The sequence below is a fragment of the Rhinoderma darwinii genome, chromosome 8, assembly GCF_050947455.1.
Source record: "Rhinoderma darwinii isolate aRhiDar2 chromosome 8, aRhiDar2.hap1, whole genome shotgun sequence".
In the NCBI taxonomy this organism is placed as follows: Eukaryota; Metazoa; Chordata; class Amphibia; order Anura; family Rhinodermatidae; genus Rhinoderma; species Rhinoderma darwinii.
Genome location: NC_134694.1, coordinates 86,917,860 through 87,062,038, shown reverse-complemented (window position 1 = coordinate 87,062,038; position 144,179 = coordinate 86,917,860). Strand labels below are relative to the sequence as shown.

General features: G+C 42.6%; 3 protein-coding genes across 4 annotated transcripts in view; 1 reads left to right on the top strand and 2 right to left on the bottom strand.

Moving 5' to 3' along the window:
* The window catches only part of CD99L2 (CD99 molecule like 2), a 69,501-nt gene extending 60,415 nt beyond the window's left edge, over positions 1 to 9,086 (bottom strand). Inside the window, exon 1 of one of the 2 annotated variants that reach the window (XM_075835870.1) lies at positions 8,675 to 9,086. In XM_075835870.1, the coding sequence (XP_075691985.1) occupies positions 8,675 to 8,729 (55 nt within the window). In that variant the 5' untranslated portion in view covers positions 8,730 to 9,086. The remainder of the gene's footprint in view (positions 1 to 8,674) is intronic. The other variant, XM_075835871.1, reaches the window with a different exon arrangement.
* Positions 9,087 to 44,282: 35,196 nt separating this feature from the next.
* Positions 44,283 to 48,702, top strand: HMGB3 (high mobility group box 3). The gene is made up of 5 exons (XM_075835869.1): positions 44,283 to 44,391; positions 46,499 to 46,655; positions 46,747 to 46,886; positions 46,977 to 47,151; positions 47,258 to 48,702. The coding sequence occupies exons 2-5, from the start codon at positions 46,506 to 46,508 to the stop codon at positions 47,399 to 47,401; spliced, it is 609 nt and encodes a 202-aa protein (XP_075691984.1). The 5' UTR covers positions 44,283 to 44,391; positions 46,499 to 46,505; the 3' UTR covers positions 47,402 to 48,702.
* Positions 48,703 to 88,305: 39,603 nt separating this feature from the next.
* Positions 88,306 to 122,617, bottom strand: LOC142659993 (uncharacterized). Its single transcript, XM_075836643.1, has 3 exons — positions 121,520 to 122,617; positions 118,955 to 119,157; positions 88,306 to 88,398 (listed from the first exon to the last, which is right to left on the bottom strand). Exons 1-3 carry the CDS (start codon positions 122,196 to 122,198, stop codon positions 88,306 to 88,308), a joined length of 975 nt encoding a protein of 324 aa, XP_075692758.1. The 5' UTR covers positions 122,199 to 122,617.
* Positions 122,618 to 144,179: the final 21,562 nt, after the last annotated feature.

Below are 144,179 nucleotides of genomic sequence, written 5' to 3'. Positions count from 1 at the left end.
ATGGACCAAATCAATGACAAGGCCGAGACTGTTCCGTCAAAAATGGACAGGAGTAGGACCTGTCCTATTTTGGTCAGAACTGCCACAAGTCCATATCACATGAATGGATTTGTTTACTTTGAATGAAAAAAAGTTACATTTATGGGGTTAGTAAATAAATAGCATTCCGGATCTAAACGGCAAGTGTTTAACCCCTTCCCCCTGCTGGCATTCTGGGCCCTAATGTCCAAGCCATTTTTTACATTTTTCCATTGTCACATTCGAAGAGCTGTAACTTTTTTATTTTTGCGTCGGCATAGCTGTATAAGGTCTTGTTTTTTGCGGGACGACTTGCAGTTTTTATTGGTACCATTTGAGAGTAGATGCGACTTTTTGATCACTTTTTATCACATTTTTTTTAAAGAGGCTCTGTCACCAGATTTTGCAGCCCCTATCTGCTATTGCAGCAGATAGGCGCTGCAATGTAGATAACAGTAACGTTTTTATTTTTAAAAAACGAGCATTTTTGGCCAAGTTATGACCATTTTCGTATTTATGCAAATGAGGCTTGCAAAAGTACAACTGGGCGTGTTGAAAAGTAAAAGTACAACTGGGCGTGTATTATGTGCGTACATCGGGGCGTGTTTACTACTATTACTAGCTGGGCGTTGTGTATAGAAGTGTCATCCACTTCTCTTCACAACGCCCAGCTTCTGGCAGTGCAGCACTGTGACGTCACTCACAGGTCCTGCATCGTGTCGGCACCAGAGGCTACACTTGATTCTGCAGCAGCACCAGCGTTTGCAGGTAAGTAGCTACATCGACTTACCTGCAAACGCCGATGCTGCTGCAGAATCATCTGTAGCCTCTGGTGCCGACACGATGCAGGACCTGTGAGTGACGTCACAGTGCTGCACTGCCAGAAGCTGGGCGTTGTGAAGAGAAGTGGATGACACTTCTATACACAACGCCCAGCTAGTAATAGTAGTAAACACGCCCCGATGTACGCACATAATACACGCCCAGTTGTACTTTTACTTTTCAACACGCCCACTTGTACTTTTGCAAGCCTCATTTGCATAAATACGAAAATGGTCATAACTTGGCCAAAAATGCTCGTTTTTTAAAAATAAAAAAGTTACTGTAATCTACATTGCAGCGCCGATCTGCTGCAATAGCAGATAGGGGCTGCAAAATCTGGTGACAGAGCCTCTTTAAGTCAGGATTAACAGAAAAACAGCAATTTTTCCATTGTTTTTTATTTTATTTTTTACGGCGTTCACAGTGCGGGTTAAATAATGTTATAGATTTATAGTCGGGGTCGTTACGGACGCGGCGATGCCAAATATGTGTAACTTTTTTGCTTTATTGTAGTTTTTTTTAATAGTAAAGCAGTTTGTAAGGGGAAAAAGTGGGTTTTTCATTTTTTTTGTTTCACTTTTTTTTTTTTTATTAACTTTATTAAACTTTTTTACTAGTCCCACTAGGGGACTTCACTATCCTCCGATCGCTATTGTAATACACTGCAATACTTTTGTATTGCTGTGTATTACTGCCTGTCCGTTTAAAACGGACAGGCATCTGCTAGGTCATGCCTGCGGCATGATCTAGCAGGCATTCGCTCCAGGCAGACCTGGGGGTCTTTATTAGACCCCCGGCTGCCATAGAAGACACAGACACTCGGCGATTTTATCGCCGGGTGTCAGTGAGATGAGAGGGAGCTCCCTCCCTCTCTCCAAAACCATTCAGATGCGGTGCTCGCTATTGTGCACCGCATCTGAAGGGTTAAACGGGTGAGATCGATACTAATATCGATCTCACTCGGCAGAGCAGGGACGCTCCCAGCCCTCAGCTGCCTCTAGCAGCTGAGAGCAGGGAGATTTGACACTCCCTGCTCTGTTTACTTTATTCTACAGCAGCGCCGTAGAATAGCGGCGCTCTAGAATAAAGCCCACTAATGACCGCCGTAAAAAGGCATATCGGCGGTCATTAAGGGGTTAAATAGCCTTAAACCCGCATCATTTAATTGCAGATTTCAGTCGTTGAAATGCAAGGATTGAAAATGCGCGGCTAACTTTTGTACCAAAATAAAAAACAAAATACTTCCGTATAAGGGGGGAATTACACGAACGTGTATTGGGTCCGTGCGGGCCGCGTGGTTTTCACGCGCCACGCACAGACCAATACAAGTCTATGGGGCAGTACAGACAGTCCGTGCTTTTTGCGCAGCGTTTGTCAGCTGCGCAAAAAGCGCGACATGCTCAATATCTCCGCGTATTTCGCGCATCACGCACCTATTGAAGTCAATGGGTGCGTGAAAACCACGCAGGTCGCACAGAAGCACTTCCGTGCGAACCGACTGAAACAGCGCACGAGCTGTCAAAAGGATGAATGTAAACAGAAAAGCACCACGTGCTTTTCTGTTTCCAAACATCCAAACGGAGTGTCTTTGATATGAGCGAACCCGGACAACCGAACTTCACCGGGTTCGGCCGAACTCATTTTGGCCGAACCCGGCAAAAAAAATTCCGGTACGCGACGTCAGGAGATAGTCACTGTCCAGGGTGCTGAAAGAGTTAAACTGTTTCAGCACCCTGGACAGTGACTTCCGATCCCAATATACATGAACGTGTAAAAAAAAAAAAAAAAAAAAAAAAAAAAAAAAGAAGAAGAAATTCTGACTTACCGATAACTCCCGGCTTCTTCCTACAGTCTGACCTCCCGGGATGACAATTCAGTCCAAGTGACAGCTGCAGCCAAGCACAGGCCAAGCACAGGCTGCAGCGGTCACATGGACTGCCGCGTCATCCAGGGAGGTGGGGCCAGATGTCGAGAGGCACGTCACCAAGGCAACGGCCGGGAAGTTCTCGGTAAGTACGAACTTTTTCTTTTTTTTTAACAGGCTTCTCGATATTGTGATCGGCATTCACTGTCGAGGGTGCTGAAAGAGTTACTGCCGATCAGTTAACTCTTTCAGCACCCTGGACAGTGACTGACGTCGACTAGACTCATCTCTATGATGGCGGCTGCGCGAAAATCACACAGCCGTGCATCATACACGGATGACACACGCAGCTGTCAAGTGGTTTTTGCACGCGCAAAACGCAGCATTTTTTGCGCGCGCAAAAACGCAACGTTCGTCTGAATCTGCCCTAACAGTGTAGATTTTGGTACAGATTTTTAGACCAGTTTCACAGCTTATTACGCGATGTGGCAACATAGCCGTAACCTGGGATCACACATACAGTAGTAAATAAAAAAATGTAAAAAAAGAGGAGACTTAGGCAGAAATGTATTAAGCACTCATAGCACGGAAAAGTTGCACTTTGCACAAAACTTGGAATTTGTGCAAAAACTTTGCCACATTTTCATTTTTACGTCGCCTTTGCCTTTTTGTACAAAGTGGTTAGGACTTAACGTGAAGGACCGGGCCACCACAAGTATATTTCCCTTTTTTTGCACAGACGGCCAAAGATGCGCCTAATTTTTTAAAGAGGCGTGCATATTTTTATAAATTATGCACATCTTACTCAAGCGTGTTTGGGATGAGGACTGGCGTATGAAACACCAGTATTAATAAATTCCCCTCAGTTTCTTTTAGGCTGGATTTGCACGTCAATGTGATGTTTTTTTGAGCCAAAGCCAGGAGTCGATACAAAAAAGTAAGGAAAAGCATAGAGTGAAAACTAAACCCTCTGTTTTGCATCCACTACTAGTTTTAGCTAAAAAAAAAACTGCATCAAAAAGATGCATATGGGGAACCATCCTAATACACGTTGTGATCAAAAATGTGTTTTTTTGCTGTGACGTGTGAACCCGGCCTTATACAGTGATTAAGACTGATTTACATAAAACCAGAAAGCCATAGGATATATCTCAAAACACGCGCCTAGAAGGGGTCACCTGGGCCGTTTCAAAATGGACAGCAGGACGTAAAATGGAACGCTGTGCCAGATCCATTGTACGGCGGATACCACAGGTGTCTGACTCCATTGATTTATTGTATCTACTGCTATTTTTCACAGCAAATATGACAGAACCTGCAGCGGAGCCGCTGACAGATTTACTTCTTTGCCAGGCTTCAGAAAATGCAATATCTAAAAAAAAATAAAACTAAAAAGTCACAAGAAAAATCCCAAATAGGTAAAAAAAAAATATATATATATACATCTCTACTCTAAAATTGTGTCACTTTGATACATGTGGGCCACAGAGTTGGTCAAAAAATACACAATAGGACAGGTAATATAGTAAGTCTATGGAAACGCAGTGAACTCTCCAGATTATGAAGATCCCATCCTAACATAATTCCACAATCCCAGATCTGAAACCATAGCCGCAGATAGACTGATACGGTTACTACATAATCCCAATGCTATTCAGTCACTGAAGGATCAGGGATCTTGCTTGCAGAGAACAAAACAAATGTTGATGCAACACATTTCTCCGTACGTGGAAACAATAATGAAATGTCACAAGGCCCTCGTAGTTGTGTCCGACACCCACACTGAACTCCGTCATAACCGAGGGAATGTGATCAGCCAAGTGATAGGCAATGAGGGTACGTTCACACGCAGTGAGAAAAAACCATCGCAAAATACGGAGCTGTTTTCAAGAAAAAACAGCTCCTGATTTTCAGACGTTTTTTGTGGCACTCTTTTCACCAGTCTGGTAAATGGCTGCAAAAATGTCCCAAGAAGTGTTCGGCACTCCTTTTTCGCAGCCGTTTTTTTACGCGTAAAAAAAGTTCGCGAAAAACGCTCCGTCAGAACGCCGCTTCCGATAGTTCGGACGTTTTTCGGCCATTTACAGCCCGAAAATAGGCCGTGTGAATATACCCTATGGGTATGTTCACACGGCAACGCCAATTACGTCTGAAATTACGGAGCGGTTTTCAGGCAAAAACAGCATCTGAATTTCAGACACTTTGACAAGTGCACGTGTTTTTCGCTGCGTCTTTTACGGACGTAAATGGAGCTGGTTTTCATTGGAGTCAATGAAAAACGGCTCCAATTACGTCCCAAGAAGTGACATGCACTTCTTTGAGGCGGGCGTAAAGTAAAGCAGTAAAACGCCTGAATTACGTCTGTGAATAGGGCGTGTGAACATACCCTAAGGCTGGGATCCCACAGTGCAGATTAGCTGCAGATTTTGCACGTATTTTTTTAGGCTAAAACCAGAATTGGACCCAGGAGAGCAGACCTATAAGGCCTTTATATATTTCTTCCATCTAGGTTCCGTTCCGTGTATTTATTTAAAAAAAAAATACATGCACAATCTGCATGGTGGGTACCCAGCCTAGAGGTCCAGTTACACGTTGCAGTTTGAACCGGATCGAAAATCCGCACCCAAAAATCACATCCATTTTTTAGCACAATTTAATGCGTTTTTCAATGCGGTTGCGATAAAAAAAACAAAAAAAAAACATGTGAACACATCCTGAGGTTATAATGACACGTGGCAACTTCCCATGCATTATTCAGATATATGGGAGAAATTTTCACCCGCAGCAATCTGCTGCATGTGAACCCACCATGGGCACATTCACACAGTTTGCTGCAAGCAAAGTCCTCCTACTACGGTAAGACCCCCAAATAATGTCTAGATCGAAGGGACTATGGCACTTGGTTAATCACAGTGACCGTTCTCTATTGTTTTGTTTAAAACACCACTTTTCCAAGGGTACTTTCCGCAATGGTGTCCGTTTTTTTGCTGTGATTTACATAAATGCAGCAGAACCGCTACATTTTTGCAAAAATAAAATAGGTACATGAAAATGCACCCTTATGATTCCAACTGACCCATTCCTAACCCAAAAGTTAGGGTATGTTCACACGCAGTGGTTTCAGGCGTATTTCGTGGCATTTATGCCTCGAAAAACACGTGAAAAAAAAACGGAAGCTGAACGCCTACAAACATCTGCCCATTGAAATCAATGGGAAAAACAGCATTATATGGGGCGTCTTTTTATGCTTCGGTTTTAAAAACGGCGCGTAAAAGGACGCTCCATAAAAAGAAGTAGCATGTCACTTCTGGAGGCGTTTTTTGGAGCGGATTTTCCCATTGAACACTATGAAAAACGCCTCAAGAGAAGCTCCAAATTCATTTTCAGCTTCAAAAACGCCTGAAAATCAGAGGCTGTTTTTCCTTGAAAACAGCTCCGTATTTTCAGATGTTTTTTGCCAAGCGTGTGAACATACCCTTAGGGCCTGTTCACACTTATCAAAAACCGACCAAAAATGTATCCCATTGATTTCAAATGGGAGGTGGGGGCGGTTCTCTCCCGCGAGCGGTAAATCCGCCTCGTGGGAGAAAGAAGGGACATGCCCTATCTTCGCGCATTTACGCCTCTGACCTCCCATTGACATAAATGGGAGGCAGAGAAAGCGTATTTCGCAGAGTTTTTTGCCCGTAGCACTCAATGGGTGTGAGCTAAAAACGCTGCGAAAATCGCGGCAAACGACATGCAGGAAGGACAAAATCTGCCTCAAAATCCCAAACTGAATTTTGAGGCAGAATTTTCCTCCTGCAAAAAACTCAGTGTGAACGAGACGGCCTAGCTTTTATGCAGCGTATCTGTCTTGTGGGAACCCGTCCTAAGAGTCTGTTCACACGTTGCGTAAATAGTGCAGTTTTTCCACAACGGAATTAGTTACGGAAAATCGCCAGCAAATACAGTAGCAGCAAAGTGGATGAGAAAACAAATCTCCTCTACACGCTGCGTAAATACAGAGCGGAAAAACCGTTCAGAAATTGACCTATGGTGCGGAATTTTATTCCGCAGCATGTGAATTGTATTTGCGTAAACGCTGCTTATTTGTTGCAGGATTTCCCTATTGAATTCAATTGGAAAGCAAATCCAGCAACAAATAGCAGTTGCGTTTTTTTGCGGCGGGTTCGCAGCAATTCCAAAAAAACACAACTCAAAAAACACTCATGCTTACCAGGAGTCTGTGTTCCTCTCTCCAGCCAAGCCTCCTGTGATGACGCTTCAATCCCATGTCGCCGCTACTGCAGCGGTCTCTTGGGATGAAACGTCATCCCAAGAGGCCAGCCTGCTAGTGCTGCAGCAGACATTCTGGGCGAAAAACTGCACCACAGTTTGGTGCACTTTTTCGCCCGGAATTCCCTGCGGCTCACAGGGCGGATACGCTGCTTGGTATTTTTATAGAAAAACGGAAAGACAAACCACAAAGGCAACAGACTAACAATGCGAACAGCATTATACAGCCACAATAATATAGATGAATAATGCTAAGGCTCTGTTCACATCTGCGTTAGGGTTTTCTGTTCTGCTCTGTCATAGGAATAGAACAAAAAACAAAGCCGCCAGATTCATTGCATGACAGAAACCAACGGCACCTTAAGGAACACTGACTTTAATTGGTTGTGTATGGCTAATCTGTCCGTGAAAATTGGCAGAATCTGAACAGAGCCTAAGTAAACATAAAATACTTCATTGCTTCGAGTCCCGCGAAGGGTAAATTCACAACACATCAGGTGTTAACATTTGGCGCGGTATACTCTTTGGCATACGTTTGGCCATATCGGCATATTGGTTGGGAAAGTCAGCGCCAACTGTATTGAAAAGCACAGTTGAATGCGTGTTTTAAATTCAATTGTATAAAAAGGAAAATGTATATGGCAGTCTAAGACGAACGTATGCATCTGTATAGGCACACTGCTACATACGTCTGGCAATACGTTCAGCAGGACCGTGTGAAACTGTCCCGCCAAACACCGAACGCGGTGCACCTTTAGCGAAGGAGGACAACAAAAGGCCGGGCCCATTGGAGAAGCGGCGGACGGCAAAAGGCCGGGCCCATTGGAGAAGCGGCGGACGGCAAAAGGCCGGGCCCATTGGAGACGGCAGACAATATGGGCCGAAAGCCTTTTGTCATACAAGAACTGAATGCATCAGCCAGACTGATCTAAAAAAACAAAACAAAAAAACATTGGCATTTCTTCTGACTTGGTCCTTTATGTTCATCATACGCTAGAAAATTACACTGCTCTACAAACCAGTTTTGGAGAACCTGCAGAAACCAGTCAGCCACGCCGGTGAATATATGTGCACCCTATGAGCCACGCCGGTGAATATATGTGCACCCTATGAGCCACGCCGGTGAATATATGTGCACCCTATGAGCCACGCCGGTGAATATATGTGCACCCTATGAGCCACGCCGGTGAATATATGTGCACCCTATGAGCCACGCCGGTGAATATATGTGCACCCTATGAGCCACGCCGGTGAATATATGTGCACGCTATGAGCCACGCCGGTGAATATATGCACGCTATGAGCCACGCAGGTGAATATATGTGCACCCTATGAGCCACGCCGGTGAATATATGTGCACCCTATGAGCCACGCCGGTGAATATATGTGCACCCTATGAGCCACGCCGGTGAATATATGCACGCTATGAGCCACGCAGGTGAATATATGTGCACCCTTATCAGCCACACGGGTGAATATACGTGCACCCATTTAAAATATGCTAGCGAATACATGATGTGCTCATAAAGTATATCAGAATATGTTTTCCCCTATAAAATATATGCATCCCATGTAATAAGCTGGAGTATACATGCACCTATAGAACAATACACAGAGCCCCATCACAGCATCAGTATATAAGTACAGGCCATTGTGTTCTCTGTATAAGCGTAGATATAGAGCGCCACTTACCCCTCGATGCCAAAGCCACCACGGCGAGGACCAGGGTTACACTGAACGGAGCCATCCTAATACGGCTCCTATGGGACGGTCGCGCAGGGAGACCGTAGAGTCGCGCACGGTATGCAGAGGGTACACCCAGCCGCGGCCGCAGGGCAGACACTGACAGCTGCGCTGTGATTCTCTCCGGCGGCGGGAGGGGGAGCTCTCAGACCCCGCCCAGCGCTGACAGGAGGATGATGAACGCTACGAATAACCTGCACTGCATTGCCCCCTCACATAAGCCGAGGGGCCGTACACTATGCAGGAGACACCCCGGGGTCATAGAGCCCGTGCATTACACCAATGCATGACATGGAGACGCCCTTTAAATCCTCCGAGACATTGCACACTGTTATAACGGGACACGTGTATGTAGTGGGCGAGCTGACCGTCCTGGCTGGCAACTGCTGGAGGGGACATTTATACCAGCTACTCAAATCCCCCACCCATGTGTCATCTATAAATAATGCTGCCACGAGTGACCGGAGGCCAGATTCACATGTCTGCTCTGAAGACGGATTTTCCTATGATTATCCTGAATTTAGTTTGGAGTAAATCAGGGAATTACACAAGAAGCAATTCCTTAGTATACGATTCCCTAAGATTACTCCTTCTATGAGCGACTACAAATTTCAGCGATTTTACGATTTTCAGCGATTTTTTTTATCATCATACTTTGCGGTTGCTGTAGAACAGTTGGATATTATGCATTATTGCTGCTAATAGAAATAAAAACGTGTTTTAAAAGCGTTAGATTATCTAGCGACGTGTTATGTCGCAGTTCAATACTCTAATATTGCTAATATTACCCTATGGGAGTTGCATGAAATAAAATTGGAGGACATGGTCTGATTTATTGCAATCTGAAATTGTGGTCACCCGTAACATCATGTACACTCATCTAACACCATCATAATGATCATGTGAAATATAGTGGAGCCGGAGCCTAAACATGAATATACACACAGCGACATTGTACAGATACACTATATGGAGAAAAGTATTGGGACGCACCTGTTAATCATTGAATTCAGGTGTTTTATTCAGTCTCATTGCCACAGGTGTGTAAAATCCGGCACCAGCCATGCAGTCGCCTTTACAAACACTTGTGAAAGAATGGGTCGTTCTAAAGAGATCACTGAATTCCAGCGTGGTCCTGTAATAGGATGCACCCGCTGCTACAAGTCCCTTTGCAAAATTTACACCCTGTGAGTAATATTATTGCTGATGGGAGGGTTTAGGAACCACAGTGGCAGACCACGTAAAGTAACAGAGTAGGGTCGCCGAGTGCTAAGGCGCATAGTGTATAAAAGTCGCCAATGCTCTGCTGATTTACTACTGTGTTGTAAACCTCCTCTGACATTAACATCCGCACAAAAACTGTGCACTGGGAGCTTCATGGCATGGGTTTCCATTGCTGAGCAGCTGCATACAAGCCTTAAATAACTAAGGACTCATGCACACAGATGTGCCCGTAATCACGGCCCGAGATTGTGGGCAGGGCCGACGCCCGCGAGCCGCATTTTCGTGCAATGCTCCCATACAAAGTATGGGAGCACGGCCTGTAAAATAAGAAAAGTATGACATGCGCCATAATTCCCGGCACGATTCAACGGCACGAACACCTATCCGTAGCAATACGGAAAGGTGTTTGCGGCCAATAGAAGCGGGTGGGTCCATAATTACGGACCATATTATGGTCCGCAATTACGGAGATTTTTCACGGTCGTGTGCATGGGGCCTAAGCACAATGCCAAATGTCAGATGGAGTGGTGTAAAGCACGCCGCCACTGGACTATGGAGCAGTGGAAACATGTTCTGTGGAGTGATGAATCACACTTCTCTATCTGGCAGTCCGATGGAAGAGTCTGGGATTGGCGAATGCCAGGAAAACATTGACTGTATTCTGCCAAATGTAAAGTTTGGTGGAGGAGGGATAATGCTTTGGGGCTATTTTTCAGGTGTTGGCCTAGGCCCCTTAGATGCAGTAAAGGGAAATCTTAATGCTTTAGCAGACCAAGACATTTTGGACAATTGTAGCTTCCACCTTTGTGGGAACAGTTCAGGGTTTGGCCATTTCCTGTTCCAGCATGACTGTGTCCCAGTGCACAAAGTAAGGTCCATAAAGACACGGTTGGGTGACTTTGGTGTGGAAGAACTTGGCTGGCCTGGACAGAGCCTCGTTCTCAACCCCATTCAACACCTTTGGGATGAACTAGAACAGAGATTGTGAGCCGGGCCCTCTCCTCCAACATCAGTGTCTGACCTCACAAATACTCTTCTGGGTTAATGGGCAAAAATTCCCACAGACACACTCCAAATCTTATAGAAAGCCTTCCCAGAAGAGTGGAAGCTGTTGTAGATTCAAATGGGGGACCATATTAATGCCTGTGGATTTAGAATGAAATGTCATAAAAACTCCTGTAGGTGTAATGTGTGGGTGTCCCAATACTTTTGTCCATATAGTGTATCACATTGCCGCTTTCTTGCAATGAGCGCAGATTTCTCAATGCTGTTACACCAGTTTTCTTGCGTTGTTGCATTGCAAACAATGAGGCTCAGGCTACATGCTATATTTTTTAAGCCCCCCCACCACTTTTTCTGACAGACTTTTTTGCTCCAGAAAGGGAAATCTGCTGTAAGTTATAGTAAATTTGTCAGCCCGCAGTTGGCCCTGCCCCTTCTGCTAAGCCACTCCCCCCTTCTTTGAAAAGTAGCTGAAAAAACTAAATTTATAAAAAAAATTGCACAAATTGCGGCTTTTCTACGCTAGAAAACTAGCTTAGATTATTTAATAAATTCCCCTCTTCGAATTGTATATACATATTTATCATCCATGGACACACTATCAGAAGTCACTGACATTCCTTTACCTTTCAGGTGGCTTTTCAGAATAATCTGTCATATTTGTGTACATGAGGAATAACAATATTTCTGGCCATTATATGACTTGTATTCTGCATTATTTAGCAGTTTATTTTCTGCAGGCTCTTTATCTATTTCTCAGTTGTCTCTGAGCTAGTGAGCCTAAGGGTATGTTCACACGCAGTGACCAAAAAATCGGAAAATACGGAGCTCCTGATTTTCAGACGTTTTTGTAACTACTCGCGTTTTTCGCGGCGTATTTTACATATGTTTTTCAATGGAGTCAATGAAAAACGGTTCCAAAAACGTCCCAAGAAGTGACATGCACTTCTTTTTTGCAGGCGTCTTTTTACGCGCCATATTTTGACAGCGACGCCTAAAATTACACCTCGTGGGAACAGAACACCGTAAAACCCATTGAAAGCAATGGGCAGATATTTGTAATGGAGCCGTTTTTTCAGGCGTAATTCGAGGCGTAAATTCGAGGCCCGAATTACGTCTGAAAACACTGCGTGTGAACATACCCTAACTGCTATGTCTTCTACACACTGCACACAGTGAAGAACATGCTCTCTTTATAGCACACCCTCAGAAGCAGCAGCAACATGGAGGAGATTATACAGCGGGGTCTGAGATATAACTCTTCGGGTATGTGCACACGTCAACTGCATTTACGTCTGAAATTACGGAGCTGTTTTCAGGAGAAAACAGCTCCGTAATTTCAGACGTAATTGCTCGTACTCGCATTTTGCGAGGCGTCATTGACGGCCGTAATTTAGAGCTGTTCTTCATTGAATTCAATGAAAAACGGCTCAAATTACGTCCAAAGTAATGTCCTGCACTTCTTTGACGAGGCAGTCATTTTACGCGTCGTCGTTTGACAGCTGTCAAACGACGACGCGTAAATTACAGGTCGTCTGCACAGTACGTCGGCAAACCCATTCAAATGAATGGGCAGATGTTTGCCGACGTATTGGAGCCGTATTTTCAGGCGTAAATCGAGGCATAATACGCCTCGTTTACGCCTGAAAATAGGTCGTGTGAACCCAGCCTTACTAGAAGCTGCTGCAGCATCTGTGTGTCTCTCTGCCTCTCTCACACTCTGCTCTCCCCTCTTCCCCTCTCTATAAACATCTATAGGGAACAAGTGAGCTGATAATCCCTCTGGTCTCTCAAGATGGGTTTTAGCAGTGAATTGAGAGTGAATGAGCAGTGCAGGAGGCAGAGGGGGAGAAGTGGCTGATAAATTGAAAATGGCATTTATCTCTAATAAGATATATTAGAAAGTTTCTTATATTTGCTTGTACTATTGATTTATGCAAAGTTTGTTAAAAAAAAAAGTGTGAATATTTAAAATTTACTCTTGGAAATAGAGTTGCAATTAAAGGGGTTGTCCAGCCACAGATTTTTTTTTTTACAAAGAACTTATAATGCTATAAAATAACTAAAGTTTCCATGCTGATGCTTCACGGGTCCCCCACTTGTCTCTCTTCCTGCTCCATCGATGACGTTTCAACACAACATTTGAACGCTGCAGCCATCCACTGGCTGTAGCGGTGATGTGTCTGCACCACTGAGGTCACCACTGCGGCCAGAGATTCGCTGCAGCATTCACATGTCGTGTCAACATATCATTGCTGGAGTAGGAAGAAAAGAGACCGGTGGGGGAAGAGTCAGCAGGGATTTGGTAAAATAAGTTTTACTTCTTTTGTTATTTTATAGCATTGTAAGCTGTTTATAAAAATGTGCATGCGGCTGGGCATCCCCTTTGCTATCTAAATGTTTGAAAGTGTTTTGTTTTTTTTTGTTTTTTTTTTTATAAAAATGTGTATTAGTGTGTGTTACTAAACTTTGTAAATACATTTTATTAAAAATTATTTTTAAGATACAGCTGCTCTGTATACAGAGAATCTGTATCTAGCGCTATTCACTGCATCTGTCAGTCCCGCAGACCTGACGGGTTCAGTGTCAGCGGGTCCTGCGGGTCTCTGACATGCAGGGTCCACCTGTAAACTTTCACACCTAAGTTCATAACATAGATGTGATAGTTTACAGGTGGACCCTCTGTCACTGAACCTGTCAGGTCCTCGAGACTGATGGATTCAGTGAATAGTGCTAGATACAGCTGCTCTGTATAGAGAATACAGAGCAGCTGTATCTTAAAAAGTAAAACTCATTTTTAATAAAATGTATTTACAAAGTTTATTAACCCACACTAATACACATTTTTATCTTTAAAAAAAACCACTTTCAAACATTTACATAGCCTTTAAGGGCATACAGTAAATCGTGTGTATGTAGCGTGCTCAGTGCTATGAATTTGTTAGTCCCCAACATCCCCTTTTAATCACTATAGATATTTTGCCAAATGTAAAATTGAGTTCCATTGGTCTATAAATGATCTGACCATATAACAAATTGCCCCAGAGCTCACTGTTATCACTACTTTTGTAGCAACTAAACAGTGATCATAGAAAAAGGCTCAAACAGTATGGGCCTGTTCACATCAGCGTTCGCTCTCCGTTGATGGGTTCAGTCTGAGCTTTCCGTCAGAGAAACCCATCAACACAAAGGCAAATGGAAACCATAGCTTGCATTACCATTGATATCAATGGTAATACTTCCGTTGCTAATGGTCTCCATTTGTCTCCGTTCCATAAGGTTTCCGTTTTTCTGACGGAATCAATAGCGCAGTCAACTGCGCAATTAGAAGTGGACATGTATATGTTCTGTATAGTTGAAGGGTGGGCCCACTTACTCTGGTGTGTCCAAGGAACCCCAGTCCGACTTTGCATAATTCATTTTAAATCACATTCCATAAAATGTTCTCATTATAACAATAATATGGCTGCATTTTAGGGTTTTCGTTTCTGTCTGTTTCCATTACAGAATATGATATGGTGTTATAAATTATTTCAGTGGAACCAAGCGTGGTCTGTGTATTGTATCCATAATATAAACCCTAAATGTTGCCATAGCAGGGGAGGATATTCCATATGTGCAGCTGCACAGGGGCCTTGAAGGCAAGGGAGCCCATTGCTACCTTAGAAGAAAATAAGAAGCACATAAGAAACTATGTTAATTATTACTCACAGGTACTGGTGGTCTTTGACTAGTATCCCACTCACATTGGCTAGGGTGTCATGGTCAGATTTTTTTGTGATGGTCTCAAGGTGGTTTGTGACTTTTTTCCACATAGTGAAACATTGAGAATTTTTTGATTGTATTGTGACTGGAAGTTGAAAAGCAAAGGGTCGGGGAAGCGTGGCTTACCTTCCATGGAGTAGCTTACATCTCGGCTGAGTTCCGGGCACCGATGCTGTGCAAAACCTGCCAATGTCAGATCACCCGCCTGAGATGGAAAGTAAGGGGCACCATAAAGCTGAGAAATACATAAAAATGTCTAATCTAATGTCTCTCGATGTGTCTACTAATGTAGTACACAGTTTGCTATTTCATCATTTTGTCATACAAACCATCATACAAAAATTCATTCACTTGAAATTAAAAAACAATTATTTAAATATGATAATAAATCTAAGTTCAGGGATAACAATTCATACAATATATGCCACAAGACCCTTAACAGTTATTGTAGCTAAATAAAGGATAATGTCAAAAGGAAAAATAAGTTGTGACTGATATAGAGTCTTTTATGTGTATATTCCATTTGTTCACAGATATCTAAATAGTTTATATATGGACCATTTATTTACCAATCGTGTGCTTATGCTGTAATGGCCGCAGACCACTAGCATCTCTTACCCGCCAGCGACCGCAGACCGATGAACTGAAGCCGGTGTTTCCCTCTTCGAGGACGCCAGCAAACGCAGCCGCACTGCTCCACTGTTCTTCTTAGGGTGCGCTCGCTCATTCCCAACCTTAAAGGCCCAGCGTGCACACCTCTAAAAAGCTCCCTATTGAATCCCAACGCACCATGGATTATAAAAAGGACTATACTAGTGCTCTGCTCTGGGACTCCGGCTCTGGGGTTGCCCTGACATCACATTCCGACAGTAACGTCAGGGGTTCCTCCAGTAGAGGAATCCCCGGCCTAAGCGTCGGCAACACTCTGGCTGGGGATTCCACTCCTAGAGGGAGCCCCAATGGTGCTATCTACAGGGTAGTGTGTGTGTGTGTGTGTGTGTTTCACTATCATAGGGTGTTTGTGTGTGTGTGGCACACAGTGCACTGCGGTATTATCTACAGGGGACACTGTGGCATTATCTACAGAGAGCACTGTGGCATTATCTATAGAGGGGACTGTGGCATTATCTAGGGGGTGACATTATCTACAGAGGGCACTGTGGCATTATCTACAGATAGCACTGTGGCATTATCTATAGAGGGGACGGTGGCATTATCTAGGGGGGTGGCATTATCTACAGAGGGCACTGTGGCATTATCTACAGAGAGCATTGAGACAGTATCTACAGGGGACACTGTGGTATTATCTACAGAGGGCACTGTGGCATTATCTACAGAGGGCACTGTGGCATTATTTAGAGAGGGCACTGTGGCATTATCTACAGAGGGCACTGTGGCATTATCTATAGAGGGGACTGTGGCATTATCTACAGAGGGCACTGTGGCATTATCTAGGGGGGGTGGCATTATCTACAGAGGTCACTGGCATTATCTACAGATAGCACTGTGGCATTATCTATAGAGGAGACTGGCATTATCTAGGGGGTGGCATTATCTATAGAGGGCACTGTGGCATTATCTACAGAGAGCACTGTGGCATTATCTACAGAGGGCACTGTGGCACTATCTAAAAAGAGGCTGCCCAATCTTCATATTCTTGTGTCTGCCAAACTGATCTGCAAAGATGCATTGTTTCTGTCTGCAATAAACTTGCCTACAAAGAAAGCAAAAGTCTAAGTCAATACTGATAGGTAAATGGCAAATCAAGAATATGTACATTCACTGCTGGCAGTTAACAGGTTTACAGATGATACAATTCATTTTTCTTTTCTCCTTAGTAATTTACAAGAGGACATTTCAGTGAAATACACACGTTTTCCAACCAGGGGCATGAAGAAAAAGGATTTCAAAAGAGAATTTGTAAGCATGCATTTCTAAGATTGCATCCATAAAGCATGGGCAGACAGGATTGCAATTAGACAACTGGAATATATTGTTTCTCTGCCCCTTGGCTAATTCATTATGACTGCTGAAGAATGTCTGCAGCATGCTAATAGAAAAGGAGATTGTTTACTGCTGCAACATCAGATATAAAGTGTGAATTCATGGCATTCTCTACTTTAATTCTTGTCCTGATAACTTGATGAGTTTATTTTACAGCTCCATCTGATGCTATGAACAAAATGCACATTTCTTTATATCTAGCACTAACAATGGGTGATATCACAATGGCCCAGGTACACTGCACAACACCTAATGCTGACCATACACGGTGAGATGTCCCATGGGACATGTCATGGTTCTCAATCCTCTTTCCTTTGAGATATTAAAGGGCCTTTTACACCGACCGACAATAGGCCGGTGCAGCGAGCGCCAATCAATGAGACATCGTTGATCGGCGCTCGTTAGCTCCTCTCACACGGATGGATGGATGGGGACGAGCGGTCGTTACTCCGATCGCTCGTCCCTATCCATTATTATCATGTCGGAGGCATGTCAGGGAGATGCGCTGCCGACAACGATAATCTTTTACATTTTTAAAACAATACGACCAGCAGATGATCGAGTGTTTGCTCCTTCATCTGCTGATTGCTGCACTTTTTACACAGGGCAATTATCGGCAACGAACGTTATATGAACGCTCGACCGCACGATGATCGCCTAGTGTAAAAGGGGCCTAAGTGTATTGAGTACATCTGTACGTAAGATGCGTTTAATAGCTCCCCATATCTAGTTTAGTTTTAGGCCCATCGATCGTGAGCTGAAGAATTGCACTATGTATGGCCAGCTTTAAGAAGAGCACCTCATGTTGGATGATGCCCTTTGTTGGCGAACATAATGTTGTGGCTGCCTGCAGCAACCTCTCAAGGAAGCTTACTGCATACAGTATTATTACTGAGTCTTAAGCTCCCTCTAGTGGTGGGTGCAGGCAGACAGAGCACTACGGACAGTGGAATTGGAACTCTAAATAAGAAAAATGGAGCTCCGAACACTATAAGGATATTGCGAGAAAATAATTGGCACCCAATCTTTAATTCTGTTTAGATTATTGATTTTGCTTCAGATTTGACCTATTTAGATTACAAAAACAAAAAGGTTTTCAAAGGTGGACACACACAACGTTATGCTGTGTTTTTATGCGACTTCGTGGCATTTTAAATTGTGTCTTTTTGCACCATTTTTTTTAATGCAACCAGATGTTACATTAAATCTATAGTTTAAAATGCACTACACACAACTATGTTTTGGTTTGTGGCATTTTTTAAGCAAATTTGTGGTTTCCATAGGCTTTGCTATAGGGCTTTAAAAACGCAATAAAAGAAGAGTTACATTTTAGCAACGCTAGCATTTTTAGCAGTGTTTTTTTTATGTAGTTTAAATTGCAGAAAAAAATCTGTGTGAAGAAGGACTAAAGCTACTTTTACACCAGCACATTTTGGCCTGGGGCAACGAGCGCCGATTAACGAGACCACTCATAAACATAAACTTTTCATCAATTACCAACAGAGGAACGGGAATGCACCACTCCCACTATGAACTGTCACCTGCACCTTTGACCCAGAAGTAGTTCCTGGTCAAAGGGGGTATTTAAAGAGGCTCTGTCACCACATTATAAATGCCCTATCTTATACATAATGTGATCGGCGCCGTAACGTAGATTACAGCAGTGTTTTTTATTTAGAAAAACGATCATTTTTGACGGAGTTATGACCTATATTAGCTTTATGCTAATGACTTTCTTAATGGACAACTGGGCGTGTTTTAATTTTTGACCAAGTGAGTGTTGTGGAGAGAAGTGTATGACGCTGACCAATCAGTGACCAATCCGAGTCATACACTTCTCCCCATTCATTACTCTGGACATAGTGATCCTGCCTTGTTCACTATGTGCAGCCACATACACACACATTAACGTTACTGAAGTGTGTTGACAGTAAATAGACATCATGTCCAACCAGGACGGGATGTCTATTCACAATCCCGACACTTCGGTAACGTTATAAGAGCCTCTTTCCTATTCCACGCAATTGCAGGAGCGCCTTCAACAAAGAGTGATCGTTTTTTCAAACCATTTGGAACCTAATCAAAGAAGGAAGGGAGGGAGGGACAGACTGGGGATAGAAAGTAGAGCTGTTTGGAGCAACGGTGATGCCCTCATTACCCCAAAAAGCTCATTTGAATATGAAGAATAAAGTTATTATCGCTGCAACGGAGCCACTCGGCTTAAAAATGAAAACAGAGTTATATTCAGGTGAGGCTACACTATATTACTGTGCTGCTGCTTTGATAGGCCAATTTCTGGTGACATATACTGTGGTTGCGTTTATGTTATCGCATTAAAGCTCTATCTGTGTCCCCAAAAAGAAAAATAAATATTTGGACAAAGTCTAGAAAAAAAAAATATTCGCCTTAGAATTTAGCAATTCAAACGGTACGTTTTCCTGTGGACATTCAGACATCTAAACGCCTTTGTCTTGATTTTCGCCTAAAAGGGGTTGTCCAGTTTAGAAAACCCATTTTCATGTACCGTTTTAGGGAATTCTGCATAATATAAAGGGGAGTCCTCTGTTCAGGACCTGTCTTGCATTACACAGGCACGCCATTGATATAAATGGGCACTGAGTAATGACTGATTGACTTAATTTCTCTGTGGTGGCACTACAGAATAATTGTTCACTTACTGCTAGGTTTCCCCAAAGATATCTGCGGGTCACTGGGGGTCCTAGCACACTTAATGCCCTATAACACGGGCCAATGATAGGGCAAACGAGAGTTCATATGAACGATTGTTCCCGATCATTGCCCTCTGTAATAAGGACAACGATTAGCCGATGAACAAGCAAACACTCGTTCATCGACTGATCTGCTCTTTTATGCACAATTAAAAATCACATGATGAAAATGCATGAGCGATCGAAGGATGAGCACTCGTCCCTATACATATCCAATCAGCTTGATAGGAGCAAACGAGCGCCGATCAACGAGCTGTCTCGTTGATCGGCGCTCGTTTACACAGCCCATGTTGGGCCATGTAATAGTACCTTTAAGACAATTTGTAAACCGCTTATTATCAAGGGATCCTACTAACAAGCAGGTATTGTGAAAATCAGGGAACCCTTTAAGATTTTTTTTTTTAGTTTATGCCTTCTCGCATTACGTTAGTCATAGCCAGTGGTGTAACAATCGCGGTGGCAGGAGGTGAAACTGGGACCAGAGGGAAATGGGGCTCGCAGGGGGCCCACCCCGGATCCCCTCAAGCTGCCACTTCAGGCCCCAGCAAAGTTATGTGCTGCCATACACGGTCCTGTCCCCAGGCATATAACGGACCGTCTGAGGTCAAGAGCGGTGAGTAAATTATTTTTATTTTTTTTAATGTCCAATTTGGGGAAGGGGAGTCCAGCACAGGCCCGGCTCTTTGTTGTTACGCCCTTGGTCATAACATTATTATATTTAAGCCTAGGTAGCTATTACTATCATTTTTTTTTAACCATGATCTCTAATACTAAGCAGCACTGTGGACCTTTATCAGGCCCAGGGCTGTCAGTATTACCCAGTCAGCCGGGCAAACACGATCAGTAATGACTGCGGCGCATCAAAGGTTAAACGCTATTACAGCTGAAGTGTTGCTGTCAATCACGGCCACAATATTTTTCTTGATTGCGTGGGCACAGATGTTGTCCCCGCTTGATCAACAATGACGCATATGTATGGCCTTGTGTGGAAATAGGTTATACAGTCTTTTTTTGTATCAGTCTGAACTCACTTTTACAGTAAGAACACATTTCCCCATGATAAAAGGTATGTTCTATCTGCCCCATTAAAGAGACTCTGTCACCACATTATAAGTGCCCTATCAACTACATAATGAGATCAGCGCTATAATGTAGGTAACAGCAGTGTTTTTTATTTAGAAAAACTATCTATTTTCACCAAGTTATGACCTATTTTAGATTTATGCTAATGAGTTTCTTAATGCCCAATTGCTTAATGTTTTACTTTAGACCAAGTGGGCGTTGTGGAGAGAAGTGTATGACGCTGACCAATCAGTGACCAATCAGCGTCATACACTTCTCCCCATTCATTTACTCTGCACAAAGTGATCCTGCATTGTTCACTATGTGCAGTCACATACACACACACACTAACGTTACTGAAGCGTCTTGACAGTAAACAGACATCGCGTCCAACCAGGACGGGATGTCTATTCACAATCCCGGAGAAAGGTAGAAAAAACACAAAGCGCACAATAGTGCGTGACACTGTGATTTTACACGTGTGAACAAGGTTCTAAATACGCTCACCTGGTGGGGTTATGCTGGGAGCATAACATCCAGTGTAACAAATTCCACTTAGGTAGCCTCCACGGTAGATTGGTGGCAGGATCAGCTTGCAGCATAGGACCCGGTTTGAGAACTTAAAGTACAAAGTCTCAATAATGAATGAAGGAATAAAAGCAAAAAAGCCAAAAAAAAAAAAAAAAAACGGGTGTCTTCTATGCGCTATTGATCAATAGGATCTTCCAAAGGACGTGTATTCCAAGTTCCTCAAGGATAACGGTATAGTCGGTATTGAAAGGATTTATTGATACAAGAAGATATAAAAACACCAGTACAATGATAAAACTGGCATTATTATAACTTTTGACGAAAATAGTATAGTTATGCGCACATCATCTATAAAAATATATATATATATATGTACCCATATAGAATCTGCACAAAAACTATCTCAGTTTGGTATTTACGAATTTGTATAGCAAAATAGACAAACTGAATAAAATGAGCAAAAGGAGAATCTATCTTTAATATCACGTCCAGAAATAACGATTACTAGAATGATACTCCACCTGTAGCCCGAGTTTTCTTTAGGACAATTATATTCAGGAAATGAACTAACATAGACTCTAAAATAGTCAGAACGGAAGCTATGTTTTAAATTTTCCCCTTTTTAAATCATTCTTCTTTTTATTAATATCCTTTTAACCCTATTAAATTTTAAACTTATTTATAATATATACATTTTTAAAATAATACAATTATGTATGTGCATTTTTTTGGTATATATGTATACGTTCAATCCCGTTTAATACAGGATGTTTTCAACAGCTAGACATATTCCAAGCATAACACACAGAAATGAATCCTCTTTCATTGGACATTTGTACATAGTTCATATATATCATATATTTTATATTTTTTTACTTTGACTGTAATCATATGTACACTCTGATATGTAATTTGAGTTGGTGTTTTTATTTGTGTATCTGACCCGGTAGTTCTTGTTTTTAATTGACCTTTCACTCGGTTATTTAACTGACACCCCACCCTTTCATTTACATACTACCTGAGGAAGAAACCGGTCCGGTTTCGAAACTGTTCATTGTTAAACAGTTGTGTTTTTATATCTTCTTGTATCAATAAATCCTTTCAATACCGACTATACCGTTATCCTTGAGGAACTTGGAGTACACGTCCTTTGGAAGATCCTATTGATCAATAGCGCATAGAAGACACCCGTTTTGTTTTTTTTTGGCTTTTTTGCTTTTATTCCTTTATTCACAATCCCGACACTTCAGTAACGTTTATGTGTGATTTACAGCACAGCACATCGAGATCACGTTGTGCTGTCATTTACAGCATGATCTCGCGAGATTACGCTTGCTGTGCTGTAAGTCCCACACAAACGTTACCGAAGTGTCGGGATTGTGAATAGGCATCCCATCCTGGTTGGACACAATGTCTATTTACTATCAAGACACTTCAGTAACGTTAATGTGACTGCATAGTGAACAACGCAGGATCACTATGTGCTGTGTAAATGAATGGGGAGAAGTGCATGACGCTGATTGGTCACTGATTGGTCAGCGTCATACACTCCTCTTTACAACGCCCACTTGGTCAAAAAGTAAAAACACGCCCAGTTGGGCATTAAGAAAATCATTAGCATAAAGCTAAAATCGCTCATAACTTGGTGAAAATAGATAGTTTTTCTAAATAAAAAAAGCACTGCTGGTATCTACATTACAGCGCCCGGTCACATTATGTAATGGATAGGGCACTTATAATGTGGTGACAGAGTCTCTTTAAAGTTAATAAGAAAATAAAGATTTGTCTCTTCTTCTGCAATGAGTTATCAGCAACTGAAAATGCATGAAAACTGATAACCATCATACATTGACCTATGTCAATTATATCAGGGCTGTTGAGTTGGAAACCACCGTCTCCAACTCTATTTTTCAACTGTCCGACTCCAACTTCTTCATAAATGTCTCATGTATAATAAGTCTGGTTGTCTGCTCGCTGTGTGTAAATGTTATAATGCTATATTAGGTACTTGTCTTAATACTGTCTTCCTGTACTCTCTAGCAGTTCTGAGATGACTACAAGCATGCCCAATCAGGGATGATTTCACCATAGGGAAAACTGTGCACTTGCATTGGCTCCCTAGTAGTGCCACCATTTTCAATTAAATGTTTTTCTTGAAAATGTTTTTAAAAAAATTAACATACATTATCCCCACATCCTCTTCCCACACCTCTCCCGCAAACAAAACAGTGCAATATAAATGATCACAATACTGGCATCAAAAACAATCTGCAATCAGTGGTTGATGTTACTTGGTATTCAAGGAAATAAATGGTTATGCAACACATAGTAATAGTCAATAAGTAAACCTGTACAGCAAAGGAAGGACCTCCATAACTATGACTACGGAGTAGACAGAAAGATCAGGTAGCCCATTCATCCCCTCTTACAGGATATATATAATTCCAATAGTAAATCAGAACTACATATTGCTCAGATGAGACACAATCTGTATCTTTTTAATTCCATAGGCTCCAGACTATCACGGTGGGTGTGTGGACCCACTGGGCCGTACCGCCGTAGCAGGATAGCAGCTGGCCAACAGGATACCAAGTCAATGTCTATAGTTTGAATAAGGGTACCTGTGGTAATTTCAGACAGTAGTGATGGTAGGCTCAGATGGGGACCTTGTCAGCAGACAGACACCAGGCGTGGTGTAATACAGAAGGCGTAGTATACGGTACCACACGACTCCAACTCTCGATGGCACAGGAACAAAGTAGCACAGGATACAGGATACAGGTACGGGAACACTGGAAAATGGAAAACACTAAGGCACCATTTGCAAAGACTAACACGGATAAACACAACAACTCACAGGCAATGAAGGAAGGAGCAGGGCCCTTCTTGTAGTCCAGGGTGATCATGGGCTAATTTAACATATTTTTCAGGTGTGTGCGCTGGCCTTTTAAGGCCGGGCACGAGCATGCACGCGCAACCCACGGGACACAGCAGAATGAAGCGGAAGATGGGGGCCAGCACTCACTGATCCATTGCTGCGGACGTCGGGGGGGGGGGGTGTGGGTAATCCATGAAGTATCCATGGTGCCCAAAGTTTTTCAAATTTGTGTATACCCTCTCTCTTTCTGTACACCCCTTTCTCCAGACCCTAAAAACAGATATTTGTGCCTCATATTCTCTAGTGGTTGGACCTCTGCTATCCGGTCAACATTGGGTGATGAGCTTATGAGCCATATAAAGCATCCTGGTAATTGCTATTTTACCTGGAATTACAGTCGGGCAGGTCCTCAACATAACCTAGTATGCATACAAATGCGGAAAGAACAATATTGACCTTGTATGCCTTGTAGTGAAGATCTCTACCCCATAACTCCAAAACTGCTCTAGATCCAGGCACGGACATGTCTTATACAGTATAGATGTTTTTATCTGGCAGTACCAGGTAGTGCACTTTACTAGATAGAAAGGTACGGTGGAGCTGTTGCCCATAGCAACGAATCAGATTACTACATTCATTTTCAAGGGGCCTTGGAAAGATGAAAGATGGAATCTGATTGGTTGCTATGGGCAACTGCCTCATTTTTCTTTTACACCAGTTAAGATAAAGAATCCCCCATTGCATCTTATGCTTTTTGTGCACATATTAAAGTTTTCAGTGATAAATCTTGAAGGGGGCGGCAGTTGATCTTCCTGACTTCAATGGGATCCATTGGACCCACTAAGAAGTTTTGAAAAATAAAAGAAAGTCCATCGGAGACTTAAAGCCACTCTGGCCGTGAGATTTTGATTTTGCATTTCCAAATTGTACTTGGCTTCTACTCCTTCAGGATCTAAACTTAGCAAAGTTGAACTCAACTAACAGTTAACTTCGATTTGCAAAATGCTGCCAAAGAGTACTCCCTCAATTGGCAGGAAGTCTCCAATGGCCAGGGGGAAAGCCACATCACAAGCTGCAGAGACTCCAAAGCAAACTCTTGCCCATCTGAAAGCTGATCAAAATCGTTATACTGCTGCTCCAGCTGCTGAAACACCTCAGCAAACTCGGGCCTAGCTTTCTCAGCAACTGTTTAGACAGGTGGCTCTCAGAAGCGCAGAGACTCCTGCCCAAACGCAGGCCAGAAACCAAGTAGATAGAGCACACCATGTTGTTCAGCGTGCTAATGAGTGGACTTTCATGCATGATACTGCTTTCAATTATGACCCAACCATAGTGTATGGCCAACATAGGTTGGATGCGATTGACAAAATGGAAATTCCATGCACATTCTCTGGTGCCTTAAAGAGGCTCTGTCACCACATTATAAGTGCCCTATCTCCTACGTAAGGAGATGGGCGCTGTAATGTAGATGACAGCAGTGCTTTTTATTTTAAAAAAAGATCTGTTTTCACCACTTTATTAGCAATTTTAGATTTATGCTAATGAGTTGCTTAATGCCCAAGTGGGCGTGTTTTTACTTTAGAGCAAGTGGGCGTTGTACAGAGGAGTGTATGACGCTGACCAATCAGTGACCAATCAGCGTCATGCACTCCTCTCCAATCATTTAGTCAGCGCATAGGGATCCTTTTAGATCGCTATGTGCTGTCTTATACTAACACATTAACAATACTGAAGTGTTTAGACAGTGAATAGACATTCCACGGGATGTCTATTCACAATCTCTGCACTTCATTACTGTTTCTGTGGTAGTTACAGCAGAGGAAGTGTAATCTCGTTGTAACCTGTCATCTACAGCGTAATCTCGCGAGATTACGCTTCCTCTGCTGTAACTACCACAGAAACAGTAACGGTAAAAAACGCAGCGAAAAATTTATTTTCTGCCTCCCATTGATTTCGATGGGAGGTCAGAGGCGGAACAGCGGCAAGAAAGGACGTGCTGCTTTTTCTTTTTTCCGCGACTGGCTCCCATTGATTTCAGATTAAATCAATGGGAGGCGGTTTTCGAAGTTGTTTGGTGCTGATTCTGACGCAGTGTCCGAGTCAATATCAAGGCCCAAAAACTCTGTGAACTGGGCCTTATTGTTAGGGCTTATTCAGACGAACGTGTAATACATCCGTGCAACGCGCGTGATTTTCCCGCGCCTCGCACGGACCTATGTTACTCTATGGGGCCGTGCAGACTGTCAGTGATTTTCACGCAGCGTGTGTCCGCTGCGTAAAACTCACGACATGTCCGATATTTGTGCATTGTTCGCGCATCACGCACCCATTGAAGTCAATGGGTGCGTGAAAATCACGCCCAGCACTTCCGCAGCAGTATAAACCGTGAATGAAAACAGAAAAGCACCACGTGCTACAAACATACAAACAGAGTGTCATAATGATGGCGGCTGCGCGAAAAAGAACAGACATGTTCCATAATTTTCGGAACATTTCCACGGCACGGACACCCTTCCGTAGTGCTACGGAAAGGTGTCCGCGTTCAATGAAAGTGAATGGGTCCGTTTTTGCGGACCGCAATTGCGGTCCGCAAAAACTGAGGTTTTTTACGGTCGTGTGCATGAGGCCTAAAGGTACAGGTACTATAGGAAAATTATTTTTTTCACCCACTACCACCAGGTATTGCTGGTTTAATAAGTCATATATTGATGACAGGTTCCCTTTAAAGAGTCTCTGTCACCAGATTATAAGTGCCCTATCTTGTACATAATGTGATCGGTGCTGTAATGTAGATTACAGCAGTGTTTTTTTATTTAGAAAAACGATCATTTTTTACGGAGTTATGACCTATATTAGCTTTATGCTAATGACTTTCTTAATGGACAACTGGGCGTGTATTACTTTTTGACCAAGTGAGTGTTGTGGAGAGAAGTGTATGACGCTGACCAATCAGTGACCAATCAGCGTCATACACTTCTCCCCATTCATTTATTCTGCACATAGTGATTTTATTAGATCACTATGTGCAGCCACAAACACACATTAAAGTTACTCAAGTATCCTGACAGTGAATAGACATCACTACCAGCCAGGACGTATAGTTTTTGTATGTTTTACTACTTTTACACAGTAAAAACACTTTTTTCTCAAAATTTTTTTTTTTTGTGTCTCCATATTTGTAGAGCCATAACTTTTACATTTTTTCGCCGATGCAATTGTATGAGGGCTTTTTTTGGGGGACGACTTTTAGTTTTTATCAGTACCATTTTGGAGTAGATGCGACTTTTTGGTCACTTTTTATCACATTTTTTTTAAAGTGTAGCTAAACGTTCAGCAAACTTCTGACATGTCAGAAGTTTGCATTGGTGGGGCACGGAGACCCCCACCAATCGCTAGAACGAAGCAGCTGAAGCGTTCGTGTGAAATAAATGTATCGGTGTACGGGCTCATAGGCTTTCTATTGAGTCCGTACAACGACAAATTTATTTCCGGAAATAGCCGGTGTACGGACTCAATAGAAAGCCTATGAGCCCGTACACGATACATTTATTTCCGGAAAAAGCCGAACAGCAACGAAGCAGCTGAGCGCTCACACGAACGCTTCAGCTGCTTCGTTCTAGCGATTGGTGGGGGTCTCCGTGCTTGGACCCCCACAAATACAAACTTCTGACATGTCACTATGACATGTTAGAAGTTTGTCGAACATTTAGCTAAACTTTAAGGCTGGATTCAAAGAAAACAGCAATTTTTGCATGGTTTTTTATTTTATTTTTTACGATGTTCACTGTGCGGGTTAAATGATGTAATAGCTTTATAGTTGGGGTTGTTACGGACGCGGCGATACCAAATGTGTGTAACTATTTTACTTTATTTTTTAATAATAAAGCAGTTTGTAAGGGGGAAAAGTGGGTTTTTCATATTTTTTTCACTTTTTTGTTTTTTTCACTTTTTATTAAACTTTTTTTTTTACTAGTCCCACTAGGGGACTTCACTATGCGATTATCCGATCACATTTATAATACACTGCAATACTTCTGTATTGCAGTGTATTATGCCTGTCCGCCAGAGGCATGACCTAGCAGGCAGACCTGGGGGCCTTTATTAGGCCCCCGGCTGCCATCGGAGACACAGAAACTCGGCGATCTTATCGCCGGGTGTCAGTGGGATGAGAGGGAGCTCCCTCCCTCTCTCCAAAACAACTCAGTTGCGGCGCTCGCTATTGAGCGCCGCAACTGAGGGATTAAACGTGTGAGATCGATACTAATATCGATCTCACCCGTTAGAGCAGGGACGCCCCCAGCCCTCAGCTACCTCTGGTAGCTGAGAGCAGTGACATTTGACAGCTCCCTGATCTGTTTACTTATTCCGATTCAGCGCCGTAAAAAAGCTATTGCATCGGAATAAAGCCCGTTATTGGCCGCCGTAAAAACACTATGGGGCAGTCACTAACGGGTTCAAGGCTATGGACACCTTTTGAAATCGTTGTTTTTTTTAATAAAATGTCTATCAGTGTGTTTGTGGGAAGGTAGAAAAAAAGGGGCACCAATGTGAGGCGCTGCTTAGTAACAATTGGGGTGTTTATTGAAGGTAGGCTACGCGTTTCGATGCAGGAATTGCGTCTTCATCAGGCCATTTATCAGTGTGTTTGGTGCAACTTTCTAAATACTTTTTATTAAAAATTATTTTTACTTTTTGAAATACAGCTGCTTTGTAGCCTGTATACAGAGCAGCTGTATCTTGCGCTAAGACCTCAATCCGTCAGATCAGTGGAACTGACGAGTTCATTGTCAGCTTGTCTGATCCACCTGATATCGATCGCATCTAAGTTATGAACTTAGATGTAATCGGTAACAGCTCAATCGACACGCAGGACCCACTGACACTGAACCCGTCAGCGCCGATGACCTGACAGATACAGGTTTCAGCGCTTGAAAAAGCTGCTCTGTACACAGAACACAAAGCAGCTGTATCTCAAAAAGTACCCGGGCAACGCCGGATACTTTTTCTAGTATATAATATTTGATATTTTTATTTTGAAGCCAGAGTTGGAGTTGGTGCATTTCCAACAACTTCAACTCCGACTCGACCAAAAACTGAGCCCGACTCAGACTCCCCAGCCCTGAATTATATAGAAAAACAGATTGTGACGGATATATTTTTATAGGCCACTTACAAGCAGAAGGCTGAATTTTTGGGGAACTGTAAAATTGTTCATTTATGTTTATGACTGAACTGGCTCAAATTAATGAACATCACTTTAACCCCTTCCCATCGTTTGAAGTACACTTACGCTATAGCCAGGAAGGGTGAGCATAGAGCGGAACAAATACTTTTTTTTAACTAATTGTTGTTGTTTTTTGTAAAAGTGGTAAAAAAAACTAACTATAAAAAATTTGGTATCTCCTTAATCGTATTGACCCACAGAATACATTTAACATGTAATATGTACTGCTCGGTGAACGCCGTAAAAACAAAACCCAAAACACAATGGAGGAATCACGTTTTTTTGCCATTCTACAAAAACAATGAATTTATCTTCAGTTTCCCAGTAAATTATATGTACATTATATGGTACAATAAATGGTGCCATTACAACTACAAGTAGGCCAATTTTGACGCTCGTTTGCTCCTGTCACAAGCTGCTAGTATGGGGACGAGCGATCGTTACTCCGATCGCTCGTCTCCATACATTATTATCATGTCAGCAGCGCGTCTCCCGTTTACACAGGGAGATGTGCTGCCGACAATGCTAATATTTAAATTTTTTAAAACGATACAATCAGGAGATGAACGAGATGTGCTGCCGACAATGATAATATTTTACTTTTTTAAAACTATATGACCAGCAGATAATCGAGCGTTTGCTCGTTCATCTGCTGATCGCTGCCCTGTTTACAAAGGGCAATTATCGACAACGAGCGTTCTATGAACACTCGTTTGCCCGATAATTGCCTAATGTAAAAACCCCTTTATTCCATATTCCCTAATAGACCATATGAACAGGGGTTGTTTTTTTTTTGTGTTTTTTTTTTTAGATAATCCCTTTAACCCCTTAATGACCAGCCTATTTTAGACCTTAAAGGAACAGTGTCATCAGAAATTATTTTTTTATATGTTAAAGATGTTAGTGCTTTATTAAAACTTTTATATTTATTTGTGTGTTTGTGTTTTACTTTTTCTTATTTTTACACTTTTTCTTCCCTATGGGGGCTGCCATTTTTTGTTCCATTTCTGTGTGTGTCGATTAACGACACATACAGACATGGAATACGGCAGCCACAGTCCCATAGGGACTGCGAACGGCTCCCGTCCCATTGACTGCAGTGTACGGCGTCTGTGTGGGAACTGCGCATGCGCCGCTCCCACACAGTCCTATTCGAAATTGGCGCCGTCCGGCGCCATTTTCCTGTGGACCGGAAGTCGCGGCCGGACAGTAATATTACTACTTCCGGTCGCGGCTTCCGGATTTCTGCACTTGCACCAGCGGCAGCAAACGGAGCGGACGGGCCGGAGGGAGCCGCGGCGGCAGGAGCAGGTAAGAGATTTCAATGTATGTTCGTGTTTGTGTGTGTTTACTACTGTATGTAAACCTACTACACTGTGGGTTAGCTCAAAAAATGGCGACACACAGTGTAGGAGGTTACACCGTTCAAACCCCTCGTTTATCCCGGCACTAGCCAGGATAAAGGAGGGGGGGATGCTGAGAGCTCACTAGAGCGAGGGCTTTTAACCCAATGTTGCAATGCTGCAATTTTGGGAACAGCTCCATCTAGTGACCAAAAATGGGTAGTATTATAAATTAGAAATAATTTATAATATTTCCTGGACTCGTGCAAAAAAATAAAAAAAATTTGAACAATGTTTAACCACCCACACACTAAATGTTTAATTTTTTTTAAAAAAACATGTTTTTCTGGCAACACATTCCCTTTAATGACCAGGCCATTTTTTAAGTTTTTCCATCGTCGCATTCCAAGAGCTATAACCTTTTTATTTTTGCGTCGACATAGCTGTATAAGGTCTTGTTTTTTGCGGGACAAGTTGTATTTTTTAATAGCACCATTTTGGGGGACATATTTATTGATTAACTTTTATTAACTTTTATTTGGGGGGAAATAGAAAAAACCCTGAAATTTTGCCACTCTTTTTCGCGTCTTAAATCTACGCCGTTTACCGTGTGATATAAATAACACAATAACTTTATTCAGCGGGTTGTTATGATTGCAACGATACCACATTTGTATAGTTTTTGTATGTTTTACTACTTTTACACAGTAAAAACGCTTTTTTTTCAAAATTATTTGTTTTTGTGTCTCCATATTTGAAGAGCCGTAACGTTTTTATTTTTTCGCCGATGCAGTTGTGTGAGGGCTTTTTTTTTGCGGGAAAACTTGTAGTTTTTATTGGTACCATTTTGGAGTAGATGCGACTTTTTGATCACTTTTTATCACATTTTTTTAAAGTCAGTATTCACAGAAAACAGCAATTTTTCCATAGTTTTTTATTAAAAATTTTTACGGCGCTCACCGTGCGGGTTAAATAATGTAATAGATTTATAGTCGGGGTCGTTACGGACGCGGCGATACCAAATATGTGTAACTTTTTAACTTTTGTTTTTTTAATAGTAAAGCATTTTGTAAGGGGAAAAGCTGGGTTTTTCATTTTTTTCCAACATTTTTTTAAAATTAACTTTATTAAACTTTTTTTTCACTTTTTTACTAGTCCCACTAGGGGACTATAATATGCGATTCTGCGATCGCATTTATAATACACTGCAATAATTTTGTATTGGAGTGTATTACTGCCTGTCCGTTTAAAACGGATAGGCATCTGCTAGGTCATGCCTGCGGCATGATCTAGCAGGCATTCACTCCAGGCAGACCTGAGGGCCTTTATTAGGCCCCCGGCTGCCATTAGAGACACAGACACTCGGCGATCGTATCGCCGGGTGTCGGTGGGGGAGAGAGGGAGCTCCCTCACTCTCTCCAAAACCACTCAGATGCGGTGCTCGCTATTGAGCACCGCATCTGAGGGGTTAAACGGGTGAGATCGATACTAATATCGATCTCACCCGGCAGAGCAGGGACGCTCCCAGCCCTCAGCTGCCTCTGGCAGCTGAGAGCAGGGAGATTTGACAGCTCCCTGCTCTGTAAACTTATTCTGATGCCGCGACGTAAAAAGTCTATGGCATCGGAATAAGGCCCGTTAGTGATCGACGTAGAAACACGATGGGCCGGTCACTAACGGGTTAAAGCCCCATTGACATCCTTTATTGAAGCATGCCCTAGCCATCTAATTGTTTTGTTTTTTTTTAACATAGAAGACTTTATTTAAAAAAAAAAAAGACTCATTTTAGAAAATTCTGTGACTTCCAAGCAGCAGAGAAGATGGATTTATGGCACCTTATCCTATAATCATACCATTCCTGGCATATTGAAGTGTTTTGTTAAAAATTATATTACATACTACATAAAAAATTATGTATCTCTGACAACTGTGGCATTAACTGCCAACATTACCATGCAGTTTTGATGCATAATAACAAAATCCAGTATGTAAAAATATAATTGAATATCATATTAAACATAAATATTTTTTTAAGATATTATACCTTTTTATGACTTAAGAGTCTTCTTACACGGCCCGATGTGGGTCGTGTAAACGAGCGCCGATCTACGAGACAGCTTGTTGATAGGTGTTCGTTTTTTCTCCTTTCACACGGAGCTATGAATGGGAACGAGCTGCTCGTTACTACGATCGCTCATCACCATAGATTTCTATCATGTTGGCAGCGCGTCTCCCTGTTTAAACACGATAATATTTTTGGCTGCACAAACAATACAACCAGTAGATGAAGGAGCGTTCATCGGCTGATCATTGCCCTGTTTACGCAGGGCAATGATAGGGAACGAGCATTCTGTGAACGCTCGTTTGCCTCATAATTGGCCCGTGTAAAAGGGCCTTTACTGTTTACTTACTCTTTCACGGTCATGATTTACAATGATATTGGTTACACAGGTATTTATATAAAATATTGTAATGTCTAACATTTGCAGTCCTGCACAGCTTGGTCTGAATGTACTTTCTATTTACATGTCTATTCACTGTCTGGGAGTGGAAATATGTTTCGTCTGACAGCGATCTACAGATGAATGTATTTCAGGCTCCTATTGTCCAGCCTCTGTTTCCTTTTCACACCTTGATCACACTAACTCTTTATGTAAGTTAGCCTACATAGAAATAACAATTGGTAAACCTTTCTCACTGAAATGTGTCACCCTTCAATAGAGTATATAAAGGAAAAGTAGGCTATGAATGGTGAATAGGTAATACTTGCCAATCAGGGCAATGGTTTGGAAACTTTTCCTTTTCACACTTTACGAATTCAATCAAAATAAAAGGTAAATCGGTAATTTTACAATATATTCATGGCTGTTCAGTCTTCTGAACCATGATAGATAGATAGATAGATAGATAGATAGATAGATAGATAGATAGATAGATAGATAGATAGATAGATAGATAGATAGATAGATATGAGATAGATAGATAGATAGATATGAGATAGATAGATAGATAGATATGAGATAGATAGATAGATAGATAGATAGATAGATAGATAGATAGATAGATAGATAGATAGATAGATAGATAGATAGATAGATAGATAGATAGATAGATAGATAGATAGATAGATAGATAGATATGAGATAGATAGATAGATATGAGATAGATAGATATGAGATAGATAGATAGATAGATAGATAGATAGATAGATAGATAGATATGAGATAGAAAGATAGATATGAGATAGAAAGATAGATATGAGATAGAAAGATAGATAGATAGATAGATAGATAGATAGATATGAGATAGATATGAGATAGATAGATAGATAGATAGATAGATAGATAGATAGATAGATAGATAGATATGAGATAGATAGGTAGATAGAGATAGATCATTTTTTTAAATAGCTGATAGATCAATAGATAGATAAATATAGGATAGATATAATATAGATATAGGAAAGATAGATAGATAGATAGATAGATAGATACGAGATAGATACGAGATAGATACGAGATAGATAGATAGATAGATAGATAGATAGATAGATAGATAGATAGATAGATAGATAGATAGATAGATAGATAGATGGATAGGCTGGCCAAATGTCAGTGGACGAGGACATGGCTGTGCGGTTGGTCCTCAAATAGGTCACGGTCAGGCAGGTGCAGGCCTTTGCTCGGCTGTTGGTGGCGGTGGCGCAATTTGGGCCAGACTCCTCAAGTTGTATGCCCATGTGATAAGGTATATAAAATAAAATGGATGTCACTCGCCACCATCTTTTTCGCCAAACCTTGTTGTCTGGTGTAATTTTAGCATTTTGGGTGGGGGAATTAGTAGGTGCCCTTCTTATACCAGTGCACGCTAGAAGCACAGAAAAGGGGACTGTTCTGTACTATACCGGAACGGATCCCCAATCCTTTTCAAATTTGTGATCGGTAAGTATTTCAGAATGGGGTATTTAAATCGCGCTGTACATAACCCAGTGGAAGATGAGGCCTGTTGAAGGAGAAACAATAGTCGACTCTTAATATGCAAGTCAGGAGTGAAGGCTTGGTTTCAGCTTCTCAGAATTGGGTTCAGTGGGTATGACTGAGCAAATAGTTTGGTTTGTCAAGACATAAAGGAAAAATGTGGGAGGAGCTGTTGGTATAAGGGATTACCTATAGGTAAGTAGACAAAGAAATGGAAGACAGTAAATATTCCAGTTTGAAAGGGAATTCCACTGTTACTTATCTTCTGATATGTTCTAAAGATATAAAAAAAATGTTGCTGGAAGTCAATGACCTGGGACTACCAAAGATATTCGGAACTAAAGGTACTTTTTTACACGGCCCGACCCGGGCTGTGTAAACAAGCGCCGATCAAGGAGACAGCTCGTTGATTAGCACTTGTTTGGTTCTTTCACAAGGAGCTAGTATGGGGGTGAGCGTTCCTTACTTTGATCTCTCGTCCCCATACATTATTATCACATCACATGTGCGTCTGTGATTTACAGTACGAGCAGGTAAGGAATGAAGGGAAAGCAGCACTCGCATGAAACAGCTAAACGGCAAGGGCGCCGGGAGTATTAGGGTATGTGCACACGACTTCTTTTCAGACGTAATGGAGGCGTTTTACGTCTCGAATTAGGCCTGAAAAAACGGCTCCAATACATCGGCAAACATCTGCCCATTGCCTGCAATAGGTCTTACGATGTTCTGTGCAGACGAGCTGTCATTTTACGCCTTGCTGTCAAAATACGGCACGTACAATGACGGCTCGTCAAAAAAAGTGCAGGACACTTCTTGGGACATTTTTGGAGCCGTTTTCTCATAGACTCTATTGAAAACAGCTCCAAAAACGGCCGTAAAAAACGCAGCGAAAACCGCAGCGAAAAACGAGAGTTGCTCAAAAAAGGTCATAAAATCAGGAGCTATTTTCCCTTGAAAACAGCTCCATATTTTCAGACTTATTTTGTTAATCATGTGAACATACCCTTATGGGGACGATTATGGGGAGTATTATTAGGGAGTAGTATAGGGACGAGCGCTCCTTACCCTGATGTCTCATCCCCATACATTATTATCATGTCGGCAGCATATCTTCCTGTTTACACAGGGAGATGTGCTACCAACAACTATGATATTTTCAGTATTTAAAATGATACGATCAGCTAATAAACTAGCGTTTGTCCGTTCTTTGACTGATCGTTGAACTGTTTACACAGGCCAATTATCATGTACGGGCGTTCTGTGAACGCACGTTTGTTTGATAATTGACCAGTTAAAAGGGCCTTAAGTGAAGCTCCTGAATCTCTTTAGCACTGGGTGTAGATTAACAGAAGTTGGGTTCCCCAAACACCATTGATTTCAGTGGCACTGTCTTATGCATAGGCGCCTCCAAGAAAGTGATGTGGCGGAGACTCTGCTGCCCCTTTATTTTGGCAATTGTTGGAGGTCCAAGCTCATGACACCACCAATGATATTTTCTGATATGTTACCATGACTTGTTGAAAGATAAGAAAAGGTGGCATTTTCCTTTAGCCACAACAAGTATATTACCCCTTGTGTGCTCAGTTATTTTAGGTTTATTTAGATTAAACGTTAGTAGTCTTTTAATAATTACCTAACGATTTGTAATTCGAAAACCGAAAACAACGTTCTCCCTCTAACTTAAAGGGTAACTAAACTTTCTAAAAACTTCTGACATGTCATAGTGACATGTCAGAAGTTTGGATTGGTGGGGGTCTGAGCACTGAGACTCCCACCGATCGCTAAAACGAAGCACCAGAAGGGCTCGTGTGAGCGCTCAGCTGCTTCGTTTCTGTTCGGCTTTTTCCGGAAAGCAGATGTATCGGAGTACGGGCTCATAGACTTTCTATTGAGCCCGTAGTCTGATACATTGATTTCTGGAAAAGGCCAATCAGAAACGAAGCGGCTGATCACTCACAGGAGCGCTTCTGCCGCTTTGTTTTAGCGATTGGTGGGGGTCCGAGCACTGAGACTCCCACCAATCAAAACTTCTGACATGTTACTATGACATGTCTGAAGTTTGTCGAACGTTTAGTTACACTTTACATATAAGTATATTGAAAACATGTAAAGGAGTTAGCACCTTCTAAAACAAACATGTTTTATGCCTTTTAAATAAAAAGTTATGAGACTTACCCCTAACATGTTTTCTTAAGTTGTGCTTCCCCTGCCTGATCCGTTACATGCGCTGCGGAATGGGGGTGCATCTAAACAGTAATCGACCACTGCGTCCATAGCGTTCTTTTCTTGCACGTGGGCAAACTTATACTGTTGATGCAATTATTTACGTGCCCCCCGTCCTGCAGCGCATGTTACAAATATGTCTTTTAAACAGGTTTTCCAGTGAGAAGAAATTAATGAGGATAGGCCATCAATATCTGATCGGTGGGGGTCTAAGTTTTGGCAACCCTGCCAATTCGCTGTTTTGAAGCTGTTTCATACTTTCCCGTCATTCCTCACCTGCTCCGTACTATGGATCACCGACACACTTGTAGCAGTGGTTCACTTGAATGGTAGAAAGCTGTAATACTATGAACCACTGCTACAAGTGTTACGGCGAGCAGGTAAGGAAGGATGGGAAGCAGCACACGCATGAGCGCCGTGGCCCCTTCAAAGCAGCTAAAAGGCGAGGGTGCTGGGAGTTGGACCCCCACCAATCAGATATTAATGGCGTATTCTGAGAATAGGCAATCAATTTCTTCTCACTAGAAACCCCTTTTAAAGCAGAACACTGCATTTTTGTTGTGTTTTTAGCATTCTTATTTTGTTTTGGTTGATGAACTCCCAAAAGGGGGCATGGAAGTTTATCTAACAAAGCAAAAAAAAAAAATGCTTGCTAAAAATGCAACAAATGCCCGGCCTTAGGTATTTGTCAGGTATATTTTAGAAAGTGGCCAATCCATTTAATAAATTACACTCCATCCTTACCAGGCCCGGCTTGTACAGATTAGAAGATGGATACTGTCGCAACGATTGTTCTCTGCCTCATGAGATTAAAATAGATTTCAGCTCTTCTAAAAACCTAAATCAGATCTGCTCTTCTCACTTGTCTGGAAATAAATTTAGAAATTGCATCAAAGTGCTGAGCCAGCCGCCTGAATGTGTGGGAGTAATATTTTATCATATATGACACTGTCATGGGATAAAAACAGCCTGCAACACGGCGAGCACTCTGTAATGTAGAGAATACTTGGAGCAGAGGCAATTAATCCTACAGATACACCTTGTGAGTAGAGAACAATAAATAATTCCTCCACTTCATCCGTATTCTCCATCTGCACTTGAGGGTCTACTTGAAAACTGCATCTATGACAAGTGCAAAATATGAGTTTCTTGTTGACCCAACAAAATACTGAAGCCTCAATCCTTTATGTATTACAAATGACTGTTGCAACGTTTATCACCACAGTTCTTGCTTTACTTCGCAGTCCATAGTCTGGGTTCACACTCAGATGAGAAATCCAGTTCAGGAATGCCCACACTATTACAACCAAGAATATAAAAACAAACCCCTGGTCGTCTAGGGGAGTGAAAGAGTTAATGTATGCTTCTCCGGTGTCTAAGGTTGTGGAGGGTTTAATGGCCAAGTTTTTTCTAGCCAAAAAGAACATCTTAGGGCCTGTTCACATCACCGTTGCCCTGCCGTTGAGGGGTTCCGTCTGAGGTTTCTGTCGACTGCGCTATTGGTTCAATCAAGAACAACGGAACCCTGTCACATTGGTGACAAACGGAAACCTTTAGCAACGTTTCCGTCACCATTGATATCAATGGTGATGCAACCGGAAGCTGAGGTTTCCGTTTGCCTTTCCGTTGAGGGGTTAACCCGACGGAAACCTCAGACGGAACCCCTCAACAGTAGGGCAACGCTGATGTGAACAGGCCCTTAGGCTTAGTTTATATCTGCATTCTGGTTTTCCATTGTTCTGCTTCATCGTTGGAGCAGAACAACAAAACACCGGACGCGACGGATCCGCTGCAGGATGGAAACCAACGGTGCCCAATGGAATACATTAACTTGAATTGGTTTTGTCGGGTTTCTATCCTGGTGTCCGTCGTGTTACCGGACAAAATAGTGCAGCATGGTGCGCTATGTTGTCCGGCATTTCTGACTAGATCTGCGACGAAGGCTTCTAACGGAGCCTCAGACGCAAATGTGAACAGAGCTTTATTGCCTATGAACTGCTATAATTAGAAAATGAAGGCATTTTTCTCATTGAAGTCAATAGGAAAATATGTCACAAAAATATCAATGCTTGATGTTGGGGTTTTAAAACTAAAATGTACAACATCAGTTGCACTCATTGCTGCATGAACATGGACGTTCTGCTCGGCCAAACAGGCACGTAATTACCACAGAGGGAGGGAGATAAGCGGCTGACGATTTTTTCCAACTTGGGAGAAACAAAATATCAGAGGTGAAAATTAATTTTGTCCGATCCCTGTTCTCGGGAGACATTAGGATCGTCCCCATAGACTTGAGACTGTCTGATTCTGTTAAACTACTGTAGGAGGTATCGGTGACAAAAATATCATGTCTATCATGGTCTCCCAATTGCAGCAGCCCTATCTATGGTGTTTTTGTGGTGTTTTTGTGGTGTTTTATGTGAAAAGTTCATCTTATGAACCATGCTCATATATAAAGAAGTGACAGCAGTTGAGGTTTTTGTTTAGTCACCTTTTGTCTTATGTCCACATATATAGACACTTGGACAAGGCATTAGTAAATAAGCGCTGCCCCCTGCAGGAGCAGTCCCCAAGATCAATGCTCAGGGACTACATTTTAACAAACCGTATATAAATATGAGACAAATTCTAGTCCTGCACTGTAACTTTCTTAATCAATATGATTCAACAAAAATGTCATGCCACTAAAATTTCATTACATTTTAAATAGGAGTCGCATAGGATTTCATTTCATTTTCATTCTATGTTTTCCCGATTCTCAGGACAGTTGTATGCAATTTTTCCCATAGGGAATAAAATAAACCACAAGTGGCTTCCATTATATGTTATAGAGAACTAAAATTACACGCAACTTTCAAACATCCATGTTTGTACGCTCACTCCCGAGACCTGTCATTAACCCCTTGCCGCAATGCGCCGTAATAGTACATTGTGGCTCGAACTTGGTTAACGCGAGCTGCCGTACTATTAGGCTGTGTTCCCACAGAGTTTTTTGCAGGAGGAAAATTCTGCCTTGAAATTCCGTTTGGGATTTTGAGGCAGATTTTTACCTTCCTGCACGCCATTTGCCGAGATTTTCGCTGCGTTTTTCATTCGCGCCCATTGAGTGCAACTGGCAAAAAACTCAGCGAAATATGTTTTCTCTGCCTCCCATTGATGTCAATGGGAGGTCAGAGGCGTAACCGCGCGAAGATAGGGCATGTCCCTTCTTTCTCCCGCGAGGCGGTTTTACCAAATCAATGGGAGGCATTTTGGGCCGGTTTTTGACGAGTTTTGTGAACAAAAAACTCGTCAAAATACTCAGTGTGAACAGGGCCTTAAGGGTCTGTGATGAGGTGGGCTCTGGAACTGACACATATAATACATTGCAATACAGAAGTACAATGGACCAGGAGTTCATATGTTCAAGTCTCATCATGTGACTAAAAAATAAAAATTGTAAATAAAAGTTTGGCAAAATATAAAAATAAATAAATCGCCCTTTTTCCCCGTGCAAAGTCCTTTCTTTTGGAAAAAGTGTACAAATAAAAAGGAACTATACATATTTGGCATCGTTGCATTTGTAACTACCTGTACAATGAAATGACACACATTTTTTCCCCCACACTGTGAACACAGTAAAAGAAGACTGAAAAACAATCCCATAATTGCTGTTTTTTTTTATCATCCCGCCTCCCAAAAAACAAATAAAAAGTGATAAAAAAATTAGTTTGTACCCCAAAATGGTACCAATGAAAAACTACAACTCGTCCCATAAAAAACAGACCCTCATAGAGCTTCGTTGACAGAATAAAATAAAAATGTTAGGGGTCTTGAATGCAGCAATACAAAAAAAAATATTTTCTTAAAAAAGTTTTTTATTGGGCAAAGATAAAAAAAACTACATCAATTTAGTTTTGCTGTAATTGTAGCGACCCACAGAAAAAGTTACGATGTTATTCATACCGCACAGTGAACTTCGTAAAAACAGCAGTAAACAGAGGCAATATTGCAATGCTCTGTCTATTATGTCTATTATTGTCTATAAGTCTATTATGTGACCACTTTTCTTCACAGAATATGTCCAAATGTCTCTGACATGTTATCGGCCAAGAGATGGAATAGAAAACACGCAATAATTGAAAGCATAGATTTCTGCTATAACTTGCGCCAGCTTCTGGCATAAATTGTAGTAAATGAGTCATCCCACGGTGGCCACGCACCCTTTCGCTAAGAAAAGTTCTGTGAGCGGTAGAAACGAAAAAAGTTGCAATTTTTCCCTTTTGCGACTTTTCTACGCTAGAAAACTGCATATCATGCAGCATCTTGTTGCTATAGACTAGCATTGTATAAAAATTAGATCTGTCAGGAACCAGTTTTTTAAAACAGGACAGACAATAGGACAGGCCCAGTGAAAACCTATGGATCTCTAAATGGATCTGATTGAAAAGGGGACCCCCCCCCAAACTTACGTTTGAACAGGATGCTCGAATGTGATGTGGAAGGGTTGCCTCATGACATTGGTGGCATATTGCATTGTATTGTTCAGCCTATGGGTGACCATGTGGCCTCCAGAAAAAGCCAATCGCAGCTAAAAGGAGACGAAGTGGCAAAGCGCTACCATGGGGTTGCTGCCACTTTATTCTTGCAATCAGCGTGAGTCACAACGTTTGGACCCACAACGATCGGACGTTGATGGTATATCTAAAGGCCCTATTACACGGGCCAATGATCGGGCAAACGAGCGTTTATATGATCGATTGTTCCCGATCATTGCCCTGTGTAACAAGGGCAAAGATCAGCCAATGAACGAGCTCATTCATCAGTTGATCTGCTCTTTTATACAGAATTAAAAATCATTGTTGTCGGCAGCAAATTTCCCTGTGTAATCAAGGAGATGTGTTGCCGACATGATGGAAATGTATTGGGACGAGCGATCATACTAACAAGCGCTTGTACCTATACATATCCAATTATTGCTCCGTGTGATAGGAGAAAAAATTAGTGCTGATCAACGAGCTGTCTCATTGATCGGCGCTCATTTACGTGGCCCATGTCGGTACCTTTAGCAATATGCCATCAACGTCATAAGACAAGCGCTTTAAATAGCATTTTATTATGCTACATTCAGATGTGCATATCCTTGATGTGTGAAAACTTTTGCTAGACCGTCTCTGAGACAGAAGTAAACAAGACAGAGCAGCGCTACTTATGGTATTTGTATTGTTTCTGTCTGAGATTTATGTTGCCTACAGATTAACAGAGGCTCCTTGTACCTTTGTGTTATCTATTTTAGTCGCTTTCGCTACAGCTATATTTATAGGAAAACTACCGTCCTATTAAAGACTATTTATTGTGAAACCACACACAAAATATACCAAAACGAATCAATAATAAGCCCAGGATCATAGCATGGAGGCTCTTATGTAGGTGTGTATATATATATATATATATACACACATACATATTCTTTTTTTGCCAATGTAAAACTTATATTGTGTAGTGATATCAGGCTTTTTTATGGTATTTTATGTTATTGTATTACTGTCAAATGACAGTATATTCTGTAAAATGGCCTAAATTAAAGCAGAGACCCTTTGCCAAGACACAATTTAATTACGAAATCAGTTGCAAGACCCATAATGTTTTCTGCTTTACCAATTGGAATACAACGGCCCCTTTAAAAATACCCCAGGGGTCAACGTGTAATGCTGCTTGTACTCTGCATAGACCAGTGTTCGGCTTCAGGATTCTTCTATGACAGGACCCCTGCAATGAGTTACTCATCCGAGGACCCAGTAAAACAAAGATGGCTTATTAAATTCAGGAATACAAGTGCTAACAGTCTGTAATGTACATGCCGATGAAATGTGGCCCTTGATCAAGGGAAAAATGGAAGTATGTATGTTGTGTGTATGCAGGTCATCACTTTAAGGCCTGATTCACACAGGGTTTCTGTCTGCCATTTTACACTGCAAACGTAAAAAAACGCACCGAAAAATACATTAAAATATGCTCCTTCAGGGGCGTTTTTTTCCTGCAAATTTCTTGCAGTTTCCAGTGGTTTTACTGCGTATTTTCCGCAGCAAAATAAGCAACGTGTGATTGTAGTCTTAGGGTATGCGCACACGGAGTGGATAAGGCTTCGTTCACATCTGCATTGGGGTCCCATTCTGACATTCCGTCTGAGGTTTCCGTCAGAACCAGAGGTTTCCGTTTCCATCACCTTCGTTTTTTTCGTGATTCCGCTGCAGATTTTCTGCTGCAGATAATCCGCAGCGTCTCCTGCCTGTGGGAACATACACTAACTCTCTACAGTTACATATTGAAGAATAGAATCAGTAAAGAAAGTACTGAGATTGGGCAGGCTGTAAATTGCTGGTGTCCTTAGCATATGCGCGTTCTTTGTAACAACGGCATGAGGACCACTTCCAATATCTTCTAGTAGGGCCGATATGACGATAACTAATGTATTTGTATTTAGGATTGTGGTGTGACCAGTGTATAGGTATTAGACATATTGCTCTCTACTGGGTGAATTTCATATGAACCTTGAACCCCCCTTCCTTTTTGTATACATTACATCCTGTATATGAAGCAAATAAAATATAGCAAGGAATGATCTAACAGATCCCCTTTAAACAGTAAAAAGGATGTGCCTCAAAATGTAAAGGTAATAAATGACGCTGACCAGAGATATAACTATTTAGAAAGATATATAGAATTCAATTTTATTTGATGTACAATTGTCCCATAAACTGACAAATGATCATAACAACCGCAACAAACAATGACAATTCACAATCGCAGTATACAAAATGAAGATTTTCCTAAGAATTCAAAAGACTTCATTTGGTGAGATCAGATTGTTCTGGAATCACATTGGATGAACAGTTTTCCGCACTGTTAGGGATTTAATTGTCGAAATGTAGGACTTTACTTTATATCCCATTCAGAGGCACGCATATTTTCATTGCAATGTTTGAAGATAATATAATATCACTTTCCTCTGCTCTGATCCTCCAATGATCTGCAACTTCCTTGTGAAACTACAACTCTCATCAGCATGCTATGGCAAATGCAGGCATTCAGGGCATGCTGGGAGTTGTGGCTATACAACAGCAAGAGAGCCACAAGTGCGATGTGCGACCCCAACCACGTGGCTAATTTACTTACAAGGTAAACAACGTCCGTCCTTGTGTACAGTGGGTGAGAACCGTCCCTCCATGTGTAACTAACAATGTAAACTCCAACCCGCAGAGAAAGGACCTAATGTAATATTGGGCTCTCATCTCCATAGACTGTCACATGCAAATAACTGTACTGTGCATGACAACAGCTGTAAGTGGCGCTGGTGCTGTGAATATGAATACACCGCATCTAGTGTATAGATACAATGTGACCGAGTGTACACACAGCGTGACGTCTCCCCATACATATTCCAATATGAAACCACACACATACTACTCCACTATTGCGCCTGCATCCCCCAGGCGGGTAATCTTTTTGAATGAATGACGTAAATTCAATCTCGTCCAATGGGAAGTGTGGGCGTGGTTAGTATTCATAAGGCTCCGGCCCAATGACCGGGTTGGGAGGTTGTTTTAAACGGGGGAGTGTGCTCCAGCCAATCAGCGCGTTCTCGTAGTAAGCTAGCGCGAGGTTGTGAGGCAGCATTAGTGAGCGGCGTGCACACGGAGGATCACACTAGAGCGAACAATACAGGTACGTCCAGCAGCGGCCGCCTTCCTGCACCGGTGGCACTGCCAACCTCCCCTAACCCCGGGTCACCTCTCCTTTCTGTGTCTGTATTACCCTCCCGGTGCCCGCATGTCTATTCCTTGTATTATTGTACAGTTTGCATTATTTTTCTTTTTTTGCTAAAAAATGTTTATATATGTGTTCTGTACTGCCAACGAGAAATGTTGTCTTTTTGCCAATGGCCCGTTTTTTGCCCGGTGGGCACAGTTTGTTGTGCAATCTTGTTCTTCTGAGGAGTTTACACGTCCTGTGTTCTATTTGTATGGAGTATTCTGTACCATTGGGGGTAGTTGTAGTCATTAGCTTTGTGTGGTGGTGTTGGAGGGGTTAATAAGTGGTGGCTGGCTGGCACTCCGAGCTGGGTGGCTGCATGGCACTGTTCTCTGCATTAACATGGCTGTCCCTGTCATCCTCTGCCTTGTTGTTTCTCTGTCTTGAGAGGAAGGAGGAGGAGGGGGGAGGGAGGTCACCCCTCTATCCAGCACTACCAGCTTCCCTACAGACCCTCTAAAACGTCTGTGTTGTGCCCATGCCCTCTTAGATGCCCCCTCTAGTTATCCCCCTTCTCTGCAGCTGTGCCCTGTGTTCCCTTCAATAACACGAGTAGTGGAGACTGGGGAGAAACGCTCCCTCCGTCTCTTTAACCTGTCCCTGTTCCCAGAAAAATGTATCTATTGCCCAGAAAACTACCCCGTCCGCTTGTCCAGACTGTGCCCTCTCCAGTCATGTAGGTTTTGTCGTTGTTTTCGCCCGAGTTCGTCCGTTTTTGTACTTTTTCGCCGCCGTCCCCCCTCTCCCGCTGCCGCCTGTAATGGCTGAACACGGCTCTTTGTTATACAGGGGATTGCGCTAAGCCTCAGCTAGGAGGGAGGGGGGGCGCCTCGAAAACCGTCTCGTGTTTATCTTTGAAGGGGACCCCCAGTTATAAGGACCCCCAGTTCTGATAGAGCAGAGTCCGCTCTTTCCATCGTCACCTCATTCGGCTTGATCTGAGGTTATTTCGCGGAGATATCGGGCTCTGTATTCTGTACAGTGGCTTGTGCAGTGTGTGTATTGCAGGCTGCCTTGTGTCTATGCATAGAGAGAGAAGCCATTTTAGTGAATGGAGAGAGCGAGCGCCCATAGCGAAGAACAGCCAGTCTTCTCTATATACTCCATAGCCAGCCTATATACCAGCCGAGCGGGCAATAATGTCGAATTACCCCCTCTACACCCCTCTCCTCAATAAAATACCCGACGGGCACTCTCCAGGGCGACATTTTAGGGGCACTTTCTTTCATGAAGAAGCATTTCACAAAATGGAAGATGAATTATTGGTGTCTTGGTGACCTGTCGTGGTTTTCCCTCCCAGTGCAGCAGTGACTGGGGCTGTGTCTAACTTCACCGGCCCTCTCCACACGCCAGTACTACACTCGTACTAGTCCATGTACCTCCTAATTGTATATAGTCTGCTTTATTATCTCCATATTATGACCTTGAGTGTGGAGAAAGGAAAAGATGGCGGGACACGGGCAAATCCCCCTTCTCTTCAATCTTATCTTCCAATACATTTTATTTACAATACTATTAATTATAATTTTTTAATTTAAATTTTTTTTTTTAAATGCACTTTTGTTTTTATTTCTCTAGTTAAAAAAAAAATATAGAAAATTCCCAGTAAATTTAGATGGTTCTGTATAGACATTAAATATGTCTTTCACTCCTTACATGCCCTTAGAAATGTATATAATTTTTATTTTATTTTTTTCTCCCCTAATCAATATATATATATATATATATATATATATATATATATTTATTTTTTTCGTCTTAAATATTTTTTTTGGGGTGTAAATTCTTAATTTTGATTCTTGAGGCATTTCTTCACTGTTTTTGGTTCAGTTTGTCGGTTACTGGCTGAATGTTGTCCTATATATACACATTAGTGCCCCCTACAGTATAAAGGTGGTATTGCACCATCGGTGAGAAAATGTTGACATTTGTCTCACATTACATATATATATATATTTGTATGGTGTTTTTTTTTTTAATGAAATGCTAATGTGTGCTTGCATATTTTGGTTTCTTTCAGAATCAACATGGCTAAAGGTGACCCTAAGAAGCCAAAAGGCAAGATGTCTGCTTATGCCTACTTTGTGCAGACATGTCGTGAGGAACACAAGAAGAAGAGTCCTGAAATACCAGTTAACTTTTCAGAGTTTTCAAAGAAATGTTCTGAAAGATGGAAGGTACGGTAGTTTTGTTAAAGTGATCAGTCTGTATAAAAAAAACTACATATTTTAAGTAACTAAAATTTAAAAAAAATTATATTCTTATTAGATCATGTCTGCAAAAGAGAAGTCAAAGTTCGATGACTTGGCGAAAGCAGACAAAGTAAGATATGACCGAGAAATGAAAGATTTTGGACCAGTTAAGGGGGGCAAGAAGAAGAAGGACCCTAATGCACCAAAGAGGCCACCGTAAGTTCACTTGGCTGTTCGCAAAACCGTATGAGTTGATGCTGGAATAGCGGAGAGTGACGTTAACCTATGTTTTTATTTTCTCCCTAGTTCTGGATTCTTCTTGTTTTGCTCAGAATTCCGTCCTAAAATAAAGTCCACAAATCCTGGTATCTCCATTGGTGATATTGCAAAAAAGCTTGGTGAGATGTGGAATAACCTGAGTGATAGCGAGAAGCAGCCCTACAACGCCAAGGCAGGGAAACTGAAGGAAAAGTATGAGAAGGTAATAGAAAAAAAAAAATCCACGACTATCTTTTAACAGAATTGATGGTCACCAACCACTGATATTGAGATACGTATTAATGTTTTTACTTGTATTCTTCTCCAAGGATGTTGCTGATTACAAGTCCAAAGGAAAGGTTGATGGCCCTAAAAGTGCTCCTAAGATGGCCCGGAAAAAAGAGGAGGATGACGATGATGACGACGATGAGGAGGATGAAGAGGAAGAAGATGATGACGACGATGACGAATGAAGTTGTAAATTCTGTTCATGTGAATATCATAGAGTAGGGGAACCACCTCCTGGATGCCATCTCGCGATGGTTTGACTGCCCTTATTAGGTCTAATTGCAAAAAAAATTTGGTTCTGACATCAGTTTCAAAGCGATGCTCTTGGAGTTGTAACTGGGTTTACATTATGTAGCCGTGTGTGTAAAACGAGCATTCTGAAACTGTATCAAAGTTGTACATATTTCCAAACCTTTTTAAACCAGACAGGCGCTCCGGTGTTCTCCTCACTCTGTGCACTTTGCTGTTGGTGTAACAAAGCATTTAAAAATGTTTCAAGCATTTATTTTTTTCCTTTAATTTTTTTTATTATTTAAGGTGTTTCATAATGGTTGTTGATTGGAAAGAAAAAAATATCCTGGGTTGTAAACTGTACATATCGAATCTGTAAACTAGACACGTTCTTATGGTGCATATTTTTTTTTATTTCTGTCCTTTTGGAGCTGTTGGTACCTGCGGGGTTTAAGAACGTCCCTGGCTTATAATATCTTTTTGAGGTTTTGCCATCTAAGCCCAAAGCATGCACACAAAGATTTACACTACATTGGGCGTCAGTTCAGCTTAAACAAAAAACAAAAACAATAACTTTTTTTTTTTGTATATAGTGAAATAGCATTAAGCCGTTTAGTTGTTGAGGCGTTCAGCTGGCATGAGAAGTGTATGGGTTTGTTTCATATTTTATTTTTGTTTTTTCTTAAGTTCGATAGTTTTTAAACCAGTAGTAGGCATAATCTTCACTGACTAAAGTGAGGGTGGAGTAAAGGTTTGCAGAGTTCAGTCAGACACATACTGCGCTTACATATTTCATTGTTCTGTTTTTGGTTTTTTTATGTTTAGAATGCTGAAATGTTTTTGAAGCAAATAAAACAGTATTACATTTTTAAGACTGTTCTCGACAGTTGTTATGGTTTCAGAAGTTTGTGCTCTTTTACATGGCTTTCTGACTTTTAGGTGCAGTGACACAAGGTAGGGTAACTAACGGGATATTTTCAATGTGGTGAAGATGGTGTCATGTTCAGATCGTAATTTCCAAATTCTATTGACACATTAAACTGAAGTGAAACTTTAATTCTTGCCATCTGACAAAGTTTTTGAGTAGGTTATTGTGCCTTACGCCTCCCTGCATATGTAAATTGTTCCTGACTGTATGGTCACATGCAATGGTATATTGGACCAATGTAAAAGTTGTAATTGTTAACATACAAATGTTCTAATATTTCCTAGTTAAAAAGATGGTATTAAAATGTAATGACAAAATTCCTTTCAACTGGTCTTAGACTTGACGTGTTTATGGCAAGACAAGGGACCTCTGCAGAGTTTATTGTATTTGTTATAATCCTGAGAATTAAAATCTGAAGCATGGGCTGGTGTAGGAAATGAGCTGTTGACTTGTAAACCATGTATGAATGGGGTGTTGGTCCTTTGGCCCACCTCATGGTTTATCTTTCTAACTATGGTAATATCTATATGCCTACCTAATGTGAAGAGCAATAAAGGTAACCTCAGGTGTCCCCACCACTACTTACAATTACACAGGACAGTGTTGACCTTCATATTGCATGTACTGGAATGTCATCTCCTACAGTAGTGGAGATGGGACAATTGGGACAAGCAGTATGCTATAGGAGGCTATGAAAATTGGCTACATGTAATACACAATACATCACTACTTCTCTATTGCTCAGTTATTCATCTTTAAACATACACCAGACAAATGCTGAATATATCACAAGTGCCAGTTGAGGTCTCTTTGCCCCCTTCCCCTCAGCGTGCACACACAGCCTTTTTGGGGTGCCCTCATACTTGCAAAATATTTATATGGGGAAAGTCTGCGGCGCAAACAAATTTCCTTAGTTTTTGCACTGCAGAATGTTCTGATAAGCATACGCTGCAGGTTTACGTTGCTGGCATGCCATGTATGTATGTCATATTTGATCGCATCTCTGCAGCAAGACTTTCTATACAGGTTCCTGGTGTGGTTCATTGCAACAACTGCCTGGGGCTGGACCGTAGGCTCATTCTGCCTGTAAATACCATGGGTCCCCCTAATTTGCTGAGGCTACATAGGTAAGACTTTTGGAGGTGGTTAAAAATAAAGCCATTGTCCAGAGTATCATGAGTGTGTGCTCTGCACCTTTGTAAAATGTCGGAGTACACCCATAAATGATATATATATATATATATATATTTTTTTTTAGTTGCCTTCATAAATTCCAAATAATTCCCCCCCCCACCCCCCACATATGCACACGGCTCGCCAATGACAAACTGGCTTATACAGGTGAAACAAGTTAGGGACTTTAAAAAAAATAAATAAAATAAAAGATGTAGCCTTGCCACCCACAAACATCTGTTGATTGGCCTAATGTTAAAAAGACTATGCCATGTGTGAAAGCAGCCCTATTGAGGAGTGTCAAATAGTATGTAGGGCTCGTAGGATTGCACAAATTTCATATCAGAACAAAGCAGTTAGAGCTGTCACTTTGTATGGATCACGTGCTTGGCAAGCCACTTAAGGTAAGGCCCCACAGAGTGGCATTGACTCGGCCATGATACATCTGAAAGCTGCACTGGCGCGTTTAGCCATTTAAGAATATACCCTTAGACTGGATTCACATGAGCATGTTATATCCGTAATGGACGGAACGCATTTTGGCCGGAAGGCCCGGACCGAACACAGTGCAGGGAGCCGGGCTCCTAGCATCATAGTTATGTACGACGCTAGGAGTCCCTGCCTCTCCGTGGAACTACTGTCCCGTACTGAAAACATGATTACAGGACAGTTGTCCTGCAGGGACTCGTACATAACTATGATGCTAGGAGCCCGGCTCCCTGCAGTGTGATTGGTCCGGGACTTCCGGCCAAAATACATCCGTCCATTACGGACGTGATGCACTCGTGTGAATCCGGCCTTAAGGCCACTCGGTTTTGCAGGTAACGTCAGTTTTACCTGCAACACGACCATTGACAAGCAAATTGAATAGCTGCTGCAGTCGGGTCAATGCTGCTTTGTGGGGCCTTACTCCTGGCTAGCAACTTCTGTAAATGGACATTCATCAGTGAGCCCTGAGCAGCTGCACCGAGGCTAGCGCATGAGCAGACTTCATACCAAAGCATAACGGTATGCACCAGTGTATTCTCAGGACCTCTTGTCTAAGACCGGTGATTTACATAGAAGCCGTTCATATGGGGCATGGAAAAAGATCAATGCAACAGATGGCCTTACAGTGGTTTGAGAATGGGGACTTTCATCAGACAGCAGTAAGGGACGCATGTTTGGACTTATGGGTAATGTTAGCTGTTGTGTAGGGTTTTTGGTATTTGACAGCATTGGGACACTGGAGCTGTTTGAAAATTGTTCCAAAAAAAAGAATTACCAAAACTTGTACAATCCCACAATTATTTTTTTTTATTTCCAGTATCAGAGTTTGGATAATACTGGCCACATATGAGGGTCTGTGACCTTAACATTGCTGAATGTGGATGTATGGTTTCAAAACCCAATAGATGGATAGTTTTACACTGACAGGCAATAATGCTTTGGTATACTAAGTACACCAAAGCATTATATTTGCAATCAGAAGATCGCAAAGTGAAGTGGGACAAAAAAATGAAAAGTAAAACAGTTTTAAGTTTATGAAAAAATTAGATTACAGTAAAAAGAAATAAAACTACTTTTTTTCCTATGAAAAGTGGTTTAATTTAGCAAAAGTGTAAAAAAAATCGAACACACATATATGGTATCACCGCGTTCGTAACGACTCGGACAATAAAGTTAACACATTCATTAAATGGCGTCCAAAAAAAGAATATATTTTTTTTCCCCCCATAAAAAATAAATGTTAGTCAATAAGAACCATGTAGCTCAAAATAGTACCAATGAAAACTACAGCTTCTCCCGCAAAAAAACAAACCCATATATAGCTACATTGATGAAAAAATTCAAAAGTTACGAAAGTTGGAATGCGGCGATGCAAAAACAAGTAACTTGTTTTCTAAAGGGTTTTTATTGTGCAAACCTAGGAAAACATATAAAACCTTTACATATTTGGTATCCCCGTAATTGAGCCGACCAATAGTATAATAGTGAACGGCGTAAATTTCCAACGCGTAAAACAATGCTGTATTAGCTGTTTATTTTCAATTCTCCGATTTTTTTTTTCTAAAAGTTAATATATTATATGCATCCAAAAATGGTGCAATTGAAAAATACAACTCGTCCCGCATAAAACAAGCCCTTATACAGCTATGTCGACGGAATAAAAAATATCCTTCTTAATTAAGCCCAAAAAAGGCCTGTTCATTAAGGGGTTAACAGGGTTAGATAGTCTGCTGAAACACTGGGAGGAATGCCCCCATTTTTTAATATTGAGAGTATCCATTACCTTAGATGATTTAGAGTGGGTGCTGCCTGGGTTCTTGTAGGAGTGCCTCCAGTTGCACTCAAGCTAACAGAAGGCTATTGATATAGATTTTTCCATGTCATAGTGACTGCCTCTCGCCATTGGAGTGGGCTGGTGTTCCCCTCAATTGGAGTACTGACATTAATTCCACAAACAAACATGTAAACACTCTGCTCTATAAGGCTTCGTTCACATCTGCATTAGGACTCCGTCCACGGGTTCCGTCGGGGACCCATGAACGGAATCCAAACGGAAACTATAGGGTTCCATTTGCATCACCATTGATTTCAGCGGTGACGAATCCAGTGCAAATGGTTTCCGTTTGCCTCCGTTGTGTAAGGGTTCTGTCGTTTTGACGGAATGAATAGCGCAGATAGACCACGGTATTGATTCCATAAAAACTACGGAACCCTAACAAACGGCAACCATTTGCAATTTACAATGGTCACGCAAACGGAAACCTATGGTTTCAGTTTGGATTCTGTTTATTAGTTCCGCTGATGGAAAGCTGCGACGTAACCCATGAACGAATTCCCGACGCAGATGTGAACGAAAGCCTAAGCTATATCTGCCGTTCAGCAGATTCAAGATATAATATTCATATTTTCAAAAATGAGGGAGTCCATGGATTTATTTTTAACTCACTTTTGTATGTCCTTGTTAGGGTTTAGTTATAATTCTTTTAATGTATAGGAATAAAGATTGATAATCAACTCTCCTGTTAAATATAGGGACAATTGCACGGTAAGGGCATGGCCCCACGTGGCGTATTTCTTCCGCAACTGTCCGCATCAATGCCGCACAGAATCTGCGTTGCAGATTCTGTGGCGGATCTGCCCAAAATGTGCAGTAAATTGATGCGGACTAGCTGCTGCGGACTGCGGGAAAAGTGCTTCCCTTCTCTCTATCAGTGCAGGATAGAGAGAAGGGACAGCACTTTCCCTAGTGAAAGTAAAAGAAATTCATACTTACCGGCCGTTGTCTTGGTGACGCGTCCCTCTTTCGGCATCCAGCCCGACCTCCCTGGATGACGCGGCAGTCCATGTGACCGCTGCAGCCTGTGATTGGCTGCAGCCGTCACTTAGACTGAAACGTCATCCTGAGAAGCCGGACTGGAGGAAGAAGCAGGGAGTTCTGGGTAAGTATGAACTTCAATTTTTTTTTACAGGTTGATGTATATTGGGATCGGAAGTCACTGTCCAGGGTGCAGAAACAGTTACTGCCGATCGTTTAACTCTTTCATCACCCTGGACAGTGACTATTTACTGACGTCGCCTAGCAACGCTCCCATAATTACGGGTGCACACACGTAGTCACCCGTAATTACGGGAGCCCCATTGACTTCCTCAGTCTGGCTGTAGACCTAGAAATACATAGGTCCAGCCAGAATGAAGAAATGTCATGTTAAAAAATCAATACGCATCCGCAGCACACATAACATGTGCATGACAGCTGCGGACTTCATTGCGGAATTTAGAATCTCCATTGAAGTCAATGGAGAACTTCCGCAATGAGTCCGCAACCAGTCCGCCACAACTCCGCAACATCCATTGTATGCTGCGGACACCAAATTCCGCACCGCAGCCTATGCTCCGCAGCAGAATTTTCTGCATCGTCTAAACGAACCCTACTAAAAAGAAGTGTAAGTCAATGGAGAAACGGGTCCGCTGCGGATTAACGCTGCGGAGTGTCCGCAGCGGAATTCCAGAGCAATTCTGCCACGTGGGGCTTTGCCCTAAGGGTATGTTCACATGCTGAACAAAATACGGCTGAAAATACGGAGCTGTTTTCAAGGGAAAACAGCTCCTGATTTTCAGCCATTTTTAATCAAACTAGCATTTTTTGCGTCTTTTTTTCGGAAAGCTCAGTCGGAACGGGACCCTGGAGCAGATGTGAACGAAGCCTTAGGTCACGTTTTTTGTTAAGATAGGTTAGTTTTAGAACAACTTGTTTGGACCAATGTTTCCGCCTGTCCTATCAAACTATGGATGTCTAGTTCAGATGAGGGTTTCTTTTCTACCACTTTACAAAGCTCACTGTTCATTTAGCACCACTTTCAGACAGCCGTCATACTGCTCCTCATTGGAGTCGTATATTTTGTGCAGAGAAAAGGATCAGAATTTTTTTTTCTGCCTTGTTCTGAAGGGATTCTTTGCACAAAATATAGGACTACCATATGGAGCAGTATTGCAGTTAAAAAGACTGGCTTCAGACTTCTGTAATGCGTATGCAGTTTAGCATCTGTACTACAGCCGCAATACCTGGACCTCCCGCAGTTTTAATGATCTAAACTTAGGTCACCATGGTCACTTATAATAATAATAACCTTTATATATGGTGATGGATTAGTTTAACAGCAGCAGGTCTGGGTATTGCAGCCGCAATTTGGGTGCTAAAACGTAGCCACATTATGTTTGGGTATGTGTCTCAAGGAGTAAAATAAAACTGATACATCTGTTATTTACAAATCTTATCTTTTTATGCTATTATGTTGCAGGCTGCCAGCTTTATTTCTCTGAGGCTTTGCTCACATTGCATGTGGACTTTTATGCACACAAATCTTATAAACCTTATGTTTTAGGCTACATGCACATGTTGCGTAATTTGATGCTTACAATCCGCATCAAAACGGTAGATAAACGCAGTCAATTCCACAGGTAAAATGATAAAACTTAATGGTGCATTTTTTGTATGTGTTTTTAGGTGCGCTTTTTACATTTTGATGCAGATTTTGGTGCATTCTTTTATAAACTTGTCAGATACAATTCTCAGACGGAAATGCAAGATAAATTGACATGCTGTGGATTTTCAAATTTTGCAACGTGTAGATGAGATTACGTGAAACCTCATTTACTTTGCTGGTTCTGTATCTTCCTGCAGATTTGCCACAGGAAAACCTGCGTAGCAAATCCGCACATAATCCGCATTGTGTGCACATGGCCTTTAACCCCTTAGTGACCACTAATACGCCTTTTCACGTCAGCCTAGTCTAAGTCCTGCACGGGTCTCCCGTGCAGGCAGGAGCCGGGGCTCTGCTGTCTGATGACAGCTGAGCTCCTGCTCCAACGCCCGCGATCGAAGTTTACTTCGATCGCGGCCGTTTAACCCGTTAAATGCCGCCGTCAATAGCGACCGCGGCATTTAACTTTGTTTACAAAGGGAGTGAGCTCCCTCTGTCACCCATCGGCGGCACGCGAATGCAATCGCGGGTCTCCGATGGGGTGTCATGGCAGCCGGGGGCTTGATAAAAGCCTCCAGGTCTGCCCTGGACATATGCCTGTTAGGACGCGCCGGAGGCACGTCCTAACAGATTGCCTGTCAGATTTACACTGACAGGCAATAATGCTCTGGTATACGAAGTATACCAAAGCATTATAGCAGCGATCGGAAGATCGCACAGTAAAGTCCCCTAGTGGGACTAATAAAATCAGTCATCAAAGTGAAATAAAGATTATTAATAAAAAGTACAGTAAAAAAATAAATAAAACCATTTTTTTCCATAAAAAGTGGTTTTATTTAGTAAAAGTGTAAAAAAAAAAAAAAAAAAGTACACATATGTGGTATCGCCGCGACCGTAATGACTCCATTAATAAAGTTAATATGTAATTTAAACCGCAAAGTGAACACCGTAAAAAAAAAGGCAAAAAACCATGGCGAAATTGCAATTTTTTTCCATTGCCCCCCAAAAAAGTCATAATAAAAATGAATCAATAAGTCCCATGCACCCCAAAACAGTACCATTCAAAACTACGTCTTGTCCCGCAGAAAACAAGCCCAAAAAAATCACTACATTGATGGAAAAATAAAAAAATTACGGCTCTTGGAAAGCGACGATGCAAAAACAAATAATTTTAGTTCAAAAGTGTTTTTATTGTGCAAAAGTCGTAAAACATAAAAAAAACCTCTACATATGTGGTATCGCCGTAATCGTACCGACCCATAGAATAAAGGTAACATGTTATTTACGTCGCACAGTGAACGGCGTCAATTTAAAAACACATAGAACAATGGCGGAATTTCAGTTTTTTTTATAATCCCCCACAAAAAGGTTAATAAAAGTTAATATAAAAATTATATGTACCCAAAAATGGTGCTATTAAAAAGCAAAACTAATTCCGCAAAAAACAAGTCCTCATACAGCTATGTAGACGAAAAAATAAAAAAGTTATAGCTCTTTGAATGCGACTATAGAAAAACGAATAAAATAGCTTGGTCATTAGGGCCTAAAATGGGCTGGTCACTAAGGGGTTAAGTGCTACTGTCTTGAGACAATGGCACTATAAATACAGGCATAAGATGCCTAAGGGTATTTGAAATAGGCCCCCCTGCAGAATTTAGGTGTTGCTGTAAGCCTCTCTCTGAAAACAAAGTGGAGCGGTGTCCTGAATTTTGGATGTTTGATCACTCAGACCATCATTAATCAAAATGTATGACATGTTTTTACAACATGGTTCTCCCCAGGCTTGCATTGAGTTGTATACATTGTTGTAGCTACCACCAAAATTTGCAGTTGACTATATCTTTTGCACCACATCCTATTATTGTAAGACAATTGCACATTACACATTCAGATTTTGACAGCGATCAGGTCATTACATTATCAGCTTCTGAACAGTAGCTTTGAGTAATCTCTTTACATACACATCTTTTTACAAGAAAAAACGATTCTCATGTTTTTTTCACCTAAGAAACAAGGCTCTGTTCACACGATTAATACGTTTTCCAACAGATTCAAGTTCCAGCATTTTTAACAGCAAGAAAAGTGCTGCAGACTCCAATGGACGTTAGAGACTCACAAACCTAAATACCACAATGGAGTAGTCTCTTTAGAAAGTTTAGAAAGTACAATAGAAATGATGCTGGTTGTCAGACAACATCTATAGGTCTAAAATGTGGCGATTTATTTAGTAATATATCTTTCTAGGAGTTGGGGCTCCATTTATCTGATACAGAGCTCCTAATCCAATGTTTTCCTTCACACACATATATAGGGTAAAATAAAAAATATCTCTGTGAAGGGAAGCGGGGATTTGGAGCTCTGTATCAAAACATGGAGTTCCTTCCCCAATGAAAGTAAAGCAGTTACTCGCAGAAGTTTGGATATTTAAATGAAATCAAATTGCTTAACATTTACTTTGACCTCTGTAATATTGACAGCCATGTTTCCTCTGTAAGGGTATGTTCACACGCCCTCGAATTACGGCCGAAATAACGGCTCCAAACCGTCTGCAAACATTTGCCCATTGAATTCAGTGGGTCTTACGGTGTTCTGTGCAGATGGGCTTTTTTTTTACGCGCCGCTGTCAAAAGACAGCACGTAAAAAGACGCCCGCCTCAAAGAAGTGCATGTCACTACTTGGGACGTAATTGGATTCGTTTTTCATTGACTCCAATGAAAACCAGCTCCAATTACGTCCATAAAAGACACCGCAAAAAACACGTGCACTTGTCAAAACGTCTGAAATACAGGAGCTGTTTTCGCCTGAAAACAGCTCCGTATTTTCAGACGTAATTGGCGTTGCCGTGTGTACATACCCTAAGGCTTCATACCCACTTCAGTCTTTTCCTTCAGGGTGCTATCCGTTTTTGTCACTGATAGCACCCTGAACGCATTCATTTCAATGGCCCCATGCACACTTCAGTTATTTAAACGGATCCGTTGTTCCGTTCTGTCAAAAGTAGAGCATGTCCAACTTTGGTCATTGATTCAGTGACCGTGTGGCCCATAGAAATCAATGGGTCAGTCAAAAAAACGGATGGCACACGGAAGGCTTCCGTGTGCCATCCGTTTTGACGGTTCCGTTGCCATAGCAACGGCTGAGTGAGTCAAAGTTCACAGAATACAGTACACATTCATTCCTGAAGATGGATGTGGAGAGACTCATAGCATTGGTGCATGATCACCCAGAACTGTGGGATACGCGGGCAGAATGCTACCACGACCGCTATAAAAAGGATGCCGCGTGGGAGGAAATTGCAAAGGAGCTTTTGACGCACAGATGGCAGCAGGAAACCAGTGCCCAGCGTCACAAAATAAGTAAATGCACAGATTTCACTCGAAAAATCCAAAGCAAGCCAAGCAGAGTAATCTCAAACTGTTCTCTATGCTCTGAAAGCTACAGAAAACAGCACCAAAAAATTATTGTAACCTTTCTATGGGTGTTTCCTGGGACATGTGACAAGTTCAAATGAAGTTTACCTTCCGTTTTTTAAACGGCAAACGGAAGCACAACATCCGTGTAAAACGGAAACACGGAATGGAAACGGAGTGCACACGGAAACCACGTGGAAACAAAAACGGACACACGGATGCGTCAAAAACGGCCGATAAAACAGTGATGGAAGTGTACATGAGGCTTAATAGTGGTTTAGTGCCTATTACAGGACTTCTACCACACACCAATGCTGCTTTCCCTTCAATCACAAGCTTGCAATTATAAGCAAACAAAAATACCAAGACTACATGGTGACATGACATCAGTTTTGAGTCATGTTAAAATTAAAGCATTACAACGTCTTGCGCCACGATGTTTCTCTATTGGTAAAAGGTCGCAAGCGGCCTTCTGAGCATTGCAAAAAGTAAAATAACCATCTCTGCCAACAGCTCTATCTCAAAACAGTATACGTGTCCAGCAGGGCCAGCTATGATGCACAGGCTCATGACTTGTCTACTGCCTCAGGTTTCAGCAGCTTAGCTGCCACGTGGGGAATGCCAGACGTGGATGTGATGGCATCAGAGAACAACAAAGTCCTCAGCTTCTGTTCTCTGTACCACACCCGCCATGCAGTAGCATTGGATGGCCTGTCTGTCAGTTGGGGAGGAAAATTAATCTACATTTTTCCTCCCCTCCCCTTAATACGCAGAGTATTGAAAAAAGTTTGGGACTAGAAAGCGGAAGCTATTGCAATCCTGTCATTTTGGCCCCGCAGGGCCTAGCTCTCCCTAGCATTGTCTCTCTTGAAGGGCAGGTTCCTCAAACTACCAGTAGCACCCGACCTCCTGTCCCAGAAAGGTGTGTATCACCCGAACCCTCGCAGTCTACATCTCACGGCCTGGAGACTGACCAGGAGAACCTGACAGAAATGGGATTTTCATCAGTTATTAATACCTTGCTGTCAGCTAGACGATCTTCAACAGTCAAAGTATACAACAGAGTTTTGACCCTGTTTACCTCCTGGTGCTCTAAAAATTCAGCAAACGTAGTCTCTCTGAATAATATCCTACAATTTATTCAGGAGGGCTTCAATAAAGGTTTGAAGCTAAATACCCTTAAGGTGCAGTTCACGGCAATCAATGCCCAATTGCAAAATCGTTTCTTTAACCAGCAGTTGGTGAAGACCTTCTTTAAGGCTTTAAGAAACCTTAGCCCAGTCTCTCAGGTATCCTCTCCTTCCTGGGACCTTTAAATAGTGGTGTCGGCTCTAACAAAGCCACAGTTTGAACCCATGCAAGAGTCATCCATCAGATTTCTCTCCTTCAAGGCCTTCTTCCTGGTAGCAATCACGTCGGCCACGCGCATAAGCGAGCTGCAGGCCCTTTCCTTCAAAGAACCATATTTGAGGGACCTGGGAGATTGTCTTCTACTATGTATCATTCCTGGATTCTTTCCTAAAGTTCCTCCCTTTAGGAATATAAATCAAGAGATATTATTGCCAGTTCTCTTCCCTCATCCCCAAGGTGAAGATCAGGAAAATTGGCATACACTGGATGTGAGAAGAACAGTTCTCACCTATATTCAAAGGACAAAGGCTTTTAGGAAATTAGAATATCTGTTCCTTCAACATGCCGGTCCTAATAAGGGACCAAAAGCAAGTAAAGCCACCCTAGCAAGGTGGATTAGATCAACTATTGAAAAATGCTATCATCTCAGTGACCTTCAATCTCCTCTACAGATCAGGGCACATTCCACACGCTCTACAGCTACCTCATGGGCAGAAGTCGGGCATATCCCCCTGGATCAAATCCGCAGAGCGGCTACGTGGACATCCGGATCAACCTTTGTCAAGCACTACAGGCCCGACTCACTGGCATCAGAGGCTTCTCTATTTGGCAACAGAGTGCTTGAAATGGCGTCTGCTATCCCGCCCGTGTAGCTATTGCTTGGCAAGTCCCATATGTGTTGTGCTGCCAAGGACGATCAGGAAAATGAAAATTTACTCACCAAAATTTTTATTTCCTGGAGTCCGTAGGCAGCACAAGCTTCCCCCCCTGGCAGGACTTTTGACTATTTCTTCATAAAAATACGTTCGGGCGCGGTTTCCGGTACATACTTATAGGGGAAGTCCTTAATTGCTTATTGCTAATTAACTTGTCTCTGCTTGATTGTACCTAGGGGACTAAAACCCATGTGTTGTGCTGCCTTCGAACTCCAGGAAATAAACATTTTGGTGAGTAAATTTTCGTTATTTTGCACATGTTTGGCAAGAACAAGAATAACCTACCTGGACCAGGACAGTCATTACTGATTACATTCTACTAGCTGGAATATGGTATGGATCAGTCAATAGCTTATAAGATAGTGTTACTTTAAACCGGTGTTTCTCAAACTGTGAGACGGGTCACACTGGTGATACGCCATCCAGTTATTGGAGACATGCAGCTAGGGAGGCAGTTGACATAAGGCATAACATGCTACACAGGCCCTTTTCTGGCTGCACTAATCTGATTAAAGGGGTTCTCCAAGCATTTTATATTGATGGTCTATCCTTAGGATAGATAATCAATATCAGATCAGTGGGGGTTCAACTCCCGGCACCGCTGCCAATCAGCTGACTGAAGGAGCCGTGGCCGCTGCATAGCTTACTAGGCACAGTGCCAAACATATCCGAAACAGCTGTGCCCTGGGATTGCAGCTCAGACCTATTCACATGAATGGGACCGGAACGGCAATCCTAGGCACAGTCTCTAATGGATGTGTACGGCACTGTGCCAGTAAACATTAAAGAGGCTCTGTCACCAGATTTTGCAACCCCTATCTGCTATTGCAGCAGATCGGCGCTGCAATGTAGATAACAGTAACGTTTTTATTTTTAAAAAACGAGCATTTTTGGCCAAGTTATGACCATTTTTGTAGTTATGCAAATGAGGCTTGCAAAAGTCCAAGTGGGTGTGTTTAACAGTAAAAGTCCAAGTGGGCGTGTATTATGTGCGTACATCGGGGCGTTTTTACTTCTTTTACTAGCTGGGCGTTCTGAGGAGAAGTATCATCCACTTCTCTTCAGAACGCCCAGCTTCTGCCAGATCACGCTGTGACGTCACTCACAGGTCCTGCATCGTGTCAGACGAGCGAGGACACATCGGCACCAGAGGCTTCAGTTGATTCTGCAGCAGCATCGGCGTTAGCAGGTAAGTCGATGTAGCTACTTACCTGCAAACGCTGATGCTGCTGCAGAATCAACTGTAGCCTCTGGTGCCGATGTGTCCTCGCTCGTCTGACACGATGTAGGACCTGTGAGTGACGTCACAGCGTGATCTGGCAGAAGCTGGGCGTTCTGAAGAGAAGTGGATGATACTTCTCCTCAGAACGCCCAGCTAGTAAAAGAAGTAAAAACGCCCCGATGTACGCACATAATACACGCCCACTTGGACTTTTACTGTTAAACACACCCACTTGGACTTTTGCAAGCCTCATTTGCATAACTACAAAAATGGTCATAACTTGGCCAAAAATGCTCGTTTTTTAAAAAAACAAAACGTTACTGTAATCTACATTGCAGCGCCGATCTGCTGCAATAGCAGATAGGGGTTGCAAAATCTGGTGACAGAGCCTCTTTAAAGTGGCCCCGGCATTCGTCGCCACGGCCCCTTCACTCAGCTGATTGGCAGGTGTGCTGGGAGTCAGACCCCCACTGATCTGATATTGATGACCTATCCTAAGGATAGGCAATCAATATAAAAGTCCCCTTTAACTAAATGTACACATGTACCTACAATTTTATTATCCACTATATAAGAAAAACTTCAAAACAATGCAATTGTTTTACAATCTCTGATAGAATAACATAATATAAAAAATTCCCTGACACCACTTATGCAATAACCGATGCATGTTTTAACATAAACCTCTGGATTATTATATTGCAATAATCTTTATTTTCCTTATTTGTGCATGTTTAAGTTTGGATAACTGGGTCACTTCGGCATTTTAACGTTTTTCAGTTTTGTCTGAAAGAAAACATTAGGCAAATGCTGCGAAACAAGAAATAAAATACATATGGTGGATATTGCTTTTCTGAATTGGGCCTTTAATAATTTACACTGGCAGCCTAATACTTGGAATACAAATTATCTCACCCATATGCTGTGCTGACAAACATAAAACTGGAATAATCAAAGCTGTAATGGCAATGCAGTGAAAGAACACACATAAAACGCCTCTCTAAGCCTTTGGATGAATTAATATGTTCAGATTCCAGCTTCATGGATCCCTGATGCCACCGTGTGAGCAGTAATTTGTTTTTAAACACTGGCTGCACGTGACCAAATCATTGAAACTATGAATGCAATAGATATTGTAATAGCATCATTGTGCAATACCAATTGCCATACATTATAAAAAAATAGATACATTCATCAAAATGTTGCTTACCGTGTATCTATATATACAGTCTGTATATTTATATATAATGAAGAAATCCAAGCTCCCATCATCACTTTATATTTACTATTGGGAAGGACCGAAGATCAAGATATTGACATTTTCACAATGCTACTCGACTATGATATATATATATATATATATATATATATATATATATATATATACACAGTGAAGGAAATAAGTATTTGATCCCTTGCTGATTTTGTAAGTTTGCCCACTGTCAAAGACCTGAACAGTCTAGAATTTTTAGGCTAGGTTAATTTTACCAGTGAGAGATAGATTATATTTAAAAAAAAAACAGAAAATCACATTGTCAAAATTATATATATTTATTTGCATTGTGCACAGAGAAATAAGTATTTGATCCCCTACCAACCATTAAGAGTTCAGCCTCCTCCAGCCTAGTTACACGCTCCAAATCAACTTGGTGCCTGCATTAAAGACAGCTGTCTTAAATGGTCACCTGTATAAAAGACTCAGTTAATCAGTCTGACTCTAACCTCTACAACATGGGCAAGACCAAAAAGCTTTCTAAGGATGTCAGGGACAAGATCATAGACCTGCACAAGGCTGGAATGGGCTACAAAACCATAAGTAAGACGCTGGGTGAGAAGGAGACAACTGTTGATGCAATAGTAAGAAAATGGAAGACATACAAAATGACTGTCAATCGACATCGAACTGGGGCTCCATGCAAAATCTCACCTCGTGGGGTATCCTTGATCCTGAGGAAGGTGAGAGCTCAGCCGAAAACTACACGGGGGGAACTTGTTAATGATATCAAGGCAGCTGGGACCACAGTCACCAAGAAAACCATTGGTAACACATTACGCCATAATGGATTAAAATCCTGCAGTGCCCGCAAGGTCCCCCTGCTCAAGAAGGCACATGTACAGGCCCGTCTGAAGTTTGCAAATGAACATCTGGATGATTCTGAGAGTGATTGGGAGAAGGTGCTGTGGTCAGATGAGACTAAAATTGAGCTCTTTGGCATTAACTCAACTCGCCGTGTTTGGAGGAAGAGGAATGCTGCCTATGACCCAAAGAACACCGTCCCCACTGTCAAGCATGGAGGTGGAAACATTATGTTTTGGGGGTGTTTCTCTGCTAAGGGCACAGGACTACTTCACCGCATCAATGGGAGAATGGATGGAGCCATGTACCGGGTGGGGAGACAGACAAGTGAGCCCTAATCTACCCACCACTCAGTCCCTGCCTACTTGCAACGACCCGCCCTAGGCGACGGGGTACAACTGGGCGACGGTCCCTACGCTCAATAAGTGCACGACAGACAAACAGACAAGGGTACACAGAGCTAGGGGGAGAAAGGGGCAGTTGCCCACGGCAACACCGTGAGCAACAAGAGAAGTGAACAAGCCGAGTCAAACCAGGAGAGTACGAGGTACCAAACGCAGAGCAGAGCAGGAGAGTAGTCAGCAAGCCGGGGTCAATATGAAGCAAGGACGATGGTACAAGAAGCTGCAGCAGGGCCAGGAAACCAAACGAGAAGAATCACAAGCAAAGGAGGAACAGGAAAGGCAGGTATAAATAGACAGAGGGCGGGAGCTAGCTCCGTCTGGCCAGGCTGTGATAGGCTCTCCCACTCCTAAGTGGTGGAAGATGGAGTCAGTCTCACAGACATAGAAGCAGGTGAAGACTGATTATCTATGGGCGTTAACCCCGAAGCTGTGCCTGGCAGATCCTTTACACTATGTCTCACTGGTAAAATTAACCTATCCTAAAAATTCTAGACTGTTCATGTCTTTGACAGTGGGCAAACTTACAAAATCAGCAAGGGATCAAATACTTATTTCCTTCACTGTATATATATACATATACATGTACACACAGAAAAACCACCCCTTTGTGAACCCCCCCACACACACTCCTGTCTAAGTCTGACAGATTTTATTTTTTATGGAAGCTGCACCTCTATAAGCAGACCACCCCCAATTCTGACCAAAGACCACTTTTTTGAGCAAATTATTTAGGCAGAATCCATTTGAAAACATCACATATTGGTGCTATGAATCATCTGGATGCGGGTCTGCGGCGCATCACCGGACGGCAGAGAGCAGGAGGAGGAGACTTGTGTGCCACATCAGAGGAGTGAAACTGCCAGCATCATGCTGCATCATTGAGCAGAGAGAGCAGGAGGAGCATTTCCCGCACCATGGAAGGAGGAGACGGGAGGCTGTCGGAGAAGAGGTGGGTGCAGCACTCGACATGCTGCACTGAACAGCCCATGTGATTGATGAGCAAGGGACAGGCAGACTGCCACTGAAGTGTCAAGGATAAAGGGAACCTGTCAGCAGTTTTGAGGCTTCAAAACTGCTGACAGAGTGATATAGGGGAGGGGGAAGGCTTTTTAAACCAACCTTTTTTTCTTGGTCATGCAAGTTGCGATGTTTGATTTCCTGGGCGTGGCGGTCTCAAGTGCCAGTCTCTGCTCTGAGGAGACCATTAGAGTCGTCACTCAGAGGGCCGGGGCTTGTAGCGTGCAGTGCTTGAGCACTTGCTCATCAAGTCCCGTCTCAGTGGCACTTGCGATCGGCGCGGGGAAAATTAAACATCATTTTCTCGGTCATACAACTTGTGTGACCGAGACAAAAAGCATTTTTAAAATGCCCTCCCCTTCATCACCCATGAGGGGAGTAATGCTGGTGTACTGTACTATATAAGAATTAAAAGGAGCCAAGCTTGGACTAGGAATGAGAGGGTAGCCATGCTGGAGACTAGGAGTGAGAGCAGGAGTCATGCTTGGGACTAGGAATGAGAGGGGGAGCCATGCTGAATACTAGGAATAAGAGTCGGAGCCAGTCTTAGGACTAGGGTTGAGAGGGGGAGTCATGCTGTGGGCTAGGAATGAGAGGGAAACCATGCTGTGGACTAGGAATTAGAGGGAAGCCATGTTGGGGACTAGGAATGAGAGAGGAGCCATGATGGGGACTAGGAATGAGAGGGAAACCATGCTGGGGACTAGGAATGAGAGTGAAACCATGCTGGGGACTAGGAATGAGAGGGAAGCCATGTTGGGGACTAGGAATTCTGTAGGAGCCATGCTGGGGACTAGCATTGAGAGTGAAGCCATGAATGAGATGGGTGCCATGCTCGGGATCAAGAATTAGTGGTCTTTGGTCATGCTGGGGTACAAAAATTATGCTTAAGCTGTGAAAGGGAGATGTGTTCTTGGGGACAGAGAAAGAGACGGGGCTCCCCATGGTTATGTGTGGACTGGGGTGACTTGTATACAGTACCACAGCTGTTATATTATTTGTAGTTTGATTCTTGGTTCTGTGTGCTGTGATGCCAAACAATGCTGCTATCAAAACCCTCAATACCTACACTTGTCCAAAACAGGTTATGGTGTATGAGAACTTCCACGCTGTGGCGTAGCTATAGGGGTCGCAGCGGTCTCAGTTGCGACTGGGCCCACAAGCCTGGGGGGCCCCCGTTGCCACGCAGCGTGCTAATACAAAGTTTGTATGAGCCGTGATGCCGGCACTTCCTGGCATGGTTTGTTTAGACGTCACAGTCACATGGTACACTCAGTGTACCATGTGACCGTGACGTCACAAGAGGGGGCGTTCCAGCCACTGTGGAAGAGCCGATGCGGAAGAGCATGGAAGACTGCAGGTGAGCTGCAGAGGGGGCCCGTAATGTATTTGTGTTGTATTGTATTGTACTGTCTGTTGTATTGTACTGTCTGTGTTTGCGGTGGAGAGAGGCAAGGGGGGCTTTAAATTATAGGCCACCCTCTCCTCTCTCCACCACAAACACAAACTGCACGACACAATACATTACAAACTGTGGGTCCCACTCCCCCTGGGGGGTCGTGCAAAGACCTCCGGGGGGTCACGAACCACTCACCGTGGTCCTACTTCCAACTGTATTTGCGTCCTCAGTACGCAGATCCAGTTGAATTTAATCCTGGAGCAAGGAGCTGCCGGCTCCTTCCTCCAGCATTCACTGCCGTGAGCTATTAGCGACTCGGCACAAACAGGCGCGATTTAGTGACGTCATCGCGCCTGTCTGCGCCGAGTCACTCATAACACAGGGCAAAGGAGGAGAAGGATCTCCTCCACCAGTCATGGGAACGGGGATAGGTAAGTACGTTTATTATTTTTCTATTATGCACATATGGATGAATTATACTGTATAAGGAGGGGGCTGATATGGTGGCAGCTATGAGGGGCATTACTGTATGGGAGGCTGATATGGTGGCAGCTATGAGGGGCATTACTGTATGGGAGGCTGATATGGTGGCAGCTATGTGGGACATTATACTGTCTGGGGGGCTAATATGGTGGCAGCTATGAGGGACATTATACCGTATGGGGGCATTATACTGTCGGGGGGCTGATATGGTGGCAGCTATGGGGGCATTACACTGTAGGGAGACAGATATGGGGGCTTTATACTGTGTGGGGGCAGCTAAAGGGGGCATTATACTGTATGGGGGCATTATACTGTGTGGGGCAGCTAAGGAGGGCATTATACTGTGCGGGGGCAGCTATGAGGGGCATTATACTATATGGTACTGCTATGGGGACATTATACTGTATGAGGGCATTTATGGGGGGCATTATACTGTATGGGGCAGCTATAACGGCATTATACTGTATGGGGCCGCTATGGGGGTATTATACTTTATGGGGGGCATTATACTGTGTGGGGCTGCTATAGGGGCATTATACTGTATGGGGCTGCTATGGGGCATTATAATGTATGGCGGAATTTATGAGGGGCATTATACTGCATGGGGTCTGCTAAGTGGGGCATTATACTGTATTGGGGCATTATACTGTGTGGGGGGGTAGCTATGGGAGCATTATACTGTGTGGGGCAGCTATGGGGAGCATTATACTGTATAGGGGCAGTTATGGGGAGCATTATACTGTATGGGGGCAGCTACGGGGAGCATTATACTGTATGGGGGTGGCTATGGTAGGAAGTATACTGGGGGGCTGTTGGGCAAGGCGGCTGTCCATAGGTGCGGCAGGGGTCTTGTGGTGTTGGGGACGGGTAGGGGGGCCCAAGCTGAATTCTTTCACCAGGGCGCATGAGCCTTTAGCTACGCCCCTGCTTCCACGCTGTACTACCATAGAACTTATCATTAAACACAGTATAAGGGGGGATTCACACGAACGTGTATTGGGTCCGTGCGGGCCGCGTGGTTTTCACGCGCCACGCACAGACCAATACAAGTCTATGGGGCAGTACAGACAGTCCGTGCTTTTTGCGCAGCATTTGTCAGCTGCGCAAAAAGCGCGACATGCTCAATATCTCCACGTATTTCGCGCATCATGCACCCATTGAAGTCAATGGGTGCATGAAAACCACGCAGGTCGCACGCAAGCACTTCCGTGCGAACCGACTGAAACAGCGCACCAGCTGTCAAAAGGATGAATGTAAACAGAAAAGCACCACGTGCTTTTCTGTTTCCAAACATCCAAACGGAGTGTCTTTGAGATGAGCGAACCCGGACAACCGAACCGAACTTCACCGGGTTCGACCGAACTCGTTTTGGCCGAACCCGGCAAAAAAAATTCCGGTACGCGACGTCAGGAGATAGTCACTGTCCAGGGTGCTGAAAGAGTTAAACTGTTTCAGCACCCTGGACAGTGACTTCCGATCCCAATATACATGAACGTGTAAAAAAAAAACGAAGTTCTGACTTACCGAGAATTTCCTCCAGTCTGACCTCCCGGGATGACAATTCAGTCCAAGTGACAGCTGCAGCCAATCACAGGCCAAGCACAGGCTGCAGCCAATCACAGGCCAAGCACAGGCTGCAGCGGTCACATGGACTGCCGCGTCATCCAGGGAGGTGGGGCCGGATGTCAAGAGAGGTGCGTCACCAAGGACGCGTCACCAAGGCAATGGCCAGGAGGGAAGTTCTCGGTAAGTACGAACTTTTTCTTTTTTTTTAACAGGTTTCTCGATATTGTGTTCGGCATTCACTGTCGAGGGTGCTGAAAGAGTTACTGCCGATCAGTTAGCTCTTTCAGCACCTTGGACAGTGACGGGCGTCGACTAGCCTCATCTCTATGATGGCGGCTGCGCGAAAATCACGCAGCCGCGCATCATACACGGATGACACACGCAGCTGTCAAGTGGTTTTGGCGCGCGCAAAACGCTGCGTTGTTTGCGCGCGCAAAAACGCAACGTTCGTCTGAATCTGCCCTTAAAAGACGTGACTTTGGGCTCTTTCATCATTATTTGTGTTTATTTGTGTGCTTTATGTTTGCTGACTGCATCAGACACTTTAACCTGCATTCTGTCTACTTTTTTATTTGAAAGGATCACCGAAATAAGAAACACTGTGCAATTTTGGGTGGTCGGTATCACTGTACACAGCATTAAGCACCTGCCTAATATTGTGTAGGTCCTCCTCATGCCGCCAAAAGAGCTCTGACCATCAAGACATGGACTTCACAAGACCTCTTAAGGTGTCCTTTGGTATCTGGCACCTAGACCTTAGCAGCAGATCCTTTAAATCCTGTAAGTTGCAAAGTGGGACCTCCATGGAACAGACTTGTTTTTCCCACAGATGCTCGATCAGATTGGGATCTGGGGAATTTTGAGGCTAGGTTGATGCTTTGAACTCTATGTGATGTTCCTCAAACTATTACTGAACAGTTTTTGCAGTATGGCAGTGCGCAATATACTTCTTTAAGGAATACCGTTGCAATGAAGGGATGTACTTTGTCTGCAGTGTTTAGCTATATGATACGTTCCAAAGTAACATCCATATAAATGCTAGGACACAAAGTTTTCCAGCAGAACATTGACCGGCGCATTACACTGCGTCCGCCAGCTCGTCTTCTCACAGTGCATCCTGGTGCTACCTCTTCCTCAGGTTGAAAAAAGCACACCCACCCGGACGTCCACATGATATAAATGAAAAAGTGATTCATCAGACCAGACCACCTACTTCCATTGCTCCATGATTTCGTTTTGATTCTTATGTGCTCATTGCAGGCCCTTTCAGCAGTGGACAGGAGTCAGCATGGGCAAAATGACCGATCTGCGGCTACATAGCCCCAAATGCAACAAGCTGCGATGCACTTTGTGTTCTGACACCTTTCTATAATATCCAGCATTTACTTTTCAGCAATTTGTGATACAGTAGCTCTTCTGTGGAATTGGACCAGACAGGCTAACCTTTACACCCCTAATGTGCATGAATGAGACTTAAGCAACCGTGACTCTATCAATGGTTGTCCTTCCTTGGACCACTTTTTAGAAGTACTAACCACTGTGTACCGAGAACACCGCACAAGGGTCTTCTAGCCATCTGTCCCTTGTCAAAGTTTTTCAGATCCTTACGCTTGCCCATTTTTCCAGCATCCAACTCAAGAACTGACTGTTCACTTGCTGCCTAATATATCCTACCCATTGACAGGCACCATTGTAATCAATGTTTTTTTTCCACTTCTCCTGTCAGTGGTTTAATGTTATGACTGATATATACTGTATATAGCAACCTCTAGATCAAGGACTTTGTCCTGGTCCACACACAATAGTTTTAATGTACATGTGCTTTTACTGCAATCTGGTACAATAGTAGTAGGTTATAGAATTAAAAAAAATCTAAAGATGTCTCCCTAATTGTTTTTCATTGAAGATGTAAGCGTTAACACATGCATCTGTGTCTTGCATTTGCTTTCACACTATGTACACCATTGATAAGACAGGGACTCAATTATTCACAGTGCTCTAACATACTGTAAGAAAGGGAATTGATAATTTCACATTGAATTCTATGTAACATCTGGCTAATGCGGTAGAGCATTTTAAATAGGTTTTCTGGATTTATGCAAATAAATTACAACTCCCTTTTTAAATAGAAGCCTTCTCTAACCCCCTGTGATCAACTGTGTCCCTGTGTAATATAATGAAATATATTTTCTTTGAAATTAATATCATGAATTTGCACATTGAGGGGGGTTTTGGTGGTCTTAAACATATTGATATATACATTAAAGGGGTTTTCTGGTTTCAAAAACCTATTTAAATATACCCATTAGGGCATTCTGAATTAATAGAGGAGGATCCGTAGTTGGGGAACTTCACCAATTAGCTGGAGCACACAGCAGCTACAAAGAGCTTCTCTCTATGTAGAGAACCCAGTACATGGGTGCAATACATGTACAGCTAATTGATTGGGTGCAATACATGTACAGCCACATTTACCCTGTGGCGAGGATGCAAGGAAACCTAACAGTTGCTTCTGAATTTCCTGGGGGTCCCAGTAGTGGAACAAATCTGTTAATCAGCTTTTTTGTTAGAGATCCTTCTAACAAAATGGGGGAAACGTTGAAACGTTGATGCAGCTTTTTAACATAAAATAGAATTTGTATCATTCCTGAATAAAGTGAGCCTATGAGTCGAGCTTACCACAGCCACTGATTGACAGCTTTCTCCATATGAGCGAGTGTATGGGCAAAGCTGTCAAGCAGAGTCAATAGATAGGCAGGGAAGCCAGACTCTCAGGCACACTCCGTAAAGCGTATCTAACATTTCAGATAACATTTTAGAATAAGCTGTCGTGTGTACATGAGGAAAAACACTATATCTGGCCTTGTATTCATACATAGAAGAGGAAAATCCTCCTCTCCTATCTCTATCACATATATATATAGAAGCTGCACCGGCTTGGAGAAGATTATAGAACAGTGTAGCTGAATCCAGACCTCTACTGAGATATAACACTTATTAGAAGCTGCTGCAGAATCTCACTGTGTGCCTCTATGCATTTCTCTCACTCTACTCCTGCTCCCTCCTCATCTCCCCTCTCAAAAGACTTCTATGGGCAGCATGTAACTTGATCCCTCAGTGAGCTGATGGTCCATCTCCTCTTGAGAGAGATAAAACATTAAATTCAGAGTGAGCAAAGCGTAAGGAGGAGAGGAAGGAGCCTGATAAGCAGAGAAAGAGGCATTTATCTCTAATAAGATATATTACAAAAAGTTTCTTATATTTGCTTGTACTACTGCAAAATTTGTTGAAAAGTTAGTGTCCATTTGAGTCCGGCTATAATGTAAAATATATTTTAAGCTAAATTACTCCACCAAAGTATACTAACCCATATATTATATTATTGTACTCAGCAACATCTTCTCTTTCCTTGACTGACCTCTGAAAGGGTTGCATAGGACAGCTGACAGATCTGCTTTAACCCCTTCCCGACATTTGACGTACATGTACGTCATGGAAAGCATTGACTTCCCGCAAAATGCCGTACATGTACGTCAAACGTTTGGCACCGGCTCAGAAGCTGAGTCGGTGCCATCATCGTCGGATCTCAGCTGTATCTTACAGCTGACATCCGACTGTAACGGCGGGGACCGAAATTAGCTTCGATCCCCGCCATTAACCCCTTAAGTGCAGCGCTCAAACGCGATCGCGGCACTTAAGGTGTTTGCAGCTCATCGGAGCCCCAGCAATGAAATTGCCGGGGTTCCGGTGGCTGCAATGGCAACCGGAGGCCTAATACTGGCCTCCCGGTCTGCCTAGCACCGAAGCCGGTCAAGATCCGCCCGGCGGCGGAGCCTGATCGGCTTCCGTAGCTGCCGGCAAGATGGCGCCGGGTCAGGAGCTGATCCGGCGTCATCAGCGGTGGAGGTCAGCTGTACTGTACAGCTGACATCCACCTGTAACGGCAGGAACCGGAGCTAGCTCCGATCCCTGCCATTAACCCCTTTGATGCAGCAATCGAAAGCGATTGCTGCATCGTAGCGGTTACAAGCAGATCGCCAGCCCTGACAGGCAATCGGGACTGGCGACTGCTGTTATGGCAACAGGAGACACAATGGTCTCCTGCTCTGCCATTACGGAAGCCGATTTAGGCCCCGCCGGGTGGCGAAGCCTAAACGGCTTGCTGTCAGTGAATGACTGACAGATCTAATACATTGCACTACATAGGTAGTGCAATGTATTAGAAAAAAAAAAATCTGACCGTTGGACCTTCAAGTCCCCTAGTGGGACTTGAGAAAAAGTGTAAAAAAAGTATAAAAAAGTGTAAAAAAAAGTGCAAAAAATAAAAGTTTGAAAACAATAAAAGTTTCAAGTAATCAAATAACACACAATCCCCCTTTTACTCTTATCAAGTCCTTTATTATTGAAAAATAATAATAAACCATATGTATTTGGTATCGCCACGACCGTAACGACCGGAGGTATCAAAATATTATATTATTTATTGCACGCGGTGAACAGCGTAAAAAAAACCCGTAAAAAACGTTACCAGAGTTTCTGTTTTTTGGTCACTTTGCCCTACAAATATTACAATAAAAAGTGATCAAAAAGTCGCACGTATCCAAAAATGGTACCTATAAAAACTATAGCTCGTCCCGCAAAAAACAAGCCCTCATACAACTCCGTCGACAAAAAAATTAAAACGTTATGGTTCTCACAACTTGGCGACAGAAAAAAGACATTATTTTTACAAAAGTAATTTTATTGTGCAAAAAGTTGTAAAACATAAAAAAGTGCTATAAATTAGGTATCGCCGGAATCGTACTGACCCACAGAATAAAGATAACGTAATTTATAACGCATGGTGAATGCTGTATAAAAAAAAACTAAAAAAGCTGTGCCAGAATTGCGTTTTTTTGTTTACCTGGCATCCCAAAAAATAGGATAAAAGGTGATCAAAAAGTTGCATGTACCCCAAAATGGTACCAATAATAACTACAGCTCGTCCCGCAACAAACCAGCCCTCATACCGCTACGTCTATGAAAAATAAAATTAGTTATGGCTCCAATAAGTCAGGAAATAAAAAAATATGCACGAGGGGAACATTTCTTCTGTTTCAAGAGGCGATTTATCAAGGACCTAAAATTAGGGAACCAGGAAGGGGAGGGCCCAAACATATCCGCTGGAAGCGACGGTGCCCGTATTATACCAGGATAATACTTTCCCAGCAAAATTCCCCAAACTACAAAAGGCGCGGAGTGTGGACCAAAAGGGGGATAAGAAATGACACCATTTATCAGTGCGACACCGGCCTGTGCAGAAAGGATTGCTTCACAGCGTAACACACATCTATGGATTATTTTTATTTTTTCATACCACCTGACTATGCCCCTTATATACTCCGCCCCGCTTACATGTACCCCCACATTATAAAACACCAGCAATACTCAAACAAATATAGTACCAAGCAAAATCCGCTCTCCAAAAGCCAAATGGTGCTCCCTCGGCTCTGAACCCTACAGCGTGCCCAAACAGCAGTTTCCTTCAACATATATGGCATCGTCATACCCGGGAGAACCCTTTTAACAATTTTTGGGGTGTGTGTCTCCAGCGTCATAAGCTGGGCATGACATATTTGCCACTGAATGGCATATCTAGGGAAAAATATAAATTTTTAATTTGCACCATTCGCAGCGCATTCATTTATGGAAAAGACCTGTGGGGTGAAAATGCTCACTAGACCCCTTAATTAATGCCTTGAGGGGTGCAGTTCCATAGTGGGGGTCACTTATCAGGGGTTTCTTTTTATTATTTCACATCTGAGCCTCTGCAGTTGTGAACCAATACTTTGTAAATCGCCAAATTAGGCCTCCACTCCGCATGGTACTCTTCACTTCTGAGCCCTGTCATATGTCCAGACAAAAGATTAGGGCCACATGTAGGGTGTTTCTAAAACCGGGAAACACCGCATAATAATTAGAGAGCTGTCTTGTTATGGTGGCACAAGCCGGGCACCACATATTGGCATATCTATGGAAAAAAATCCCATTTTCACTCTGCAACATTGAGCGCACACTAATTTCTACAAAACACTTGCAGGGTTAAAATGCTTACTACACCCCTTGGTAAATGCATTGAGGGGTGTAGTTTCCAAAATGGGGTCACTTCTGGGGGGTTTCCACTGTTTTGGGCCCACAGGTGCCCAGAAACCAATCCAGCAACATCTGCACTCCAAATGGCGGTCCTTCCCATCTGAGCCCTGCGGTTTGCCCAAACAGCAGTTTATGACCACATATGGGGTATTGCCGTACTCGGGAGAAATAGCTTTACAAATGTTGGGTTCTTTTTTTCCTTTATTTGTTGAGAAAATAAAAAAATTTGCGCTAAAGCTACGTCTTATTGAAGAAAAAGGACTGTTTTTATTTTCACTGCCTAATTCTAATAAATTCTATGAAACATCTGTGGGGTCAAAATGCTCACTACACCCCTAGATGCATTCCTCAAGAGGTGTAGTTTCCTAAATGGAGTCCCTTTTTGGGCGTTTTCATTGTTTTGTCCCCTCAGGGGCTTTGCAAATGTGACCTGGCCTCCGCAAATCATTCCTGCTAAATGTGATCTCAAAAAGTCAAATAGTGCTCTTTCCCTTCTAAGCCCTGCCGTGTGTCCAAACAACCGTTTATTACCACATGTGGGGTATTGTTTTACTCGGGAGAAATTGCTTTACAAATTTTGTGGTGCTTTTTCTCCTTCAGTCCTTCTGGAAATGAGAAAAAATTAGCTAAACCTACATTTTCTTTGAAAAAATGTAGATTATTATTTTCAGGGCCTACTTCCAATAATTTCTGCAAAAAAACTGTGGTGTCAAATCGCTCACTATACCCCTAGATAATTTCCTCAATGGGTGTTGTTTCCAAAATGGGGTCACTTGTGGGGGGTTTCCACTGTTTTATCCCCTCAGGAGCTTTGTAAATGTGACATGGCCTCCGCAAACCATTCCTGCTAAATTTGAGTTCCAAAAGCCAAATGGCGCTCTTTCCCTTCTCAGCCTCGCCGTGTGTCCAAACAGCCGTTTATTACCACATGTGGGGTACTGTTTTACTCGAGAGAAATTTCTTTACAAATTTTATGGTGCTTTTTCTCCTTTAGTCGTTGTGGAAATGAAAAAAAATTAGCTAAACCTACATTTTATTTGAAAAAATGTAGATTTTCATTTTCACAGCCTACTTGCAAAAATTTCTGCAAAAAACCTGTGGGGTCAAAATGCTCACTATACCCCTAGATAATTTCCTCAAGGGGTATAGTTTCCAAAATGGGGTCACTTGTTTGGGGTTTTCACTGTTTTGTCACCTCAAGGGCTTTGTAAATGTGACATGGACTCCGCAAACCATTCCTGCTAAATGTGAACTCCAAAAGCCAAATAGCGCTCTTTCCCTTCTCAGCCACGCCGTGTCTCCAAACAACCGTTTATTACCACATGTGGGGTATTGTTTTACTCAGGAGAAATTGCTTTACAAATTTTGCGATGCTTTTTCTCCTTTAGTCCTTGTGGAAATGAGAAAAAAAATCGCTAAACCTACATTTTCTTTGAAGAAATGTTGATTTTAATTTTCACGGCCTACTTCCAATAATTTCTGTAAAAAACCTGTGCGGTCAAAATGCTCACTACACCCCTAGATAATTTCCTTGAGGTGTCTAGTTTCCCAGATGGGGTCACTTTTGGGGGATTTTGACTGTTTTGGCACCGCAAGAGCCCTTCAAACCTGACATGGTGCCTAAAATATATTCTAACAAAAATAAGGCCCCAAAATCCACTAGGTGTTCCTTTGCTTCTGAGGCCGGTGCTTCAGTCCAGTAGCACGCTACGGCCACATGTGGGATATTTCCTAAAACTGCAGAAACTGAGCAACAAATATTGAGTTGCATTTCTCTGGTAAAACCTTCTGTTTTATAAAAAAAATTGTATTAAAAATGTATTTCTGCAGAAAAATATGGAATTTGTAAATTTCACCTCTACTTTGCTTTAATTCCTGTGAAATGTTTAAAGGGTTAAGACATTTTCTAAATGCTGTTTTTAATACTTTGAGGGGTGAAGTTTTTAAAATGGGGTGACTTTTTTGGGGTTTCTAATATATAAGGCCCTCAAAACCACTTCACAACTGAACTGGCCCCTGTAAAAATAGCCTTTTGAAATTTTCTTGAAAATGTGAGAAATTGCTGCTAAAGTTCTAAGCCTTGTGAGGTCATAGAAAAATAAAAGGATGTTCAAAAAACGATGCCAATCTAAAGTAGACATATGGGGGATGTTAATTAGCAACAATTTTGTGTGGTATAACTGCCTGTCTTACAAGCAGATACATTTAAATTGAGAAAAATGCGAATTTTTGCAATTTTTCGCTAATTTTTGGTGTTTTTCACAATTAAATACTGAACATATCGAGCAAATTTTGCCAGTAACATAAAGTCCAATGTGTCACGAGAAAACAATCTCAGAATCGCTTGGATAGGTGAAAGCATTCCGGAGTTATTACCACATAAAGTGACACATGTCAGATTTGAAAAATGAGGCTCTGTCAGGAAGGTCAAAAGTGGCTAAAGAGGGAAGGGGTTAAAGGGAATGTGTTGCTAGCAAAAAATGCATTTTTTTTTTTAGTTAAACAATTAGTGTGTAGGTGATTAAACATTGTTCTAATTTTTTTTATTTTTTTCACGAGTCAGGAAATATTATAAATTAGATTCTAATTTATAATATTTCCCAGCACTGGTCACTAGATGGAGCAATTCCCAAAATTGCAGCATTGCATGTGGTAAAGCAACCACATTGCTTTATGCTGCAAAATTGGGAAAAAATCCCTCGCTCTAGTGAGCTCTCAGAATCCCCCCCTCCTTTATCCTGGCTAGTGCCGGGAGAAACGAGGGGATTGAACGGTCAAACCTCCTACACTGTGTGTCGCCATTTTTTGAGCTAACACACAGTGTAGTATGTTAACATACAGTAGTAAACACACACTAAAACACGAACATACATAGAAATAACTTACCTGCTCCTGCCGCCGCCGCTCCCTCCGGTCCGTCCTCTCCGTCTGCTGCCGCTGCTCCAAGTGCACAAGTCCGGAAGCCGCGACCGGAAGTAGTAATCTTACTGTCCGGCCGCGACTTCCGGTCTACAGGAAAATGGCGCCGGACGGCGCTCAGTTCAACTTGGACTGTGTGGGAGCGGCGCATGCGCCGTTCCCACACCGACGGCGTACACCATAGTGGATGGAACGGGCCCCGTTCGCATTCACTATGGGACTGTAGCTGCCGTATTCCATGTCTGTATGTGTCGTTAATCGACACATACAGAAATGGAAAAAAAAATGGCAGCCCCCATAGGGAAGAAAAAGTAAAAAAATAAAAAAAGTAACACACAAACACACAAATAAATACAAAAGTTTTTTTATAAAACACTAACCTCATACTGATATAAAAAATTTTTTTGGGGCGACACTATTCCTTTAAGAACAGCATTTTAGGTTTATTAACCCTTTTAAATCTAAGAAGGGGATGCACAGCAAAGTGCTTACTAGAGATTAGTAGCATTTTGTGGCATAGAACTGAGGTCTGCAAGATCAGTTGAATTTGTCAAGTTTAAAGGAAAACTGTTTCTTTCTTCTCTATTTTATGTGTTGCTTAACCTAACACAGTATTAAGAACAAGAACTGGAACTGAGATTAACATACAGATCAAGAAAAATGTTTCTGCATAGATGGTCAATATCAGAAGAAAGCAGGGACACTGTCAGGAAGAAAACATTCAAGGACAAATCATTAATATCAGTTAGTTTTCGGTATCCTAAGAGTTACATTAAAATGAAGCGTAGGAATTTAAACATAGATAACATACTTGATAGCAGAACAGACTACACCCCAGTTACTGTGAATATTTGCATCCCTACTTTAACCCCTTCCCGCGATTGGGCGTGACTGTACATCTGGAATGCAAGTGATTTTCCGCATTCGGGCGTACAGTAACGCCCAAGCTTCAAACCGTCACCATGTTAACAGACATGGATACAGCGTTCCGTCATAGACAGTTACCTAACAGGACTCACGGCACAGGACCAAGCAGAGTGGTCCTGTGCCTGCACGAGCTGTGATTGGCCAGTCAGTACTGACAGGCCAATCACAGCGCAGGAGCAGTGGTTTGCCGGCATCTCCGTCTCTGACAAGCTCATTCCTGTCAGAGAGCTTGTCAGAGTCGGAAGCAAGTGAAAATACGGTTTAGATTGTGAAAAAAGAACCCAAAAACCCAGAGATCTGCCCCTTTTCTGCCCCTTTTGTGCCCCCTAATCAGTGATCACCCCCTTTGGTGCCCACTGGTTAAGAAAAATAATAATAATAATAAAAAAAAAATAATAATATATATATATATATATATATATATATATATATATTATATCATTTCAGTCCCTCACAGTGTCCTTCTGCCGTGCTGTGATCTGTCACCTGTCACAGTACCCGGTCGCCATCACCCTGCTGTGTCCCTAGATTGCCCATTGCCCGAGTTTCCTGTTAGGTAGCAATGCCACGTCTCATTTAGTTTTTCCCCTGGTATGTAGGGTACCCTTACTAATTGAATACAGCAGGGTCGCTGGTCTGTTCTCATTCCACAGTTGAGAGTAGCAGTTTATTTTTTGATAAAAAAAGTTTTTTTTTAAAAATGAAAAAAAAAAAAAAAGTTACAAAAAAAATGTGTTCGTTAGTTAGGTAGCAAGAGTTCGTTAGTTTGGCCAAAAGAGTCTTCTCAGCTGAGGAAGCATATGAAATGCTGTGTTCCAATACAGACAGCGGGAGTGAAGGTGTAGCACAGTTCGTGCTTCCATCTTCCTCTGCATCCAGTGACTCTGAGTCTGCACCCCCCAGTCGGCGCAGAAGAGCCGTAGGTGCTGCTCTGCCTGAGCTCACCTGGGAAGCTGCGGACAATTATACCCCCCAGGTGCCTGAATTTACAGCCCCCTCAGGCATTCAAATTGAAATTAAGGGTTTCAGCCCAATTAATTATTTTAAACTTTTTTTTTTCAGACGCCCATTTAGAATTATTTGTCCAGCAGACCAACATTTATGCGGAACAATCTATCGCCCAGAATCCCGACTCATTTTATGGGAGAGACCAAAACTGGACCCCCACAAACCCAGTGGAATTGCAGAAGTTTTGAGGCTTATTTTTAAGTTTTGGTCTCATAAAAAAGCCCAGTATTAGAGACTGATCCCCTGAGATTTTATATAATACCCCCCTTTACCGCACAGTAATGACAAGGAAGCGATTCGAAGCCATCCTAAAGTTCCTGCATTACAATGACAATAGTCAGTGCCCACCCCCACAGGACCCAAATTTTGATAGGCTATATAAAATAAGACCATTAATTGCCCACTACTCCCAAATTTTTTCCCAAGTTTATACCCCCCAACAAAATATTTAGGTGGATGAATCACTAGTCAGCTTCAAGGGTAGACTGCACTTCAGGCAGTATCTACCCAATAAAAGAGCCCGGTACGGCATAAAACTCTACAAGCTGTGTGAAAGTGCCACCGGTTACACCTACTCTTTTAGGGTCTATGAGGGAAAAGACTCAGACCCAGAATGCCCCCCCCCCTTCCTAGGAATTAGTGGAAAGATCGTATGGGATCTTATCCATCCTTTACTTGGCAAAGGATATCATCTTTATCTGCACAACTTTTACAATAGTGTCCCATTGTTAAAAGTTCTCTCGTCCAGATCCACCTTGGTGTGCGGAACAATCCGCAAAAATCAGAAGGGTCTCCCCAAAACTTTGCTGGGTCAGATCCTAAAATGAGGAGAGAGCAGAGCTGTCTGCAGCGACGATCTGCTCCTCCTGAAATATAAGGATAAAAGGGACGTCCTTATACTGACCAGCAGTCACGACAGCAGAGGAAGCCTTGTCCCTGTACGCGGATCCACCACCCAAGTTCCCAAACCATTCTGCGTACAGGAGTACAACAAATATATGGGTGGCGTTGACCTGTCTGACCAGGTTATAAAACCATACAGCGCCATGCGCAAGACCAGGGTATGGTATAAAAAGCTGTCTGTGCATCTTACACAGATTGCTTTATACAACGCCTTTGTCCTCTACAGATACGCTGGCAGTGGGGATACGTTCCTGCAATTTCAGGAAAAGGTCATCAAGTCCCTGATATTTGGTGGCCAAGAAGGGGAGGGCAGTTCATCCGGTTCTTCCGTCAGCAGGATAATTCCCGGCCAGCATTTCCCCAGAGAAATCCCCCCCACTGAAAAAAAACAGAAGCCCCCAAAAAAATGCTGTGTGTGCGCCAAGCGAGGCATTCGTAAGGATGCCACATACCAATGTGAGACGTGTCCCACAAATCCCGGCCTGTGCATGAAACAATGTTTCAAAATATATCATACCTCCTAGGATTTTTAATTTATTTATTCTTCATTCACCTTTTCTGTCTCCCATATTGGCCATGACCAATTATTCATTTTTTTACTGACCAGCCCCATTTAAAATTTGATCAATTAAAATTTGTAAAAAAAACACCTAAAACAAAACTACAAATTCTCACTATACTAAGGACACGAGGGAGTGTCTGTCTAATCCAGGTTGCAAATCTGAGTGAGAGGAATAAATCCAGATGAGATTGGTTGTCTCATCATATCTTTTTTTGCTGAGGCCTTTGATTTATTTTTTGGGCTGGATTTTATGGAATGGTGGGTAGGTTGGTAGTGGGACCTGCCATTCCCTCTCCCTCCATTGCGGGTTTTCCAGATTGTCCTCATTTACTAAAATTCAAGTATTTGTTGTTATACCCCTAGATGAATACCTAGAGGGTTTTCACTTCACAATTTTAAAATTCTCACTATACCCCTAGATGAATACCTAGAGGGTTGTCACTTCACAAATTAAAAATTCTCACTATACCCCTAGATGAATAACGTGAAAGGTGTTACATTACAATGTAAATCTTCTCACTATACCGATAGATTAATTCTTTGAGGGGTTTAGTTTCCTAAATGGGGTCACTTTTCTGGGTTTCTAATGTTTTGACACCCCAGAGCTTCTGTTTTCATGACTCAGAGCAGTAAATGCCATCGTAGTAGGCCACAGATGTTGCATGGTGCTCTTTACCTTCTGATCCCCGCCACGTGCTCAAACAGCAGTTTATCTCCACAAATGGGGAATTGCCGTATTCAGGAGAAATTGCGTAACAAACTGTGGGTGCTTTTTCCCCTTTAACCCCTTGTGAAAATTATGAATTTGGGGCTAAAGCAACATTTAAAAAAAAAAAAATCTAAATTTAATTATTTTACTGCCCAATGTATGAAACACCTGTGGGGTCAAACTACTCACTATACCACTTGAAAATTCCTTGAGGGGTGTAGTTTCCCAAATGGAGTCACTTTTGGGGGGTTTCCACTGCACTGGTACCTTTACAAATGCGACATGGTGCAGAGAAATCAATCCAGCACTCCAAAAGCTAAATGGCGTGCCTTCCCTTCCGAGTCCTGCCGCTTGCCCAAACAGCAGTTTATGACCACATGTTTGGTATTTCCGTACTCTGGAGAAGTTGGTTTACAAATGTTGGGGTGCTTTTCCTCATTTATTTGTTGAAAAAAATAAAAATTTTGAGGTAAAGCTAGATCTTATTGGAAAATAATGTAATTTTTCATTTTCACTGCCCAATTCTAATGAAATCTATGAAACACATGTGGGGTCAAAATGCTCACTACACCCCTAGATGAATTCCTCAAGGGGTGTCGTTTCCTAAATGGAGTCACTTTTGGGGGGTTTCCACTGTACTGGTACCTTAGGAGCTTTACAAATGCGACATGGTGCAGAGAAATGAATCCAGCAAAATCAGCACTCCAAAAGCTACATCTTATTGGAAAATAATGTAATTTTTCATTTTCACTGCCCAATTCTAATGAAATCTATGAAACACATGTGTGGTCAAAATGCTCACTACACCCCTAGATGAATTCCTCAATGGGTGTAGTTTGCCAAATGGAGTCACTTTTGGGGGGTTTCCACTGTACTGGTACCTTAGACGCTTTACAAATGCGACATGGTGCAGAGAAATTAATCCAGCAAAATCAGCGCTCCAAAAGCTAAATGGCGCGCCTTCCCTTCCGAGTCCTGCCGCTTGCCCAAACAGCAGTTTATGACCACATGTTTGGTATTTCCGTACTCTGGAGAAGTTGCTTTACAAATGTTGGGGTGCTTTTCCTCATTTATTTGTTGAAAAAAATACACATTTTGAAGTAAAGCTACATCTTATTGGAAAATAATGTAATTTTTCATTTTCACTGCCCAATTCTAATGAAATCTATGAAAAACCTGTGGGGTCAAAATGCTCACTACACCCCTAGATGAATTCCTCAAGCGGTGTAGTTTCTAAAATGGGGTCTTTTTTGGGGTGTTTCATTTATTTTTACACCACAAGACCTCTTCTAACCTGACTTGGTGCCTGAAATATATTTTAAGAAAAGGAAGGCACAAAAATCCTCTAGGTGCTCCTTTGCTTCTGGGGCTTTTGTTTCAGTCCAGTAGCACACTAGGGCCACATGTGGGATATTTCTAAAAACATCTGAATCAGGGCAAAAAAATATTCAGTTGTGTTTCTCTGGTAAAAACCTTCAGTATTACAGGAAAAATGGATTTAAATTGAATTTCTGCAAAAAAAATGAAATGTGCAAATTTTGCTTTAATTCCTGTGAAACGCATAAAGGGTTAAGAAACTTTCTAAATGCTGTTTTGAATACTTTAAGGGGTGTAGTTTTTAAAATGGGGTGATTTGTGGGGGTTCCTAATATATAAGGCCCTCAAAGCCACTTCAGAACTGAACTGGTCCCTAAAAGAATAGGCTTTTGAAATTTTCTTGAAAATTGGAGAAATTGCTGCTAAACTTATAAGCCTTGTAACGTCCTAAAAAAATAAAAGGATGTTCAAAAAACGATGCCAATCTAAAGTAGACATATGGGAAATGTTAGCTAATAACTATTTTGTGTGGTATAACTATCTGTCTTACAAGCAGATACATTTGAATTTAGAAAATGCACATTTTTTGCAAATTTTCTCTAAATTTTGGTGTTTTTCACACAAAAATATTGAATATATCGACCAAATTTTTTCGCTAACTTAAAGTACAATATGTCACGAGAAAACGGTCTCAGAATCGCTTGGATAGGTAAAAGCATTCACAAGTTATTAGCACATATAGTAACACACGTCAGATTTAAAAAATGAGGCTGTGTCATATGGTGCAAAAGTGGCTGCGTCCTTAAGGGGTTAAATGTGCTCTGAAAAGAAAAACAATGCAAACACAGAGAAGGAAAGCTGAGTATGTACAAGAGTAAAAATGTTTTCATGTTCAGTGTAACTTAATGGTGTTTTCCCATAATCATAAATTAACACCTATCCACAGAATACCACTGGGACCCCCACTGATCGTGAGAACTTGGTTTCCGAACCCTCGTTTCTCCTCACTGCTCAACTGCAATGAGGAGTGAATTGAATGGAGCAGTAGTTGAACATCTATGAGAATGACGGATGGGCTGTTAGACCCTGCCATATAACTTTGTACAGTGTGAATCCACAGCTTCCAGTATGGCCTGGATAATGCTAACAAAATGCAGTGAGTTGCTGTTTCACAAGAAAGAATTACATCATCTTGCTTCAGACTATACAGTGACTAAATTACTGATCAGCCAGAGAGAATTAACTTTTACATCCAGTGACTCACAGGTGACGTCTTCTCTGATTGCAGTCATTCTCTTTACCTTTCTTCTACATCCAGTCCAGACCACCATGAAAACTTTTCCCGGCCATGACTTGTCTCTGCAGAGTTTGTGACTCAGATATCCTTGGCTCCTCACTTTTTTCAACACATTCGAACTCATATAATAACACATAATTGTCATGGTGTCGCAGACTGTGCCCCGGATATAATCGTGTCACAAATTGTGCACCTGCAATACAAACATATCACACACTGTGTCCCCTGAAAATAAATCGCCACACACAGTACCACCTACAGATAGTGCCACATGCTGTGCCCTTTGAAAATAGTGCCACTGACTGTGCACCATGAAAATGAAGCACCACACGCCACGACCAATGAAAATGTGACCTGCATAATGCGGTGAGAGGGGCCAGTGGCTTGTGAGCCCTATAGCTGTGCCACAAATTAATGGGAAAAGGGAGGTCATCGCATTACTAGACTGCTACCAGGCTCAAAACCATATCACTGTCATTTAACAAGAGGGTAAGAGCCATATCACTTGATTATATCTATTTGCCTTTTACTCAATACCACCTCAACACTACCTGCCATATCTGAAAGTGGTTTTAAGCCTACAAAAGGTTGGGAACCTCTGCTATAGAGAGTGGGGATGGACTGTGGAAGCGAGGGGCCAAAGATGTGTGGGCTGCAGTCGTTTCAAGAAATCGTAATCGTCTGGGCTGGATGGAGAAGAAAAGGAAAGTGAACATCTCCAATCAGAGAAGATGTCACCTGGATGTAATTGTTATGTACTCTGCCTGTCACTGTTTCTGATCGGTATTGTATTCTAATGTATCATTTGCAGCGTGATGATATTCTACAGAAGGCTGTGTAAAACTGGAATCTGACCACTGTATGATCACTGCATAGAAATATTTTTGGCTATAGTGGGCTTTGCATAGTGGTAGCATGCACTTGTTACCAACTAAAAAAGCAAGTGTATGCCTGTTTCTTACTGTGTGATTAAGTGTTTCTGCGCTCCACTTTTATTTTCATACTTGTATTTATGGTCTAGCGAGGGACATACCCCCCCCCCCCAAAAAAACAATTTCCCTAAATTTCCATCCTGAAATTGACCCTGTTCTCATCACAGTTTCATGGACTGCTTCTATGTTACACTATATGAACAAAAGTATTAGGACACCTACATATTAGACCTACAGGAACTTTTGTGATATCCCATTCTAAATCCATAGGCATTATTATGAAGTTGGTCCTTCCTTTGCAGCTAAAACAGCTTCCACTCTTCTGGGAAGGCTTTCTACAAGATTTTGGAGTGTGTCTGTGGTAACTTTTGACCATTCATCCAGAAGAGCATTCGTGAAGTTAGATACTGATATTGAAGGAGAGGACTTGGCTTCCAATCTCTGTTCTAGTTAATCTCAAAGGTGTTCGATGAGGTTGAGGTCAAGGCTCTGTGCGGGCCAGTCAAGTTCTTCCACACCAAAGTCACCCCACCATGCCTTTATGGACCTTGCTTTGTGCACCAGGGCACTGTCATTCTGTAACAGATAAGGGCCTTCACAAAGTTGGAAGCATACAATTATCAGAAATGTATTGGTATTCTGAAGCATGAAGGTATCCCTTCAATGGGACTAATCTAAAAATAACCTCATAGCATTTTACCTCCTCGTCTAAACTTTACAGTTGGCACAATGCAGTCAGGCAGGTAACATTCTTCTGGCATTCGCCAAATCCAGACTCATCCAGCAGACTGCCAGATAGAGAAGCGTGATTCATCACTCCACAGAACAGGTTTCCACTGCTCCAGAGTACAATGGTAGTACTTTACACCACTCCATCCGACGCTTAGTATTGTGCTTGGTGATGTAAGGCTGGCATGCAGATACTTGGCCATGGTTGCACAGTTTTTGTCCTGATGTTAGTGCCAGAGGAGGTTTAGAACTCTGCAGTTATTGAGTCAGCAAAGGATGGCGAATTTTATACACTATGCGCCTCAGCACTCGGGGCTCCGTAACTTTGCGTGGCCTGCCACTTCATGGCTGAGTGGCTGTGGTTTCTAAACACTTCTTGCAATAATATTACTCACGGTTGATCATGAAATATCTAGAAGGGAAGACATTTCACAAACTGACGCTCAATGTGAGTCTCATAGGAATGTATAGTGAAAGTGACTTCTGGTCCACACAGGAGACGCTGTAGAAATCGGCCAGTCACAGTGCGGTCACATGACATAACGACAGTCGGGATAGTTTAGAAACAAAGTGCCCGGTAATAGGATGACCTGCCCCACCTTTAACCAAGTGTACTTTCCAAACAAGTGCCACAATAAAATAATACACTGGAGTTAACCTTTAAGACTTTTGGTTTAGCTTTAATGTGGTAGAATGGGTATTATAAATTTGGCTGAGTACAATCACTTTCATTTAAAACATACCTTTTTTCTCGGTCATGTAAGTTGTTTGAGCGAGAAACCAACATTTGATTGCCTTGACGCGGAGGATGCAAGTGCCACTCTCTGCTCTGAGTAACGGCTCCAGCGGCCAATCAGGAGAATGCTAGGGCCATTACTCAGAGCAGCGGGGTGTGGCTTGCAGCGTGCAATGCAGGAGCACTTGCACATCAAGTGCCGCCTCAGTGGCACTTGCGATCAGCACGCCAGGGTAATTAAACATAATTTTCTCGATCATGCGACTTGTATGACTGAGAAAAAAGGTATGTTTACACTGCCCTCCCCCTTCCCTATATAGCTCTGTCAGCAGTTTTGAGATCTTAAAACTGCTAACAGGTTCCCTTTAATATTTCTTCTAATGCATTCATATGCTAAACATGAAGCTATAGAGTGACTCTCTACCGTCATAGAAAAGTAGGGGGCCTTGTTTTCTCACTATTGACCTGTGTTAAAGACCTGTAGTAAAGAAATTACTGTGAACTTTTTTTATTTTTTTTGTATGAGCTGTTAATAAAGTGATAATAAAATTTTTAAACCCTTTATGCTCCATGACAAAACTATACGTCATGTTGCGGGGGTGAAGTTTGGAGTGGGCTCACGTGCTGAGCCCGCTCCATACGCTGTGGATGTCAGCTGTGTATTACAGCTGACACCTTGCATTAACGGACAGGAACAGAGCTCTGATGCTGGCTATTAGCTACTTAGATGCTGCGCTCAATAGCGACCGTGGCATCTAAGCTGTTCGTGGGGTGCCGATGGTTTCATGGCAGCATGGGGGTCTAATGTAGGTCCCAGGTCTGCCTTCTTTTTTCTGCTGTTAAATCTGTCACCAGATTTTAAGTGGCCTATCTCCTACATAATGTGATTGGCGCTGTAATGTAGATTACAGCAGTGTATTTTATTTAGAAAAACGATCATTTTTTATGGAGTTATGACCAATATTAGCTTTATGCTAATGAGTTTCTTAATGGACAACTGGGCGTGTTTTACTTTTTGACCAAGTGGGCGTTGTACAGAGGAGTGTATGACGCTGACCAATCAGCGTCATACACTTCTCTCCATTCATTTACTAGCTAGATCATTATGTGCAGTCACTTACTCACATATTAACATTACTGAAGTGTCCTGACAATGAATAGACATCACTACCAGCCAGGACGTGATGTCTATTCAGAATCCTGACACTTTGGTAACGTTTGTGTGAGATTTACAGCACAGCAAGTGTAATCTCGCGAGATTACGCTGTAAACTGTCATTTAAAACGAGATTACGCTTGCTGTGCTGTAAATCTCTCAAGAGCCAGTAAGAATGACAATATACTACAATATATTTGTAGGGGGATTAATAAAAAAATTCAAAAAATAAAGTTTTTAGTAGTGTACAAAAAACAAAAAAATATTAAAAGTAAAAAAAAACAAGTAATGTAAAAATAAACAAAATTTGTATCGCAGTATCCGTAAAAGTGCGAACTATTACAATACAATATTATTTAACCCGCACGGTAAACGCTGTAAAAAAAATAAAAAAAATATATGAATTTGCTGATAAATGTGGACGTCCTCTAGTAAGGTCTACCTATATTCCAAAATTGAAATCTGCATTGGGACTGGTTGTTACTGATTCCGAAAATATCACTAGTTGCTTTCAACAATATTACTCTTCCCTCTATAACATTAAGGGTATGTTCACACGGGCTATTTTCACCCATTTTTCAGGTCGTAAACGCCCGGAAAAACGGCTAAAATTTCAATAATACATTTATAAGACATTTCAGGAACAATTGAAACCATTCTTAACAAAAGTCTTTATGTCTGTCACCCCGACATGGGGTCAGTTGACTGTTTCTCCAGAGGACTCTGTCACAAATCGGCCTAGGTCAATGCTTAATAGGGAAAATAATGTCCTTCCACACAGATCCCACAGCTAGCGTACGTGTCAACGGTCTTTTATCAGGTGCTCTCCACATATCCAATGGAACTAGACAAGGTAGTCTGCTCTATCCCATTCTCTATGTCCTTACAATGGAACACCTGGCTATTGCACTACGGAATAATCAAACTGTTAAAGGAATAAGGGTAGGGTCCCTCCATCCTAAACTTGCTTTATATGCGGATGACCGTTTGCTCTTTATCACCGATCCAATTGTTTGATTACCTTCTATACTTAAGGAGTTTGAGTGTTTTAGTCAACTAAGTTATTTTAAGGTTAATTATTCTAAAACTGAAGCATTAAACGTTGCTCTCAGTTCAGATGTATCTGACCACTTGAAACAACATTTCCCATTCAAATGGCAACAAGAAGCTCTCAAATATTTAGGGATCCAAATACCTCAGGATTTGACAGCATTGTTCCGTCTCAACTATATCCCTAAACTTCATCATACATTGAGAGACTTGACTTGGACCAATAGAATTTATACACATCTCTCTTGGTTTGGATGAATCACTGCTGTCAAAATAACGTCTTACCCAGATTTTTGCACATTTTCCAAATGATACCTGTTCTTGCGCCTCAATCCTATTTCAGACAACTTGAAAGAGCTCTAAACAAATTTATCTGGGGGACTATTAAACCAAGGACAAGTATGTCAGTGCTATGTAGTGCTATGTAGGCCGTATTGAATCCGTATAGACGGATCTGTACAAAAGAGGGAGGTTGCAAATTATGTCATCAACATGTTGCCTAGCAATGCTCCCATAAATACGGACAGTTTACGGATGCATATCAGTAGCCGTCCGTATTTACAAAAGCTCCCATAGACTTTTATGGGAAAGTGCTTGCCGTAATTACTGACAAGAATAAGACAAGTTCTATCATTTTTTCCGCACGGACACCCATCAGTAAAAACACTAAAAGGTGCCCGTGGCCAATAGAAATGAATGGGTCCGTAATGACTGTCAGTAATTACTGTCAATAATTACTGATGAAAAATACTGTCGTGTGCATGGGGCCTCACTCATAAATTACCAACCGCCTGTTATGCTGAGGAAAAAAATTATAAGATATTCACCCGTTGGTATCGTTATCCGGTCCTGCTGCACAGAGCATATCCCTCCGTGTCCGATCGATGTTGGAGATGCCTCATTGCTCCTGGAATTATGCCTTACGTCTGCTGGGATTGTCCTGTCCTTTTCCCTTTCTGGGAAAACATTTTCTCACTTTATAAGGTGCTTTCTGGAACTTACCCTCCTGTGGTGCCTCTTTTCACTCATTCTGGGTCATGAGGCAGTTTTAAAAAAATACATTGTTAGACATTTTTTTTTCAGCAGCTAGAAGTGTGATTCCTCGGCACTGGAAATCCACACTTTACAAGAAAGGGGCTCAAAATTAAATCACATTATGAGAATGGAGAGTCTTTTGGCAAATGATATGGGCAAGACTCATAAATTCTTCTATACCTGGACGTGTTGGATTATGTTCAAAGATAGTGACGCTCTTCCTCGTTGTTTGGAAGATAATACCTAATTCCACTTCTCTTCCAGCTCATCTTCAATTGGTGTTCTCCTTCATACTACCTTCATCTAAGGCCTCATGCACACGACCGTAGCCGTGTGCACGGCCGTGATTTTCGGGTCGGCCGGCTGCGGACTGTCAGCCGCAGGCCGCCCGCAAATCGCGGGACATGCACATGGCCGCCGCCATTGTTTTCAATGAGCCCGGACCGCAGAACCGGCCCGTAATAAGACATGCCCGTTCTTTCTGCGGTCCGGGCTCCCGGGCCGTGCAAGGACCGCAAAAACTACGGTCGTGTGCATGGCCCCATAGAAAAGAATGGGGCCGCAATTCTCCCTTGGATTTTTGGGGGAATTGCAGCCGCAAAAACACGGTCGTGTGCATGGGGCCTTACCTCCCTTTCAACCTTTTCTTCCCTTTCTTTTGCTCACCTCTCCCCTTTATTATAATTTTTTGGGGAGATTACTATTACCATTATTCGAGACTTTTGTTATGCAATTTGTTATATTTCTTTTTGTTCCTCAAGTAATAGAGTCTTTTCTTTATGTGCTTTTTTTATATGTATATATCTATATTGCTTACATCATTTGTATTTTCTATGTGATACTACTGATATTGGTCAGTAGTTTTTTTTTCCCCTTTATTTGATTGCAATTTTATTGTTCTTTTTTAAAAAAAATGTTTATAAACTTTGAGCATGTAAAAAAAAAAGTTTTATATACCAAAAAATGGTACCAATAAAAACTAGAGCTCATCCTGCAAAAAATAAGCCCTCACACCGCTCAAATGACGAAAAAAGTAAAAAGTTATGGCTTTCAGAATATGGCGGCACAAAACAAATAGTTTATTCTTTGTTAAAGTAGTAAAACATTAAAAAAAACGATATCAATTTGGTTGAATCATATTGACCAGCAGAATAAATGTAAGTTGTCGTTTTTACCAAGGGGAATGAAAAGCGTAAACGAAAAAAGGCTTGGACTTTAACCCCTTAATGACCGCCGATAAGCCTTTTCACGACGGTCATTAATGGGCTTTATTCTACAGCGCCGCCATTCTACGCTGCTGCTGTAGAATAAAGTAAACAGAGCAGGGAGCCGTCAAATCTCCCTGCTTTCAGCTGCCAGAGGCAGCTGAGGGCTGGGGGCGTCCCTGCTCTGCCGGGTGAGATCGATATTAGTATCGATCTCACCCGTTTAACCCTTCAGATGCGGTGCACAATAGCGTGCTCCGCATCTGAATGGTTTTGGAGAGAGGGAGGGAGTTCCCTCTCTTTCCCACCGACACCCGGCGATAAAATCGCCGAGTGTCAGTGTCTTCTATGGAAGCCGGGGGTCTAATAAAGGCCCCCAGGTCTGCCTGGAGCGAATGCCTGCTAGATCATGCCACAGGCATGACCTAGCAGATGCCTGTCCGTTTTAAACGGACAGGCAGTAATACACTGCAATACAAAAGTATTGCAGTGTATTACAATAGCGATCGGAGGATAGTGAAGTCCCCTAGTGGGACTAGTATAAAAGTAAAAAAAGTTTAATAAAGTTAATTTTAAAAAAAAGTGAAAAAAAAAAAAATGAAAAACCCAGCTCTTCCCCTTACAAAATGCTTTACTATTAAAAAAAACTACAATAAAGCAAAAAAGTTACACATATTTGGTATCGCCGCGTCCGTAACGACCCCGACTATAAAGCTGTTACATTATTTAACCCGCACTGTGAACGCCGTAAAAAATAAAATAAAAAACAATTGAAAAATTGCTGTTTTCTGTTAATCCTGACTTAAAAAAAATGTGATAAAAAGTGATCAAAAAGTCGCATCTACTCTCAAATGGTACCAATAAAAACTGCAAGTCATCCCGCAAAAAACAAGACCTTATACAGCTATGCCGACGCAAAAATAAAAAAGTTATAGCTCTTCGAATGTGACAATGGAAAAATGTAAAAAATGGCTTGGACATTAGGGCCCAGAATGCAAGCAGGGGGAAGGGGTTAAGGCTGGGTTCACACGACCTATTTTCAGACGTAAACGAGGCGTATTATGCCTCGATTTACGCCTGAAAATACGGCTCCAATACGTCGGCAAACATCTGCCCATTCATTTGAATGGTTTTGCCGACGTACTGTGCCGACGACCTGTAATTTATGCGTCGTCGTTTGACAGCTGTCAAAAGACAACTCGTAAAATTACAGCCTCGTCAAAAGAAGTGCAGGACACTTCTTGGGACGTTTTTGGAGCCGTTTTCTCATAGACTCTATTGAAAACAGCTCCAAAAACGGCCAAAAAAACGGAGCAAAAACGCCGCGAAAAACGTGAGTTGCTCAAAAAACGTCTGAAAATCAGGTGCTGTTTTCCCTTGAAAACAGCTCCGTATTTTCAGACGTTTTTGGCTCAGTGTGTGAACATACCCTAAGGGGTTAATATTCTCCACTCTAAGGGTATGTTCACACGAGGGCGTCCGTTACGGCTGAAATTACGGGGATGTTTCAGCCTGAAAACATCCCCGTAATTTCAGCCGTAACGGCATGTGCAGGCGCTTGAACGCCGCGTCCATTACGGGCGTAATTAGCGCTGCTATTCATTGGAGTCAATGAATAACGGCTCCAATTACGGCCAAAGAAGTGACAGGTCACTTCTTTGACGCGGGCGTCTATTTACGCGCCGTCTTTTGACAGCGGTGCGTAAATTACGCCTCGTGTGAACAGACAAACGTCTGCCCATTGCTTTCAATGGGCAGATGTTTGTCAGCGCTATTGAGGCGCTATTTTCGGACGTAATTCGGGGCAAAAACGCCCGAATTACGTCCGTAAATAGGCCGTTTGAACATACCCTAATGCCATTGGCAAATCACAAAGAAAATTTCTCTTCAGAAATGCTGTTGTCCAGAAGTGCTTCAGAAAATCTTGAGTCTGCAGGAAAAAGTCCTATATGGGGTCTGGAGACAACCTGTGAACGATTTCTAGTTAGGGTGCAGCCAAGTATGGGAACTTTCTCAGCATTTTCCACACTAAGGCCCCCTGTCGTATCCGTAATCACGGCCCGTGATGGCGTGCGCAGACGGCCGCAGATAGTCATCCAAGTTTGAATGCCATGCTTCCATTATAAAGTATGATAGCACAGTCCGTAAAATAAAAAAATAGGACATGTCCTATTTTTTACGGATGCTTTCTACGGCCTGGACACCTTCCCGTAAATATACGGGAAGGTATCCATTGGCCATAGAAATGAATGGATCCGTAATTGCGGATCAAAATTACGGTCGTGTGCATGGGGCCTAAGGGTCAGTTCACACATTCAGCATTTGTTGCTGATGAATTCATTGCGGATTTTAACATCTAATTGATTTCTATGATGAAAAGCTGCAAATAATAGGCATTGAATCTGGCGGGGAATGGACATGCTGCAGATTTTAAATTTCTATCCGCATTTATAAATCCGCAATCTTGAAATACGCTGCATGTGTTTTGGGATTGTAAAAACGCATCTTCTTGCATTGTACAGTAAAATGATGCGGATTTGCTCTGCATATTCCACAACGCAAATCCACATCAAATTCTGAACGGGTGAACTGGCCCTAAGGCCTCATGCACACGACCGTAGCTATGTGCACGGCCGTGATTTCCGGGTCAGCCAGCAACTGAGCGACAGCTGCGAGCAATGCACAATTTGCGGTTTGCGGGCCGTGCACAAGGCCGCAGCCATTATTTTCTATGACTCTGGACCGCAGAACACGGCCGTAATAAGGCTTGCCCGTTCTTTCTGTGGTCCGGGCTCCGGGGCCATGCACGGACTGTGAAAACCATGGTCGTGTGCATGCCCCATAGGAATGAATGGGGCCGCAATTCTCCCGTGGATTTTCGGGGGGAATTGCGGCCGCAAAAGCACTTTCGTGTGCTTGGGGCCTAACAGTCCAGAAAATCTGTTAGTCTGGCACCAGGCTAATTCCCAAGTGTGCCAGAGTATTTCAATTTAGCTATAGACAGTATTCCTTCTTGAGGTTACTTTATTTAGTTGTTCTTCTCATCATTTCCAGGAATGCTTTATAAAATGCCTAAATAATACTTTTCTATTTTTACATTATACATGATAGGATCCTCTTGCTCAGCCTACAGTGCTTTTGAGGTTCGGGAGCTGGGTAATCTGGGTAATCTCCCTGTATGGATTTAGCACTATGTTAGGAATGGGTAAACTTACCATCTTTGGAACAAGCTTGCGTCTCTTTCCTCTTCAGGCAGTTGTCTTTATCTCTATTTTTCAGGCTTTAAAATACATTTAAGCTCTTTAGAAATGATTTAGGAATTACATAGATTTAAGCAAGTCATATATGTGCGCTTGTTTTCATATATAAACTGCAGATTTTCCCCCCTCTTGTCGACAGTAAAGATGCTTATTTTTAGCATGTGTTAAGTGTCCTTTGGAACAGAGCTGTTTACCAACTGCACAATGATTGAATGTTAGGAGGAGCGCTTCACGGTGTCGTATGGTAATGCTGTTCTGCCATCTGCAGGAAATACATGCAAATTACCTACTCCTCTTACAACAATTTGCTTTACCTCTATTTTTTATACAGTATAACACATAATTAGGGAATGCGCTAACAATCGTGAAAAGAAACAGGCAGCTATATAAAAAAGGCATTAAAGCCTATGTACACCTTTGAAAGCGATTTTTTTTAATAAAAAGGTCAATTAGTGTGTTTTGTGCAACTTTATAATTAGTTTTTATTAAGAATTATTTTTACTTTTTGAGAGCAGCTAGTTAGTGCGCTAAGACCTGAATCCGTCAGGAACTTAGATGAGTTCGATAGCAGCTCAATCCTGTCTGTCAGAGACACGCAGGTCCAGCTGACACTGAACCCATTAGTCCCGCAGACCTGACAGGTACAGGATTCAGGTACAAGATTCAGCTTAAGATATAGCTGGCTTGTAGACAGGATACAGAGCAGCTGTATCTCAAAAAGTCAAAATAATTTTTAATAAAAACGAATTATAAAGTTGCACAAAACACACTGATTGACCTTTTTATATATATAAAAAAAATAGCTTTCAAAGGTTTACATAGACTTTAAATGCAATGTCTGAAAAACTGTCTACAAACAAACGAAATTGAAAAGAAAGTGGAATAACCACTATTCCAACATTCAAACAGACGAAAGAGGGCTACAGTCTACAGCAAGGGTGGGAAATGTCTGGCCCGTTGACCTTGTACGAGGCCCGCGGGATTATTTAGTCTAGCACGGCCTCGCTCAGACCGTGCTGCCGCTGCATGATTCACTACTTGGCTCAGTCAGCGACGGTTTGAGTGAGGTCGATGGCCGGCCCAAGAGTGGATCAGTCCGGTCAACTGACCTGAGTCAGTGACTTGAGGTCAAGTTACTGGACTGTGTTGGCCCAAGAGTGGAACAGTCCGGTCACCTGACCTGAGTCAGTGGCATGTGGTCATGTGACCGGACTGGTCCACTCCCGGGCCGGCACAGTCCAGTCATCTGACCTCACGTCAGTGACGTGAGGTCAGGTGACTGGACTGGTCCACTCCTGTAACAGCACGCCCCGACCTCACTGTGACTGCCGCCGTGTTATTCCCTCCTTGGCTCCATCTGCCCTACTCACTCACATTTAGGAGCAGGAGAAGGGCGGACGGAGCCAAGTATGGCGGCAGCGGTCTGAGTGAGGTCGGTGGAGTTAGGGAAACAGTGCAGCTCAGCGAGCTACGCTGTTTTCTTCTGCATGGTCAGAAATCAGCCGGGACACAGAGAGGTAGAAAGGGGTTTAGGGGGCCCCGTTCTAGAGATAGGTGCGAGTCCCAGAGGTGGGACCCGCATCTATCTGACATTTATCAGATATCTTGTGGATATGTCATAAATGTCCCTGATGGGAAAACCCCTTTAAGTAAGTCGGAACAACTTACTGCTGCGAGTTATTTTCAAAACTTACATCATCATCAATTCCGGCTAACATCACAGACCTCACCAAAGAGAAGCAGTTATAGCCATCACATTAGGGATGAGTTAATTACATGTTTGACTAAATATAGCAGCCTAATTTTTAAGTTGATAATTCTGTACCGCCCACTTATGATGTTATAAATATCCAAATGGCCCTTGGCAGAAAAAAGGTTCTCCATCCCTGGTCTACGGCATGCAGCAAATTGATGTATCCTTCCTTCCTACTTGCTTTGGAGTCCTCTTAACAATGTCAGCTACAGGGTGAAAATTTATTTATTGAAACTTATATAGGGATAACTGAATGCCCCTATATACAGTGATAGCCACAACACTTTAAATTAATTGCCAGGCATATGCCTTAACATATAAAGTGTCTGCAACATACCCCACAACATGCCCTCACATACTGTACAGTGCCAGCCACATGTCCCACATAAGTGCACACCAAATGCCCTACCATACAGAGTGCCTGACAAATGAACCCCATAAGTGCCTGCCACATGCTCTCTAATATACAGTGCCTGCCACATGTCCCATATAAGTGCCCGACACTTGCCCTCCCATAAGTATCAGCCATATCTCCCAAGCGTCTTGGATTTACCAGGAACATCTTGGATTTTGGTCTCAGTCCCGTTTTGGTTTCTGACTTTTGGTCTCAGACTTTTACCGTTTTTTACCCATGGTCAGTAATTTTCCACTCAGGAATCATACAAACAGTGATGTCACAGTATTAACACATAGATAACACAAGCATGCAATTGAATGTAAATACTGCAGCAATTGTGAATTGTCTCATGTCTCAATTTTTTTTAATTATCATCACCGCAATAAAGCTTACAGAAATAACATATGTTCAAGGCAACCAGTATACTTATCATAGATAAATATCATAGATAAAGTGCTGTGTGCTTTATAGAGTTGCATGCCATGTGTAAAGAGAGTAGGGACAAAGATATACAAAAGTATATAGGGGTATTTATAAACAGCAGCGTGTAATAACATGTATCAAAAAGTGGTTCTGTGGTGGCCCGTGGGTGGCGGGGGATGCAGGAACCCAAAATGGTGGATACTGGGCTCTCTGTCTTGTGTCACGGTGGTATTTTGCCTTGCAGGCCTTCCCACCTCCCAGGGACACACACACACAGTGATGAGGGGGCTGCACAAGATGATGATGATGACTGTTGTTTCCCCCGGGGCACTCCCTTGGTGGCTGACTCCTGTCTGGTGTTATTTGGGGTGCCCTTGGTGTAGAGTGCAAATAGAAGACAGGAGACGGTGGTGGCAGTTAATCAGGAGAGCTTGCATGCACACTTTTACTTTTCAAGATGGAGATTGTACAATACAAATATGTCATCCAAATTCAGCTCAATCAGTGTAGCCCAATGCTAAATGCAGGAGTGCTATTATCTCTCTACTCACAGTCTCTCTTTCTGGACTCTTCTGGCTCCTTGAGCTGTTATTCCAATAAATCTCTTTAGGCCTGTCCTTCTCTGTAATCCGGAAATGGCTGAACTCAGGAGCACCTTCACTGTGCTTCCTGCTGCATCCACTCCTAGCTCACCACTGCCCTCACTCACTCTAACCACTCCCTAATTAACTCCTCCCAGCTCCTGTTACATTATAGAAAACCACTCCGCATAGGCTGAAACACAATGTCATAACATTTCTGGACCTGTAGATGGCAGCATAACACAACACATGAAGACAAACATAGTTTTCATAGTAGTGCTCCTGTGGGACACTACATACACCCCCTCTTTAAATAAAGCCGTCCTCGGCGTCCGACTCTCCAGGCGGCAGGTTAACCTATAACAAAGGTTAATCACAATTGCAATAATAAACTAAGAGTCCATACAGTCTCTGAGGAATGTGAGGATATAATGCTGAACAGGGAAAATGTCCAAGAGTCCTTGTCATATGAACTGGGGAAAATGAAGGGCTTGTTACCCAATTGGGATGCAAACAATACAATGTCTCTGGTGAAGGATAATCCAAAAATGAAGTCTCAGATTCAACAGTTCAATCTTGATATCGAGCTGGCATCTTACCTCGGGTAGCTCTATCAGATCTCCTCAGGGGCTCCTCTATAGCAATTTCAGGGTCCCTGGATTCCTCTGGACCAGGCCGGAACTCGGATGACGAGGTCACTTGGTCCTCGCCGGGATCAAGAACAGTTCTTGGAACAAAAATAGACAGCCAAGGTTGGAACAGCCAATCAAGAGGGGACATACTAGTTGTTGGCGGTAGCGGTTCAGCTGCAGGAGATTTCTCAGTTGTCTGTGGTTCTGCTGGTACCTCTTCCTTTAGGCAGAGCTTGAGACGATTACGGTGGACGACTTGGGAATCTCGGCCTTCGCGCACAATCTCATAGACATCAGTCCCAGGGTGCGGGATGGACTTAATTGTGTATGGTTCTTTCTGCCACTTGCTGTCCAACTTACTTGAACGATGGTTGTTTTTCAGCCACACACGGTCTCCAATTTGGAAGGGTTCTGCTTCGGCCTTTTGATCAAAACCTGCTTGTTGCCTTTGACGAGCATCTTCCATCCTTCTTTCCACAATCTCGTTGGCTTCAGCCAGGCGACGCTGGTGATCACTCACCCACTCTGTGTTTGGCAGGGGGTTGATAGTATCTGGAACTTCGACATCCATGGCCAAGTCCGAAGGCAATTTGCCCTGACGGCCAAACAGGAGATAGTAAGGAGTGTACCCTGTGGAGCAGTGCACAGTGTTGTTATACAGGTACACCAATTCTGGCAGGAGAGTCGGCCAATCAGCCCTCTTCTGGGACGGAACAGTTCTTAACATCCCAATAAGAGTCTGGTTCATCTTTTCACATAAGCCATTACCTTGTGGATGATAAGCGGTAGTTCTCAGCTTCTGACAGCCATAGAGGGAACACAACTCGTGGAACAGTTGAGACTCAAATGCGGAACCACGATCAGTCAGGATCTTGTCCGGACAGCCATAGGGGAGTACGAAATTCTTCCAAAAGATGGCAGCGGTGGTCTTGGCAGTCAGGTCTTTCACTGGCATAGCTACCACGAACTTCGTATAGTGGTCAATTATAGTTATAGCATAAGTATACCCAGTGCGGCTTGGTTCAAACTTGACATGGTCAATGGCTACCAGTTCCAGCGGTCTATGACTGATGATGGGGTGAAGTGGGGCTCTCTGGTCATGACGCTCTCCTCGGCTCTGAGCACAGTTGGGACATTCTCGGCACCACTTCTCTATGTCGTCTCTCATGCCAATCCAGTAAAATCGTCGGCGTATGGTATCTTCCGTTTTATGAACCCCAAAGTGTCCCGATCTGTCATGGTAGGCTTCCAAGATGGATTTGGAATCTCGCCGGGGTACCACAATTTGATGTAGACGCTCACCCGTTACTGGATCCAGGGCAGTCCTCTGTAGTAGACCTCTGGACACGAAAAGTCGATTCCTCAGTCTCCATAGACAAATTAATTCCTGATCAGCTTGACCTCTACGTATTCGGTCCGGAGTCCTCTTCTGAAGAAGGGAAGTCTGCAATTCCTGTAGGTTTCTACTCTCCCGTTGGAATCTAGCCCACTGTCTGGAATCTTGGGAGCAGTCAGGAACATTTGGTTGCGGATGTTCGTTTTGCTTCCTCTGAGCGATCACCGAATTCTGGGTTGCAAACTGGGCATAGAATGTAGGCATCTCTACCTCTTCCCATTCATCATTACATCGGACCGGTTCTTCACCCACAGGCAAACGGGATAAGGCATCGGCATTCACGTTGGACGCACCAGTCCGGTACTTGATCACAAACTGATAATTCGCCAGTCTGGATGCCCATCGCTGTTCAAGAGCTCCCAGTCGCGCTGTATCCAAGTGGGCCAGCGGATTATTATCCGTGAAGACGATGAAGGGTGTTGCAGCCAGGTAATCTTTAAATTTTTCGGTCACTGCCCACACAAGGGCCAGGAATTCCAGCTTAAAGGAACTATAATTCTGGTCGTTCCGTTCAGCGCCTCGAAGACCTCTGCTGGCATAAGCGATGACTCTCTCTTTCTGGTCCTGTACCTGCGACAGGACGGCCCCCAATCCCTTCTGGCTGGCATCAGTATACAGCCTAAAGGGTTGGTTGTAGTCAGGATATCCCAGGATAGGTGGTTCGGTTAACAGCTGCTTCAGCTTCTGGAAAGCGGCTTCATGGGCTTCAGCCCACTCAATCGGGATCCTTTTCTTCATAGCTTCCTTGGAGTGACCTCTCAACAATCCCTGGAGGGGTTCTGCAATCTGGGCAAAGTGTGGGATGAACCGTCTATAATACCCTGCAAATCCCAAGAAACTTCTCACCTCCTTGACTGTGGTAGGGGCTGGCCAGCTCTTTACTGCTGCTACTTTGCCTGGATCAGGAACCACTCCTTCTGCACTCACGACATGGCCTAAGTAATGGACTTCCGGCTTCAGGAGATGACACTTGGAGGGTTTCACTTTCAGGCCATATTTGATGAGGGTTTTGAGGACTTCTGCCAGGTGCTGTAGGTGTTCCTCATAAGTCTTTGAGTAGATGATTACGTCGTCCAGGTACAAGAGGACGGTCTCGAAGTTTTGGTGACCCAGGCAGCGTTCCATCAGCCTCTGGAAGGTTCCTGGGGCATTGCATAGCCCAAAGGGCATACAATTAAACTCGAACAACCCCATGGGAGTAGTGAAAGCAGTCTTTTCCCTATCTTCGGGAGCCATAGGTACCTGCCAATACCCGCTGGTCAAATCCAGAGTCGAGAAGTAGGCAGCAGACCCCAAAGCAGTCAGGGATTCTTCAATGCGTGGCAGGGGATACGCATCCTTGTGAGTGATATTATTGATTTTGCGGTAGTCCACGCAGAATCTAATGTTGCCATCCTTCTTTTTCACCAGGACTAGGGGTGCAGCCCATGGACTGTAGCTCTCCCGAATCACATCTGCGTCCTTCATTTCCCGAATCATTTTCTTCACTGGCTGGTACATGGCTGGTGGAAGGGGACGGTACCTTTCTTTGATGGGTGGATGGACGCCTGTAGGGATGGTGTGCTCAATGATAGTAGCCTTCCCAAAATCCATAGGATGTTTACTGAAGGCTTGTTGATTGTCTTTGGCCACCATCAGGGCTCCTTCGATCTCCTCTTCGGTAGTATTAGCATCGCCAACATGGATCTCGGTCCACCAGGGTTTTGTTGTCATCTCAGGGGTAACTTGATTCTGGGTAGCTTGCTGGAACACTGTAGTCTCAGGGCTCCAGACATCTTGGAAGAAGACCTGTGAGAGCTTAGCAACTGGACGGTATTTACTCAGTACCACAGCCGTATCACCAATGTTCAGGAGGCGAATAGGTACCCTCCCATTAGAAACAGTCACTAGACTTCTGGCTGCTAGCACGGTCGGATGATCTTCCAGAAGAAGAGGTTCCACAAGGGCCTGGTAATCTTGACCTTGCAAACCTGGACGAGCTCGACACCACAGAATGGTTTCCGTCTCTGGTTCCAGAGTCACTGGTTGTGAGTCCATGATGCGGGCACGGCAGATCTCACCCTTTTCATTCGTGAACCTCTGTTGGGCATTCAAGAGACGGATAGCATGCTGAATTGCATTTTGATTGGAGACAGGGACTGTAGAAAGTGCTCGGTGTAGGGCATCTAGCATCTCTTCATAGCAATTCCTAAGAACATTCATGCCCAGCACCACTGGTGGAAAGTCATCATCCCAGACGTTCACTACAATTACGCCTTGCTGGGGCAGTTCAGTTTCTCCCATCTGGATCGTGGGTTCCCAGTAGCCCCGATGGGGTATCGATTGTCCATTACTGGCTACAATGTTAAGCCACGTGTCTGGGGGTTGTATCAGCTGGTCGAGGTCCCAGTACTTCTCAAACCAACTTCTCTGCAGAGTGGTGACTTGAGAGCCAGTGTCCAGTAAGGCCGACAGTGGGATCCCATTTAGGTGGATCGTAATCACTGGACACTGCCCAATGTACCGGGGAATCCATTCTGGTGTTGTGGGACCTATTGGTCTTCCTCCCGAGGGGCGGTCCTCTGCCTCGGGGGATTGTCGTTTAACTGACGACATTCTCTTTCAATATGGCCAGCTCTTTGACACCTACGACAAATGGGTCTTCCGGTGGTATCAAATCTGTCAGAAGAGCGTCTACCCCAATTCCGGTAACTTCCCCCTTCTGATCGGTTACTGAACCTGTTACTGGAGTAGCGGCGGCTTTCGTTCTGGTGTTGCTCCATATCTTCCATTTTCTGGCACATTTTACTGAGGCTCTTGGTGAGGACAGCAATTTGGTCCCTCAGTTCACCAACTGGATCTTGAGCTTGCATGTGAGCACACTGAGCTAGTGCAACTTGACTTCCCGCTGCTGTAGGATGATCTACTTGCGACTCTGTAGGAGTCTCTATGGAATAGGGGAAAACTTTGGCTTGAACCGCTGCGGCTTCAGTCCCCAGGATTCTAATTGCGAGCTCTTTAAAGTCCAAGAAGATACAGCTTGGGTTCTGGGAGGCCAACATTCTGAGCTGACTTTTAAGAGCTTCAGATGCAGCTCCTTCAACAAACTGCTCCCTTAAGGCCTTGTCAGCCTCTGCAGCCTCTAAGGGTTCTACTTGCATAATTGCCCGCTGGGCCTCCTGCAGGGATAAAGCAAAGTCTCTCAATGACTCACCGGGCTGCTGCTTCTTTCCAAAGAACCTCATCTTGAGCTCTGCCACAGTCCTTACTTCAAATGTGGCACGCAATCGGTCCAGTATCTGTTCCACTGTTTTTTTCTCTGTTCTGGGCCAGGATTTCACTTCTCTTAATGCTGCGCCCTCTAGTTGTCCTATCAATATCTCAACCCTCTGGTCTGTTGAGACAGGATACAAACGGAACATGGACAGCATCTTCTCTTTGAATTCCCTCAGGGAATGAACTTCGCCTTTGTAGCGAGGAAGCCATGGTGCTCCAAAGTAATAGGGCATAGTGAGTGGCATCACTTGTGCTGTTGAAGGTGACCCACTGGGGCTTGGAGAGCCGTTATCTCCGTCATCAGACATTTTCTGCAATAAGTCCTACAGTAACCCCTAGCAACGGGTGTTCAATTTCAGGCTATGCACTAAGCCTCTTTTCCGGATATCTTTTCCGGTGTCTCTACACTGTTAACTGCCACTTTTTACTTTAAATCTCATTTACTGGCCTATTCAGGCACTCACCAGCTTTCTCTTAGCTGCTCCGCTGTTTTCGCGGGTTCTGTTGCGCAGTTCCTTGCCACTTCCAATATGGCGGCGACTTGGCGGGAAACTTTTATTCCGGCTGTAGCGAAATGTCTGTAACTCTGCTCCGGCTGTGGCGCATCAGCGCTGACTTAGTTCATAAGGCACAGAGGCCATAGAGATCCTGTTCGTGACGCCAAAATTATATGTGGTGGCCCGTGGGTGGCGGGGGATGCAGGAACCCAAAATGGTGGATACTGGGCTCTCTGTCTTGTGTCACGGTGGTATTTTGCCTTGCAGGCCTTCCCACCTCCCAGGGACACACACACACAGTGATGAGGGGGCTGCACAAGATGATGATGATGACTGTTGTTTCCCCCGGGGCACTCCCTTGGTGGCTGACTCCTGTCTGGTGTTATTTGGGGTGCCCTTGGTGTAGAGTGCAAATAGAAGACAGGAGACGGTGGTGGCAGTTAATCAGGAGAGCTTGCATGCACACTTTTACTTTTCAAGATGGAGATTGTACAATACAAATATGTCATCCAAATTCAGCTCAATCAGTGTAGCCCAATGCTAAATGCAGGAGTGCTATTATCTCTCTACTCACAGTCTCTCTTTCTGGACTCTTCTGGCTCCTTGAGCTGTTATTCCAATAAATCTCTTTAGGCCTGTCCTTCTCTGTAATCCGGAAATGGCTGAACTCAGGAGCACCTTCACTGTGCTTCCTGCTGCATCCACTCCTAGCTCACCACTGCCCTCACTCACTCTAACCACTCCCTAATTAACTCCTCCCAGCTCCTGTTACATTATAGAAAACCACTCCGCATAGGCTGAAACACAATGTCATAACATTTCTGGACCTGTAGATGGCAGCATAACACAACACATGAAGACAAACATAGTTTTCATAGTAGTGCTCCTGTGGGACACTACAGTTCAAGTAAATTAAAATGCCTCAATACATACACATCTTTATGTTGTAGACCGAGATGGGGCCAGTAGTGGCATAATGCACCTAGTGATGTCACAGTTAAAGAATAAAGTACACATTGAATTCACAGTACAAAGATAAAGCACAGTACAAGCATAATTGTCACAGTGGCACTGCTGCCAATAGGTAGCAGATTGCGAGCAGTCGTATTCATCACGGCTGCACTACTGCTAATGGCCAGCAGAGGATGGGAAGTCATAGTTGTCACGCCTGCACCAATGCTAATGGCCACCAGAGGGCAAGCAGTCGTAGGACTTTGAAAGAGCACTCCACCTAATTATCGGGTGTTTTCTCAAGCTATGTTTTATCTGTGTTTGGCCCTGGTTTGTTACCTGAATTCTGTTTTTTTGCCTGCTGCTATCCTGATTTAGTCTGACTGTGAATTGAACTGTGGCTACAATTTCTGGATTATCAGTTTGTCTACTAACCTGGTACTCTTTATTGTCCGTACATTACTGATCTGGCTTGCTTGACCAGGTTCCTGTTAGCCACCGCCTACCATATGCAGTTTCGGGGGCCGCGTCCTGGGAGTCCCCTTGCTGCAGAGTCCAAACCCTTTGCAGGAGTCTAGGATAAAAACAAGGGGTGGGCTTTTTAAAGGGTATGTACACCTTTTTTTAAAAAAAACACAATAAAAATGTGTATCAGTGTGTTTGGTGCAACTTTCTAATTACATTTTATTAAAAATAATTTTGATTCTTTTGAGATACAGCTGCTTTGTATCCTGTATACAGAGCAGCTGTATCTAGCTCTGAGACCTGAATCCGTCAGGTCCGCGGGACTGACGGGTTCAGGGTCAGTGGGTCCTGCGTGTCTCTAACATGCAGGATCAAGCTGTTACCCATTACATCAAAGTTCCTAACTTAGATGTGATCGATAACAGGTGGATCCAGCGTGTCATAGACATGCAGTACCCACTGACACTGAACCCGTCAGTCCCGCAGACCTGACGGATTCAGGTCACAGCGCAAGATCGAAAGCAGCTGTATCTCAAAAAGTAAAAATGTATTTGTAATAAAAAGTAATTAGAAAGTTGCACAAATCAGACTGATACACATTTTAACATAGCCTTTAAACTTCACACCTTGAGTCAGTCAGGGAACACTAGAGGTGTTTTTGCTTTTAGAATAACTTTGAGCCAGGTGTTACACTATTGAGCAGTGACTCCGGACCATCACTCTCTTTAGTGTTTCCAACAATACATGAAAGTTCTCTTAGATCTATACACATGAAAAATTGTTCTCTCTTTAGAGACCACCAGGCCCCGATAGATCACCTCCCTTGGGCTTTGTCCAAGAATAGGCCAGCAAATCTCTGCCTGGCCCTTTCTCAATTCTTCTACTATGGAATAAATGATGTGCTAGATACCCTTTAGAAACTTCCCAAATCGGCAGCCCTACTGTTTCAGAATCCTGATTTTCCGCCTGGGCTCCTGCCACTCCATTAGCCTGGTGGATAAAAAGAAGGCTTCCTGGGATTAGGGATTTCATTGACAGACCTGAAGTATTTTCGTTACAAACAAATAGCTCCTTCTATTGACCCTTTTTTCATTTTTTAATTTTCGTCTTTTCTTCTCTGCATTTCAAAAGCCATAACTGTTTTATTATTCCATCGACATAGCCATATAAGGGCTTGTTTTTTGCGACGCAAGCAGAAGTTTTTAACGGCACCATTTATTTACCATATAATGTATTGAGAAACGAAAAAAAAATTTTGTGGGGTGCAATTTGTTTTTTTCATTTTTTCATAGATGGAACAGAGTGAGGCTTATTTTTTGCAGGGCGAGTTGTAGCTTTTATTGGTACCATTTTCATCACTTTTTATTCCTTTTTTTGGCAGCTATAGTGATAAAAAAAACAGCAATTCTGGCATTTTTTATATTTTTATTCACTTTGCAGGTTATATATTGCTATATTTTGGACTTTTACGGACACGACGATACCACTTATATTTATTTTTTGTATTTATTACTACAGGGGAAAAATGGTAAAGGCAATTTTTTTTCATATATTGCGAAAAACGTTACTATTTTTTTAGTCTCCATAGAGCACTTAAACAAACAATCGCTTGATCACTGGTACTATATACTGCAATACTTATGTATTGCAGTACATTGTGATTTTTACCGTCTCCTATTAACCCCTGCCTCTGGAAGGGTTAATAGTAACACAAAGATCTTAGATCTGAGGGCCTTGACTAGGGGCCCAGGATGCCATGACAACTATCTACACCCCATGATCACGTCACGGGGTGAAATTAAGTGAAAGCAGGGGGCTCCTTCCTCTGTCTAATGGCTTAGCTGGAACCTATGCGTCAGAGACACGCAGGACCTTCCTCGCCAAAAATGTTAATAAAAGTTATACAATTTATATGTCCCCCAAAATGATGCCATTAAAAAAAAACTTGGCCCTCAAAAAACAGGGCATTATATGACTACTTTGACAGAAAAATAAAAAAGTTATTGCTTTCAAAACGTGGAGATGAAAAAAACTAAAAGAACCTCTGCATCTTTTGGTCAAAAATAGGCCGTGCCTTTAGCGGGTTAATATAATGATAGCACCACTCTATTGACCAAACACATAAATTATTTTCTGGAAACACTTTCTCTAATACACTGTTAATTAAGACAATAATTAATGATGAAATTCTCATTCTAATGCCATAAAGACTAAAATAAATCAAACATCAATTTATTATTTTGCACCTTCCTTTTCTGCAAATTAATCTTTAAAAAATAAAACCCAATGTTTAGTCTAATTAGCCAAATACCAGCTAAGCAGAGGTTATGGAGTAAAGAAAAACAATGAATTTCCATGGAAGCGTGCTTGTTACGCAAATAAATATATAAGATAAAAGTACAAAAAGAAATCAGAAACAAGAAAAAATTTGTCCTGACCGTTCTTGCTTTACCTTGTGAGCTACATTATATGGGCAAAAGTATTTGGACATCTGATCATCAAACCTATATGAGCTTGCTGGACATCCTATTCCGAAACCATTGCCATTTATATGGATTTATATATAGAGTACCTGTATGAAAGTCCAGACAAACACGAGATGTAGCAGATGATTCGTGGCACCCATGATGTTTGGCATGGCAGCTGATGCATGGCGTGGCAGATGACACAGGACGTGGCAGATGTTACCAGACGTGGCAGATGACACCAGATGTGGCAGATGACACAGGACGTGGCAGATGACACAAGACGTGGCAGATGACACTGGACGTGGCAGAACTCCAACACGGCTCTAACACTAGACTTTAGCTCAGGAACAAACGCAGTTACTAGATACAGGAAGCAGGATACGGGAACACTGGGAACAGTATACAACTAAGGGACCATTTGCTTAACGAACATGGGAAGACTACAACAACGTTAAGGCAAGGAGTGGAAATTCAGAGCCCTTTATATAGTCCAGGGTGTAAGGGGATAGGTTGGGGAACAATTTGCTTGTGCGCGCGCTGGCCCGTTAAGGCAGGAGTAGCAGAGTGCAGCAAGCTTTCAGTGTACCCCGGTCGCGGCTGCCGGTGAGTACAGCATGCCGGCGGTCAGCGACCATGGGCACAACACCGAGTTCTTCCACACCAATTTCATCATACGTTTATGGACCTCGCTTTGAGCACTGACGCACAGTCATGCTGGAACAGAAAAGAGAGTTCCCCAAACTGTTCCCATAAAGTTAGAAGCATACAATTGTATACAATGTCTTTGTATACTGTAGCATTAACGTTACACTTCACTGGAATTAAGAGGCCTAGGCCAAACCCTTAAAAACAGCCACATACCATTATCCCTCCTCCACCAGATATTACAGTAGGCACTATGTATTCTATAAGGTAGCGTTCTCCTGGCATCCCCCAAACCCTGATTTATCCATCAGACTGCCAGATAGTGAGACGTAATTCATCACTCCAGAGAACACGTTTCCACTACTCCAGAATCCAGAGTAACAGCGTGCTTTACATCATTCCAGCCGACGCTTGGCATTGTGCATGGCGATCTTAGGCATGTTTGCAGCTGCTAGACTGTGGAAACCCATTTCATGAAGCTCCGGACGCACAGTTCTTGTGCTGATGTCACTTCCAGGGGCAGTTTGTAACTCTGCAGTGAGTGATACAATAGAGGATAGATTATTTTTTTGAGCCACGCGCTTCAGTTTTTGGAGGTCCTGCTCTGAGTTTGCTTGGTCTACCGCTTTGTGGTTACTCCTAGACGCTTCCACATTACAATAATAGTATTTATAGTTGACAGGGGAAGATCTAGCAGATAAATTTCACAAACAGAGTTGTGCCTAAGGTGGCATCCTATGACTGTCCCACGTTTAAAGCCACTGAGCTCTTCAGTACAAAACATACTACTACCAATGTTTATATTTGGAGATTGCATGGCTGTATACAGTGGCATAGCTATAGGGGTCGCTGCCGTCACACTTGCAACCGGGCCCCAAAGCCAGGGAGACCCGAGGGCCTTCTGCACCACCTCTGTAAAACAATGATAATGAGGCTGCTGCACAATGCTGCAGCATGAAGACCGAAGGCCGTGGAAAATGATAGAAAGCAGCTGCTACCACCCAGCCGAGAAGATCCTGTCCACCAGTCAGGACGTCTCTTAAGACATTACCGGGTACCTGCAGTGTGCAGTCCAATCATCAGCGATTCCCCCATTCCTTAGAGACTGCAGAGGGCTGTGAACATCACTCCTACAGTAAGTGCTCCCCCAATCACTCATGTTCACATGAATTTAAATTTTTTCCTGATTTTGTTGCGTGTTGTGGCGCGATTTTCGCAATCGTGGCAATACCGCACCATTTTGTATAGCGCTATCTGCAGGGGGACTGTATGTTGCTAACTATGGGGGGCTGTTTGGCGCTATCTAGGGGGGCTGTATGCCACTATCTACAGGGGGGCTGTATGGCACTATCTACAGGGGGGCTGTATGGCGCTATCTACAGGGGGGCTGTATGGTACTATATACTGTGGGGGGCTGTGTAGCAGTATCTACAAGGGGGAAGTGCGGGGGCTATCTACAGGGCGGCTGTATGGCACCACTACAGGGGGCTGTTTGGTGCTATCTACAGGGGGGCTGTATGGCACTATCTACAGGGGGACTGTATGGCACTATCTACAGGGAGGCTGTATGGTACTATCTACTGTGGGGGGCTGTGTGGCAGTATCTACAAGGGGAGGTGTGGGGGCTATCTACAGGGCGGCTGTATGGCACTATCTACAGGGGGGTGTATGGTGCTATCTACAGGGGGGCTGTATGGCGTTACCTACAAGGGGAGGTGGGGCGGCGCTATCTACAGGGGGGCTATATGGCACTGTCTACACTGGGGGAGGGGGGCACTATCTACAGGGGGGATAGGGTGCCACTGTCTACAATGGGGAGTGACACTGTCAGCCGGGGGGCTTTATAGCACTGTCTAAAGGGGGGCTGTATGGCAGAATCTACAGGGAGAGCTGTGTGGCAGAATCTACAGGGGGGGGGGGCTGTATGGAATAATCTACAGGGGGATGTATGGCAGAATGTACAGGGGGTCTGTATGGCACTATCTACAAGCGGCACTATCTACAAGGGGGGCTGTGTGTGGCACCCAGGGGAGGAAGGGGGCCCAGACATAAGTTTTCTATGGGGCCCAGTCTTTCCTAGTTACGCCCCTGAGCGGTCACATGGGATGAAACGTCATCCCAAGAGGCCGGCCTGGACGAAGAAGCACAGAATTCTGGGTAAGTATAAGATAATTTTTTTTCCGCCACAAAAAAACACATCTGCTATTTGTTGCGGGATTTCCTACCCTATTGAACTCAATGGGGAAAACCCGCACCAAAAAAGCGACGATTACGCAAATACAATTGACAGGATGCGGATTAAAAAACCGCACCGCAGGTCAATCTCTGAGCATTTTTTCCTCTCATCATTTATGCAGCGTATGGATGAGATTTGTTCAAATCTCATGCACTCTGCTGCTACTCTATTATGCTGTGGAATTTCTGCAATGAAGTTCATTGCGGAAAATTCGCAGTATTTACACTACTTGTGAACTTACACTTACCACTGTGGCTTGAAAATACAGTATCTTTGCTCATTTATTTCCTGACATGATTTGCACAAAATCATGAAAAAAAATGTAATTACATATCCTAGGGTCATATTCACATACTGGGGATTCTTTCAGGATTTAGGTTTGGATTTTGTGCCTAAATCCAAACAGAATCTGGCAAAATTCCACCAGCAATGCAGTATTTTTTTTTACCTTATTCACAGCCTCAGGACGAAAGCCAAAAAAACACGGTTTAGGGCCTGTTCACATTACGTTTGCCTTGCATTTGGTCTTTCCGTTCATCTGTTCTGTCAGAGGGATTCCTGGAGGCTGGCACCCATTGTGCCCTGGAGGTCTAGTTCTAGCTGTGCTGCCCATATCTTCTTCATAAACCCCTTGTGTGATACTGTTTACTTAGCCGATGTATCTAAACCCCTTGTGTAATACTGTCTGCTTAGCTGCTGTATTTAATCCTATCATGTGTGATACTGTCTGCTGAGCCGTTGTATCTAAGTCGCTCATGTGTGATACTGTATGTTGAGCTGCTGTATCTAATCCTATCATGTTTGATACTGCCTCCTAAACCGCTGTACCTAATCCTATCCTGTGGCATAACTGGTTTTTTTTTTGTGTGGGACGGGACATGTCTTGGTGCTTGTGCCCCTGATCTCGTAAGGCCCTAGCATTGTCTCTAGCTGCTAGTGCTGCACCGATAGGTCACTTTAAAGACCCAGAGATGTAGCTTAAGATAACGGGCAATTCTCTGCCATCGGCCATGAAAAGAGGTTGTGCAGGGGCTGTGGGGGCCCGGCCCCAAGCTGAACTTTTGCACCGGAGCCCATGAGCCTTTATCTTTTACCCTGGCCATATATTTGATTTTATGCACCCGTTTGCAATGGGTGTGGCTGAAACACCTAAACTCAATAATACAGAGGGGTGTCCGCATAATTTTGGCCATATAGTTTATATATAACTTTGTGGTCGGGAGCCATGTACCCATTGTCTCCTGTCTCGTTCACATCCTGTCCCTGGACACATGGAGACCCTGGATGCTATGGGTCAGGGACCATCATTTTAAACAATAGTATTTAATGGCATTTATAGGGGTAGATAAAGGGGTTTTCTCATTAACATAACACCTTTCCATATAACCTATTAGGACATGTTGACTTCATAGAAGAGGGCCCCCCACTTGGTACCCCCTTCTATAAGACAGAGTTTGGAGCCGCTCAGTAAGGGCAAATCCCACTCTTGTGTATACGGCTCATCCATGTTTTACATGGTCAGTCATTTATTTAAATGGCCGCATGTAATACTACATGTAATACTAAATGTATGACGAGTTGTCTTCATGAGAGAAACTCATAAGGATGTTATACCACATTTAAGCGTGACATCAGGGGCGTAACTAGGAAAGACTGGGCCCCATAGCAAACTCTTGACCGGGGCCCCCCCGGGTGCCACAAGCAGCCCCCTTATAAATAGTGCCCCCTGTAGAATGTGCTATACAGCCCCCCTGTAGACAGTGCTATATAGCCCCGCCTATAGACAGTGTCACACTCCATTTGTAGATCGCGCCCCCACCTCCCCCTTGTAGATAGTGCCATACAGCCCTCCTGTAGATATAGCCATAAAGCTCCCACTGTATATAGTGCTATACAGCTCCCACTGTATATAGTGCCACACAGCCCCCCTCCTTTGTATACAGTGCCATACAGCCCCCCCTTAGAAGATAGTGCTGCACAGCCCCCGTTAGTAGATAGTGCCACACACAGACCCCTGTAGATTGCGCCACACTCAGCCCCCTGTAGATAGAGCCACAACCATCCCCCTTGTAAATAGTGCCATCCAGTTCCCCATGTGTACAGTGCCACACAGCTCCCCCTTGTGTATAGTGCCACACAGCTCCCCCTTGTGTATAGTGCCACACAGCCCCCCTTTGTGTATAGTGCCACACAGCCCCCCCTTGTGTATAGTGCCACAAGGCAATGGCGCATCCGAGAAAGTTGTATCAGCCAGGTAGATGTCACTCAAACATGGAAAGGTGGGTTTAGAGGCAGGACTATGTGACTCTTGAGGATAGCGGCACCGCCCCATGACCCTTTAATCAGTATTAGCATATAGCGTTCGCCGTTTTAAAAGTGGATTTTAAAGATTTTGCCTCATCTGAAAAAAACATACAAGGGAATGTTTGGAAATATTGTCAGATCATGTATTACCGCATGGTGGCGATTCAAGGGGTTAAACCTACCAGACAGGTTCCCATGAAATATACAATGAATTGAGAACAATTCCATCTGCTCTGCAATTTTGTTATTATAAATATATCCTATATAATTACAAATCCAGTACCAAGCTCTGACATATATACAGTACCCACAACCAAGCTCAGTACATAAATAACGCACTAAAACCAAGCTCAGTACATATATACAGCACCAGAACAAAGCACAGTACATATATACAGCACTAGAACCATGCTCAGTACATATATACAGCACTAGAACCAAGCTCAGTACATAAATACAGCACTAGAACCAAGCCCATGCATATATGCAGCACCAGAACCAACCTCAGTACATAAAAACAGCACCAGAACCAACATCAGTACATAAATACATCCCCAGAACCAAGCTCATTACATATATACAGCACCAAAACCAATCTCATACATATATACAGCACCAGAACAAAGTTCAGTACTTACATACAGCATCAGAACAAAGATCAGTACATATAAACAACACCAGAACAAATACAGCTCAATTTAGTGCAACCCCTGCTGTATTGGTTTGTACGGCGTAAAACTCCAGCTCTCAGCAAGGCCCGAACAATGGTGAGGATATGCTGGGAGATGCTGTTTCACAAAAAAAAAACATACCACCCATCATCTTACTGCAGATCATACAGTGACTACATTACTGATTAGAGGCAGAATAAACATTTACATTAAGTGACTCACCGGTGACGTCTCAGATTCTAGCTCTTTTCTTCTCCCTCTGATCCAGACATCTATGATGGATTTCTCCTGGCCACGACCCATTTCTGCAGTTATCCGCTCAGATGTCTTCACTTCTCACTTTTCAAACATTTCTGCACCTATAAACGAAGTTAAAATTCTCAACACCCCCAAATATAATAAAGCGCCATACACTGCACCTCTAACTATAATAGTACCATACACTGTGTCCCACACACACCGTGCCCCCTGTAGATAGTGCCCCCATAGCCCCCTGTACCGCATAGAGCCTCTGTAGATAGTGCCCCCATAGCCAACTGTAGATAGTGACCCCCATAGAGTCTCTGTAGATAGTGCCCTACATAGAAGCCCCTGTAGATAGTGTCCCACATACAAGCCTCTGTAGATAGTGCCCACATATGGACTCCAGAGCTGCAAGGCAATAGTGCTAACCACTGAGCCACCGTGCTGCCCTACATATAGCTTCCCCTATAGATAGTGCTCCACGTATAGCCCACCTCTGTAAATAGTGTCTCACATATAGCTCCCCCTGTGTATAGTGTCCCACATATAGCCCACCCCTGTAGACAGTGCCCTACATATAGCCCCCTGCAGCTAGTGCCCCACAGGTAACCCACCCCTGTATATAGTGTCCCACATATAGCCCACCCCTATAGAAAGTGCCTTAAAAATAGCTCCCCTATAGATAGTGCTCTGCATATAGCCCACCCCTGTATAGTGTCTCACATAATGCTCCCCCTGTATATAGTGCCTCACATATAGACCCCCTATAGATAGTGCCCCACATCCCCACATATAGACCCCCTATAGATAGTGGGCCACATCCCCACATATAGGCCCCCTGTATATAGTGGCCCACATATAGACCCCCCCTGTATATAGTGGCCCACATCCCCACATATAGACCCCCCCTGTAGATAGTGGCCCACATCCCCACATATAGACCCCCTGTATATAGTGGCCCACATATAAAAAAAGCTACATATAGACCCCCCTGTATATATTGGCCCACATATAGACCCCCCTGAATATAATGGCCCACATCCCCACATATAGACTCCCCCTGTAGATAGTGCCCCACATATAGACCTCCCTGTATATAGTGGCCCACATCCCACATATAGACCCCCCTGTAGATAGTGCCCCACATATAAAAAAAGCTATACTCTATATGCTATATCTTCTTCTTCGTCCAGCCTGGCCTCCAGGGAAGACGTTTCATCCCATGTGACTGTTGCAGCCAATCACAGGCTGCAGCGATCACATGGGATGAAACGTCACCCCAAGAGGCCGGGCTGCAGGACATCAGGGGGACGCATCACCATGACTATGGGTAAATAAATTTGCTGTTCTCTGCAGCAGACATTCTGCCCGAAAAACTGCACCACGATTTGGTGTGTTTTTTTGGGCGGAATTCCCTGCGGGGTCCAGGGCGGTTATGGTGTGTACTTTTATGCAGCATATCCGCCCTATGTGAACATACCCTTAAAGCTATGCGTAGGCATATCAGAGCAAGTAGTATTATTAGTGAGTATTATAAACAAGGCTGCAGTGCCACATTTTAAAAGATTTCGGTACAGTGACTTTTACGAGAATCTGTGCTAGAAAATGACGTGCTGTTATAGTGCAGTCTTACCTTCTGTTTCAATGTGTTGTCTTTACAAAATAGTTGAATTATCATGAGCACTATTTCCTATGTGGACCGCATCTCCTAGAAATAGTTGTGTTGTGCTTGGTCCTATGAAAAATGTGAGAAGCAACTATACATGAAAGTTGTTTATGTACCCTTCACCTTCGACTAGGCCTGTGTGGCAATTTGTGTAGTGCAATGGCGCAAAAGGGTGTTATTTTCTCTTAAAAGGGTTATTCCTATCACAGAAAGTGTTGGCATATGGCCGACTGCAGGAACCCCCACAATCCTGAGAATGAAGAGGCCGTAACACTGGTTTAGCCTGCGGACTCTTCACAGTTTTCCATTCACATCGGGGCTCCTGTCCACCTACTGTGTAGGGAACTGCGACCCAGCTCCTTTCAAGTGATTGTGAAGTGAAACCACAGCACAGCCGGTGGTCAGTAACGGCGCCGAGCAGGGAAAAACTTTGATATTCGATCACTTTCTGTGATGGGAATAACAGTTTAAATGCACCTCTGATTTTTTCCCAAGTTTTGTAATAATAGGTTATTGGCTTTGATTTCGCCTACATCTGGCAAAAAATAATCACCTTGTTATTACTCTATGTAGCACATCCAGTATCTACACTATCTTCTGTAGACATATTTATTATTATTTATATTACACAGCGGATTTCTCCTGCAGAGCGCTGAAAGTCATCCACACTGCTTTCCCTTTCATAAGTCATCATCTTCCGCCTGCATATATTTGGATGAAACATTGGGTTGAGGGCTGGGAAGGAAGGTCGTCAATCATAGTTTTTTTTTAGGAAAATTGTCTTCCAACACCAAGCTAGAAATTCACAGCAAAGGGGAAGTTCATTATGTTAAATATTTATTTTTCCTCCATTAAAAATGTCTTCTCAAGCCACACAACAAACCAAAAAGAAGAATTTTATGTGTATACTGTCCATATACACATAAAATATTAATATTTTAGGTCATGCTCCCATCCACCCGTAGTTGCTAAGCATGTAGTGGAGCTGGGCACTGCTCGTGTTTGGTGGAATGATGCAGATGACACTTCCGCCCAATATATAAGTCAAGATTCATCTCTTGTACCTAAAGCTTACAATTGGTTTTACTGTGGATGACCTCACCTATAACACTAAAAGCAATTGAAGTGCATGACTCAAATAAGTCGAGTCGTGTCTCCCTATATGAAACCTACCATTAATTCAAGCAGGCCCCCGAAATTTTAATGGCCACAGCCATTTAGTATTTAAATAACAAGGAATTTTAAATAGCATAACTTTTGAATCCCCAAAAAGGAATTCTTCATAACATTAAATAACCAAATGCGACCCTATCAGGGTCATAACATTATTTAACAACCAGAATGACAGGGGCAAGTCCTTGAAGCCACCGATATTTTATTTTCTGGTCATCTGCCCACCAATACCTTACCCCCAGCCGTAACCCGGCTCGGGGGCACCAATTACCTTTTGCAGATGACCACCATATATAACACAGCCTTCAAAAGGGGTAACACCCTAAGAAGCCGACTAATTGGGGGTGCATCCCGTGATGCATTCCCCCCCAACACTTTTTACGACCTACCTCAAGGACTCCCCCCCGCAGCTGCCATGACAAAATATCCTGACCCCCGAAGACATACATAATCAGCATAAATCCTCTGGCCAGGAAAAAACACCAACAGCAACCTTTGCCGTAATACTCCAATCCAATCCAGGGCGGGCGGGAACATGTTCTTGCTTCTGTGTCCTGACAAAGAGAGGGAGGAAGACCACAAGAAACAAGGTACAACCCCCTAACACTCCTCCCCTTATCCCAATTACCCTCCTACCATCCCTGTCCTTAAATTCCCATAGGCCAACAAATTCACTATCCCTCCCATCTATTTAAGTCATGGAGGCTTCCCCTTATTTCTTTTTCTCGTCTGCAGTACGGCCTCTTCTTTAGGCTGGGTTTTTACGTTGCATTTTAAATGCGCTGGTTTTACCGAGATTTAAAATCAAAATGCGGGAAATTGGCGCTTTTTTTTACCGCGAATTGTGGCAAAAACATATTTAAACCATAAAGTGAGTACCCAGCCTTACACAGAATATATTAATGTGTTTTTGTACACAACAGAGGTATCTGTACTGGCATCAAGCCAACATTTACAAGAATGTAGCCAGAAATTGATCAGTAAGTACAGATGTAGCCATCTTATCTTAACGCATTAAATACAGAGTGGCAAGACACTTTTAACTTAAATTTATCAATGGCCTTTGTTGTGTGATATCACGCTCACAGCACTACAGCAACATCAAGGTCACATGAAACTTTTTCTATCCCATAGAGAAACATATCTTCGTTGTGAGAGTTGACGTACTGCTGCAATTACACTGTGACATGTAAGCGATGCCATAGAGCCCTAGCCTGAATAATCTTAATATTAACCCCTTACCGCCCCATGACGTACAATTACGTCATAGGAACTATGCGTAAATGTACAACATAGTGGACTGGGCTTGCTCCATCACTTGCAGTTGTCGGCTGTATTTTACAGCTTTCCACCCATGCACTAACATCCAGGATTGATGCTGATCGCAGCACCTCAGTGGTTAGACAGAGTGAGTGGGTTCCCTTTATCACCCAATCATCCCCCTACGATGCTCCATAATTACAGCTGAAGGCAGGGGTGGCAAGGCTTACTGCTGCTCTCTGCCCTGCATTACATCCTGTGTAGTTTCTCTTACACAGGACAGTAGGAGAAACTACATGGTAGCACAAACCCCACAATACTCAATCAAAATGAAATAAAACATGACAACAGTTTCTTTGGATAAAAATGGCCACGGTGTTTATTAAGGGTAACCTAAGATAAAATAATTCGAAGAGAATAACCATAAATAATCGAATAAATAATAAAATATAAATATTTTGACCAATAAAAACCAAGTCCGCCCAGCATTAGCTGGGTGACAAACCCCACAAGCCATGACATTACCAAGACATGGCCCCCCCAAAACACCGCAGCCATTCTTCAATTAAATTCTGCAGGCCCAAATTGAAAATGTCGATACCCACATCAGAAAGATGTATACAATCATTTCTGAACAGCCCGTCTGTGAGGTCTTCAAGGTCACTGTGTCTATAAGAAAGACCACCGAGGACCGACATGTATTTAGACATGGCTCTATTAATCCTTTTACGGATTCGATTCAAAAACTTATAATTTCCAGAGGACCATAGCAGTCTTGGAATAATCTCTGAAAAGGAAATATTAGCGTCAGGGAAAAGACATTTTATCAAGGCTATATCCCTTCTCATTTCCCAAAGTAAGTCCAAAGTCTTTTCTTTACCTAGGTCATTGCCTCCAGCATGGATGACAATTAAATTCGGATCCGGCCAATAAGAACTCAGTGATTTAACTAAAGAAAACACGTTCTTCCATTGCAAACCCCTTACCCCATGCCAAAAAACCGAAAAAACTAGCGGATCCATAGACAAATTTTCTGTATAGGACCTTCTCGCGGCTCTCTTCTGTGCCCAAAATATAAAAGAGTGGCCAAGGATCCAAACAACCAAACGCTTACCTGTGGATATATAATTACACTACTAACAAGTCTGGTCGAACATAAAGTTTAAATCTATTAGACTCCCACCTTCCAATTCTTTTTATAATCCCTTCATCAATTCCTAACTGTGCAGCTTCCGTAGCTGCACCTATTCTAAACGAATGGGAGGATATTTTTAAATGCTCCAACTTCAGGGACTTCAAACATTTCTTCAAAACAGAGTTAAACTGAAATCTGGACAGCTGATCCCCATTCTGATGAATCAGGAAAGCAACCCCAAGACTCGGCCTGATTGACAACCAATGTTTAACATTAGAAACTGGGCAAAGAACAGAACCCGAAAACTGATTAATTCTAACCAAACGACCTTTTCCTAATTGATCTGTCTTAGATTTTTTTAACAATAACAAAACATGGTCAATTTTGCAACTAACATCCTGAAATGAAAGGCCCGGGACTGAAACTTTACTCTCTGCCACCAGTTCGCTTATTCTCAAGGCTGCAAAGAACATTAACACAAATGCTGTTCAAAACAAACACACTTCAAAATTATTAAAAGAAACTAAATGTAACACATTGAATAATTTTAACAACAAATCTAATGAAATAGGCCTTCGTCTTTCCACAACCGGAGCTGACCTATGGTAACCTTTCAAAAGCTGCTTAACTGGGAAGAGCGAAGAAATAGCCGGACAACTGTTTAATTTAAGAAAGAAAGAGATGCCTGCCAGAGACTTAGAAATGGAGGCAAATGACAGCCTCCTACTAATCAGGCTACATACAAATTTTAAAACTAGACCTACCTCATTATGAAAGAAATTACAGTTCTCATTAACACAGAAATTAACCCACTCCTTCCAAGCAGCTGAATAATCAGCCCATGTTCTTGGAGCCAAGGATCTCTGAATATTAACATAGATTAGTCCCAAATCAGATTCCATAAATGAGGAGGACACGGAATTCCACAAAGCTCCGCTTCTGGTGCCATCGTTCTGAACCTCCGCCACTGACAACGAGATAATGAATCTGCTATATCATTCTTTTTTCCTTCTATATAGCTAGCTTTCAACCAGATGTTCAACTTCAGACAACATAAAGTTAAATGTCTTAATATCTTAACTACTAATTCACATTTTGAAGATAATGTGTTAATTGCAAAGACCACACCTTTGTTATCCGTAAACAACAAAATTCTCCTATTCTTAAAATAATGACCCCATACAACTATGGCTACCAAAACCGGAAATAATTCCAATAAGACAATATTTGAAGTAACTTTGCTTACACGCCAAGCACTGGGCCATAACTCAGCCGACCATTGACCATTAAAGAATGCCCCGTAGCCCATACTACCGGCTGCATCCGTAAATAAAGACAAAGAGTCAGAATCCTCAAAATTAAACTGCCAGCAACTGCGTCCATTAAATTTAGATAAAAATTCTAGCCATACAGCTAAATCTTCTTTTAGCTGAACCGTTAACCTAATATGGGACCTAGGTGACTTAAGACCCCTTGTTGAAAAATACAATCGCTTTGAAAAAACTCTTCCCATAGGAATAACTCTAGAGGCAAAGCTCAACAACCCTAACAGTGACTGCATATCACGTAATGAACATTTCTTCTTAGCTAACATACTTACTAAAGAAACCCTTAACTTTAACAATTTTTCCTCTGGTAAACTAAATTCCATTCTCTCAGAATCTATTCTAATACCTAAAAATTCTAATGACCTACATGGAAACACAGTCTTCTCTTCAGCTAACGGAACACCAAAAAAATTTCATAAACTCGACAAATTTTAACAATAAGGAATAACATAACTCAGAACTAGCATCACCTATAAACAAAAAGTCATCAAGATAGTGCAGAACACCTCCATCCGGAATTTGCTTCTGCACTACCCAATGTAAAAAGGATGAAAATGCCTCAAAATAGAAACAAGATAAAGAAAAACCCATTGGTAAACATTTGTCATAAAAATAATCACCTTCAAATTGAAAACCTAGAGAGTTGAAACCTGCAGGGTTAACTGGTAGTAAACGGAAAGCTGATTTGATATCAGCTTTTGCTAAAAAAGCATTTTGACCAAACTGTCTCAATAAAGAGACAGCCTGATCAAACGAAGCATAGTGTACTGTCGCTTTAGACTTGTCAGCATCATCGTTTAATGAAGCCTTAAACGGGTAAGAAAGGTGATGTATTAAACGGAATGAATTCAATTCCTTCTTAGGGACAATTCCTAAAGGTGAAAGTCTAAAGTTTGTAAACGGCGGATGTATAAAAGGACCAGCGATCCTGCCAGTTTCAAGCTCTTTCAGGATTTTCTGATGCACAATATCCTTATGCTGCTGGATGGATTTCAAATTATCCACCCAGCAACAACCAGATCCTTTGAAAGAAGGGATATCAAAACCAAACTTAAAACCGTTAAAAATTAAATTAGCTTTCTCCCTGTCTGGGAACATTTCTAGCCAAGGCGCCATTCTTATTAATTTCACTGGCGTCCATGCTTTTGGATAACTGTTCTTTGGAACTAGGGGGTTGAGACTGGTTTGCTCTTTTAAAACAGCGACACATTAGGTGCGAACCCCCACAAAAGGAACATTCATGTTTATACCGACAATTGTTCAACCATTTACACTGAGCTTCATTATAAGCAAAGCAAACTCCTTTCCTCAACGTATTCTGAGAACTAGGCTGCTGCTTGGGCACTGACCTTTGTGGAAGCATTAAACTAAGCCACAAACCAACATCCTTAGTGCCCCATTTTAATGAAGGGTACACTGCCATCTTCTGGCGAAACATTTCATCATAATTGTACCATGCTAAACCACCAAACTGGCGGTAAGCCTCAAGAATAATGTCTACATGCTGAAATAAATTACTAGAATTAATGAAAGACTTTTCCCCTAAAACTGAAGCATAGATACAGAACGCCTGTAGCCAGTTAAAGAAAGACTTAGGAGGAGAACGTTTTTTATCCTCATCTTTATCAGACTTACCATCCTGCTTGACAAGAGTCTCCTTCGCGGATGGTAATAAAGAAAATAAATCTATAAACTCGTTCCTCCAAATACGCTCCTTAATTGCTGGCTGTAAATGAAAACCTAATGGCGAAATATCGCAAGACATCACTTCCTTACCGCAAGTTTCCGAAACACCAATTCCTTTCTCTAAAACAGGAATATTACTAAAACCAGCATTCTGTAAATGCTGACTACTATGCTTCCATACATCAGCGGGGGAACTAGCAGGAACAGCCGACTTACTGACCAAATCAGCTAATAATTTTAAAATATCAAACATTACATTAGAATTGAGGGGAGGGGGGATGGGGTGGGACAGATAAGGGGTAGCTGGCATCTCACCACTCTGTTCCACCTGTCCTGGGTCGTGCACCACTTCTGCTACCTCCTGCTGCGTGCCTGTAGATCCTGGGGAAACTTGCTGACAGGAAAGTTGACTCCTGGGACCTCTTCTTCTCCTTGATAATGGCGGGGGTGGGGAATAAGCCACCCTAGTCTTCCGGCTCCTCTTCCTCGGTTGCAGCTCTGAAGAAAAGTCCTGCGCCGCCTCTAAAACCAGTGAGGCCGGCGCTTCCGCTGTGTCCTCCACACCATCCTTGGAGCAGGAGGGGGTACCCGACCAACCTGTTGTCTCCCGTTCTCTGACTAAACTTCTGGCCAGCGGGTTAGCCAATTGCGCCGGCACTTGCTGCGCACTTCCGGCACTGTGCGCCACCTTCTTTGATGACACGGTCGGCCGCCTCCTCTCAAGCTCCGGCACCTGGAGCGAACGTCCGGAACTGCGCTCCACCCTCAGTGATGACTCTGCTGCAGACTTCATCCTCTTGGCTGCAGCTGATGACGGCACCTCGAGCGACGACCCAGCAGGAGACACTGCTTCCTCTATGTCGTTTTCCAGCCCAGTAAGTTCGCTTCTTCCCTCGACTTCCCTCGACGGCGCTGCTGCTAGGCATTGCCTCAGCCAGTTTTCTCCTCCTTCCGACTCCGCTCTTCTGATCAGCTCCATCAGCAGGACATCCATGGCGACGGTCCAATCTTCAAAAACTGGCTGCTTGACCACGATGAACTGCTCCTTTTATGTCCAATTTTCCCGCCTTTAGGATTTTATCAATGACCAATCAGCTGGCCTTCCACAAAACTGCCTGGAGATAGAATCTGCCAGAACCTGCTCATGCAATTGCACAGCTGACCTAGGTCCAATCAGCTGGGACCAACTCCAAACTGCCCAGAGACAGAAACATCTGGAAACCGGCTCGTGCCACCAGCACAGCTTACCCGGGGGACACCACGATGGTAAGTACCATTCTAATATAAAATAACAAATGGAGAAAAGAGGGAAAGGGGGAGAGAAAAACATACCAAGCAAAAAAAACATATTTTATTAACAACTTATGGGGGGCCGTGCGACCATGTGTCCCCCAGGCAATAGCCTGGGGGGCCCCTGACATAGGTGGACACATTGCCAGTTCTAAAAATAATTTGTATTGTACCAGTCTCTGCCGGGTCTTAATCTCAGGACCTGCTGTATGATTGCCAAAAACACGAACAGTGAACTACGGGCTGCACTGTTCTGCCTAAAAACTTCAAGACTTCCAGTCCACACAAGAGTCGCTGTAGGACTATGGCAGTCACATGACATAATGGCAGCCGGGATCGGAGGAGAAAGCAACAAAGCGCCCTAAAGGCCCATTAAGAAGCACTCAGGGTTTTTCCTTCCTGTCCCCCTGTTTGCAAATGTAATGTAGAGTAATGTGGACGTGTGTAGTGACTTGCTGGTGCTGTATTTTACTGGCCCCTGCTCTGTTGTGGGCCCCCCTCAGGGTCATGTGACCTGTACTCTGACAACCTAAATCCTACAGCGTCTAATGTAGAAACCGGAGGTCAGTCTCTCAATCGCGGCTCTCATAGACTTGCATTGAGAGTCTGATTTCTGGTCCCTACAGCAGATGCTGTGGGATACAGGGAGTCAGAATGAAGATCATGTGACCTTGTAAAGGCCCGGAACGGAGCAACGGCCTGTGAAATACAGCACCAGGTAATTCACTACACATGTCCTCATTACACTACATTACATTTGCTAACGGGGGATGGGGGGGGGGGTGGTTGGAAAAAATCCTATGTATTTTAGTATGCTGAAAAGGTTAAATATACTCAGCAGTGACAATCACAATGTATTCTTCATGAAAAACCACATCGTTCATGGAACTGCATTATGATAGCAAATCTTCTGGCACCAAACTGCAAAGTGTCATAATAACAGATGCTGTGTTACGTTCAATTAGTAAACCGCATTCCAAAATGTAGTCACAATATAGACGAATCCAGTAAGTGAACGGTTTAGAATGTAGTGGAACTGAAAGAGGCAGCGGTCCATATGGGTGATTAACCCCTGTAGGTCATGATGTGTTGAATAAAACCGACCGCCTCACTATAAATAGCTTCTAGATGGAGAAGACTTGCAAGATATAAAACTAACATAAACTAACACAAACTTTCTGATAAATAATAATGCAGCCTCACATTTTTGCATACTATTGTATAATTTGAGCCTGATGTGCTTTTTCAGAGGCAGATATAAATTCCTTCATTTTTGCTTCAAAAGATTCAACAAAATGTGTGTTGTAAGTATTTACTAAAATTTAATATGACACTTTAAAGTTTACGTACACCTTTAAAATTATTTAGGCCTCATTCACACGGCAGGGTTTCCCGGCCGGGTGCCGGCCGTTCATAAATCGGCCGGCACCCGGCTGCATTAGGAATAATAGACCCCTAATGGGGCTATTCACACGACCGATTTTTTGACGGCCGGGAAAACCGCATGTCAAAAAATAGGACATGCTCTATTTTCGCCCGGGTACCCGGCCCCCATAGAAGTCTATGGGGCCGGGTAATACCCGGCCATCACCGGGATGTGTCCCGAGTGACGGCCGGGTTTTCCGGCTCTTGCGCTCTATCTCCTCCTCCTCACAGCGCAGAGTGCATGTGAGGAGGAGGAGTTGATGCCATTCTGACGAATGGCATCGCTGTACACGGTGTGGCAGGGCCGGGGTGTACAGCAGGTGGAAGGGAGCGCTGCGCTGGCTCCCTTCTCCTGCTTGTTTTAAAAGCGCCCTGGCCCGGCGACACCTTTGATGGCGCCGCTAGCAGCTGCAGCTGTAGCGACGCCACTATAGCAGAGCGGGGAGGTATCTCCCCGCTCTGCTATGTGCTAGCCGCACTTTAGCTCCTTGAAGGAGCGGAATCCCCGTGTGTTCGGGGATTCCGCTCCTGGACAGAGCGCTTGATGTCTCTGTCCATATCTGGGCAGTGACATCAGGGGAAACTCCTGAAGCGGAATCCCCGAACACATGGGGATTCCCCTTCAGGAGTTGCCGCTGATGTCACTGTCCGGATCTGCCCGGCCCGGCACGGATGCATAACTTTATGCAAACCGGCCGGGCAGAATGGCCGATTTTACCGGCCGGCACTCGGGCTCGGACGCGACCCGGTCGTGTGAATCCCGCCTTAAAAAAAAATAAAATAAAAATGTGTATCAGTGTGTGTTTGGTGCAACTTTGTCATGACTTTTTATTAAAAATTATTTTTACTTTTTCAGATACATTCAGCTGTATTGTGCGCTGAGACCTGAATCTATCAGGTCAGTGGGACTGACGGGTTCATATTTTTCTTTAGCCACAACCAGAAGTGGATCCTACGCAGAAGAAAATGATAAGGATATGTTCATACGCGGCAGACTTGTCACAGAAATGTCTGCAATTGGTGTAGAATTTTTTTTTTGCATTTTGAAAGCCATGAAGTTATTTATAGCTGTACAAGGGCTAGTTTTTTGAGGGACGAGTTGTATTTTTCAATGGCACCATGTATTGAAAAACTTTTCTAAACTTTTTTTGTTGGGGGTAGAAAAAAATAGCAAATCCGCCATTGTTTTTGGTGTTTTGTTTTTTATGGCATTCACCTTGCAATGTACTGTATATGTTTTACTACTTTTGTAAAATAAAAACACTTCTTTTAATAAGATTCATGTTTTTGTGTCATAATATATATGAGTCATAACTTTTTTGCAGTGTGAAGGCTTAATTTTTGCAAAAGGAGGTGACGTTTTTATTGGTACTATTTTATGGTATACTACTATTTGATGATTTTCTGGGAGGTGGGATGAACAAAACACAGCAGTTCTTTTGCAGCATTTTTTTTTTATAGAGTTTACTGTGCAGTGGTAAGTTTATATCTGACTTTACGGACGTGGTGATACCAATTATGTATACTTTTTTTTTTACATAATAAAGCATCTTTAATGGGGGAAAAAGTTTTTTGTGGTTGTTTATTATATTTTTAAACATTTGAGTTAACTTGTTTTACATTTTTTTCTTAGTAGGGGACTACACCATGCGATTGCTTATTTGTTTATATAACACACTGTGATACTTTTGTTATTGACTGTGGCATCTAAGGGGTTAAATGGCCGGGTTCTGCGCTCGTTTTGATCCCGGCTGTTACAGCAGGGTGTTAGCTGAATAACCCTTTGAAAACTGAAAGCAGCAACTTGATTGGTTGCCATGAGAAATTACTCCGAAAAGTCACGTTTTTTTTTGCGGAATTCCCCTGCAAAACGAGTCTTAAATAGGTGGGCCTTATTCAAGTGTACCCCACAATGGTGTTTTTTTTAAAGTTTTTTTTTTGCATTCCTTGGTGGATCCGGTCTGTAAAATGTCCCGTGGGTAGCGAAGTAAGTTTTAGTTATAAAAACCATGCAATTTGTAAACATACCCTTACTCCCACAAAAACCACCTTAGCCTCAAAAATGGGCCTGTAATTCAGCCCAGAGATCTGCAGGGGATTGTTTCATTGTCTCCAGGTTGCAGATGGGGCAGAGTCCTGCATTCTCCTCCTGCTGGTGTTCTTTCATTCACTGACAGGAGGCAGTGGATATTATCAGAAAACCTCCACCGCTACACATCTCTGTTCAGCCAGAGAGCCTTCCCCCTCCTGCACTGGACAGTGTGCAGACAGAGTTTCCTTTTGCTGATTGGTGGAGTAACTATCGGCTGACAGGCTTTCCACCAATCAGCGCTTTTGCTAATAAAAGGCATCTGCAATCTAACTAGAGCAGGCCCTCTTCTATAGATGTAGAGAGATTGATGTACCTTATCGTAGTACATTGCGGGGTTCCAATGGCTTGCTATTACAATCAGGGGCCTAACACAGGGCCCCAGGTCTGCCATACACAGAAGCCTTTTAAGCCCTGCAGAGGTGGAGCCTAATAGTCTTCCTGTCCGTTTTACACTGACACATAAAATACATTGTAATACAGATGTATCACAATGTATTATATGAGGGATCAAAGGTTAAAAAAGTTTTGAAAAATATATTGAAAAAAATCTATAGATCAAAGAAAAAATATAGCACTGTTTCCCCTTACAAAAGCCCTTTACTTTGGAAAATAGTGTAAAAAGAAAAAACAACTATGCATATTTGGTATCGTCGCATAGGTAGCGACCCATACAATAAAATAAACACAGTATTTATCCCACACAATACCAAAATTGCTGTAGTTTGATCATTTATTTTTCCAAAAAACTAAATAAAAATAGATCAAAAAATAGTATGAACCAATGGTACCAATGAAAACTAGAACTTGACCCGCAAAAAAGAAGCCCCCAAAGGGCTCCATTGATGGAAAAATAAAACTGTCTTTAAATGCAGCAACACAAAAAAAAATATTTTCTAAAACCAGTGTTTTTATTGTACAAAAGTAGAAAAACATAAAAAAATATAAAAATTTCGTATCATCGTAATCGTAACAACCCACAGAATATCAAGTCTTTTATACTGCACGATGAATTGTGTAAAAACAAAACCCAAAAAAGAATGGCGGAATTGCTGTCTTTTTCCAGCCCCTGTAAACATTTTTTTAATAAATGTTACATTACATGGTCCTGATTAAAAATTAATATTGACAGGTAAAAAAAACAAGCCCTTTAAATGTAAAAGTTATGGCTTTTGAAACGTGGAGATGAAAAAAAATTGCTGCTACCTTTGGATTTAAAATATGCAGTGTCCTTAAGGGGTTAATATTCAGTTTCTCTAATTCTACGTTGCATGGGACTGAGAACTTGAGATCTTTTGACACTTGAGCTCTTTTTGAAAATGGATCTTACAACATATCTAAAAAAGTTAGGTGGCGGAAGTAAATTGTCATGTGGCAAAGAGATGTGGAGGATTAATTTACAGGAAAAATCTATGTATGGCAATGTGATGAATTTAGACATGGAAGACTTTTCTTTCAGGATAATGGTCAGAGGAATAGAAAGACGCAATGGGATATTATAGGTGATATCTCCAGAGGATCATCAACAATTTATAGGGGTCAAAATTGGAGTTGGAGTGTTGCCTCTTTTTGTAATTTAGTGATAGATTTAGATAACATCATTTTAATGGCTGCTGATATGCTGCTTCCATGTAAGTTTCTGATAGCGGAACAAATCAGGACCATGGAGAAGGAAGTTGCTAGTAGATGCACTGCACTTGTTGGCCCACACAATATCAGGGATAATTCAGTGTAGCAGGCACAGTAGTATGGTCAATTCTATGTGCTTGTTCTACTGTTTGACCTATATCTCTTCATGAACATAACCGTAGGAATAGCTGCAATGTGACACCACTGTGTAGGGACTACACATGTTATAATCTTTAACTTGACTCCTAATGCATTAAAGGGGTTATCCACTACCGGACAACTGATGACCTCTCCACTGGATCGATCATCAGTATATGATCTGAGGGAGTCCGACACAATCAGTTGCCTCCGGGAACAGGATGTCATTGCACAGTATGCAGTGTGCGGAGCCGGAAACAGTTGCATCCGTACATTGCATAGTGGTTCACTTGAATAGGAGCAGAGCTGAAGTCCTGCAGCTCGGCCACTATTCCATGACCGGAGCCATTTGCTTCCGACATGGACGTCCGGTGCCCGGAGACAGCCGGGGCGGCTGATCGGCGTGGGGTCCGGGTGTCAGACCCCCACAGATCATATACTTATGACCTATCTGGTGAATAGGTTATCAGTTGCCCGCTAGAAATACACTGTGGCAAGAAATTTTAATTTGAGTTTTTCAATGACTTTACAATGGATTTTGTTGTGTGACATTACGCTGCAGCAAGTTATGAGAGTCAAGTTAAACTTTACAACATCTGTATGTGGTCCTAGTGTGGGAATATTCTGCTGAGCGCTACTATATGGAATAATTCAGAAAAAAACTCAAGGCACATGAGATGAGAACAAAGGACTACCTTGACGTTATAACTAGGGTTGGTTTTGGAAGTGTGGCCAAAGAAGTGGTGGTCCAGCAATACAAAATCTCTGATCATTTTGAGGTTGGTGGCATGTACTGCAGATGATTTGAGACCCTAGCAATGCCAGAGTTATAGGCTCCACTGCAGAGGGATTTGGTCGCCCAAAAAAACCAAAAACTAAACGCACATGTAATATTTACCTTTACAAATTCTTTATTCAATTGTTATTGTGTAAAAGCCAATTTGAAACTGGGGACTGGACTGTATATATTATCAACTCAATATGTTTCAGGACAGAGGATTCAGAATATGAAGTGTTATTCCTGTGTTTTTATGTTATAGCTGCTTTTTATTTAGGTTAGATAAACCAAGAAGGCTCAAGTATGAACTGTTCTTATTGATTTCTTACATGCAGCAGTGGAGCAGTGACTCAGCTGTCACAGTATAGTACTACAGTAAATGAACATCGCTGGTGTGAAGACTCTCTGCTCCGACCTGATGCTCCTCCGCCAATCTTTCAGAGTCCTCTAAATAATGATTTACTGTCGGTAAGAAGTGAATATGTACTGATACAGCATCTTCACAATGATTTAAAGACTAAAGCCAGAGACAGAATTAAATTCATCTTTAACCCATTCTTTTACTGTTGACACAAATAAATACAAAATGTTAATCTTTACAGCCTCCCATTGAGACCCCACCACTTAAAAAAATAATGGAAGCGGGGGGTGTGGAGATTTACAAAGAAAATGGAGGAGATTGACTAAGCAAAATGCAGAAATGCACATAATTTAGTATTTTTGGGTAGATTTACATGACTCACTTTTATACTGTCTTTTATTGTGTTTTTTGCGGAAATTTTCAGAATTGCGGCATTATCATTATTTATTTTGCAAAAGTTCGCAGGAAAAAACCTTGACAAAAAAAACCTTCACATGTAAATGTACATGTACATCTGAAGTTGTTTTTAGCCAAACACAGGAGTGGATAAAAAAAAAAAGTATATGGCCACGTTTAGACACAGTTTTGATGCAGTTTTTGGCTCAGGTTTATTATCCAGTCACAGGAGTGGACACAAAAGAAAGGAGACGCATCAGTCTTCTGTTTATACATTTCCTTCCTTTTGGATCCACTTCTGGATTTGGCTCAAAATACTGAGCCAAAAACTGTCACAAAAATGGCATCAAAACTGTGTGTCTGATCCTGGACAAAAGGAATGACTGATATGTCTCCTCTCTCCAGTGTTTGGCTCAATAAACTGCCACAAAAACAGCATGGGTGATTGCAGCCTTAGGCCAAGATCACACACACAGTTTTGATGCAGTTTTTGTGGCAGTTTTTGGCCCGGTTTTTTGTTCCAAAGCCAGAAATGGATCCAAAAGCAAGGAACGGTATAAAGAAAAGACTGATGCTTCTCCTTTCTTTTGTGTCCACTCCTGTCCATATATGGACAGTGATGTCAAGGGCTCCTCCTGGAGCGGAATCCCTGGCCAGAGCATCGGCAACGCTCTGACTTGGGATACCGCTCCCTGTGGCGCTATCTACAGGGGAGGGGGATGGTGTGCAGCGCTATCCACATGTTGGGGTGTGTGGCGCTATCTACAGGGGGAAAGTGTGGCACTATCTACAGGGGGAAAGTGTGGTGATATCTAGGGAAGTACAGTAATGATTCTGATTGGCCATAAGAAATAACCCCTGCAAGACCTGATTGGCTCAAAGTTAACATCCAATCAGCGCTTGTCCTGCCTGTACTGTACTGAACAAGACACAAGCTGAATGGCTGGATGTTCCAGCCAATTGCGTGCGGCGCTGCCCGATCATGGAGCCGCTTCCTTGCCTGCCTGCTGCCGCTGACCAACACATCGTAACCTAAGGCTGCCTGACTCGGGCCCTTAGAGACCATTGTATGTTGAATCTATTGCAACTTCATTCAAATGTAAGTCGGGGGACCACTGGGATAGATATATAGATAGATAGATAAATAGATAGATAGATAGATAGATAGATAGATAGATAGATAGATAGATAGATAGATAGATAGATAGATGATAGATAGATAGATAGCTAGATAGATAGATAGATAGATAGATAGATAGATAGATAGATAGATAGATAGATAGATAGATGATAGATAGATAGATAGATAGATAGATAGATAGATAGATAGATAGATAGATAGATAGATAGATAGATAGATAGATAGATAGATAGATAGATAGACTATATGCCAAAAGTATGGACACCTGAGCATCACAGCTGTATGATTTCTAGATATAAATTTGTTTGTCAGCCCATTCCAAAACCATGGGCGTTAATATGGAGTTGAGTCCCTGTCACTGCATAAAACTTCTGTCTTCTCACTGCATGGCATCTTTTAGGAACATCTAGAAGAAATTTCTAACACCGACCTTGAATGTAATTATGCATTGTTATCTTGTTTCTTCATTGTAGATTTAAAATACATTAGATATAAAAGGTTACCAGCAATGATCTGAGTTTATCAGTCTGGCAGTGAGTTGTGATCATTATGTATCACTGAAGGATTTCTAAAATAAGATTTTACTGGTAACCGTATTGTAATGGAATGTATCAAGCTGTGCCGTTACCATTTGCTTTACAATAACACATCAAAAACCATGTCTGAATGTCTGAAGTTGAGAGTATGCATGAAAGTAAAGATAGATGATTAAACACCTTCTACTTTTTATTTGGACACCTGCTGAACATCAAGGTGTCTATCTCCAGGGGTCATTCATTAATCGTTTTCTGAAAGAGGAAAAAACATGCAAACTTTTAAATAATATGGCTGAATATACAAATAGTGTACATATTTACTTTTCCAATGTTTTTTGTGTCTCGTTTATTGGTGAGGTTACAGGCAATGTAACAAGTCACATGTACTGGTCACTATCATACAATGACAGCAGAAATTTTGGGAGTGATTTCTTTCTTTTTTTTTTTTTTTAATTATATGACAGCTGCAAGTTATTTTGCTTGGGACTAATGACATCACTAAGGAAAATGCTGGTTTCTTATGAACAACAGAGATTTAACTGAATGTAAATGAACACAATCATGGGGTGGACTGCTCCATATTGCCATCCCAAGAAAAGACTTAAAGAGGCTCTGTCACCAGATTATAAGCGCCCTATCGCCTATATAATCTTATCGGCGCTGTAATGTAGATAACAACAGTGGTTTTTATTTTGAAATACGATCATTTTTTAGCAAGTTATGAGCAATTTTAGATTTATGCTAATTAGTTTCTTAATAGACAACTGGGCGTGTTTTTACTTTTTATCAACTGGGCGTTGTACAGAGAAGTGTATGTTGCTGACCAATCAGTGACCAATCAGCGTCATACACTTCTCATTGTTCCAGCCCAGCTTCTTTCTCTGCACAATCATGCAGTAACAATGGGCTGGAACAATGAGAAGTGTATGACGCTGATTGGTCACTGATTGATCAGCATCATACACTCCTCTGTACAACGCCCAGTTGGTCATTAAGAAACTAATTAGCATAAATCTAAAATTGCTCATAACTTGCTCAAAAATGATCGTATTTCAAAATAAAAACCATTGTTGTTATCTACATTATAGCGCCGATCAGATTATGTAGGAGATAGGGCCCTTATAATCTGGTGACAGAGCCTCTTTAACCCCTATCCGCACCAGGACGTAACTGTCCATCGTCGCGGGAGGTTACTTCCCGCACGAGGACGTACAGTTACTGAGTTTTTCCCGGTGAACACTGTCGGCGACAGTGTGCACCGGGAACCGAGAGGTCAGCTGTCGCCGACAGCTGACACTCCACTCTTGCCGACCAGCAGTCCTTTGCCGCTGGTTTCGGCAAATTAACCCCTTAAATTCAGCGATCGGGTGCAATCGCCGAATTTTGGGGGTTTCTGACATATCGGCAGACCCCGGTCCGAAATCGCGGGGTTTGCCGATAATTACTATGGCAAACGGTAGCCAAACAATGGCTTCCGGGTCTGCCATGGACGGAAGCCCATCAGGACCAACCTTCAGCTGGTCCTGATAGGCTTCCTGTCAGAGTGACAGGAAGTCACTGTGTCGTTCCCGATGGCACACTGTCGGCGACAGTGTGCATCGGGAACTTGGAGATCAGCTGTCCCCGACAGCTGACACTCCAGTGTTGCCGATCAGCGGCTCACCGCCGCTGATTTCGGCAATTAACCCGTTACATGCGGGGCTCGATTGCGATCTCCGCATGTAGCGGGTTTGTAGCGCATCAGCAGCCCCCATGCAATCGTGGGGGCTTCTGATGCTTGTGATGGCACCCGGAGGCCAGACAACGGCCCCCAAGTCTGCCATGTATGTCAGCCTATGAGGATCAGCCTCTGCTGATCCTCGTAGACCAACTGTCAGAGTGACTGTGACGTCACACTGACAGTTGGAATACGTTACACTACCAAGGTAGTGTAATGTATTCTAGCAGCGATCAGAGCTGCAGGTCAAAAAAATAAAGTGTAAGAAGTAAAAGAAAAATTAATAAACAAAAAAAAAAAGTGTAAAAAGTAAAAAAAAGTTAATAAATGTTTTATAAAAGTGTAAAAATAAGTTTTTGTTCTCCTATAATAAGTCATTTATTATAGGGAAAAAATGAAACCGTTAAAAAAAAAAGTACACATATTTGGTACCACCATGTTCGTAACGACCCAAACTATGAAACTATAATGTTAATTTTTCCGCACAGTGAACGCCGCAAACAAAATAAACGGAAAACTATTTTTTGGTCACCACCCCTCCCAAGATATAGAATAAAACGTGATCAAAAAGTCGCATTTACCCCAAAATAGTACCAATAAAAACTACAAAAAACAAGACCTCCCACAGCTTTTTTGACGAAAAAATAAAAAAGTTACGGCTCAAAATAGCGTGTCTCAGAAAATAAATTATTTTATAGAAACTTAATTTTATTGTGCAAACGCTGCAAAACATTAAAAAAAACTATACACATATGGTATCGGCGTAATCGTACCGACCGGCAGAATAAATTAAAACGTAATTTATTGCGCACGGTGAACGCTGTAATAAATAAAGAATTTAAAGCGCCAAAATCACTGTTTTTTGGTCACCTTATCTCTAAAAAAGATCCTGAGGGGCCAAAATGCTCACTATACCCCTAGAAAAATTCCTTGAGGGGTGTAGATTCCAAAATAGGGTCACTTTTGGGGGGTTTCCACTGTTTTGGTCCCTCCGGGGCGTTGCAAACCCGACATGGCACTGAAAACCAATCCAGCAAAATCTGCGCTCCAAAATCCAAAAGGCGCTCCTTCCCTCCTGAGCCCTGCTGTGGGTCCAAACATCAGTTTACGACCACATATGGGGTATTGCCGTAATCGGGAGAAATTGCTTTACAAATGTTGGGCGGCTTTTTCTCCTTTTATTCCTTGTAAAAATGAAAAAATTCTATGTTTCCACAGAAAAATAGGTGATTTTCATCTTCACAGACTAATTCCACTAAATTCTGCAAAAAAACTGTGGAGTCAAAATGCTAACTATACCCCTAGAAAAATGCCTTGAGGGGTGTAGTTTCCAAAATGGGGTAACTTTTTGGGGGTTTCGACTGTTTAGGTACCACAAGACCTCCTCAAACCTGACATGGTGCCTAGAATATATTCCTAAAAAAAGGAGGCCCCAAAATCCACTAGGTGCTCCTTTGCTTCTGAGGCCTGTGTTTCAGTCCATTAGGACACCAGGGCCACATGTTGGATATTTCTAAAATCTGCAGAATCTGGGCAATAAATATTGAGTTACGTTTCTCTGGTAAAAGCTTCTGTGTTACAGATTTTTTTTTTATTACAAATGAATTTCGGCAAAAAAAATTAAATTTGTAAATTTCAACTCTACTTTGCCTTAATTCCTGTGAAACGCCTAAAGGGTTAAAATACTTTCTGAATGTGGTTTTGAATACCTTGAGGGGTGCAGTTTTCAAAATGGAGTGATTTATCGACACTTTCTAATATATAAGGCCCTCAAAGCCACTTCAGAACTGAACTGGTCTGTGAAAAAATGGCCTATTGAAATTTTATTGAAAATATGAGAAATTGCTGCTAAAGTTCTAAGCCTCGTAACGTCCTAGAAAAATAAAAGTACGTGAAAAAAAATGATGCAAACATAAAGTAGACATATGGGGGATGTTAACTAGTAACTATTTTGTGTGGTATTACTATCTGTTTTACAAGAAAATACATTTAAATGTAGAAAAATGAAAATTTTTGCTAAAATTTGAAGTTTTTCACAAATAAATATTGAATTTATCGACCAAATTTTTTCACTAACATAAAATACAATATGTCACGAGAAAACAGTCTCAGAATCGCTTGGATAGGTAAAAGCATTCCGGAGTTATTACCACATAAAGTGACACATGTCAGATTTGAAAAAATCATATGTGTCCACAAGGCCAAAACAGGCTGTGTCCTAAAGGGGTTAAGAAGGCCATAGACATAAGATCTTTGTGAGGATTTGCCAACCATTTTATGTCCACTTGCTGTCATGAGGACAGCGTGGAATCAACCCATCCAATGTTATTGTGTTTCTGAAGGTGTCTGGTAGTCACTTATCTCCCTCAATAAAATGACGTTTGTTTCAGTTAAAGGGACAGTGTCATGATTTTTTTTAAAATTAATTTATGTGTTTTTATTTAATAAAATATTATATTGACTTTATCTAATTTTTCACACATAAAGTTTTTTTATTGACACTTTATTACTGTACTGGGGGCTGCCATGTTTTATTTCATTTGTGTATGTGTCTGTTAACGACACATACACAGATGGAATACGGCAGCACAGTGCATAGGACACAATGAACGGGAGTTGTCCATTGTCTCTGCCATCTGGCTGTGTACTGTGCAAACACAGTTCAGAGCCACACAGCAGAGAAGCTGGTTTGTAGGGAGATAGCAGGCGCCATTATGAAGACCGGCTGCACTGGAGGTAAGGTTTATGTGTTTCTGTCTGTACCTCTCTCTTTCTTACAGACCCCCGCACTTGTGACCCCCGGCACCCCCCCCGGAGGCACCCCTGACACCCCCCCCCGATGCCCCCCCGTGACGGCACCCCGGAGGGCCCCCCCGACGGCCCCCCCTGTCGCTAGATGTATTGTCAGTGTGGACGGGGTGTGCGTACTGTCATCGGGTGAAGAGGTGAGGTATTCGTCAGCAGGAGGTCGGGGAGGAGACAGTCAGCAGCAGATGGTTATTCCTATCACAGAGTGGTGTGACAGTCTCCTCTACTGCGGAGGAGACTGTCAGCAAGATTGTATGGGGACGATGGAGGAGATGGAGGAGACTGTCAGCAGGATTTTATGTTGATGCTGGAGGAGACTGTCAGCAGGATTGTATGGTGATGCTGGAGGAGACTGGCATTCATCATATTGGACTTTAATGGTATACATTAAACATATACATCATGACGGATACTATTATGGTCTATGTGTGACAGATCCCACTGTAAGTCACCCTATCAATCATCGACTGTAATTGTATTTATTATACATGTATCGTATACCTGTGACGTATGCCATTCAGTGGTATATGTCACCCATAGGCTTCCATGTTAAAAAAATGTATACTACGCGGTATATGTTTTGTGCACTATCCGGCGAGATGGAATAGCATATTCTTCTATGCTATTCCATACCTAAAAGAGAAAGGTAAAAAGGTTTACTGACGTATACTAGCCTGACAAAAGGGCAATCTTTTCTCCTCCGTTTGGCTAATGGAGCCCTCTGGATGCCTTTAGCATGCACGTGGGGAGCTTTTCTGGCGTACATCTCAAATGTGATGTGAACAGGGCCTAACGGGGGAGTTTACAAACATAGCTGATCGTTCACTTGACAACCACCTTTATGTGTATGTCTTTCAGTTTTGGGCTGGAGTGCCTTGGCCTCACCAAAGGAAATCATTCTAGGGGCCAACCATTTAGCTATAAATAAATAATTCAAGACCACTCTTAATTGAGTAGTAAAACATTTTTATATCTTTGCACAATATAAGGGTATGTTCACACGAGGGCGTCCGTAACGGCTGAAATTACGGGGATGTTTCAGCCTGAAAACATTGCCCGTAATTTCAGCCGTACCGGCATGTGCAGGCGCTTGAACGCCGCGTCAATTACGGACGTAATTGGCGCTGCTATTCATTGGAGTCAATGAATAACGGCTCCAAATACGGCCAAAGAAGTGACAGGTCACTTCTTTGACGCGGGCGTCTATTTACGCGCTGTCTTTTGACAGCGGCGCGTAAATTACGCCTCGTGTGAACAGACAAACGTTTGCCCATTGCTTTCAATGGGCAGATGTTTGTCAACGCTATTGAGGCGCTATTTTCAGACGTAATTCGGGGCAAAAACGCCCGAATTACGTCCGTAAATAGGCCGTGTGAACATACCCTAAAAGAAAACAAGATGTTAATTAATAAAATAATCGATTTGACTTACTGAACAAATAAAAAAATTAAAGGAGCACGCCAGGCAAAACGGATACGCAGATCAAACCCCTAAATTAATCAAACCCCAGATCAGACACCTAAAATAATTAGAACCAAAAATGTATTTAGACTCCAGACCAGACTCCTAAATTAATCAGATCCCAGGTCAGACCCATAAATCAGGCCCCAGATCTCTAAATCAGACCGCTAAACAAATCAAACACCAGATCAGACCCCAAAATATATTCATAACCCAGACCAGACACCTATATTAATTCAGACCCCAAACCAGACCTATTAAATTAATTCAGACCCCAGATCAGACCCCTGACACTTAATGAGGGAAACCCCCTTAAACGTACTAATTGCTTCCAACCACCACTACCCATAAACTGATTTAGGGTCACCACTACCACCATACACTGCTTGAGGACCCCCCCCCCATCCCTTTACTTTAGGAGCAATCACAGATCTTGTCCCACAAATCATCCTTCATTTAATTTCTTAGAACATGGAGAATAAATAACTAGATATATAGTTATATGTGGATACACACTGACCATGCACTACTGCTGGACATATTACTGCATCCATATAACTGTACATCCCTTCACGTTCCAGTTTTCGATCTTTTCTTATAATGCTAACTAAAGAGCCTATGATTTAATAATCCAAACCCTGCCCTAAATGCATAAACAACCATGGGCAATAATATTGTATATATTAATCAAACCACACATTATTCTGCTAAAAGTTATTAATTGCTTTAACAATAAATTTGAAAATTGTAGTTAGAATCTTACCTTGTGCCAGATTGATAAGAAAAAGGAGCAAAACTGATAGCTAACGACAGCGAAGCACCGTATCTATATGTAGTAAACAGCAAGATCTCCTGTCAAAAGTGAGATATAAAAGACTGAGACTCTGCCCAACACACAGTATGTCCCATGCAGGAAGTTATGACATCATTACTGAGACACATCATTGCGATGACATCAGAACCGGAAGTCATGACAACCATGTCCGTTACTGTATATATAAAAACCCACAAAATATATATATAACTCTTTTATGTATGTGACTGCAGTAATAAAATAGTACAGAATACCACCTTGTTGCCATGATACTATAAAACTATTTTAATCTGGTGTCTAGTAGTCCATACATTTTGATAATGTGCGCTCTTTTATGGCACAGAATTACAAAGTATTATCGAACCTTACATGACCAGAAGCAGAAGACTGGACTAATTATGTTTAGCTATGCATTGTTTACTGAATATTAGGAAATGACTATTCATTTGATAGACTGGCATCAACAGTGATCCCCTATTTAGGAATAGGGGATCCATGTTGGTAACGGCCCTCTAAAGCTGCCCATTCCTTGTCAACTTACCAGTAAATATAGAGAACGCCATTAGTAATATGGAGCATATGTGCAATTGTGTGTAAACCACTTCAAAAACACATATGCGTAAGAAACCGAGCGCACACTCCAGTAAAAAATACAATGTAAGTACATTTTATTATACCTCAAAAACCACTTCCAAGCAAAAATAAATTAAAAAAATTTAAAAATCACACACAGAAGATCTTTGGTCTGCCTCATGATAAGGACTCCTCCCAATACCCATGCCCATGTAGGGTGTGCCCTGAACCCACTTATGTATATATGTTAAGCACCTAATGTTATGTTAGGCAATGCAGCTGTATTTGTATTAGGAGAACAGATTCACTTCAATAGGGGACTATATATTTTGTATGGACTGGACTCTGTGAAGGCACATTAGCGGCACAGGTCAGTTGTGGCATCTTAAAAAAAACATAGGAGGAGCCTAGTCTTTAAAAAAAAATAAAGTTTCTTTATATTGTGACAGTTAGTGAGTGATGGAGGAGAAAGACAGAAAGAGTGATGTGTGTGGGATAAGCAGAAGAAGGAGAAAGAAGTTAGTACAAAGTAGGTGGATTTGCCGAGCGGGGCGTGAGCCACTGTTGTATAGCCGGGCAGAGCGAGAGCTGCCAGAATGTAAAGCTGGGCAGGGCGCGAGCTGCCAGTTGAACTTGCCAGGTAGGGTGCAAGCTACCAAGTGACTGATTCACCAAAAAGATTTTGTATTGCTAGGCTGAATAAGCGTATCACCAGCTCAGCACTTCATATGAGAACAAACATCTCCTGCACCACAAGTTTAACTTGAGACTGAACCATTAGCTAACATGATGTCCCGATCTCACCGGTTAAATCAGAAACTGCCAAGTATAGAGCCTATTTATTAGTGAAACCGTCAAGCTTATGTACCAAATATTGTAACCATGAAGATTGAGCCTCTGTTGGAGAAAAGTTCTGTTCAGCAACTTATACCTGTGTCGTCTGAAGTTCTTGCTGTGCAATTTCCTCTGCAGGACATTAACCCCACTAAACCCCCTCCCACCTGTTATACCGACATATACACTAGCCAAATTAACTAAGAAATTAATAAAATTTCATATAAGATCTATCTATCTATCTATCTATCTATCTATCTATCTATCTATCTATCTATCTATCTATCTATCTATCTATCTATCTATCTATCTATCTATCTATCTATCTATCTATCTATCTATCTATCTATCTATCATCTAGAGATATACAAAGTCCAGCAGCACCGGCAGCGTGTGGGTACAGGCTCTGAGGGACAGACCAAGTCCCAGATACACAGAAATCAAAAAAATGAGCAGCAACTCCAATAGTAAGGGTGAAAAAAGTGGGTACTTTTATGACTTCTATCTATCTATCTATCTATCTATCTATCTATCTATCTATCTATCTATCTATCTATCTATCTATCTATCTATCTATCTATCTATCTATCTATCTATCTATCTATCTATCTATCATCCATACATGGGTGGGATTAACATTTTTAACAACAGGTTCTCTGTTTTGCCGACATAGACATACAAACCAGGAGGGGGAGGGTGTCCCGATGCTTTGCGGAGTATTGCGCCATGAAAAATTATTCTAGCAATCAAATAAAACAATTACAATATTTCAAATACACCCTATAGTAACCCCTTCCCGACATCCGCCGAATATATACTGTCGGGAAGGGGTTCCCGCAAACCGCAGTAGTTACGTAGCAGTGATAGTGTGGGCTCAGAAGCGGAGCCCAGACCATCACCGCCGGATATCAGCTGTATATTATAGCTGACACCCTCCTGTAACGGCCAGGACCGGAGCTAGTCTCCGATCAGGCCGATTAACCCCTCAAGTGCTGCGCTCAATAAAGAGCGCAGCATCTGAGGGTTTTTTTCCTGACCCGACCGAATGGTTGGTGTGGCAACCGGAGGCCTAATAATGGCCTCCGTCTCTGCCTTGTATGCCTCTGGCGGGTCCTCATAGGCTTGCTATCAGTGAAGACAGACAGCTCTAATACACTGCACTACGTATTGAAGTGTATTAGAATAGCAATCAATGTTACAGGCCTTCAATTCCCCTAGTGGGACAAAAAAAAAAACAGTTTTTAAAAAGATAATCAAAATATTGTAAATAAATAAAAGTTTCAAGTTAAAGAAACCCACATTGCCCTTTTTCCCATAATAAGACTTTTATTATTGGAAAAAACGGAAAAATAAAAAAAAACATACATAATTGGTATCGCCGCGTCCGTAAAGGCCCAAACTATAAAACTATTCTGTAATTTATCCCACATGGTGAATGGCGTAAAAAAAATTAAAAACAACGCCGGAATTGCTATTTTTAGGTCAAATCTTCTCCCAAAAACTGTGAATAAAAAGTGGAATCCAAAAGTCATATTTACCACTAAATAGTACCAATAAAAATCAACAACCCGTACCGCAAAATAAAAAAAATCATTGAGACAGCTTTGTGCACGCATAAATAAAAAAGTTATGGGTCTTAGACGATGGTGACACAGAAAAAAAATGTTTTTTTGTGAAAAAAGGGATTTTATTGTGCAAAAGCTGCAATACATGAAAAAAACTATAGAAATTTGGTATCGCCGTAATCGTATCGACCCGCAAAATAAAGTTAACATGTACTTTATGGCACCGGTGAATGGCAAAAAAAAGCCAATAAAAAACAATTCCAGAATTGCTTGTTTTTGCTCAATTCCTCCTCCAAAAAAGTGAAATAAAAAGTGATCAAAAAGTCACGTGTCCCAAAATGGTACCAATAAAATCTACAGCTTGTGTCGAAAAAACAAACAGCTCCATCAATTGATGAAAAAACATCCCGATGTGCAGGCCAGAGAGAAACATTCCTTCAGTTTCAGGGCCCTAGTATTTAGGAACTAGGAAGGGAAGGGACATCACACATCTCCTGGTAGCGAGGGTGCCCGTATTCTACCAGGGCATCACTTTTTCAGCAAAATTTCCCAAACTTCAAAGGAGGAAAATGTCCCAAAAGTTGCAGAGTGTTACAAAAGGGGGATAAGAAAGGACACCATTTATCAGTGCGACACTGGCCTGCGCATAACGGATTGCTTCACAGCGTATATATGGCATTGCCATACCGGGTAAATCAGCGTCATTGTTTGGAGCTGAGTGGTCGGGCACGGAATGTGCCCGGCGATTCAGTGCTTATGCATGTAGTTGTACTACGTCCTATAGATGCAGGTACAATTACTGCAGGAGGGGGTGGCGGCAGCTGGTTTCAGTTGTGCCACCACCCCCTCAGACAGGCAGGGCACCGCCCTGTGTGGCGTGGCCGTGTCAGACATGGTAGGAGCAGTGATCATGGCGGGGGTGGCGGTGGGCCTACCTACCCACACATTATATTAAACTCACCCGTTATGTATAGACCTATATGCGCACATTTAATATCCTAAGCGTTGGGCTGTGCACTGTGAGAAGGGTGGAGGACAATGCAGCGTACGCAGTAAGCCGTGACAAATATCCCGGCTAATGCATGGATACGGTGACAAAACAAAGCTCAGTACATATATACAGCACCAGAACACAGCTCAGTACATATATACAGGACCAGAACAAAAACTCAGTACATATATAAAGTGTCCGAACCAAGCTCAGTACATATGTACAACAGCAGAACCAAGCTCAGTACATAAATACAACACCAGAACCAAGCTCATACATATATACAGCACCAGAATCAAGCTCAGTACATATATACAGTACCAGAACGAATCTCAGAAAAATATATATACACAACACCAGAACCCAACTAATTACATAAAAACAAAACCAGAACCTACCTCAGTACATATATACAGCACCAGAACCAAGCTCAGTACATAAATAGAACACTAGAGCCAAGCTCAGTACATATATACAGCACTAGAACCCAATTTATTGTATACAAACATCTCCAGAACCAAGCTCAGTACATAAATACAACACTAGAGCTTAGCCTAGTACATATATACAGCACCAGAATGAAGCTCAGTGCATAAATACAACATCAGAACCAAGCTCAGTACATATATACAGCACCAGAACTAAGCTCACTACATATATACATATCCAGAACAAAGCTCAGTACATATATACAACACCAGAATCAAGCTTAGTATATAAATAAAACACCAGAACTAAGCTTACTACATATATACATCACCAGAACAAAGCTCAGTACATATATACAGCACAAGCACAAATACAGCTGTGGTAAGGATATGCTGGGAGTTGTTGTTTCACAAAAACAACAACAATACACCCATCATCTCGCTGCAGATCACACAGTGACTAAAGTACTGATCAGTCACAGGGAGAATAAACATTTACATTTAGTGACTCACATGTGACGTCTTCTCAGATTGGAGTCCTTTTTCAATTTTCTTTTAAATCCGGTCCAGACCTCCATGACGACGCCTCCTGGCCATGAGCCATTTCTGCAGAGTTTGCAGCTCAGATGTCTTTGGCTGCTCACTTTTCCAACATTTCCGCACCTATAAATGAAGATAAAATTCTCATGGTGCCACACTCTATGCCCATGAATATAAAAGTATTATACACTGTGGCCCTGAGTATAATAGTGCTACACACTGTGCCCCTGAATATAATAGTACCATACACTCTGCCCATGAATAGAATTGTGTCAAACACTTTAAAGTACCACACACACACACACACACACACACACACACACACACACACACACACACACACATAGAGCCCCCTGTAGGTAGTGCTCCTCATAGTAGATAGTGCCCCTCATAGAGTCCTCTGTATATAGTGCTCCCCATAGAGGCTCCTGCAGATAGTGAACTATATAAAGTGGCCTGTGTAGTCTACAGGCTGTAAATAGTGCCCTCTGTAGAGTCCCCTGTAGATAGTGCTCCCTGTAGATAATCCCCCATGCCTCTCATGTCCCCCATGCTGCATTTTCTATTAATTTGTGTGTGATACCAGCACTTTCTAGTACCGTCCCTTTGGGCAGTGGGCAGATTCATCCAATTCTTGCCGATTCTGCAGGTTGTTAATGTAGCAAGCAGATCTCAGAACCGGGCATAAGCGGTACCCAAATTCAATGAGGCTAAACTGAATCTGTGTACTCAAGATGCGGAATCAATTTAATAAAAGAAATTGTAGCAGCAGTAACAAAGAAAGCCTTTCTGCAGTGTGATGACATGATCATGCCTCATGGGAACGTAGAGAGGTGACGTACACGGGCACCTTTATTTATGTGGGGTTATTTTTGTGGACACTATGTATGGCACTGTTTTAGGGGGTACCATAAGCAGTGTGTTATTGGGGGCACATGTGGCACTATTCTAGGGGGGAACTATATGTGACACTGTTATTTTTGGCGACACTATGATAAAACTTTAAAAATGAACATGTAGTACTTTAGCAGCAGCATGATGCATTATTAGAAGCAGTGGCGTAACCACCTCTGTGGCAGCCGTAGCGGCAGCTACGGGGCCCGCGGCACGAGGGGGCCGGTGCCACCAGCCGACATGGCCCCCCCATGCCCGGTGGCGCCACTACCAGCCGTTGTGGCTGCTACCACAGTAGCGACGCCCTTACGGGGCCTGCGCCGCCCGGCCTCTAACATTTATGGGCCGTGCTTCACAGGCCCCCTCATGCATGGTGGCATCGCTAGCACCGATCGGTGCCCCGATGCTAGCCACAGCCACATTCACTTGTATCTGCATCCTCTGGAAATAGACACAAATGAATATTATAGGCTGCTGCCTCTCTGAGGGGGCAGCTGCGCCACTGAAACCAGCCACTGGCACCCCCTCTTGCACTAATAGTACATGAGTCTATAGTACGCAGGTACA

Coding starts and splice junctions, on each gene's coding strand:
- HMGB3 (XM_075835869.1), top strand. CDS start 46,506: ATGGCTAAAGGTGACCCTAAGAAGCCAAAAGGCAAGATGTCTGCTTAT. Junction 46,656..46,746: donor AATGTTCTGAAAGATGGAAG/GTACGGTAGTTT, acceptor TATTCTTATTAG/ATCATGTCTGCAAAAGAGAA. Junction 47,152..47,257: donor TGAAGGAAAAGTATGAGAAG/GTAATAGAAAAA, acceptor TTCTTCTCCAAG/GATGTTGCTGATTACAAGTC.
- LOC142659993 (XM_075836643.1), bottom strand. CDS start 122,198: ATGGATGTCCTGCTGATGGAGCTGATCAGAAGAGCGGAGTCGGAAGGA. Junction 119,158..121,519: donor AGGACAGGTGGAACAGAGTG/GTGAGATGCCAG, acceptor TCTCGTTGTCAG/TGGCGGAGGTTCAGAACGAT. Junction 88,399..118,954: donor GTAATTTCTTTCATAATGAG/GTAGGTCTAGTT, acceptor ATTATTCCGTAG/TGCAATAGCCAGGTGTTCCA.